Raw genomic sequence first — 144,179 nt, 5'->3', positions numbered from 1 at the left:
GCACAAAAGAGGCCTGCGAATAAAGCTCTCTACACTTTCCAGGTGCAGAGAGAAAAGAGCTCCAAAATGTGTAGTCAGTAATTCACTGAGTTGGCAACAAGACAGGCAAATAGATTATTAACAGTTGTGTTGCTTTAAAATAAATCAGTAAAGTATCCATACTCTCAGGTGTGCGAGGAATAATTGCTAGCCCAATCTCAGCACCCTTAGCAATGATGGGTGGATTCATGGTGCTCCAAGTCACTGGTTTCCACCATTTAAACTTTCTTTTAAATAATTGTTGTTATAATTTGGCCCATTCAGAAGGATGGAAGCAGTCATGTACCAACCTGGTTTAATACAAAGTATGGTTGATAGTGTTCCCACATATAAGCCCAGGGTATAACTCAGCATTAGATCACTCAGCTAACATAATGAGGTCTGGGTGTTAAATTTGGTACAGAAGATACATATGTATATATACATACACACTCGAGGAAGCCAAAATATTCACTAGACTCACCACACACATTAGCTGTAGGATGCAGACAAACAAACAAACAAACAATAAAAACCCAAACAAACAATTAAAGACAAATCTCAAAAGGATCAGGAAATTTCTTTTTTGCTGGGTGTTTTCATAATGCAGAAGACACTACCCAGGCTTCTGGGAGAGAAAAGACATCAGTGATCTTAACCAGTGCTGGGTAAGAACCCAGGATGATGATCCTACTTGACCATAATGGTATATCTAAGGTCAGATTTATGGGGGGGGGCACTATTTTTGCCTGGTATTGTAAACCTGGTCAAAGGCCCATGGCTGGGGAGCTCAAAGGCCAGAGGGAGGAACCTATTATTGTTCTAGTTGTTTTTATAATGAAAGAAGAATATTTAGAATTAGCAAACTGTACTCAGCTTAGATGATCCCAGTTTCCTTGGGAACATCGCTTCATAATCAGGAGTCAGCTGAACATATGCCTTGTTCTCTCTGTCAGGCTTTATCGGGGTTTTGACTTTGGATACATCAATATGATAGAGTTTCTTTATAGCCTGTTTGACCTGGTGCTTGCTGGCCTTGACATCCACAATGAACAAAGGAGTGTGGTTGTCTTTGGTCTTCTTTATGACTGACTTGGTGGCCAGGGAGAATTTGATGATGGAGTAGTGGTTGTGCTTGTTTCCCATTGCCATATATTTGCAAGGGTATTTGGGCTGCCTCAAGAGCTGCAGGGTGTTGGGACAATGGAGGTAGGTGATGTGTAGATCTTGTTCTTTTTGTGGCTGTGGATGCCTCTCAGCACTGCCTTCTTGACTTTGAAGGCCTTCATTTTAGTTCAACACATTTTTTGAGTGACCATATTGTCAAACACCTTTATGTTTCAGCTGTAGATGAGAGTTAAACCCAACCTTATCCAGAGTTTGAGTTTTCCCCTTGGTGATCAGCAGTCAACGTAGAGATCCATAACTTGTTGAAGTACTGAAAATAGTGACAAAAAGTCTTCATCCCTACATGGGACATTGCTGTTCCCCAACTTCCCCACCAAGACTTAGAGAGCATCAAGCAAGCCATAGAGCTGGAGGATGGGGTGGTATGCTGTGAAATGCCCTCTTCTGGACATGATGTGGTTGTGCTCTCATGAGATTATGGCAGCTGCACATAGCCTACACAAGGCCAATATGGTCAAAATTCCAGCATGTATGGGAGGTTGCTCTTGAAGGCCCCATCCATTATTGAGAGGCTATTGGCAGTGGAAGGAGAACCATTGTTTGTTTGGGGTCTGGCCACTGGTAGGCAATGGTTCATCCTATGTGGGTGGCCTCAAACCCATGAGCAGAAGAAGAGTACATGAATTTGGAGGGGAGCTCATTGTGGGGATCTGCTGGGAGTTAGAGGAGTAGATAAGAGTATACTTCATTGTATACATGTGGGAAATAAATACTGTGTTAGTAATGGCGACAGAGATAAAGGTTACATGATTCAAGTAGTTCTCTTCACTGTCTTTCCCATGAACAGACTACCAGAACACTAGCCATCATTGCCTAGAAACTTCCAAGTTACAGTACCCACTTTCCAATCTGTGTGGATGGTCTAGGATATAAGAGATGAATATAACAGGACATGTTCTCTTAGGCTCCAACACATGATGATAGGTTGTAGTTTATTACTCTCTTTGCTCTTGGATATTCTAGTAGCCAGCATTCATTGAAAGGATTTCTAGAATATGGAGTTTCAGTATTACCCAAGTCAAGGGGGTTAATTTTAAAGATGAAAGTGAACTGCCAAATACAAGCAAATTTTAAATTAAAACAGATCAACTGGAGATATATAATACTCTTTTTGTAATTATTGTTTTAATGTGCTTTGAAAGTTGTCTTTAGGGATAAATGAAAATTTGAGTGCTTTGGATTATTTTCTAAGTTAAAGATTTATCTTAAAATTTTATGAGAAAAATAAAGAAAAAATAATTAGAATAAATATCAAGTGATAAATCAGTTCATATCTTCATGAATATATACAAGTTTCTAGTCAAACAGACTGCAGGTATTGATTTTCTTGGTGAGTTCTCATCAACTAACCCCAAGGGTGAATTTTTATAGGAATTTCAGGAAGAAAATAATGTATTGAAACTCTTAGATGTGTTTTCTATGGGATTTTTTTTTTTTTTTTTTTTTTAGCAAAAGTTGTTTATTTTCTTCTTCCACGCAGCAAGAGGTATCACCATGAGATGGTAAAAAGAAGCATAGGGGTTCAGTGAGCATATAAATATGGAGACCTATCCTATCTCAAGTCCACATGTACCTTAAGTTGAATACACACACACACACACACACACACACACACACACACTCACCAACACATGGGGTTGGGGGAGTCAATAGCTTTTATTATTAGATAATTTTTCTTATGTTGAGAAAAGATAAATTTGCCTTCCTCAGATCCTTGGGACCAAAAATAGACAATCCAAACTTCCAGATTACCAGCCGTGATCATAAAGTAGGAACTTCCAAGTTACAATACCCATTTCTCATTCTGTGGGGATGATCTGAGATCTAAGATGATAAAGTTGGAGGACATGTTCAAATGTGAGAGGGCACTATTGTATTCATTGTATAGCTTCTTTCTTTCAATTATATTGCAATGAATTTTTGACAGTTTAAAACATCAGAAATTCACACAAAAGAATGTCCTTGTCATATTTGAATAAGGTAGGTGGGTGGTTTTTTGTTTGTTTGTTTGTTTGTTTGTTTGTTTCATTGTTTTTTATTCTTCCTGTAAATAGCCTGCAACAACTCAACAGAGACATATAGACTTCATAGAAACTAATTTTTATATGTTAAAGGACATGCAGCATAACTACAATGTCTGAAGGGGCTTCAAGGTTGTGGGTAATTATGTCTTACAAGCAGGGGTCCTATGTGCTTTCTTTGGTTACATAATTTACTCGAAGACTGCACAGAGTTGGATTGTATAAAAGTTCAGGTCTTTGTTGAGCACTTTTGCCATTATGGAGTGTTGTTTTAAAGTTCAAGTCTAAAGATATTTCATTTGCATTGTAGAATAATCTCAGACTCCAAAGTTCATAAATTAGTTTTGAACACTTGAAAGAGCTCAGGGGTAGATTGCCATTGAATTTGTTTAGATCATTATAAAGGTCAGTTAATAAAAGAAGGGTGTGTTCCAGTTTTGTCAAGGTAATGTATTAGCTAAGAAATCATATTATTAGTAATCATTAATTGTTTAACAGTGGCTATTAAGCTAAAAGTAGAACACTATGCTTTTTCACTATTGTGTGTGAGTTCAACATTGTTTTTATGAAGCTAATCACTCTGATAGGGCATGCTAAAATATAATCACAATAGACAGTGTAGAAATACCAGAAATGTCATAGGCATGCACTATATCGTATTGAATTGCACAAGGCATAATTGTGTGTCTACATGAAATTTATTGGAGGTTATTAGACTCAATTGTTAGACTAAATAAAATTTATTTATATTTTACCTAATTTTCCCTTGCAGAAGTTGATGGAAAATGTTCACTGCTTAGTACTCTTCCTTGTGAAGAGCTCTGTGCCACAGTGTGCAAGAAGAATTAGATGTTGATTTAAGTGGAGTCTTTCCTTTCTATCTGTGTTCTTCAGCCAGGTCAGCCAGGTTGGCTTTGGGTAGAAATGTTCAGCTTGCAGTGGCTGTCTTTCTTTATGACTGATATTCCACTGGGTGGTGCAGGCAAAAGGGACAGCTCCTTTCTGGCAGCTATTCAAATTGGATAAGGATGGTCTTTTTTCTCTGTAAGTGGTAAGCATGTAGAGGGGCCCATTTCTCCACCTTCCTCTGGAGATGCTATCTTTTTGCCCACCACCCACTGTCTCCAAGGTATCTAGCACCTCCAAAGACAACTTGAAAGTCAGCCTGGAAAGCTCTTCCCATTCCAAGGCCATTCCAGAATTCTAGGTGAATCAGCTTTTGACATGCCCATGGCCCGGGAATTGCCCTGTGGCTCTCAGATGAACTAACTATCCATGATTATGCTGGAGGGTAGAAATTGACCACAGGTTGTGTTTTGCTGCCAGCTCTTCATGGAGACTTTGAGAGGCCTTACATGTATCTGACAATTACCTAAAATGCTCCTCAATGTAATAATGTGTTGGGAAGTGGAAAATGCCAAGGGGGTCATTTAGCAATCATATCCCCATAGTGTTCTTTCAATAGATTATAGGGTTTACCTCCTTTTTTAGTAATACATAGAAGTAAATATAACAAGTTTTCATAGAAACAGCAAATTCTTATTCACATGGCAATATGTCCTGACTGACTTTGAACAGTTAGGATACTCTCAGGATAGAAAGGCTTTATCACAGAGTATTGGGAGTATTCATTAATAAACCACTGGAGCATGTAGATCCTAATTATTTTTCTCACCAACAGTTTTGAACTAGTGCATGTGCACACACATAAGTTCACATCCCCAAGCTTCTTTCCACTATTTCTCTCCATCCCTTTCCATAATTTCCTTGGAGAAAAAGAAGATTTAAAAGTACAGGTAGCTATTCTCAGTCAAAGCTGTTTTAATTACAGTGTATTTAGTTCTTTGAGACCACCTCCAACTCTAAAAGTCAGTCAGTGTTAAGGTTACCAAGCTGATGTATCAAGTTTACTTCAAAATGAATATCTTCTAAATTTCATCTTTGCTTAGAGAAAGAGACCAGCGTTAGAACGTGTTGGAGAATGTTTGCATTTAAGTAGACATACAGTTCTATTTTATTGTGTATCAAGCAACAACACATTTGAACCTAGCTTTGACTAGAAAACAAATGCCACTGGAAGAATAATATTAAATATGTAATTTCCAATATAAAATAAATGCATAAGACCATAAGTTATGCAAAAATTGTTTGACTTTCCTTAAATATCATTTACAATGTTTTTCTATTTTCCAAACCCTGACCAATCACACTGCTAAAGGATTTTAATTTCCTCTCCTCCTTGCACCTTAAACAAAAGATATAAAGATGTCCCTTTTCATTGGATGTTTCAATTTTGCTCCAAAATCCAGAAGACCACACTATTTACTAAACCAAGCCTTCAGAACAATGTACTGTTTATCTTGGCATGTAAATATGGTTTGCAGTTAACAGGCACTATTTGCAGGGGAAAACCATCACTTATACGGAACAGCACAGATACAGGAATACTTTATATCACACGAAGAAAGGTACTTTACTCGATTAGTATGTTTGTATCCACTCTTTTCAGGATGGGAGGTGAGGATAATGAGCCAATCAGAGAAAAATTGCATGTTCAATAGCATGACTTGAACCCAAAGAGCCCAGCATAGTTTATGATCCTGTATACCTATAAGCAATTGCATTATTATCAGTCAACATGTCAGCCTGTAAAAACAAATTGGCAGAAAAGTAGCTATACAATCTGCACATAGGTGTATTCCTCTAGAGCAACACACATGGTGATGTGCCTGATTTGTTCATTTTATGTTGTCTTCACATTCTAAGTTAATAATGAGTACAGTCTGCATCTATTGAGCATTTGATAGGTGTTGGGCATTATTTAAAGATTCTAAACACATAATCAATGTGTTTATGCTGCCTCAGCCTTATCTGATATTATTTTTAGCCTCATTTGTAGACAGATTTAAGACTTTGTGGCAGTTTGTACAGAGGAGAAAAAAATATTTGTGTTCTCCTTGAAGGTCAGCAGAGATCCCCCTTACCTCTCATACTTCTGAAAACATTGTCTGAGATATTCTTTGATGATGTAGTCCCCATTTTCTTGTGAATTCCTTCACTGCCAAGGTCCACTGCCCATGTAAATTGCAGCATATATATCTGATTGCTCTTCAGCCTTCTCCCCACAACACACACCTCAGTACATATATCTAATGCAGCAGCAGGAATCTGCTCGTAGGCAGAGTCACTGATCAACTCAACTGTCGCAACGGGATAGTGTCATTCCAATAGTGTCATATTCAAGGTTTCAAAATTGAAATTAGTCCTTCCTCTAACTCCTCTATTGAGGTCTCTGTGCTCAGTCTGAAGGTTGGCTGTGAACATCCACAACTGTATTGGTCAGGCTCTGGCAGAGCCTCTCAGGAGAAAGCCACACCAGGCTCCTGTCAGCAAGCGCTTCTTGGCATCAGCAATAGTGTCTGGGTTTGGTATCTTCATGTGGGATGGATCTCTAGATGGGGCAGTCTCTGTTCCACTCTTTGTCCCTGCATTTCCTTTAGACAGGAAATATTCTGTGTTAATATTTTTGAGATGGGTGGGTGGCCCCTCCCTCAATCGGGAGCCATGCCTACCTCTGGATATGGTCTCTAGAGGTTCTCCCTTCCCTTTGTTGGGTATTTTATCTAATGTCATCCCAGGTGGGTCCTGGGAGCCTCTTGCTTTCCTGGTATCTGGGACTTTCTAGTGGCTATCCCAAGCTCCTCATCACCTACTACTACACACCTCTGTTCAATTTCCTGACCCTCTGTACTTCTCCCTCTTCTCCTCCCACAACTGATTCTCTCCCCCACTTTCCCCTCCTCCTCTCTCTCCCTCCAAGCTCCCTCCTTTTCTCTACCTTCCATGATTATTTTGTTCTCCTTTCAAAGTAGGACCAAAGCATCCACACTTTGGTCTTCCTTCTTCTTGAGCTTCATATTGTCTGTGGGATGTATCATGGGTATTCTCAGCTTTTTGTCTAATATTCACTTATCAGTGAGTAGATACCATGTGTGTTGTTTGCAACTCCTTAGGTAGAACAACAATATCAACCAACCAAACCAGAGACCCATGGCTCCAGCTGCTCATATAGCAGAGGATTGCCTTATCTAGTATCAATGGCAGGGGAGGCCCTTGGTTCTGTGGTGACGTAGTGTAAGGTAATGCTAGGGCGGTGAGGCAAGAGTGGGTAGTTGGGTGAAGGAGCTCCCTCATAGAAGCAGGGAGAAGGGGGAAGAGGGAAGGAATGGAAGTTTGCAGAGGGGAAACCAGGAAGGGGATAACATTTGAAATGTAAATAAATAAAATTACCAATAAAATATTGAAATTAGATTTTTTTCATGCAATATATTCTGATTATGGTTTCCCCTCCCACCAGTCTTCCCAGTTCCTCCCCATCTTTCCTCCTATCTGAATTCACACTCTTTCTGTCTCTCATTATTAAATAAACAGGAATATGAGGAATAGCATATAATATAATAATGTAGATAAAAATAAATCAGAAAAAAACACATATAGATGAACTACAAGAAACAAATATAAATGCAGACATAGACAAGTTCACTCACTCAAAAATTCCATGAAAAACTCAAAATGGAAGCTGTATTATGTATGCAAAGGGATTGTAAGGTAGAGTGAAATGCCGAACTACTCAGCCATATTCTAGGCTTTTAAAATAAAACAGAAGTCCCTGAGAAATGGCTTAGAGGTTGAGAGTACATACTGCTTTTAATGAGGACCTGAGTTTACTTTCCAGTACACATGTCAGGAGGCTTACAGCTGCCTGTAACTCCAGCTTCTGGGAATCTGATGTCTTCTGGACTCTGGGCATCTGTGCTTATATGCTCACAATCCCCCTAACCCACCAATGTCCCCTATATACACATTTTTAAAAAGTGAGAACAGAAATCTAGGTATTTACATAAAATCTCTGATAGTTTTGGGAAAAAGGTCCTGAAATTGGAAAACAACTGGCCTGGCTATATCTAGGCTGGAAGTATAATGCATCAGTTACAAACCCCTCACAGCTTAGCTTAATGCTTATGCCTTTACATGCCTTTATAAACTTCTGTTTTGTGTTATTAAAAGAAAAAAAAAGTCCCTGCTCTAAGTAAAACATCAAAAGTATAATAAGAAACCCGTGGCATTGCACACACCACCAGTAACTGAGAAATTAGTTTAAGGACAACTAAGTTCTCTGTGATGCTCTTTTCTGTGGGCTTAAATCTGTTTCCCCAATTATCTTTTGTTTCCTTTTTGTTTGCTGAGGCACATTGTCAAGAGATATTACCTTAGATGAGAATGCAACAGTACTGATCTTACAGGAGAAAGCAAAGAAAACAAAAACTACAGTAATAACGATTCCAGCTCGTGTTTGATATTTAGATAGCAAAGATTTTTTTTTTCTAAAGGGAACCTAACCAATGGCGCCTGGCACAGCAGTTTACTCTGATATTGTAAATATCCCACCTGTCAGTTAATATTCTTTCATTTTTTTCCTTTAGTTACATTCATGAGGCTCAAAACAACAATAATATAAAGCAAGAGAAGTCTCTGGATCATTCCAAACTGAGCATTTACCCGATAAGCTTCTGTGAATACAATGACCTCTACCAATCCCAATCTTCAGACACCATTGTAGTGGGGCTTAGGGCTTCAGAACCTGAAGAGGCTTACATCTTAGCAGACATGATAGTCCCTGTGCAGATCTGGGATTCTCATCTTTAAAATGAGAATAAGAATATGACCTGCATTATAGGACTTTATGTAAGGACAGAAGGAATTAATACTGATTCATACTTAACAAATACTGGCTATTACTCACAGACCACAAAAGAAAAACTCTCCACCCAGCTAGACGACACACGTCAGAGATGGCATCTCCCTTGCTCTCTTTGTGTGGCTATGTCTGCCAATGGCTTAGAACATAGCAAAATGTTGGTTTTGGTGGAAAACTCTAAATCAATGTTTGTAATCTGGGTGGGTCTTGAAAGTGTTCTGTATTTTACTGCCTTGCTGGAGTGTACAGACTTTTCAAGTTCTTCATCATAAGCTTTTATACAAGAAGCCATGAGCAACTCTTCAAGAACTGCCCACTCGGGACACATGAAGTTTCTACTGAGTGGTGGTATGTGTGTTCCTTGGTTGTATGGTGAAAGAATATCCAGAATAGAGCTTCAGGCTGTCTTAGCAACTCTGCCTATGTCTTCTTGGCACATTTAGAGAGAGGTGGGCTAAGAGTGCTAGGGTAAAGAGAACAGATGTTAACCATCCCTCCTTAGACTTCCTCCAGAAAACCTGACAGCACCCAGAACCAAAGCTAGTGATTTGATTCTCAAGATGTCTGTTTTCTTCAACAATTGAAAATTTCTGTCCTGTACTAGTCCTTAGTAAGTATGCCTCTTCATATGTAGCAGAGGACTGCCTTGTTTGGCCTTACTGGGAGGAAATGTGCCAAATGCTGTAGAGACTCAATGCCCAGGGAAGGGGGATGCTGAGGGGGTAAGGTGGGGATGTGTGGGTGAGGAAGCACCCTCTCAGAGACAAAGGGGAGGGGGTGGGTGGGAGAAGAACTCTGGGAGGGGGTCAGGAAGGAGGGCAACTTTTAGAATGTAAATAAATAAAATAATTTAATAAAAGTTTAAGTGTGCCTCTGGTAATATTTAAGCAAGAAACTCATGTTGATACTCTTCTTTAAGAATTAAATAAGCCAGGCATGGTGGTGCACGCCTTTAATCCCAGCACTCGGGAGGCAGGCAGGCAGATTTCTGAGTTTGAGGCCAGCCTTGTCTACAGAGTAAGTTCCAGGACAGCCAGGGCTACATAGTGAAACCCTGTCTCAAAAAACAAAACAAAACAAAACAAAAAAACCAAAAAAACAAACAAACAAGTAAAAAAGAATTAAATAAATACCTTTAAAATAATGAATATATAACAACTATTTTTTTCTAAATCTTAAACTTTTTAACTTATGTCTTTCCTGATGATTGCCAAGAAATCTGTAGATTCCTGCTGCAGGGTCATTATCTAGTTTAACTTTTTTTTTTTTTTTTACCCTTCAGATAAGTAATATTTAGAAATATAACATGTGGAATTGAAACAATATCCCTATAGAGTTTTAGATGATTGGTTAAATTGTATGTTTAGGGAGAGGTTGAGGTGACATTGTTCTACATATATTCTAAGTTTATGAGCCTAAAGTGGGATGAACTGGCATAAAATTTAAGGTTCTGATAGGAGTAATGTTTCCTGTTGAAGGATTCTAAAGGGATTGGACAACTAATGAAATACTAGTAGACTATATTTCATTAGTAATGAATTAGAGACTGAAAGCTAGGCGAAGAAAAATTCTACTAAGGGCTGTATAGTATCAGTTGAAAACCTGGACTAAGGGCAATATATTAAATAAAATAACCATATGAATAATATGAATGAACACACTTATTCTTAAATAATACATACTTAAATATTGAGAGGTAAAGAATTAATATGCAAACAGTTTACTAAGTAGAAAAATATTACATCTATTAAACATAATGGAGGATGGAGAGGTTGCTCAGTAGTTGAAGAACAGTCATTGCTCTTGTAGAGGACCTGGGCTGGGTTTCCAGAATACCTAATGACTTACAACTCTAGTTCTTAGGGACTGGATACCTCCTGTGGTTTACATGGACATTGTATGCATGTAGTACACATGAGCTTAGACAAGCAACACACACATGTGACTAAACACTTAAATCTTTGAAAATTAACTTTACATATAATATCATATACGTAAATACATGTATCATGATCTCTATATGTGTTTATGGACACACACATACACACACAGAACATCGATACAGCAAGATGATGCAAGGTTATGGGTACATGTATCTAAGAATGTGGTGCTGGATGAAAAATGGCCCTTATAGTTTATGCTTTACAAAGTGAATCTAAAATGGAACACTGTTAAGCATTTGATCATGGGACCTGTGACCCCATGAGTGAATTTATTCAGCCAACTTAGGTTTGGGTTAATTATTATGGGAGTAGTTTTGGATGAAAGTATGAATTGAGTGCCTCTGCCATCTTCCTTGTGTTTACTTCTTTCCTTGTTCTACCCTTTGCATGGAATGATGAAGCAGGAAAGACCTCACAGTATGCAATTCCTAACTCTCAGTCTCTTCAAACACTGCTATGATGAGCCAAGGAGGTTTCATTCTTTATAAATTACTTAAGCATGGGTATTCTGTTACAGCAGCAGTGAAGGAACTAAGGTTAACATACAGGTACTCTCTGTTTTGTTCTTCTTTGTTTCACTGAAATATTTTTACCTGGGCATGGAAGGATGAAAGCTCAGCATCTAAGAGCACTTCCTGTTCTTAGAAAAGACACGGTTTGATTCCCTGCACCCACATAGTGGTCCACAACTATCCATACTCCAGTTTCAGTGGAGGCAATGCTCTCTTCTAACCTTCACAGGTCCCAAGTGCACATGTGCGGTATGCACACACATTCAGGCAAAGCACAAATCCAAGAAAAGGAAGGAATCTGATAAAGATTAAACTATTTACTGTTTTAAATTTTTTTATATATATATGAAATTTAGTGCTGAGGGACATGCAGCAGGAATGACAAGTGTCTTTAGAACGCATGGAATGTTGCCTACCAGTGAGGTCAGCCACAATGAGTGCATGGGCCAGAGGACCACATGTCCTGAGTACTTCTTGCTGTTACAGAGTTTTGATCTACTTGTTGCCTTAACATCCCTCTTAATCTAAGAATTGTATGAAAACTCCAACTCTCTCCCTGGGCAGTATCACTGATACTTGCAATCATAGTCCTTGATCTTTTTTAGGCATTGCTGTTGAAGCCGATTAAGGATTCAATCATTACCCTAGGAAAGAACTTACAAGAATAAGTAAGCAATGGCATTTGGAAAAATAAAATTGTCAGTGAAGATAGGTTAAGATGTTTTAGCTACTGGCTCTGATGTAGAAAATGTTAGGGAACAATTTGGAGTTCAGAAAGGCACACTCCTAATAGTTAAGCTAGAGACTTTTCTCTGTCTCTGTCTCTCTGTCTCTGTCTCTCTCTCTGTGTTTCAATGTTGGATTTTTTAAAATGTAAATTATTTTATTTATTTACATTCCAATCATTGCTCCTCTCAGTTGCCCCTCCCACAGTTCCTCATCCCGTTCATCCTCCCTCTTTTCTCTGAGAGGGTGCTCTCCCTTCACCAGGACTCTCCCTTTCTTGGGGCCTCAAGTCTCTCAAGGATTAAGTGAAGCTTCTCCCACTGAGGCCAGACCAGGCAGACCTCTGCTATATATGTGCCAGGGGCTTACTTTCTGTTCATTTCTTTCTTGTTGTTCTTAGAGTGAACCATATCGCTTTATTGGTATAGTCTATTTATGAGCAATGTAGGTAGCTTTTTTCTTTCTTTCATTTTACTCTAGGAAGTGAGGTTGATTTCGATCTGCCTCAACAGCTGCCTACACAACTTCACCTTGAAGATTAAGCATTTCATGCTTCAGTTAGGGTTGATAATGCCTTCCTCACTTTCATGATTTGTATGATACTGCCAGAAACCTTCTAGGTATTTGCTTTGAATTCCATCTTCAGAGTGTCCATCACTGCTTCTTTAGCCGAGACCAGCCTGTCTCCAGTATGCCACCATGATACCATGAGGACAATCATGGGGCAGTAACTCTGGGTCACTGACAAGTAGGCTCAGCCTGACCCAGCTACAGGGAGGTTAGAACCAAGTAGTCTTGTAACAGTGTCTGTTAGTTTGTCAAGAGACAGAATAGGTAAAGAGAGTAAAACTAAAGATCGTCTACCCTGATATTGATTCTTCCAGTATTAATAAAGAGTTCATGCTGTGTTTTAGGGAACAGCCTCTTAAGTTTGTCTCACACTTGATGCCAAAAGAAGCATTTCTAAGTCTTATATGGTCCCATGATTCCAACTTTCTTTCCTTCCTTATGTACACATCCACTGTGGGGTGTAAAAAGTGGTTTGGGGGCCAAATGCTACACTATGGATGGAAAATCATTGCCTCATGCCCGTGCAGCTGTAGACTCATTGGTATTATTATTTCTTCTCTGTTATAGAAGCCAAGGGGAAATTGTCTCTCTGGGATGATGGGCAGTTCATTTAAGGAGCCTCACATACCATGGGGCTATGGATCTGACTTCTAGTTTTTGGTAGGTGAATATTAAGCTTCCTCACAGAGGCAATAGTCTCATTTATAGATGGAGATCTTTAGATAAAGGTCAAACAACATGTAAAGCCAAACCACCATTCAGCCTTACTTCTAGGGCTTGGCAGTTCACCTCCCTTCTTCAAAGGTTAAGGAAGGATTAAATGCAGTGGAAGATTATTAATTCTGGTTCCTTTATAGCTGAAAGCTGAGTTCATCATTCTTATAGTCCTAGCTAGAAGACAATTGAGCAAACCAGCTGTTACCAATCAAGGCGCCCACTAACATTTTTTTGGTTATGAGAAATAATCAGGACCTCCTCAGTCTTAACGTTCTTACATCTTTTCATTTGCTGGAGTTTAGAGCCTTTTACATAGATAATCTATCTCATGTGTCAAGATGAAATATCTTCCAAACAATTCCATTGTAGGCCCTAATCCCTAATTATTAGAGTTAATATTTGATTTTCTATTTGTTGGTATGTTGATTGAGGTTTTATTTTTTTGTTGTTGATACAAAGATTAAAGTTTACCATGGTTACATTGTTTATTTTTAAATGTGCTAAAACATATTTTGAATTAAATATGGTAACACTGTAATATCATCCTTGCTGTCAAGATCTTCATAATCTAAAAAGAATGAAGACACTGGCATAACACCACTCAGTAATGCCAGCCATTACAGCCCTGCCACAGAAGTTTGTTCCTTTTTCATTCCAAAGAAAATATCTAATGCAAGAATAGAACACTGAAATCAGAGACTCTCTTTAAAGGTTTGCTTCTCATGAGCAAGGGGACAGAGAGTGTCTGGGATCATGAGAGAGGGAAACTTCCTTCAGCTTTATTGTGGAAGTATGGGTGACAGCACCTTCCTTGAAGAATTTGAGAACATGGAGCCTGTAGTGGGAAGAGTTTCTGTAAAACAGTTGTAGGTGGACTATGGAGTTCACAATCTAAACCAGTTCAATAGGAAGGAAGGACAGGGATGGCTCTGAGGGCTTTGTGAAGGATAGGTTCTCCTGTTCCTTGACTTTAAAGCACAACAGGCGAGGGAATGGATAGCACAGTTCTTGGGACATAATTTTCATTTTCGGAGCCAGAGTAACAAAAAAGAGATACAGCCAAGTTTTGCCACTCACATAAAATCTCAACTAATGAAACAAAAAAGTGACTTGCTAAGTGTTTACTTCATGTAGAAAACCATTCTTAGGAGAACTAGAATTTCTTCACATATGTACATAAAATGTGACTTTTGCTAAATGATTTTTAGCCAAAATGTAGCTGGCTTTCTAAAAGGTGGTTATATGTGATGAATGGATAAAAAATTATATCATATATTAAGTATTGTATATTTAAATAAAATGATCATGAATGAGTTTTAAAAGAACCTATTTAGGTCAAAATTTTCTGAGAAATCTACTAGACATGTGGCTGTATATGAGCACATCTGAAAGGGATTTTAATCATTAAAATCTAGACCTCAAACTATACTTAAAAAGGTTTAAATTTTTTTTTAGAAAGATTAAAGGCTAATAAAGTATAAGAGTTGAGCATAGCAATGTTCATTAGAAGAAGCCAGTTCTATGTAAAAACCCAGGTTACCTCCTTCCCAGTGAGTTTTAAGAACTGTCAAATGTAAAGAATAAAATTGTCCATAATTTAAAGTGGAAATACTCACTAAGGTAGGAATCATCAAAGAAAATAAGATTTCTTCATACCTAAATGTGTTATATTATTGAGTAATATTTTAGATCCAAACAGAACAATAGACAACTTCTACTGAACAGGCTCCTAAAGCATTTTTTTGTCCTTTCATGTTCTCACATCAGGACTTGATTATTTATGAGAAGTGAGGCATAAAGGTAATGGTTGCTGGCTTATAGCTGCCTGAACTTCTTGTGCTATTAGCCAGAGTCACAAGGAAGTCGTGAGTTCATAGTGGCCACTTTACTTGATGTGAGTACTCCATGGTAAAGACTCCAGGACCCTGGTCCAAGTTTGTCCTAGCATTCCTCTTTCTTCTTCATTAGCGACTTCCTTACCAGTAATTATGATCTTTAGCTATTGAGATAGCAATAATAAAAATGATGTCATACCTTTTTGTCATCTTTTAATTTTACAATCATTTTGTTTAGAAGAGTTTTCAAACACTTCACCCAACTCCATCTCGTCTTCTTTCATACATGGAGGTCTGATTATATCTTGGGTTTACATTTCCCTGGTGGGTAGTGATGATTCTTTACCATCTGTACATAAAGACTCTTTTGAAATATGTTCCTCTTCATTTGTAGTCTGTGAAGTTCTCAAAGCATAAATAATTTAAAGATGAGATTCAAGAATTTAGAAAAATAAGAACAAACCAAACCCAAACCCAGAATACAGGAAGAAATAAAAAACAGAGCAGAAATTAATGACATAGAAACATAAAAAAATAGTAAACAGAATCAAGAAATCTAAGAGCTGGTTCCTTGTGCAGATAAAGAAGATGGGCAGAACTTTAGCTGAATTATTTGAAAGAAAAGGATGACACAAATTAAGAGAATTAAAAATGAACTGGGAAATTATATGATATCAAAAAACAAGAACAAAAACAAAAAACCCAAGAATATCTTAAGGGAATAGTTTAAAGATCCACACCCCCTATAGTTAAACATATATATATAAATGTACACTCTTATGCTGTTCTGAAATGACCATCATTTTAACGGTCTCATAGGCAGTATCTGAATAATTAAAATTTGATGTGGCACAATGTAGAAGCTAACTAGAATATTCATGTATATATATATATATATATATATATATATATATTCTGCATCAAGCCTCACAACATGAGTGATGTTTAGTTTCTACCAGGACAAATTATGAGGGTTATATGTTAAAGGTACATCAGTTAAAATCAACTCATTTATTACTGCATTTTCAGACATTATAGTTTGCATGTTTCTAATAAAGAAATCATTAGTTTACATATATTTATACTAGGATGTGTGTTTATGTTATATTGAAAGAAATTGTTTCATTAGTGTTATGTTCGGAGTTCTTTGTATTCTGAATATTTGAGTTATCAGATCTATAGTTTGCAGGCATTTTTCTTTCTCTGTGTGGTACACTTTGATTTCCTTGTGTATATACATATTCTCATCTGATAGCTATTCATTTTGCCTAAAGAATTTCCAGTTCAGGGGGGAGGGTATAGGGGACATTTGGGATAGCACTGGAAATGTAATTGAGGAAAATACGTAATAAAAAAATATTAAAAAAAAAAAGAATTTCCAGTTCAATTTCTTAAGTAATGGAAGGGGAGGCCCTTGGTCCTGTGAAGGCTTGCTGCCCCAGTGTAGAGGAATGCTAGGGTGTTGAGTCAGGAGTGGGTGGGTGGGTGTGGGAACACCCTCATAGAAGCAGGGTAAGAGGGGATTGGGTAGGGGATTTGCAGAGGGGAAACTGAGAAAGGGGATAACATTCGAAATGTAAATAAATAAAATATGCAATTAACAACAAAAAAGGTTACAGGCAAAATATCATTAGCTCTCGTTTGTTTGAGAAAGCCTTTTGTTTTCTCTGTTTAAAGCTTATTTTCACAGTTTATAGAACTCATGCTTTTGGGTTTTTTTGTTTTTTGTTTTTTTTTGTTTTGTTTTGTTTTTTTGCATTTGAATGATAGCACTGGAAAGACTGAATTTCGGTCTTTGTTCTGCATGTTTTTCACTGGTCAATATCCATTGTTTCATGGGAAATTCTTTCCACCTTTCTCCAATGCCTCATCTGCCCTATCCTGTCTCTTTTCTTATGGGGTTTCCATTACATTTGCTCCAAAGGTCTCACAGCTCTCAAACATTCTGGCATATTGTTTTCTTAGATTTTCTCTTTTCTGTTTTAGTCATAATAAACGTGCTTCTTCACCTGTGGTTGGATTACATCCCAACATAAGTTCCATTCATACATCATACATTGGAAATTTTTATGTAATGATGCCACCCTACTGAATATCGCAGATTAGTTAGTGACACTATGTGTTATAGAGTGCTAGATTCTTCCCTGGAGAGTGAGCTGTGAAAACCCCTTCATACCACTGTAAAGCTTAAAAATAGTTCAACCACCCTAAATAGGTTTGTTTGTAAACTCAACAAATGTCGTCGAGTTACTCAACGCATTCACGAGCAGATTTAATTCTACTTGTGAGCCGATCAGATCGTTTCTTAGCTCTGTTCAGGTGATTTTTAATTTTTAGCATTTTATTTAGACTCTTTCTTATCATACTGATTAAATTGATCATATGACCTTGAATGATGCTTTGATTTATATTTTGTAAGCATGTAATATGCTAATAACTGTTATTTAATTTTTTCTAACATGTTTATTATAATTAAGTCTGGTTCTAAGATTATAATTCTGTGCTTTTTTTTCCTTTTTCTATACCTCATAACATTTTTTGAAAGGCAAGATCATATTTGTGACACTGAAAAATTGGATGCATGGTTCCTACACCTGAATAAGGACCCCCTTTCTTTTTGTTAGGTAATTAGTGTGAGAATTTCAGTTAATTGATGGAGAATTGAGCTAGGCTTCATGTTTGTTTTGCTATGCTCATCTTCAGGGTTCAAGAGGCTTCAGATTTCTTAGTGATGTCTCATATTTAGTGTGAATGTTCCAGTTTTACCTTGAACCTCACCAATTCATAAGTTATTCTAACCTGGAACATTACTTGCATACAGTTGCTTTTAAATAAAGCAAGAAAAAGCTCATACTTCCTGTCTTTCAGAAAAAAAATCACATGGTAACTTACTAGTTATAATGGAACTCAATTAAAAAATACAATAAAAATATAATATATTCTTTATGAGAGAGAGAGAGAGAGAGAGAGAGAGAGAGAGAGAGAGAGAGAGAGAGAGAGATTGAAGGAAAAATCCCTACACTACTGGACAATACATCTCCTAGAAGCTATGGATCACTAAATCAAAACCTCAGTGCCAAGTGTGAGTTATTTGGTCTTGGAGGTACCATAGGGACACCAAGTTCTTGCTGGTCCTCTTAGTCAGCTACTATAACTAGATAATAAGACACTATTGCAGAAGACAGTACACACATGGTTGTACCATATAGCAAACTCTGTCTGGAACTAAGCTGGTTGCTTATCCCTGCTAGCTGACTTTCATCATGCAAGGAGGTGATTTTTTTCAGCTTGCTAGGAGAGAAAGTAATCAGCGGTCTTATCAGTTGTGACCCTATGTAATACAAGATTAACTTGTATGTTGCCATTGCTACAATAGTGTTACAGCTGTTACAGAGGCAACCCACTGCTTTCTTAGTAGATTTTTTTCCCATTCCACAGGAAAATGTGATATCTAACTGCTTTCTAAATATTTCCTGTGTACCCATAGATTAATACTACTCTTAGTCATAGTCAGAGAAGTTTCTGCTGAGGAATAGTTAAGGCAGTCTTGCAACTGGTCAATTTGTTGAAACCAAGCAACTGGTGAGTTTTCAGCCCCTAATTGGGCAATGATAGCACACATCCTAAGCTTAGAGAACATTATGGAAGAGGGGATAAACCAGTTATAAGGGCTGGAAGATGGGAAGAAATGCAGTAAAATTTTCTGGTGAATATGAACTGGTTGTTGAAAATATGAACTCATCTCGGTAGTGGCTATTTGAACAAGACTGAGCTCACTAATATTCTATAGTAGATGAGATGAGCATTTATAAGATAAGCTTCCAGAAAACATATTGACAGTCAAAAGTCGTGGAAAAAAGGGTTTCATGTTTCTCATTCATGTATCCACTGGCCCATTACCCATTACTCAATTTCAAGTAGATAACATCCTTGGGTGCTCATGCAGAAAACCTTAATTAAATACAGTGGGACACTCACCCACATATGGGGAGGGGTTAAAAGAGGGGTTTGCGGAAGAAAAAGGAAGGAGAAATGATGTAATTATATTATCATCTAAGAATATTTGAAAATGAAAAACAATTGTGAAAGAATAAATATATTTTTAAAAAGAAAAACCAATTTGGAGTACCAATTAAAACCATAAGCTGATATTAAACATATCACTTTTCTATGTAAGTGGGCTTAGTATATTTCTCCAAATACCTATGGTGTGCAATGGACAAATTTAATCTGTGTTTTCTGTGTGTCTATCCTAATGTCCGTGAGTATACTTTCAGAACATCTTTTAAAAATTTTCCCAATCTGTTGGTGGCCTTTTTGTCTTATTGACAGTGTCTTTTGCCTTATAGAAGCTTTGCAATTTTATGAGGTCCCATTTGTCGATTCTCGATCTTACAGCACAAGCCATTGCTGTTCTGTTTAGGAATTTTTCCTCTATGCCTATATCTTCGAGGATTTTCCCCAACTTTCTCCTCTGTAAGTTTTAGTGTCTCTGGTTTTATATGGAGTTCCTTGATCCACTTATACTTGATCTTTGTACAAGGAGATAAGAATGGATCAATTCGCATTCTTCTACATGATAACCACTAGTTGAGCCAGCACCATTTGTTGAAAATGCTGTCTTTTTTTCCACTGGATGATTTTAGCTCCTTTGTCAAGATCAAGTGACCATAAGTGTATGGGTTCCTTTCTGGGTCTTCAGTTCTATTCCATTGATCTACCTGTCTGTCGCTGTACTAGTACCACACAATCCTGAGTGAGGTAACTCAATCACAAAAGAACTCACATGATATGCACTCACTGATAAGTAGATATTAGCCCAGAAACTTAGAATACCCAAGATACAATTTGCAAAACACTTGAAACTCAAGAAGAATGAAGACCAAATTGTGGATACTTCATTCTTTCTTAGAATGGGTAACAAAATACCCATGGAAGGAGTTACAGAGACAAAGTTAGGAGCTGAGATGGAAGGAAAGGCCATCCAGAGACTGCCCCACCCAGGGATCCATCCCATAATCAGCCACCAAACCCAGACACTATTGCATATGCCAGAAAGATTTTGCTGACAGGACCCTGAGATAGCTATCTCTTATGAGACTATTCCAGTACCTGGCAAATACAGAAGTGGATGCTCATAGTCATCTACTGGATGGAACACAGGGCCCCCAATGAAGGAGCTAGAGAAAGCACCCAAGGAGCTGTAGGGATCTGCTACCCTATAGGAGGAACAACAATATGAACTAACCAGTACCCCCAGAGCTCATGTCTCTAGCTGCATATGTAGCAGAAGATGGCCTAATGGACCATCATTGGGAAGAGAGGTCCTTGGTCTTGCGAAGGTTATATGTCACAGTACAGGGGAATGCCAAGGCCAGGAAGCAGGAGTGGGTGGGTTGGGGAGCAGGGCGGGGGGAGGGTATAGGGGACATTCCCGATAGCATTTGAAATGCAAATGAAAATATATAATATAAAAAGCTAAAAAAATTTCATGTATGAAAAAGAACATGTGAAGCTTGTCTAGCTTATTCCATTTGACATAATGTCTTTAAATTCTATCCATTTTCCTAACAGTGGCATGACTTCACTCTTCTTTATAACTGAATAATTCTCCATTGTAGAGCTACACTATACTTTTTTATCATTTCATCTTCTGTGGAGCATGCTGGCTGATTTTAGCTATTGTGAATAGTGCCTCTATAAATACATCATCTTTGTAAACAGAGTTTATTTCCTTTGGATGTATGCCCAGAAGAGAGAAGATTCAATATAGCAATTTATCTGTAGTTTTTTGAGTGATCTCCACATGGTTATTCATACTAATTTATAATCTCATTAACATTGTTTATGAGTTCACTTTTCTTTACATCCTTGGTAATCTTATTTATTTGTTTTTTATTTTCATTTTTTTTAAAGGGAAGGGTCTTGCTATGCAGCTCATGCTGTTCTAAAACTTGTGATCCTCATGTCCCAGCTTCCCAAATGATGGGACTGATTGTATACCACCACACCCAGTTTATTCTTTTTTTTTTTTATTTTCAACAAACACTGTTTTGGCTAGAATGACGTATGTTTAGTTATGGTTTTGATTTGTGTTTATACATTTGCTAGTGATTTTGACCACTTTCTGACCATTTGTTTTGATCTCTCCCTACTCTAAATTGGACTCCTTATTTTTGGTCTCTTTAAACACTTCTTCTGACTCTTTGGATCTTTCTAATCTTTCTTCCGTAAAAACCCCTGAGCCTTAGATGGAGGGTGTGGAATGAGTGTCCCATTTAGGGGTGGCACTTCATAGTTTTTTTTCTCTGAACACTCACAAGTTGGGGGTGTCTGTGTTAGTTGCCATTTCCTACAGGAGAAGCTTCTTTGATGAAGGTTGAGAGATGATCTCATCAATGGGTATAAAGACGTCATTATCTGTCATTTTAACACTACGTACATTCACCAGAGTAGTAGTCCTGGGCTCTCCTCTAAGGCCTAGAGGTGGTTAATAATATCACTGAAATTTCTTCAGACACAACAAGGCAGATACACATGCAAACTCACAGCAATTGTTAAAGCATGCACAAGACCCGCACAAATTCTAGTCAGAAAAACATCCCAGCATAGAAAGAGGAAGCTGATGTGAAATCCCACCACTATCTGAAGAACTATTGACGCTTGACGGCTGCTAGAGACCAAGTCAGTTTTCCTAAATGATGTGACCTTCGTAGGCTTACCGCTCTCCAGAGGGTGGCCTCACTCCCAAGACTATCTTGGGAAAAACTGAACTTGATGGAGAAAGAAGAAAAAAAGATGGAAGAGAAGCAAGAGGAGGAAGAACAAGAGAGGGAAGAGAAAGGAGGAGGAGGAGGAGGGGAAGAAGATGAAGGAGGAGGGGAGGAAGATGAAGGAGGAGAAGAGAAGGAGGAGGAAGAGGAGATGACTCATTAGATGGGAAGGGATGGCAGGGAGAAAGAGTGGTAAGGAGAGGAGTTGAGGGAAGGAGGGTGAATATGTACAAAATACATTGCATGGAATGCTCAAAGAATTAATAAAACTACCCCGAACTTTTTTTTAAATATATTGGATATTGATCCCTTGTCAAGTAAATGTCCCCCTTTATATAGATTGTTTCTACGCTATGTTGGATTTTTGCTGTGCAGGAACTTTTTAGTTTGATGCAATCCTATTTTTAAATTTTTGCTTTTGTTTCCTATCCTTGAAAACTCTTTTAAAAATTCCTTGCCTGTCTCAGTGTCTTTAAAAGATTTCCATATATTCTCATCTAGTAGGTTCAAAGTTTCAAATCATGAATTTGGACTGTTCATATATCATGAGGTATTTTTGTGATTTATAAAGGTTATGCTTCAGCTCTCTGCATGTAAATATATGGTTTCTAGACTCCATTTATTGAAGCTTCTGTTCCTTTTCCAATGTATACATTTGACACCTTAATCACACACACACACACACACACACACACACACACAAAATGGATGTCCCATCACACAACTCTTGTCAAGGCTCAGGGAGCGATGATGCAGACTGCAAGAGCTAGAGGTGGTAGCGGGCTTCAAGGAAGCATTGTTTCCCAGACACAAGGGGTCTGAGGCACAGACAGTGAAAGCAAGCAAGGGCCTGCACGTGCCATGCCAGATAGAGTCCAAGTGCTGAGAGGAAGGGGCAAGTGGACACTGGCTCCCACCTCTAACCAAGAAACTGTCTCTAAATGACATCTGCCTGTAAAGGAAAGATTAGTCCTCTCCAATTGAATATTACTGGACACATTAACCACATCCACCATACTTAAGGGCAGGCACAGTGCACGACAGTATATGGATGGCACCAAACAAACTCAATGGTATTTTTTTTTTGTAGACTTTTGTCTAATATTTCTTTGTTTGAGCATTTTTTTTTGTTTTCTTTCTGGCTATTTGCTTGTATCTTATGGTTACTGATTTTATATTTTTATGTGTGTGTGTTTATTCACAAGAAATTTCCATCATTGAAGTGCAGTTAAAAAATGAAAAAAATGACCTTTTTTTTTTTTTTAAGGAGTTGAAAGAAAATGCAATAGTGGATGCAAAGAGATGAAGTAATGGTGACATTCAGAAATTCTATGTAGGGGCTATTTTTCACTTTTTAAAAATGTTTTTTCACCATTCCATGTGTAACATGGAAGCTGAATGGAAATGATGGTTTAATGATCACTTATTTATATTTGTCCCTTCTTCTTTTGTAATGATGTGGCTGTTCGTGTTTAATCCTCATAGAATGTTCCTAAAAGCCCTAAGTAGTGAAATGTACTCTTGTGAGGAAAATTTGTATAACACTTCCAGTTATGACCTTGCAAATCCTCTACACAAGGCACAGTGGGAAAGATTGTTGAACACTATCTTAGCCTGTTTATGTCAGGTCTGATGTATAGGGCAGTGTTACGCCTTATGAATATATGACAGAAAGCTGAGTAAGAATCAGACATATCTATTTTGCTTAAAAATATATGTAGTTCAGAAATAAAATGGCTACTCATTTTCTCCATGAGACAACAATCCATGTGGCATTTTTGTTTATGTCTGAGTTTGCAATAGCTTTCTATTATACAGGAAATTTCTAAAACTTCTAAAATATAGGAGACACATTGTTTGGCAGAACCTGAATGAGATACCACTAAAGACAGAACCTTATTATTTTCCATTGTTTTATGTCTCAGAAGTTTTTCTCAGCTCTTTTTATTTCCACATATGGCACAAAGATATCTCCAATAGTTGTAGAGATTTTAGTATGCCAAAGGGAGGTAATGAAGCCATTGGATGGAAAAAGATGTCAAGAAGCACAGATATGTTATCCCAATGTGCAGCTCACTATGTTTCCTGTTCTAGATGAGAAGAGGACTATCCTTTTCACAAATAAAGTTTTCTTGGAACACAGCCGATACACATTTACTTTTGTATTGTCTGTGACTATTTTTGCTCCTTAAGGATAAAGTTCAGCTATTATAAAAGGGAGTGTATGGCTCACAGCCATGTTCAGTATCTTTTCCTTTAAGAGTTGGCTTCTTTTAGACAAAAGACAAAGAAAGATAAGGACAAATTTATACATAGCCACAGGCTATTTTGTGACTCATTATGTTTCCACAGCAAAATTGTTGCTATGTGAAAATGGTTTATTTGTACTTAAATTCTTCAGAAGGCCCCTAGTGGCTGTGAAAGGCTTAGAGAGAATTTGAACACCCTCTTCAGATTGGTTTGGAAAACCTCAATTTTCTTTTCTCTTTCCATCCCTCATTAGTTTTGGGACAAAAACAGGAGGAATAGAGAGAAAGAGAGAATTAAGAGCTTTCCCTTAGCCTCAAATTAAGAAGGAAATGAGGGAGCAGTATGTAGTTCAACCACAATTACATTTATTTGGGGGCCTCCTTTATCATGGTCAGAAATGCTGCCACTGATTTTATGTAAGAATCAATTTTATTTCTAAATTAGAAAATGCTAAAAGAACATTATGCTTCTCTTTTTAAAAATATACTTAATAGAATTTCTGTAAGGTTAGTTATGAAACGATTTCTCTCTTTTTCAGAGAGCGAGGGGGGATTATTAATTGAATTTGAGACAAAGCCCAGGTAGGCATTGTCTGGGTTTTTCTGGAAGAAGCTGTCAATGTACAAGTTCTGTAGGAATGAGTCATGTTTTGGAAACTGGCTCAACTTTCTGAATCACTTGGAGTTTAGATATAGCCATCCAGATTTCTGATTCAGCAGAAAAAGCAGATGTTCCTTTATTCATAGTTTAAAGATATGTAACAAAAGGATTAATGAAGACTCAAACTCATAGCATGAAATTAAATAAAAACATTTGGTTGGTGTTTTGCATTGGTTTATCTGAGGAAGATGCCTTGCAAACATTTTATGTTGCTTACTATGTTTTGATCCAAGTGTGCAGCACATCATATAAATAGGAGAACATAGGAACACTTCTCCATTGCTGGTGGGATTGCAAACTCATACAACCACTCTGCAGTTCTACCTGAAGACCCAGCTACATCACTTCTGAGAAAATATCCAAAAGATGTTCCACCATACCACAAGGGCATGTGCTTCCACTATGTTCATAGCAGTCTTACTTGTAATAGCCAGAAGCTGGAAACAACCCAGATGTCCCTCAAATGAAGAATAGATACAGAAAATATAGTTCATGTACACAATGAAACACTATTCAGTTATTAAAATAAGGATATTAGGAATTTTGCAGACAAACAGATGGAACTAGAAAATATCATTCTGAGTGTGTCAACCCGGACCCAAAATGTCATGCCTGGTATGTACTCACTGATAAGTAGATACTAACCAAAATGATCAGAATACCCAGGAAACAACTCATAGACCGTAGGAAGCTTAACAAGAAGGAAGGCCCAAGTGTGGCTATCTCAGACTCACTTAGAAGGGAGAACAAGATGATCATGGGAGGCAGAGGGAGAGAGAAATCTGGGTGGGAGTCAGAAGAGTACAGAGGAGAGGGGAAAGAAATGGGGCTGGATCCGGTGTTGAGGGAGACAGAAGAGAAGTTCAGAGGGTCAGGAGAATGAATCCAAATATGCAACAGTGGGAGTTGTGGGTTGGGAGTTGGGGGGAAACCTCTGGAAAGTCCTGGAGACCTGGGATGTGAGAGGCTACAGGACTCAATGGGGTGGCATTAGGAGAAGTGCCCAACAGTGGGGAGATGGAGTCTGAAGAGACACCTTCAGTAGATAGACATGGCATATAGTTCAGACAGGGGGCCACCCACCTATCTTCAAAAATTTTAATGGAGAATTGTTTCTGTCTAAAGGAAGAAGATATTGAGTTAAAAGAAAATTGATTTTATCAGTGTTAATTTTTAGTTTTTATAAAATTTAGTTCTCATAAAATTGCTGTTTGCTTGTTCCTCCTTTAATAATTTTATATAATGAAGGAAGACTTTAGAAGATGTATTTTGAAAGGCTGTGTAATCAATGAGTAAAGTTTCTGAGCAAATGATTTTATGTTTAAGTAAAGTCTGAAAGAGACAAAAGTTGTCAGAGTAAGGGAAACCATATGGACATGTGCTCCCTCTCTGTCCTGTCCCATCTCTTATGAAATGAGAAAATAAAGTGTGTCCTTGTTGGAAAAGGTGTGTCACTGGGGGGGTGGGTGGGCCTTGAGGTTTCAAAAGCCAGTAAGTACCAGGCCCACTGATACTCTTGCTGCCTGCCGCTGTAGTTCAGGATGTAGATCTCAGCTACTTCTCCAATATTCTTCCTGCCCACATGCCAACATGGTACCCATCATGATAATAGTATAACCCAGTGAAACTAAGCAACCTTTAATTAGATTCTTTCTTTTATTAGAGTTGTTAATCATGGTGTCTCTTTACAGCAATAAAACAGTCACTGAGACTCCCTTGGTAGGAGTCTAGCTATGGAATCATATACTCAGATGGCTCTCCAGATATAATAACTGTTTAGGACAAGGAACATAGCTGTAAAATCCATCAATAAAACTGAATGCCTGAGTGCTCTGCGTTCAGAAGAGGCTTCCATACTGTGAAGGTTCTCTTTCCGGTTTCCAAAAATCATGGCCAGGATTTTAGCAGTTGTTTGGAATTGAATGTATAAAGCCATCAAGCAGAATTCATTAGACTTATATGTGGTAACATGGTTGGATCTCCATGATACAAAGAAAGAGCATATTGGAAAACAACTGATAGACTTTTGGGGAGGGTTAGTCATTTTCTTTGTTTTGTTTTTTCAAGACATGGTTTCTCTGTATAGCTCTGGCTGTCCTGGAACTTACTCTGTAGATCAGGTTGGCCTTGAACTCAGATATCTTCCTGCCTCTGCCTCCTAAATGCTGGGATTAAAGGCTTGAGTCACCATTTTCTTCATTCTCTTCAGTTGTGTGCCCACTGAAAACCTCACTGGGCTCCAATGTATATTATGAAACCCTTGGTCACACAAGCAATCCTGGTTAAACTCAAGAACAAACAAAAAGACATGATTGTCAGAGAGAGACTTTTGGGAGGAGAGGGAGGTATTGGAGTGAGAGGGAGACTAGAGTAAATATGGATATAGTGGACAGCAATGAACATGATAATTTCACAATAACAAATTCATGATAAGTTACTAAAACTATACATGGAAATTGTTCACAACACCAGTAACACAAGCGTTCCAAGACAAGTCCCACACCTAAGGTTCAGGGGGATATCACAGAAGAGGAGCTGGAAAGATTAAAAAAGCTGGAGGATCAAGTTGTTCATTATGATATTGTCTTCTCATAACATCTACACTCATGAAGTTTTACCAACATGACAGCCTATTCATGTGCAGACCAAGGATGTCACCAAAAGATGTATGGATGAGATTACAAATTGGTACAGCCACTCTGGAAATCAGTCTGGTGGTTCCTCAGAAAAATGGACATAGTACTACCTGAGGACCCAGCTATACCACTCCTGGGCATATACCCAGAAGATGCTCCAACATGTAATAAGGACACATGCTCCACTATGTTCATAGCAACCATATTTATAATAGCCAGAAGCTAGAAACAACCCAAATGTCCCTGAACTGAGGAATGGATACAGAAAATGTGGTACACTTACACAATGGAATACTACACAGCTATTAAATATAATGACTTCATGAAAGTCGCAGGCAAATGGATGGAACTTGAAAATATCATCCTGAGTGAGGTAGCTCAGTCACAAAAGATCACACATGGTATGTACTCACTGATAAGTGGATATTAGCCATCTCATATAGAGTCACCAAACCTGGATGCTATTGTGGATGCTGGCAAATACTTGGTGATGGAAGCCTGATATGGCTGTCTCCTGAGAGGCTCTTCCAAAGCCTGACAAATACAGAGGTGGGTGCTTGCAGCCAATCATTGTACTGAGCATGGAGTCCCTGATGGAGGAGTTGGAGAAGGGACAGAAGGAGCTGATAGGGTTTTCAGCCCCATGAAGGGAGCAACAGTGTCAACTGGCCAGACCCTCCGAAGCTCCTAGGGATTGGACTACCAACTAAAGAGTACACAGCTGCATATGTGGCAGAGGATGGCCTTGTTGGGCATCAGTAGGAGGAGAGGATCTTGGGCCTGAGTGTGTTCAATGCCCCAGTGTAGGCGAATGCCAGGGCAGGAAGACTAGAGTGGGTGGGTGGGTTGGTGGGGGAGCACCTTCATAGAGGCAGCGGGAGGGGTGATGGGGCAGAGGGTTTCTGAAGGGGAGAGCTGGAAAGGGGAAAATATTTGAAATGTAAATAAAGAAAATATTCAATAAACAAACAAAAAAGCAAAAAGATGTATGGAATTGGACAGGAAAAATTTATGAGGCCTCAAAGAACGAAGAGCATAGTTCTTTAATGCAGTGAACTAGAGACAACTAAGGAGTGCTGAGAGAGGAGAAACTGTCTCCCCAAGTAAGTGCACACCAATCCATTATCCAGGTCCAAATGGTCATAGCTGAAAACATGTACAAAAAACATACAGGTTGAGCAAATTATATTTAGGAAAATATATTCCTAAATGATGTGTGTGTGTGCGCGCGTGTGTATGTGTGTGTGTGTGTGTCTGTCTGAATATATACATGTATATGTATATAACAACAATAAAAAGAGAGGCCATGAATATGAAAGAGAGCAATGAGACTTATATGGGAGTATTTGAGGGGAGGAGTAAGAAGGGGGCTATCATGTAATTATATTATAATCACAACAAATAAAAGAAATAATTAAAAATGAAGAAGCAATACTGGGAAAAATGACTGAGCCAAAAGCAATGCTTGTTTGATGAAATTTATTTTAACACTTCTTTTAAATACCTGAAACTTTAGAGACTTTAAAAAAGTTCTCAGCTATTCATACAATTAGAATGAAGACTAAATTGACATTAACCACTCCTCTTTAACTTACAGTTTAAATGTCCTCAGGTAGGCAAGGCATAGACCCCTTAATGAGGCTTCCACCTACTCTATGTCATAACTCTCAGAATTAGAAAAAGGACTGAAGGAGCTGAAGGGTTTTGCAACCCCATAGGAAGACCAACAGTATTAATCAACCAGAGCCCCTAGGGTCTAAACCACCAACCAAGGAGTACACATGGAGGGACCTACTGCTGGATGTGATGGTTTGTATATTCTTGGACCAGGGAGTTGCACCATTTGGAGGTATGGCCTTGTTGGAATAGGTGTGACCTGGTTGGAGTAGGTGTGTCACTGTGGGTGTGGGCTTAAGACTCTCACTCCAGTTCCCTGGAAGTCAGTCTTCCACTAGCAGCCTTTGGATGAAGATGTAGAACTCTCAGCTCTGCCTGTGCCATGCCTGCCTGGATACTGCCATGCTCCCACCTTGATGATAATGGACTGAACCTCTGAACCTGTAAGCCAGCCCCAATTAACTGTTGTTTTTTATAAGACTTGCCTTGGTCATGGTGTCTGTTCACAGCAGTAAAACCCTAACTAAGATACTGGAGCTGTATATGTAGCAGAGGATGATGGCCTTGTTGGGCATCAATGGGAGAAGAGGCCCTTGGTCCCATGAAGGTTCTATGCCCCAGGGTAGGGGAATGTGAGGGCAGGAGGCAGGAGTGGGTGGGTGGGTAGAGTCACACCCTCATAGAAACAGGAAGAAGGGAGATGGGATAGGGGGCTTCTGGGGGGGATTTAGAAAGGGGATAACATTTGAAATATAAATAAATAAAATATCCCAATAAAATAAAGAATTATTTCTTTTTATTCCATTTGGGGCAACAGAATTATTTCCTATAGATTCCATTCCCATTTCCAGGAATGTCTGTTTGCTCTTGTTTACTAAGTGAATTCCTGCGTATGTGTTAAAGCCTCCTTTCAAACCTGTCCCTCTCAGAATTACTCCAGGCTCCCTAAACCTCACCCCACGTTCTCAGGTCTATGTCGTCTACGTTTCCCATCTCCTAATATCTCATTCCTTTCTCCCTTCTGGAGGATGATGGAGGCAGGATCATTGGTTCTGAACGTTTCCTCTGCTGTTGGAGAGTTGAGATGTTCACATGTTTGTGAGTTTGTTTCTATGTTTTCTCTGCTACTATGTTTGGAGTCATTTAGCTTTTAGTGATACAGATAATACTGAGTCCAAACGTTGTAAATTAAAGGGAGTAAATATTTTCTATTCCTCCAAGTTTTACTTGAGGAAATAGATTTATTGCCTAGAATTTAAAACGTATTTCTAGAAGTGAATTTACATGATGAAAAGTGAGAAAAATAACAATATAAAATCAAACAGTTGTACTTAGTATTCTTTTAGCTTGAAAATTTCTTTCTGTCTAACAAATCTGGATATGTGTATGTAAATATAGATTGTTTAAATTGCAGTTAATTTCCCCATAAGGCACTAAAGACATGAGTAAGGAGGCTGGCTTCTGTTTAACCAAACTAAGCTGACAGTTCTGGTCTGATCCCCAAATCTGCAAGGCTATGAAGAGATAGAAAATAGCTCCATTTGCAACTCAGACCATGAGTGAGTTTGCCAAGCTGCATGCTAGACATGAGCTCCAATGACTTTTCAAACAGTCCAAACTTGGAACACTCTGGGCTCAGCCTTATTCTTAGGCTAGTCAAACTTCAATGTCATGTTTTAGAATTATTCAAAATATCATATTGACGAAGAACCATATGCTCAGAATCATGACTGATTGGGAAAAGCCTCTCCCAATGACACAGGGGTGCCATTTGTTTTAATCTCATTTCTTCCCAAGGCAATAACAACAGATGCTTCAAAGACATTAAATGGAATCCTAAAATTTATGTCCACTGTTCTATCAATCTGCACCATTTTTTACTTAAATCTTTAAACCAGAATTAGTAAGTTTGAGAATTGCAAAAAGGTAGTTTGTGTTGTTCACATTTTAAGCATAAACAGAGTTTTCTATGTGAAAATGAAGTATCTACTGTGGCCAATGACTGCCGGTGATATTAACTAACAAGGCCTTAATGTAGAAAAGCATTCATCAAATCACGCAAGAATTACAGGGAAATGAAGCAATTCTTTATTAACCGCTAAGTGCCAATAAAAATGAAAAATCAAAAGAAATATGAATCAAAAGGAAATTGCCTGCCTACCAAACCCACTGGGGACAAATGGCTGTCTGCTAAATCATACTGTCACTTCTTCCTACTCAGCTCTTTATTATGAATGATAAATGCTCCAATTATACTAACACCTGCCTTGGAACATGACAGCGGCTGTATTGGTTATTTTGTCCAGTCCCTTTTCCAAGTCAGAGTGAGTTTCTGTTACTCTCATCTTACCGACCCTGGAACACCTGGGCTCATTTCAAATGGCTGTGATCAACTACACACTCGATGGGAACGAGTGTGACATGATAGAAAAAAATGGAGTCATTTCTTCCCCAAATGTTGTTTGCTTTGGGAGGTATTTTCTGGTGCTATTCCTTCCTTGGCCCCCCAGTTCTACCATGTGGCTCTTCTTCCCTGACTTTGGCCCACTGTGCTACATCCTGTCCTGTTCTTTCTTGCCTACACATGTTGCCTCCTACCTTGTTAACAGCCTATCTGTTGTATTCCAGCATATCTTTGGGCTGCTTTAGTCTTGCCTGCACATCTATTAAAGTCTATTTGTGACATCAGTAGAATTCTATTTCAAGTGAGAATCCTGTGATGTAGTCATTTGAATATTGAGCAGTAAACATGCCATACACTACCCTACTATTTGAATAGGAAGTATCTCTCTTGGTCTAATGTGACTGGCCACTTAGCACCCAGGCAGTGGTGTTGTTTTGAGAGATTTTTGAAATTTTTGACGTATAAGAGCTAGGTGAATCACGTAGACAGCCATGAATGAACCTTGAGACTTATCGTTTCCTCCCCTCCGGGCCTGGCCTTTAATTCCTGATCCACAAAGATGTGCATTTGTTGAACTGCAAGCTTTCACAAACTGTCACAGAGACTTCAGCTACCAAGAGTTCCTTGCCAGAGGCATTGTGTTCTCAATCCATGAGCAAAATAAAATTCCCCTTCCCTGAGTTGTTTCTGTCAGATATTTGGTCACAGTGAAATAAACTTAAATAACACAGTTATGAAAGAAAATGGTAGCAATTAATGTACCATTATACACTGTGTGTGTCTCTCTGTGTGTATGTGTGTGTGATTTTAGTTTCTTGCAGATTAGCTTCGACTGTAAATGAAAATGTGTGCTCTCATTATAAGTGCCTTACTACATTCTGTGCATCAAGCATCTCTCCTACTTATGCTTTTTGAAATCCCCAAATAGAGTTCAACACTTATGTCTGACTATGTTTCTGTCTAAAGCACCTGGCCACAGGCTGGTCTTGCCATTGTTATGTGCCGATAACACCTGTGCTGAGGATCATCTTAAGGGAGTAGCAGGACTATTTGGAAAGTTAAGGAAAAAAAATGTGCTATGGAACATATATTGTGTCCGATACTGATAAGAGAAACATTAAGTTACATTATAAGGAGTAGGGTTTATATAGTGGCTGAGAGTTAAAAAAAGGAATTAGCTGGCCTAAATTTAAAATACTACTCAGCACAGAACTGGAACTAAAACTCATGTTTTAAATGTGTACAGAGCTTTTTATCTATGTGACACTCTTAAATATGGCCTATTGTTATCTTGTATATTCATGTGGTATGCAGTGAAGAGACATTATGCCAATTTCCTAATAAGAAGATTTATATTTACTAAGAAAATACGTAATTAGGAATTGAACATTTCATTTAGTTTTTAAATGTCAAAATTGTCATGTGTACATGAAACTTTAGCTACATGGCCTTATTATAATGCAAAATCAAAAATGTTGTCTAAAATTTCAATGATGAGAGAGACAGAGAGACAGAAGAGGAAAGGAAGGAAGTGTGTGTGTGTGTGGGGGGGGAGAAATGAGACTAAATTTTCTGACAAAAAATATCTTCAACTTACAGTCTATATGACCTTGCTTGCCAAATAGATGTCGTCACTCATCCATGAGGCAATATGTTGTGTTTCTGTGAGACCAGAAAGCTCCTGGCTCATTTAACATGGCCTCAAAATGAAACCAATTTCAGTCATACTCTACTCTGAAGTGTGAAGAAGTATATGTACTCAGTCATTAATCATCTTTGCTTTTATTAATGGAAGTATCATGTCTATTTGTTGAAAACGTAGACCCACTTCCCATTTTAACTTCTTCCCTGTGCTCATAGGCATCATTGTGCACAGATGAGCTCATGGATTGGAAACATACAGCCTGGACTTATTGCCTCCCCTGAATATTTCAGATAGACATGGTCACATGGGGAAATATAAATCCCTTATGAGGCCCCACTGCCAGGTTTGATGGACAAATTGAAGTGATGCTCTGAGCACTTAGCTTCTGAGATTGATGCAGTGAGATTCTTGTGAAAGTCAGCCTTTAACACAGCACCCAGAGCATAGGAAAGTTAGTATTAGTGAAAATAACTGTATATAATCATAATCTATTTTTAATCATATATTATTCTCCCAGTTGATATGGAAAAGTAGCAAAATCCTTCCTTAAAATAATCCTGAAAACATATTAGCAAGACAGCATCTTGCCTGGACAGCTAAGTGCTGGGGATTGTCTTTAAAATATTCTGTGTAAGTAACAATGGTAGTTAAAAGTTAGAGCTATTTGTTTAATCTCACTATTTTTCATTATAACAAAAGTATAACCTAGACCCTGGATGACATTTTCAATGTTATTGAAAGGTACTTCTAGGGTCCAAAAGTGGAAATGATGTGTAGAACTAATGATCCGGTCTGTTTTGACCAGTTAGTCAAGTTACTGGATCATTCATCATTTCACAGATCCCTTATGATTTTTCCACTGTGTTATTGTCAATTCTATCTTTATTATATTCCCACTTTTAAATTTATTCATTACCTTGTGGTACTTTTATCCATATATATATATGAATATTATATGGATATATATACACACATACATATATACACATATATACATAATATATACATATATGTATACATGTAAATATATGTATATATCATATAAAGATATATATCTCAGAAATATCTTTTTATTGAATGAATAAGAAATTATTGAAAACACAAAGGTAATGCTTAAAAGTCAATCACTTCATTACGTTCCTGCATGTTTACCAGCAACAAACAAAGGAAACATGAATGTAAAACACAATCAAAACCAAACCAAATCAAAAATCCCCCAAAACAACCAAAAACCCTTATGATTAACCTTAGTCACTCATATTATATAGATATTGAGCAAATAACATATGTGTATACCCATATGAGGAATACTTTAAAACTTTATAAAAAGGTATTGAGTGAAAATGAAATAAATAGTTCATGCATAGTTAAGAATATATAATTATCAAGATATCAGGATGGTTGTCTGGAGGTTAAGCTCAGTGAATAATGTGTTCAGAGCCCATGAGGAAATTGGAGTGTGGTGGCATGTACTTGTAATATTGGTGGTGGAGAGGCAGACCCCTTGAGTTCATTAGCTGCCAGCCAACCTAGCCTCATCTGGGAGATTTATGTCCCAGGGAGAGACCTGTCTCCAGAAACAGGGTAGGTGTCTCCTAAGGAACAACATCTGAGGTTGACCTCTCCTCTACTTCATACATGTACACATGTGCATGCAAATCTGTATACACACACACACACACACACACACACACACACAACACAGACCTTCACAGAGACCTCATTAAAGAAAATATAATTGATGCATAAACATAAGAAAATATTTTCAGTGTCCTATGAATGTTTTAGTAGGGAAATACAATTTAAATTGACATCTGACCACACATTTATTACAATGGCCAACATCTTTAACAGTGACACCACCAAGTACTGGTGATTCTGTGAAAAAAAAAAAAAGCCAACTCTCCCTCATTGCTAAGGGAAACACAACAGGGCATAGCTGATCTGAAAGCAGTTTACAAGTATTTTATAAAACAGTATTCTTATTATATGACCTAGTAATCATGATTGTTGATATTTGCCTATACAATATGTTTTTATAACAAAGATCATAAATTGTCTAATGAAAACAAAAATTTATGTGTCACAGTAATCAAAGCTGGAAATGATAAGAACCAGTTGCCCAGTAGATTCGGTGTCCAGCCAGGTTCCATTTTCTCATTTCTCCCTTTTTTTCTTTTCTTTTTTATGTGTCTTCATGCAAAAGTTTGGACAAGGAAGTTCTCTGGGGCTGCTTGCATATGGACACTAAATCTACTCTTTAGTCACTAATAGAGTAAGTATATATACTATGAAACCCATTGTAGAATAAGAGTTCTTGATTGAGTAAAAACTTTGTATGTGTTGGTATACCAAAATATGCAAAAATAAAATATTGCAAAACAGGAACATTCATTAATTCATTCAACATATCCTAAATATTCGACAAAAATGCACTTAGCATCTGTAACAGGTATTGGAGGGACAGACCAGCCATCATACCTCTGAGAATATATGCAAAGGATCTAAAATCAACATGAATATCTGCATTCTCAGGTGAATATCAGCATCATTCTTAAAAGATAATTATGTAATCATCCTAAATGTTCACTGTAGAGAGAATCTTTTATGCATTACTATAAGTATCACCTACTTTTGTGCATTATTACAAGCACCATCTGTCAATAAAAAGCTGATTTTGTATTAGCTGATTCAGGAAATAGAAGATGGGGCATGCAGGATCAAGGAGAGAGAGAGAGAGAGAGAGAGAGAGAGAGAGAGAGAGAGAGAGAGAGAGAGAGAGAATATGCAAAAATAAAACATTGAATTACTATTAAGCTTTTAAGAGATAAATAATGTTATTTGAGAGAACATAAGTAAATCTGGGGGACATTATGCTTAAAGAAAGCAACCAGGCACAGAAACACTTAAACTACACATTCTCAGTCATATGTGGAAGATAAAAGCTCAAATATCTAGAAGTTGAGAGAATGGTGGTTGGTAGAGGTTGGGTAGTGGAGGTGTGGTCAAAGTTCATGATATGTCAAATAAAACAAATGAAATTGTGGATATGTTAATACTATAGGTTAAGTGTGGCTGTTTTATTATTAATGGGAAATTTTATTATTTATATTTTACTATGTCAGTGCAAAAAGGTAGCAGGACTGTAAGAACTGGGTCCTGGTGGAAGGTTGCTGACCTTGCTCTGGATCCCGGACTTACCACTTGATCTCTCTTTGTCATGTGTTGGTTTTTGTTTCTGTTTTTGTTTTTGTTTTTGTTTTGTTTTGTTTTTTTACCATGATGCCATTCTGTCCTGGTCTGATACAGCCTAAAGATTGTGAGTGCCTGGTTGATGCTGTGTTGTTTGGACTTTGTATATCTAAACTTATGGCAGTATACACTTCTTTTCTTTATAAAGTAGCCACAATTGAGTACTGAATGGATGAATGTAGCTAATTAGATTTATTCCATAATTTCACATTGTATGTATACAGCAGAGTATGTTTTATAGTTTTCAACATTCAATAAAACTAATTAACCATAAATTCTGAGAACAATTGAACATAGGGTATGGATTTACGACATAAAACTTTAAAAATATAAAACACCATCTGTGTCACTATATATAATGATTATAGTAGAGTAGAGTTCCAGCCACAGGCCAATGGCAATAAAACAGCTTATAACTTTTTTGAGTCTTATTTGAGTTTCTCTATGTAGGGAACATCTCTACTGACCTCCCCACAGCTGACGTTGATATTAATGTCTTGCGATACTCTATGAACTGTATGACTTTAACTTTATTGAGTCAGTGCCATGCCTTCATTATAAGCTTCACCCCCATTTTTAACAGAATTGACAGGATAGCTTAACTATTCATGTGTCAGTGGCATCACTGAAGTGTTCTTCTTAATCACTATAGATTACAGAGCATCTCTGGACTATGTTTTCCAGTGCTAGGTCAAACAGTGGCTGATAAAAATATCTGCAAAAGGGATTATGTCAGCCTCACAAAGTGTAACTTTTTTGAAATTTGTAGATCACACTGGCAGATGAAAACCTTTCATTTCTAAATAGTAAAAGTAGCATTTATAGAAGTAAACAAGAATGCTGTGTTACTAGATGAGTGGATAGGCTTACTACTATATGCTTTCCGAACTTAGGAATAGCAGTTTGGAACATCCACTGTTTCAGACTGGAGATAAAAAGACTACATAGTTCATTATACAGTTTTCTACTAAGGACATTAATAACCCCTTGCCTCACTACTTTTGCTACATGCTGTGTGCACAAAGATCTTCACCTTACCATGAAAGAAACACAATTTCCTATTGGTATTCACTTATGCATGTCTCTACAAGTCAAATTCCATGCAGATCAGTTGTATTTTTTTTTACATTGTTCAATGACATGATGAAAATTCTTTGCAATGAGTTTCACTGAGCAACTTAGTATGAATAGTTTTGTGTTCCACATTGCCGTAGCTTGTGGGGTAAGACTTAATAAAAATTCACATTCCTAAAACCTGTGGTTGCCTGTGAAACTGTTTCACCCAACAATGAAATATTTGAATTGGCTCACATGGTCTACCAGCTGGCTAAACATTAGTGAGGCTGAGTGTATTGTAATACCATCATTAGAAGGACTCAGCAGACAGTTCATGAAGAGACCAGGCACTAGGATAGGACTGTGTCCACAAATAATGGGAAGGAAGGGAAGGCAACACTCCAAGCCTTCACTATTTATAAAGTGCTGTGCAATTGTAAATGGATTTCTTAAACAGTCATTTTCCTTCCTTTTAAGAGTTGAGGTACATATTCAATGTTGAAGTTCCCTATTACAAAAGTGAAATATTCCTCTGTGGAAACAATGGTGGTTTGTTAGAAGTCCCAGACCAAATTCCTCAAGAGACCACCTCATTGTTATTGTTTAGGTCATACTGATCTGGGACTCAGAAAGTTAATTCTCTGCATCAGTCTTTACTTTTTTTACATGCTAACTGTCTCCTATGGCCAGCCTTTCAGGGTATAAAAAATAGTGTACATTGGAAACTCATTATTTGTTTTTCCCAGAAGGCTCTATTAAATGTCAGTATTTTTTTAAAGGTTTGCTCCTTGACTTGAACTCCAGAGGTTGGAGAGTTCTGAGGTTGATTTAGGAGTTTGAAATTCTGTATTTTATATTTCTACAAAGTGAGGATTTACAGTTCATAAATATGATGACAAAAGTGGAGAAGATTCAGTTTTGTGTCTGAACTGCTCTTAGAACAAAGCTATTTCTCATGAAACACACAAGCACTGTCATTTCCTTCAAGCTGTGGCATATTCTGACCACATCAGGTGGCTTTTTATTGCCATTTGTTTAAGACAATTGCATTCTCTGTGTATGGGAAGCCACTTCCTCCTGAAAGGGTCACAGATGGGAAGAGGAATTATACAGGGGCACATCAACAAGCAGAAAGTAATGTTCTGGAAGAGATGTTGAAAGTTAGAGCACATGCCTTCTGTTTTGCCCCATGCCTGCACTCAGTTTCCTATTCATTACAGTTGGGCACTCATATTCAACAGATTATTGGATGCAGTCTTTCTTGGATACAGCAACAAGTGATCTGATTGATTAATTAATTAATTAATGTTAAGTTATCTGCTGTGTCTAACTGAGGAAGGAAAACAGGTCATACTCTGGTCTTTTACAATGTTAAGGCAAACAGTCATAAGATTTTGTCACAGTGGATATTAGACCTTGCCAGATGAGTGAGACTAGTAGTTAAATAATTCAGCAAAACAAGAAGCAAGTTGCTGGGGAGTGGTGGCATATGCTTTAATCCCAGCACTTGGGAGGCAGAGTCTGGTAGATTTCTGAGTTCAAGGCCAGCCTGGTCTACAGAGTGAGTTTCAGGACAGCAAGGGCTACACAGAGAAATCCTGTTTAAAAAACAAAATCAAAACCAAAAACAAACAAACAAACAAAAAACAAACAAACAAAAAGAAACCAAACTTGAAAAATAGCTATGGCAAAAAGAAGCAAATTAAAAAATAGCTGTGGAGTGCCAGGCCAACTTGGGCACAAACTCGGTGGACAGTCCCACGGTCCCCAGAGGACTCTCCACCTCCTAGGTGTCTGAGCACTCCCAGGATCTTAGGATCACTGGTGAGTGGAACACAACATCTTTTCCAACACAACCGGGAGTTCCTGGGGTGAACAAAAGCAGGGACACTGGACTCTGCCCGACCAGTGGGTTGGGTTCCTTCCAGTCTGTACTGGTCTACCTTGGTTTCAAACTCAGCAGACAGCCCCACGGTCCCCAGGGGAGGTACCACTTCCAGGTACTCTAGCACACCCTGGATCTTAGGATTTCAGGAGCTTGGTCACACCAGGATCTCAGGGGCTCAGAGAAAGCTTGACTGTCAAGAACTCTGACACACCCAGAATCTCAGGATCACAGGATGCTGGAATCACAGGATCACAGAGAATGCTAGACTTTGAGGAGTTCTGACTCAATCGAGATTATAGGAAACACAGGCTCCAATCAGATATATCGAGGGCAGGGAACACTTGAGATAACCAGTTGGTAGGAGGTAAGCATAAGAAGAGAAGCAACAGAAACCAAGGTTATTTGGCATCATCAGAACCAAACTCTACCACCATAGCAAGACGTGGATACATCACACCAGGAAAGCAAGATATGGAACCAAAATCACTTCTAATGATGAAGATGGAGGACTATAAGAAGGACATAAATTATTATCTTAAAGAAATAAAGGAGAACACAGGTAAAGAGATAGAAGCCCTTAAAGAGGAAACACAAAATTCCCTTAAAGAATTACAGGAAAACACATCAAAACACGTGAAAGAATTGAACAAACCACCCAGAAACTAGAAATGGAAGTAGAAAAAATAAATCACAAAGGGAGGCAACTCTGGATACAGAAAACCTAGGAAAGAAGTCAGGAGCCGTAAATGCAAGTATCACCAACAGAATACAAGAGAGAGAAGAGAGAATCTCAGGTACAGAAGATACCATAGGATACATTGACACAACAATCAAAGAAAATGAGAAATGCAAAAAGCTCCTAACCCAAAACATCCAGGAAATTCAGTACACAATGTGAAGACCAAACCTAAGGATAATAAGTATAGACGAGAAGGAAGATTTCCAAATTAAAGGGCGAGTAAATGTCTTCAACAAAATTATAGAAGAAAGCTTCCCCAACCTAAAGAAAGAGATGCCTAAGAACATATAAGAAACCTACAGAACTACAAATAGTTTGGACCAGAAAAGAAATTCCTGCCATGACATAATAATCAAAACACCAATTGAACTAAACAAAGAAAGAATATTAAAAGCAGTAAGGGAAAAAGATCAAGTAACATATAAAGGCAGATCTCTAAGAATTATACCCGACTTCTCTGTAGAGAAGATGAAAGCCAGAAGATCTTGGTTAGACTTCATACAGACCCAAAAAGAATACAAATGCCAGCCCAGGCTACTATACCCAGCAAAACTCTCAAGTACCATAGATGGAGAAACCAAGGTATTGCATGAGAAAACCAAATTTACACAATATCTTTCCATAAATCCAGCCCTTCAAAGGATGATAAAGAGAAAATCGACTTTCAACCTAAAGTTATCAAAAAAGATAAAGAGAGATACTTCATCCTCATGAAAGCTAAAATTTACCAAGATGAACTCTCAATTCTGAATATATATGCTCCAAATGCAAGGGCACCAAACACTAATTTAAAAAACGTTAGTAAATCTCAAAGCACACATTGCACCACACACAATAATAGTGGGAGACTTTACCACCCCACTCTCATCAATGGACAAATCCTGGAAACAGAAACTAAGCAGAGACAAATGGAAATTAACAGAAGTTATTAAACAAATGGATTTAACAGATATCTATAGAACATTTTATCCTAAAACAAAAGGGGATAACTTCTTCGGAGCAACTCATGTTACCTTCTCCAAAAATTACCATATAGTCAGTCATAAAACAGGCCTCAACAGATACAAGAAGATCGAAATAATCCCATGCACCCTATCAGATCGCCATGCACTACGGCTGATCTTCAATAACAATAAAAATAATAGAAAGTCCACATACACATGGAAGCTGAAGAACACTCTACTCAATGATAACTTGGTCAATGAAGAAATAAAGAAAGAAATTAAAGACTTTTTAGAGTTTAATGAAAATGAAGCCACAACATACACAAATTTATGGGACACAATGAAAGAAGTCCTCAGAGGAAAACTCATAGCTCTGAGTGCCTCCAAAAAGAAACTAGGAGAGAGCATACACTAGCAGCTTGACAGCACAAATAAAAGCTGTAGAACAAAAGGAAGCAAATTCACCAAAGAGGAGTAGAAGGCAGGAAATAATCAAACTCACGGCTGAACTCAACCAAGTGTAAACAAAAAGAACTATACAAAGAATCAACCAAACTAGGACCTGGTTCTTTGAGAAAATCAACAAGATAGATAAACCCTTAGCCAGACTAACTAGAGGGCACAGGGACAGTATCCTAATTAACAAAATCAGAAATGAAAAGGGAGACATAACAACAGAATCTGTGGAAATCAAAAAAAAAAAAAAAATCAGATCCTACTACAAAAGCCTAATACTGGTATCAAAGTTAAAGCAGGATCAGATCAATGATCTAAACAGCCCCATATTCCCTTAAAAAATAGAAACCGTCATTAATAGTCTTCCAACCAAAAAGAAGACCAGGACCAGATGTGTTTAGTGCATAGTTTTATCAGACCTTCAAAGAGGACCTAATACTAATATTCCTCACACTATTACACTAAATAGAAACAGAAAGTAATCTACCCAATTCTTTCTAGGAAGCCACAATTACTCTGATACATAATATACACAAAGACCCAACAAAGAAAGAGAACTTCAGACCAATTTTCCTTATGAATATCGATGCAAAAATGCTCAATAAAATTCTCGATACTCGAATATAAGAATACATCAAAATGATCATCCATAATGATCAAGTAGGCTTCATCCCAGCTGTGCAGGAATGTAGTTCAATATATGGAAATACATTAATGCAATCCACTATATAATCAAACTCAAAGACAAAAGCCACATGATCATCTCATTAGATGCTGAGAAAACATTTGACCAATTCCAACACCCCTTCATGATAAAAGTCTTGGGAAGATCAGGAATTCAAGGCCCATACCTGAACATAATAAAAGCAATATACAGCAAATCAGTAGCCAACATAAAGCTAAATGGAAAGAAACTTGAAGCAATCACACTAAAATCAGGGACTAGACCAGGCTGTCCACCCTCTCCTGTTCTATTCAATATATTACTTGAAGTCCTAGCCAGAGCAATTTGACAACAAAAGGAGATCAAGGGGATACACATTGGAAAGGAATAAGTCAAAATATCACTATTTGCATATGAGATTATATACTATATATAACTGACCTCAAAAATTCCACCAGAGAACTCCTAAGCCTGATAAACAACTTCAGTGAAGTTGCTGGATATAAAATTAACTCAAACAAATCAGTGACCTTTCTCTACACAAAGTATAAATGGGCTGAGAAAGAAATTAGGGAAACAACACCCTTCACAATAGTCACAAATAATACAAAATACCTTGGTGTGACTCTAACTGAGCAGGTGAAAGATCTGTATGGTAAGAAGTTCAATTCTCTGAAAAAAGAAATTGAAGATCTCAGAGGATGGAAAGATCTTCCATGCCAATGGATTGGCAGGATTAATATAGTCAAAATAGCTATCCTGCTGAAAGCAATCTCCAGATTCAACGCAATCCCCATCAAAATTCCAACTCGATTCTTCACAGAATTAGAAAGGGAAAATTTCAGATTTATCTGGAATAACAAAAAGAAACTTGGGATAGCAAAATCTATTCTCAAAAATAAAGAACCTCTGGTAGAATCACCATCCCTGACCTTAAGCTGTACTACAGAGCAATTGTGATTAAAAAAAAAAGAAAGAAAGAAAAAAGAAAGAAAGAAAGAAAAGCATGGAACTGGTGCAGGGACAGACAGGCATATCAGTGGGATAGAATTGAAGACGCAGAAATGAACCCACACACTTATGCTCACTTTATCCTTGACAAAGGAGCTAAAACCATCCAGTGGAGAAAAGACAGCATTTTCAACAAATGGTGCTGACAGAACTGGTGGTTATTATGTAAAAGAACGCAAATTGATCCATTCTTATCTTCTTGCACAAAGCTCAAGCCTAAGTGGATCAAGGAACTCCACTTAAAACTAGAGCCCCTGAAACTTATGGAGGAGAAAGTAGGGAAGGGCCTCAAAGATATGTTCACAAAGGAAAAATTCCTAAACAGAACACCAATGGCTTATGCTGTAAGATCAAGAATCGACAAATGGGACCTCATAAAATTGTAAAGATTCTGTAAGGCAAAGGAAACTGTCAATAAGACAAAACAGCAACCAACAGATTGGGAAAAAGTCTTTTCCAATCCTAAATCAGATAGGGGGTTATTATTCACTATATATAAAGAACTCATGAAGTTGGACTGCAGAAAACCAAATAATCCTATGAAAAATGGGGTAGCAAGCTACACAAACAATTCTCAACTGAGAAATACTGAATGGCTGAGAAACACCTAAAAATGTTCAACATCCTTAATCATCAGGGAAATGCAAATCAAAACAACCCTGAGATTCCACCTCACACCAGTCAGAATGGCAAAGATCAAAAACTCAGGTGACAGCAAATGCTGGTGAGGATGTGGAGAAAGAGAAACAGTCTTCCATTGCTGGTGTGATTGCAAGCTGGTACAACCATTCTGGAAATCAGTTTGGTGTTTCCTCAGAAAATTGGACATACCATTACTAGAGGATCCAGCAATACCACTCCTGGGTGTATACCCAGAAGATGCTCCAACTTGTAATAAGGACACATGCTCCACTATGTTCATTGCTGCCTTATTTATACTATCCAGATGCTGGAAACAACCCAAATGTTCCTCAACAGAGGAATGGATACAGAAAATGTGGTACATTTACACATTTACTCGCTATTAAAAACAATGAAATTATGAAATTCTTAGACAAATGGATGGATCTGGAGGATACCATCCTAAGTGAGGTAATCCAACCACAAAAGAACACACATGATATGCACTCACTGATAAGTGGATATTAGTCCAGAAACCCAGAATACCCAAGATACAATTTGTAAAACACATGGAACTCAAGAAGGAAGACAAAATTGTGGATACTTCAATCCTTCTTAGGAGGAGGAAGAAAATACCCATGGAAGGAGTTTCAGAGACAATGTTCGGAGCAGAGACTGAAGGAATGACCATCCAGAGACTCCCCCACCTGGGGATCCATCCCATAAACAATCACGAAACCCAGACACTAGGCAGATGCCAACAAGAGCTTACTGACAGGAACCTGATATAGCTGTATCCCGAGAGGCTCTGCCAGTGCCTGGCAAATACAGAAGTGGATGCTCACAGCCTTCCATTGGACGGAGCACATGGCCTCCAATGAAGGAGCTACAGAAAGTACCCAAGGGGCTGAAGGGGTTTGCAGGAACAACAATATGAACTAACTTTAACCCCCAGAGCTCCCTGGGACTAAACCACTAATCAAAGAAAACACATGGTAGAACTTGTGGCTCTAGCTGCATATGTAGCAGAGGATGACCTAGTCGGTTATCAGTGGGAGAAGAGGCCCTTGGTCCTGTCAAGTTTCTATGCCCCAGTATAGGGGAATGTCAGGACCAGGAAGCAGGAGTGGATGGGTTAGTGAGCAGAGGGAGTGGGGAGAACATAGGGGTTTTTTTTTTTGGAGGGGAAACTAGGTAAAGGGATAATATTTGAAATGTAAATAAAGAAAATATTTAATTTTAAAAATGAAAAATAGCTGTGGACTCATAAATGAAAAATGTCCCTAGAATTTCTTTCAATATAGCTGTGAATTGACTTGACACAATATCCAAACATAGGGCAAATGTTCGAGCTTATCCCAAGTTTAAAAAGGGGGTAACTTTCCAGCCTTGCTTATTTTACATGAATTATTAGGAAAGCAGAATTTTGTTCTCCCTCTGATCCATCCAAACCACCTCTAGTTGGTAACCTCTGGTAATCTAAAAGGAGCCCATTCTGTATGCAACCCCCTGAACAACAAGTATTTGGTCATAATTAAGAATAACTGATATGGTAGAAAAGAGCAGTGAGCCAGGGTTCAGAAAACTAGGTTCTGGTCCAGGATTCATGACTGATAATATCTTGCTCCTTAATAAGAGATTCTCTGGGAATGATAGGGTGTGTTTGATATGTTACTTATCACCCAACAGGAGTAAGGCAGTGCTTTTCTGAAGAAACTGAACTCTGTAGTCATTCTTTTACACACTGTGCATTTGGGAAAAATATTAAAGAAAATGCAAAAATCAAATTTAGATTGGTTGTTTCTGATAACCATTTTTTAAGGTAATCTAAATTTTTTGAAAGGTTAGCCCCAGTGTGAGGAGAAACAGGATCGTGCATTTATAGAAGGATTAAGGAATATTATGCACATAGCTGAGCAAGTGTCCCTATGGTATAGTGAGGCATCCTTTGAGTGTATGCCTAGGAGTGTAGCTGATTCTTGAGGTAGAGCTATTCCCAATATTCTGAGTAACTGCCAAATTGAATTCCAAAGTGCTTGTACAAATTTGTAACTCCTACCAACAATAGTGGAATGTTCCCCTTGCCTCACATTCTCACTAGCATGTGCTATCACTGAGTTTTGATCTTAGCTCTTCCAGCAGCAAATGGAAACAGATGCAGAGAACCATAGCTAAAGATCAAGTGGTGCTTGGGGAGTCTTGTAGAAGAGTAGGGAATAGAATTGAGTGAGCCAGGAGTCAAAGACACTGCAAGATCTACAGAGTCAACTAACCTGGGCCCATGGGGACTCACAGAGACTGAAACACCAACCAAAAAGCATGCAGGGGCAGGACCTAACTGCCTTTCTTCATGTTGTAGATGTGCAGTTTGGTTTTTATGCAGGTCACCTAGCAATCGGAGCAGGGCTGTCTCTGGTTCTGTTGTCTACCATTGGATTCCCTTCCCTAACCTGGACTCCTGGTTGGGCCTCAGCAGGAGAGGAGGTGCTTTCTGGGACTAGATGTCTCAGGAGGTAGTACCCATGGTGGGGGTGTGCTTCCTCTTCTCTGGGAAGAAGGAGAGAGGGTAATGTGGAGAGGGACTTGCAAGGGTGGAAATGGGAGGAGAGGAGGGAGGGGGAGCTGTGATTGGCATGATTGGCCCACAATGTCAATAAAAAAATAAATTATGAAAAAAGAGATATTATGCATCTTGATGGTGTCACTAGGCGGGCCTGTTTCATGCATATTTAGAATCTGACCCGCAACATAAAGGTCTGACATCTGGAGTAATGAGTTCTGTTAATCATTTGTTGCTGTCCTGGAGATGAAAATGAAAGGACTTTTGGTTCTTCTCCTTAATCATTTGGTAATTCTTTGTCTAATTTGGTGATTTGGCCTTGAGCCTTCTACCCTATTGCTCATAAGATAGAAAGACATTAAGATACCTTTTTTGTAGAGCTCCTACTACATGCTGGCAACTGTGGTCATGGTTCATGGATCCCAGACACCCTCAGTCATCTGTGCATTTTCCAGGCTGTGGTTCTGCCTTAAACCACAGGAGGCAAGTCATTAACAAACACCTTCTGTTGGCTTACAGACCATGACCAAGAACCTTCATCTGCAGGTCTGAGGTCAAATAAGCTATTTAAACTCTAGATGCTTGGTGTAAGAAATTCAAATCATAGGAATATAGTTCAGCGGGTAAAATGCTTGTGGCACAAGTGTGGGGACTAGAGTTTGGGTCTTACAACCCAGGTAATAGGAACCCCATCTGTAGTCCCTGCCCGAGGAAGGTGGGGTCAGGAAACCTGTGGAGTAAACTGGCTACCAGATGAGCTGAAAGGTGAAGCTCTGGGTTTAGTGAAAGATCCTATCTCAGTATATAAAGTGGAGAGGAACTGAGAAAGATACCCACTGTCAATTTTGAGTCTCCAAAAGTATTTATATATGTTCATACACCAACACACATGTGTGTACCTCTAAACATATAAACATGCTCACATGAACATTCATGACACATACGCATACATCTTAGTTAATGCATTTTGTCATGTGTACAATATAAACATGTTAATTAAATGACACTGATTCAAATTCAGTGGGCATGCTTACACAGATCATGACTTTTGTTGTAAAGAAAGTTCTCACAAAAGATAATTTTTGTATGTTATATGTCTTCATTACTTTTCTCACTTTTGGAGACAAAATACCTCGTGAGAAGCAAATTAAGAGAACAGCTGTAGATATGGTGGCAGGAGAGTGAGGCACTGCTCATTTCTCCTCTGTCAGGAAGTATAGAGGAGATTGAATGCAGAGCAGAGCTATATGCCTCAAGATTTATCTCCCAGGATCGATTTTTCCCAGCTAGGCCCCACTTTCCTAAAGTGTACCACTGGCTGGGGACCAAATATTTGAACATGTGAGCCTATGCAAGATAGTTCTCATTCATGGAATGACACTGAAGCAAAGATTTTAGAATATCTTTGAAGTAAGAAGTACAGGCATAATGTTTTTGTGTACTGTGTAAAGGTTATCCTGGTGTAACTCAATGCCCTCTGATCCTGTTTCAATCTGGACACTGCGTGACACGTTATGTCAGGGATCTCCTGTCTCGAGCTTGTATAATCAATTCTTGCCATTTATTCTTTGTCTTGTCAATAAATGCTGATTATCCAACAGAGCGAAAGAGAGAGAGAAAAAAAAGAAAGGAAAGGAGAAAGTGAAAGAGGGACGGAGGGAGGGATAGAGAGACAGAGAGAGGGAGAGAGAGGAGTCATTGTGAGTTAGAGCCTGGAGGAAGGGGTCTGGAGGCAGACTGGCCACAAGGAGGAAGAAAAATAAAGTTTGTTAAGAATTCAACAAAAGCCAGGCATGGTGGCGCGTGCCTTTAATCCCAGCACTTGGGAGGCAGAGGCAGGCAGATTTCAGAGTTCGAGGCCAGCCTGGTCTACAGAGTGAGTTCCAGGACAGCCAGGGCTACACAGAAAAACCCTGCCTCAAAAAAAAAAAAAGGAGGAAGGTCTAATTGCAAGTATTTGAGATCATGGCTGGGAGGTAGCCAGATTAGCTTAGGGGTTAGGACAGATAATTAGACTGCCCAGGTATTAAGGTGAGGCTTTAAAATGAATCTTTGTCTTTCTGTGTGGTTATTGAGAATTAACTAGGATAAAGAAATATGACCACCATATTAATTCACTATTTACACTCACATTAAAATAATTCATTTTACAAGGAAACAAAGCAATAAGGTGATTTGGTAAGTTACTCTATGCTGTGATGAAATACCGTGTTCAAAAATGAATTATGGAAGAAAGAATTTACTTTGTCTCACAGTTACAGAGGCATAAGAGTCTCAAATCCTGTCCCTGTACTTCCTAAACGTCCTCAAACAGTGGCAGCAATGGAAAGCCATGTGTTTAAATACAGACTATGGGGACACTCGCCATTCACACCACCACACCAATCAAAAGGGATTTGTACTTCACTCTCATCAAGGCAGGAGGCTGCTGTGTATCCAACATAGAGATCACCCCCTGTACTGGCTGGTTTTGTGTCAACTTGATGCAGGCTGGAGTTATCACAGAGAAAGGAGCTTCAGTTGAGGAAATGCCTCCATGAGATCCAGCTGTGGGGCATTTTCTCAATTAGTGATCAAGGGGGAAAGGCTCCTTGTGGGTGGGACCATCTCTGGGCTGGTAGACTTGGGTTCTATAAGAGAGCAGGCTGAGCAAGCCAGGGGAAGCAAGCCAGTAGAGAACATCCCTTCATGGCCTCTGTATCAGCTCCTGCTTCTTGACCTGCTTGAGATCCAGTCGTGACTTTCTTTGGTGATGAACAGCAGTGTGGAAATGTAAAATGAATAAACCCTTTCCTCCCCAACTTGCTTCTTGGTCATGATGTTTGTGCAGGAATAGAAACCCTAAGACACCCCCATACTTAATCTAGGTAGGAACTACTGTCTCATTTAGCAATGGAATATGAGTAGAAATAGAATCATTTTTTCCTGCTCTCATCTCTATGCTCTGGAGACAAGCAAAGATCACCTAGGACCTTGAAGAAAGAGTCTGGTGCTTGTTATAACAATGTGAAGATTTTGTGATTAAAAAAATGCATTTGTAGCTTGTTCAGGTATAAGGGGTTAATTCATAGAGAAGCTATTTCAATATTAAGTAACAGAGCTAGACAGGAAAGAAAGTTAATAATTTACACTTTCAGAGAGCTTTTTCAATAATATATACCACTGCATATGTTTATGTGGATATAAAAGCGAGACTCTATGAATTAAAATGTAAGGCCAATATCAATAAGAATTTAGAGCAGAAGTATTGTGGCTATGCAGTTATAAAGTTGGGCTCCAAATTGGATTCTTCCTGAAAATAAAAAGGAAACCTATTTCTTAAATAAATTTATACAGTATACATGTCTTATAATGTACTAAGTTCTGAAACGTGGGGAGAACCCATGGAATTAAAATTTGAAACAAATCTACACTACCATATGCTGTGTGAGGAACATTTGAGTCACCAAGTAAACGATGCTTTCAACCACTCCCTCAGTAAGCACAGTGAAGAGAGTAAGTTTATTGTAAGCTACAGGCAGCCCATGTGTGGATAGGATGCTCTAAATTCATAGTATCATACTATATACATAGCTTACATAGTTTCAGCGGTAAACTAAATCATATTCTGATATGGAGACATGTTTCTAGTGGGAAATCAAATATATGCTAAACAGTAATAATATGGAATCATATGCATTAGAGGAGAAGAATTAAGCATGTTAGAATTAGTTCCTTAAAGCTTTTCTTAGTTTTATTTTATTTTGATAAAATAGCTTCATAGATTAAAAAAAAAAAGTGACCAACTCAATACTTGGGTTACTTTAAGGATTTTTAGTGCTGCTCCCAGAGACAGCATAGAGAGCATGAGGAGGTGCATATCCGGGGACAGGAAAGCATAGGCTTTGGGTCACATAGGGTGGAATCTAGTGCTTTTATTGTTCATGAGTGTATGTTTGTGTGCCTGTGTGTTTGTGTGCCTCTGTGTGTGTGTGCGTTTATGAGCATATTGATGTGGAAAACAGAAATTTACATTCAGTATCTTCCTCTTCCAGCAATACTGTAGCACTGGGATTGGTGGCATATGCTACCACATATGCCTTTTCCACGAGTGGTGGGATTTCATCTAAAAACCACTTCAAAATAAAGTCAATAAATTAGTGTTAAAAATAACCTAGAGTCTATAATGTGTATATAATAATAAAGCTGAAGTGTTTTGGGAGAGAACAGGCACGTTCCCGTACTTGTGGCAACTCTCTGACCGGTGGCCTGGCTGGCCATGCACTGGTGGGCAATGGCCAACCTGTTTTTATCTCATGGAGTCTAACTCAGAACTTCACAATCTCTCTACCCACTTCACTAGGTTTCCACTGGTGGATCACTACTACACTAGTATCCATCTGGCAAACCCACACTCTCTTGAACCCAGACAAGCCACAGCATGAAAGAAAACACAACACAAACTTAGTTCAGAAACAGTGGTAACTCAATCTCTGGGTGACACAACTAAAACGTAATTTTGCAAGCCTTATTAAAACTGATTCCTATGAAGACGAATCCTTGTGGATCTGCCATGATACTGGGAAACTCTAGCAGCTACATCTTACCCTTCTGCTGTCCCTGTTACAAAAAGACCTAACTCTCTCCTGCTTCCTCTCTTCCTCTGTCCAACCTGGAAGTCCCACCTATTCTCCCAGTGATTGGCTCCTTTATTCATTAGGGGATTGGTTCACAAGAAGCCACCTGAGCACTTGACCCATTTCCTCATTCCAGACAGCCTCTCTGGGAGAGCAAGTAGCACAGAGCCATCCCAACAATGAAACAAATGGGTTTAATTTTTTTGTTTGTTTTTTTTTTTGTTTGTTTGTTTGTTTTGTTTTGTTTTGTTTTTTTCCTCTGGATTTTTTTTGTCATTTTTTTATTAGATTTTATTTACATTTTAAATGTTATCCCCTTTCCTTGTTTCCTCTCTGAAGACCACTATCCCATTCCCCCTCCTCCTGCTCACCAACTTACCTACTACCTCTTCCCTGTCCTGGCATTCCCCTATACTGGTGCATAGAGCCTTCACAGGACCAAGAGCCTCTCCTCCCGTTGATGTCTAACAAGGCCATCTTCTGCTACATATGCAGCTGGAGACATGGGTTCCTCCATGTGTACTCTTTAGTTGGTGGTTTAGTCCCTGGGAGCTGTGGAGGTACTGGTTGGTTCATATTGTTGTTCCTCCTATGGGGCTGCAAGCTCCTTCAGCTCCTTCTCTTCCTTCTCTAGCTCCTCCATTTGGGATGCTGTGCTCAGTACAATGGTTGGCTGAGAGCATCCACCTCTGTATTTTTTAGGCACATGCATAGCCTCTCAGAAGACAGCTATATCAGCCTCCTGTTAGCAAGCACTTGTTGGCATCCACAATAGTTTCTGGGTTTGATAATTGTATGTGGGATGAATCCCCACGAAGGGCAGTCTCTACATGGCCTTTCAATCAGTCTCTGCTCCACACTTTGTCCTTGCATCTCCTCCCATGGGTGTTTTGTTCCCCCTTCTAAGAAGGATTGTAGTATTCACAGTTTGGCCTTCCTTCACCTAGAGCTTCATGTGGTCTGTGAAGTGTATCTTGGGAATGAATAGTTTTATTAATATTAGACAAGAAATATTTCAACTGAAATGTAAACAAAGGAAACTGAAGACATTTCATATAAACAAGGTCATCAATTCATCAAAATAAATCTTAAACTTTTGTTTGATCAAGGCATTAACAAATATCCCATTTCATAAATCAAAACTTGGTAATATGGAAACAATAAATAAGTTATATTTAGAAACACCTTAACTATAATTGGAACATTACTAACTACAGTTAAAAATCTCAATACTCTTTTCTTTTTTAAAAAAAAATATTATTATTTTTAATTATGTTTAGGTATATGCCTGAATGTGAGTGAATGCATGTAAGTGTAGTGTTAGCAGAAGCCAGATCAGAGACACTGGATTCTCTGGGGCTAGATTATAGAGTTTTGAGACACCATCTGTTATGGGTTCTCAGTACCAAACTCAGGTCTCTTGTAAAAGCAGCCAGTGCTCTTATCTGCTGAGTCACCTCTTCATCCCCATGGTTTTTGTTTTGTTTGTTTTTCATTTTTATTTATTTTTTTAATTTTTAGGAGAGGAATTCTTTTATCAGTAAGTATATTTTAAAAATTCCAAAATAGTAAAAACTCTTTGAAGTTAAACATTAAGAAAATGCTTATTTTAAGCACAGTGAAATATTATCAATAATATTTTCATGATGTTTGTAGAACATGATTTTAATATTTTCAACTGTTGATATTCAAATGACAGAATAGTTATTTTAAGATATATTTCATTGTTATGTCTCCCTTTTCATTTCTCTGGTTTTATTAATTTGGATAATGTCTCTGCGCCCTCTGGTTAGTCTGGCTAAGGGTTTATCTATCTTGTTGATTTTTCTCAAAGAACCAGCTCCTGGTTTTGTTGATTCTTTGTATAGTTCTTTTTGTTTCTATTTGGTTTCATTATTTCTTACAGTCTGCTCCTCTTGGGTAATTTGCTTCTTTTTTGTTCTAGAGCTTGCAGGTGTGCTGTCAAGCTGCTAGCATGAGCTCTCTTCAGTTTCTTTTTGGAAGAACTTAGAGCTATGAGTTTTCCTCCTACCACTGCTTTCATTGTGTCCCATAGGTTTTGGTATAATTGTCTTGAATTTCAATAAATTCTAAAAAACCTTTAATTTCTTTTTTTCTTCCTTGACCAAGTCATCATTGAGTAGAGTGTTTTTTCAGCTTCCATGTGTATGTGTGCTTTCAGTTGTTTTTGTTGGTATTCAAGACAAGCCTTACTCTGTGGTGATCTCTGCTAGGGTGCATTTCAATTCTGATAGGAATTATTTCAATCTTCTTGTATCTGTTGAGGCCTGTTTTGTGACCAAGTATATGGGTCAATTTTGCTCTCTTCTGTACCCATTATCTTTAGGTTTGGTCTTCTCATTATGTCCTGGATTTCCTGGATGTTTTGAGTTAGGAGCCTTTTGCATTTTGCATTTTCTTTGATTGTTGTGTCAATGTTTTCTATAGCATCTTCTGAACCTGAGTTTCTCTCTTCCATTTCTTATATTCTGTTGGTGGTGCTTGCATCTATGGCTCCTGATCCCTTTCCTAGGTTTTGTATCTCCAGAGCTGTCTTCCTTTCTGATTTCTTTATTGTTTGTACTTCCATTTTTAGATCCTGGATGGTTTTGTTCATTTCCTTCACCTGTTTGATTGTGTTTTCTTTTAATTCTTTAGGGGATTTTTGTTTTCTCTTTAATTTCATCTAGCTGTTTACCTGTGTTCTACTGTCTTTCTTTAAGGGAGTTATTTATGTCCTTCTTAATGTCCTACATTACCATCATGAGAAGTGATTTTAGATTAGAATTTTGCTTTTCCAGTGTGATGGTGTATCCAGGACTTGCTATGCTTGGAGAACTGGGTTCTGATGATGCCAAGTAACCTTGATGTCTGTTGTTTATGTTCTTGTGCTTGCCTCCTGCCATCTGATAATTTCAAGTGTCACCTGCCCTTGCTATATCTGACTGGAACCTGTCCTTCCTGTGATCCTGGTTGTGTCAGAGCTCTTCAGAGTTCATCTCTCTCTATGATCCTGTGATTTTGTGATCTTGAGATTATTTGTCATAATTCCTGTGTGTCAAGCTGCTTCTGGGACCCTGAGGTCTTGTTGCAAGCAAGCTCTTTGGATTCTGGGATCCTGTGAACCTGGGCATGTTAGAGCACCTGGGAGTGTAGCTTTTTCTGGGTGTTGTGGGACTGGCTGCTGAGTTCACACCCAAGGTCTGCTCAGGGCACCAGCTCAGACCAGAAGTAACCTGTGCCACTGGTTGGGTGGTATTCCTGGATGCCTGAGTTTTGCTGGTCCCAGTTACTCCCAGTGTTGGGGCAGTTGTTGTGTCCTCCTCAACTCTGATCCTATGATCCTGGGAGTGTTAGAGTGCTTGGGAGTAGATCTTCCTTTGGGTGTTGTGGTTGAGAAGTTCACACCAAAGGTCTGCCTACACTTTTCTTAATATTTTTCTGGGATCAAAAGTAAAGTTCAAAAATGAAAGCTCAGACTCAAAACTACTAACCCATTTGGCCTAAGAGATGTCTGTGGACACCCCATACTTAGAAAATGAATTAGAATAGGTTATATGTTTATTCATTAACATCTTAACATATTAAAAGGAATGAAATTCAGCCAGGTGGTGGTGGTGCACACCTTTAATCCCAGCACTTGGGAGGCAGAGGCAGGCAGATTTCTGGGTTCGAGGCCAGCCTGGTCTACAAAGTGAGTTCCAGGACAGCCAGGGCTATACAGAGAAACCTCGTCTCAAAAGAAAAAGAAAATTATGAGTATTATTCTCTGACCTCAGAGACCTGTGGTTTCTGTAGATGGTGCCATCACTGCTCATTTGTGTTTGTTATCCTGATACTACTGAACTAGACTGCTGATTGGAATCACCCCAAGGAACAGATCCATATCCCCTTGTCTTATTTACCATCTTTCCTCCCCTACCCTTGGATGGTGGGCTAGAAGGGCCGTCGAAGTGTTTGACAACCCTTAATAAAATTAGGTTTAAAAACTCTAAGCCTACAGTTACTCTTTTGGCTTAAAGACCCACTATGATTTGGAGGTTTCTGATGAACAACCCAAGGCCCAGAGAAACTGTATATAATCTAGTTCAATTAACTAGTTTATATAAGTTAAAGTATGTCTAAGTCATTCTAATTGGTAGCAATAAATACACAAAAATATCTGGCTATAGTTGGAAATTAAATACTTTATTTTTAGGTAAGTCATGGGGCAAGAGTCACAGGAAGTTTTAAATGCATAATAATAAATGCCCAAATGTGTCAAAACTTGTAAAAAAAGAGAGAGAGAGAGAGCTGAACAAGTTTATAGAATTAAATTAATTGGAGCAAATGATGTCTTTAAAAAATAAATAAAGTTTAAATCAATGATTTAATATTTTACTTTCAGAAATTATGAAAAGGGGAATAAATATAAAGTAAGGAAAACAATATAAAAATAAAGTAGTACAGAAAACTGAGCTTTTGAAAACTCAGTAAAATCAATGGCTATTGTAAGTTCCTGGATTAAGAACACAGGACTCATAGGCTTCAGTAACAGGAGAAGTGAGGGCATCCTTGGAGCATAGTAAAAAAGAAAACAATCACACAGAACAATTATGGGAAAATTCTATGTCAATAAATTTGACAGTCTAGTGAAATAAATCAAATTTGTTAATTATACCATAAATGCTTTCACAATGAGAAATAGACTAAACAGATAAATAAATTTTACAATTAAATGTTTTCTCATCTGATGCAAGGAGATGCTTTAGTGGGTCACTCAACTTTCATTCTGAGGACTCAATGGTAGAACAAAAGAACTGATTCTCACAAGTTTTCCTCTGACATCCAGATGCTGTCTCTGTCTCTCTGTCTGTCTCTCTGTCACTGTCACTGTCACTGTCACTGTCACTGTCACTGTGTCTGCCTGTCTGTCTGTCTGTCTGTCTGTCCGTCTCTCTCTCTTTCTCTCTCTCTCTCTCTCACACACACACACATACAGAGAGAGATGAGAGAAATTATATATAGACTGAGGTCATACTTATATATTTACAGATGCATATATTTATAAGTTATAAATATAAAGGCACACACACATATATGTAACAACAATTACTCAGAAAGAAGTCATGAGTTTTAAGAGAGAAAGGGGACATGGGAGGATTTAGAGGAAAAGATAAATGATATAACTATATTATAATGTCAAAACATAAAAGTACTTAAAATAGGGCTGGAGAGATGGCTCAGTGGTTAAGAGCACTGGCTGCTCTTCCAGAGGTCCTGAGTTCAATTCCCAGCAAGCACAGGGTCGCTCATAACCGTCTTTAATGGAATCTGACTTCCTCTTTGTACTAGTTAGGGTTTTACTGCTGTGAATAGACATCATGACCAAGGCAAGTCTTATAAAAAAACAACATTTAATTGGGGCTAGCTTACAGGTTCAGTGGTTCAGTCCATTATCATCAAGGTGGGAGCATGGCAGCATCCAGGCTGTCATGGCATAGGCAGAGCTGAGAGTTCTACGTCTTCATCCAAAGGCAGCTAGTGGAAGACTGACTTCCAGGTAACTGGGGGTGAGAGTCTTAAGCCCACACCCAGTGATACACCTATTCCAACCAGGTCACACCTATCCCATCAAGGCCACACCTCCAGATGGTGCCATTCTCTGGTCCAAGAATATACAAACCATCACACTCTTCTGGTGTGTCTGAAGACAGTGACAGTGTACTTCCATAAAATAAATATTTTTTTAAAAAGTACTTAAAATAAGTGATTAAATAAATGCAAAACAATAAATCCCCCTATTAAAATGCTCAAGGCTTAGAAGGCCTCAGTGGTAAGTTCTAACAAACATTTATTAAAACTGATTTGTTATAAAATCATTCAGAAAATTGGAGAGAATAATCTGTTTTGTGAGACTAGACTCAGATTAATACTAAAAGCAGATAAAAGCTATAGCTTTTACCTTTGAAACACTGAAAAGAGGGGTAAAAAAGAAAATAAAGCCAAAAAGCATCAATAACATAACAGGAAAGCAAATCTTGGTATATATAAACCATACTACTAACAGATCTTTAAGCTAAGAATGTAGAAGTAGGTGTTTATAGTAGTAAATATGTCAATTTAGCCAGTGTCTATTTCTGTATATAATTTCTGTTGATGTAGAATAAAGATTTAACACAAGTTAGCATCTGAATTTTCAAGACAAGAAATTGTTTGAAAATTAGATTAGAAGGGAAGTTAACCTAATAGAAAAAAAATTTAAAAATAAAACTTTTTTATTCGATGACAAAATTCTGGTGGATTTTTTTTTAAATCTAAGATCAGGAGCAGAGCTAGAAGATACGCTGACACCACATGTGACCAGCCTTGCACCAGCAGTTCCTTGCAACATTAATTGGAGAACAAACACTGAACTTGAAGAGGAAGTGAGATTCATTTTACTCAGAGATAAAAGTAAAGAAACCATAGATAAATTAATTAATTCGAGTCATGTAAAATAAGTGAGTTTAAGGTCAGAGAATATAAAGCTAAATCAAATACATATAGTATATATTATGAGATAATTCATTTTTATAAAGTGTATGAGTGAATGACCATATGTGAATATGTGCATCCCATGTGTGCCTGATGTCTTCTGATACCAGAAGAGGGCATTAGATTTTCTGGTACTGTAGTTATAGTTGTGAGCTTGTGAGTGGGTGCTAAAAACAAAACCTCAGTTCTCTGCAAGGGCAAGTGACCCTAACTTCTGAGCTATCTCTTTGATCCTATATTTTCATATATTTGGCAAATAATTAAATGATTAAAGTTTTAAACGGCATGCAAATAGGTGTTTAGCTTTGAAACCATGGTATGATGCATCAATCAGTCTGCAGAAATATAAAATGTTTTTGTTTGGTTTTGAGACCAGGTCTTTCTCTGTAGACCTGGGCAATGTGGAACAGAGTGGATGTTTCTGGTTGGGTTATCTGATGCAGACTCACATGGTGAGACTAACTCACATGGCGTTTTGCTAAGGAAAGACTCATGGGAGGACACATGATGTTTGAAGAAAGTATAGATAGGACTCGATGAACAGTGACACACGCTTGCTCTGTAACTGTCTCAGGAGTTCATCTTCACTGATCTTTTCTTCATTGAGAGATGCATGGCGTAGAACTTCTCCTGGCATCTGTCTAGGCTGGTCCTGGTCTCTCCTGCTGACTCATGCTGATTCAGCAGAGACCTGGGGTTTCTGCTAGATGGTGCCATCACTACTCACTTGTGTTTGCTATCCTGATACTACTGAACTAGACTGCTGATTGGAATTGCCCCCAAGGAACTACTTTTAAACAGATCCATATCCCCTTGTCCTATTTTCCATCTTTCCTCCCCTACCTTTGGATGGTGGGTTAGAAGGTCCATCGAAGCATTTGACAACCCTTATTAAAAGTAGGTTTAAATAATCTAAGCCTACAGTAGCAGTTGCTCTTTTGGCTTAAAGACCCACTATGATCTCTAGGTTTTTGATGAATAACCCAAGGCCCAGAGAAACTGTCACACAGTGAGTGTTAAATTGGAATTGATCCCAGATCCCACTTTCTATGGGGCTGTTCTGTTAAGTTCATGTAAAGTCCACTTTTCCTTATTGAAGCTGTAAACAGTGACTTACGTTTGTTTTTCTGGAATGCATAATGATGGGAAACTAGCACACATTTGTTCAGCTAGCTTCTTTAGCTTCTTTATTCTTGCTTCTCTGATCTGTTTTCTCTGCTAAGTGACAGTGACTCCCAGTGACCTTGCCATTTTAGTCAATAGTTCCCGAAGAAAGCTCTAGAGAAAGGCAGTTCACAAGGGATCACATTTTACCGTGGTTCTCTGTTATGATTCTCTTGCCTCTGTTTTTTTTGTGCTGAAATAGCAGATCTGTAGCACTGTATCAGACAGAAGACAAAATTTTTAAAATGTAAATAATTTAAGCAGCATATCAAGCTTCTGGATCAAAAGAATACATTAGTTTTTAATACTAACTCTAACCAAACGGACATACAGAATCAAGGCATTCAAAAATACGTTTAGAAGTCAGGTTTTACCAATATGGGTTTTCATTTGACTATGTATATGTATATGCGTGTGGTATTGGTGTATGTATGTATGTATGTATGTATGCATGCTCAAATGTGCTTGTGTGCATAGGGCTCGAAGTTGACACTAGCTGATCTCTAGGATATTGAGGCAGGGTGTCTTGCTAGGGATTTGAACTCTTGGCCTCATGCTTGCTCAGCAAGTGCCTTTTTGATGAACCTCCCCATTATCTCCCACAGTTATTTTTTTGGCATATAAAATTGATAAACTAATACATCTATATCTATATCCCTATCTCTATCTATCTATCTATCTATCTATCTATCTATCTATCTATCTATCTATCTATCTGGAAGTGTTAACAATAGTTGAATAGCTAAAGTAAGTTTTAGAATGGATAAAGAAGAAAATTTTACACTATTTTTATAATTTCCAAAGTTACAATGTCAATGTAAATTAATATAAACATAGATAATCTAGATCACAATGACTTGATATAGTACAAATAAAATGTGTATATGTATTTGTGAGTGATATACTGGTGAAAATGGTCAACTGATTTTTGAGAAAGTTGATAATTTAGTAGGAAAGAACAAATTTTCAACAAATGTTAGAATATTTGGATAAAAACGCAAACTAAATACACTAGAGGAATATCACCATGAAAAATGCAATGGTCCTAAACCTAAGAGCTAAAACCTCAATGCTTCCAGAAGAAAGCAGAAGAATCCTTTGTGATATAAGTAAGAAAAATCATTTAAGAAATAATATAAAAAATGAAATGAAATAGATAAGTTGAACTTCAACAAAATTAAATCTTTTGCCTTTCAAAGGGAGTGGTTTTGAAAAATGAAAGGTGAAGAATACTTGAAAGACACTATTTTTAAAAAATCTATCTGATGAAGGTTGTATATCCAGCATATATAAATAATGCTTCATGTCAATTATAACTTAAAATTTCAACTTAATTTAAAGGTTAGGAAATTAGAAAGAAATAAGAGATACAAAAGAAAAATAATCTCATCAAAATATGCTTGATGTCAGGCATACTAGGTCACCCTGGTATCTTATCAGGCAAGAAACAAAATAATATAGGTTTTGAATTTGAGGTTAATCTGGGCTACAGAGTAGTAGATTGTCTAAAAGCACAAACAAACAAAACCTCAGCATCATTACAGAAATGCACATTAAACTATAATAGAATATTCTAAGGTACTAGAACAGCTGAAGTTAAAAAGACTTAAAATGGTAGGCACCTTGGATAAAACTAGGTAATTTCTTTAAAAGTCAAATACTTAGTGCATGTACATCTCCAAGAGAAATGAAACCTATCTCCACATCAAGATGTGGTCATAAATATTCATAATATTTTCTTTCATAATAACCGAGACTCAACAGTAATATATCCATCCATACATTGGGATATTATTCAACAAGAGGAACAGAATACAACATGGATAACTCTCAAGCATAACCCTGAGTGAAAGAAGCCAGACACAAAAGAATGGACACTATGTGATTTCATGCTGTGGATAGGGATATGATGTCCTGCCCAGAGACATATGTGTTGGTAGCTCAGTCTCCAGTGTGGCAATGTTAACAACTTGTACTATCAGAGTTCTGACATAGTGGGAGAACACTAGACTGCAGAGTACAATGACCCCCAAAAGGGATTAAGGCAACTCTCATGAGATCCAGCGTTAGTCCTGAGGACACAGGGTGTTAATAAAAGAATGAATTTAAATCCTCCCTTTTCTGGCTTCCTGTCTTGCTATGTAAACTAGACCATCCACCTTCTTTGTGCTCTCTGGTATGTCATCTATATGAGGTATAGATACAATAGTGCCCTTGCTAAAGTTGACACTATGCTATTTGAATTTTCAGGATTCAAAACTATGATTTAATCAGTTTTCTTCACGAGTTTTCTAATGTTAGATATTTCCTTATAAAATCCTATAACTAGGAGGCCTATAGAATTCTAAGATCAACTGTTGTCTATTTGCCACAACCAAAGAATGAACATCAACCAGAAAAGTAGTTTTGTTTTGTTTTTAAAATGAGATGATTTGAACAAAGTGGTAGTTACAAAACTGTGAACTACATAGATTTGGCTACAGAGATTAAATTAGTGAATTTATTGAGTCTGGATAAAGTTAGGCTGGTTTTAAATAAAGAACCAGAAGGCGTGGCTGATTTCAGTTCTAAGCAAGGGAAAGTATGGAGTAGGTCCAAGATACACTTTTGTGCCTGCCAGAAACAAAGAAATATGTAGCAAACAATGCTCTGTATCAGAAGGAGAGTGAAGCCAATTTGTAGAGGTCTCACTGAGTTGTCTGAAGATACCTTTAGGACCCAAAATAATTACATAATGGATTGTAATCAATTGGTGAGAGTAAGAATCAATAAATCCCTACTGTCATGAATAGATCCATGAAGTAATATATCAGCAAGAGCAAAGGGAAAGTTCTCAATAGTTAAACACTGTTAAAATATAGAAATGATGGCATCATATATCATCAATAGGCAGTAAAAGGGGAAATTTTTATGTCAGGAGGATTACACATTCCTAACATGTTCCCTCCCCATACCTCTTAAATATAAAGTTAAAATAGTATTCATAATGGAGAAAACTGGCCACCTCACACAAGTGATCACAGACAACGATTGAGATAGGAAAGAAGTACCAACAGATTTGGAAGGCTGAGATACCATGGAGGAGATGAACTCTGAACTGTGCAGGGAGGTAGCTGGGCGTGGATTAGACAACGATGACAGTGGAGGCATTGAGGCAGAAAGTGCAGCAAGTACAGAGGGATGTGGGATAGAAGGATGGATGTTTGCAAGTTTGCTTTGAGTGACAGAGTAGATGCAAGAGGAAGGGCGGTAAGAGATGAGGAAAAAGAAGGGCCAGGATGAACCAAGAGACTTCTCAATGATAGGAGGTAAAGATATTTCCTTGCATCTTCAAGATGAAAACTTTAGACAGTACTCAATAGACTGAAAAATCTACACTCGGAAGGCAATTTTATGGTTGGAAATGTGATTTTAAGGTTTCCTTTTTATGATGTGTTTTTTACATGGTGTGTGTGTGGGGGGGGGGAGTGGGGTGGGGTGGGAGGGCTTGAGTGCATGGGGATGAGGTTGAGGGCAACTTTGAGGAGTTTGTTTTCATTAAATCATAGGTTACTAGTATTGAACTCAGGTTGTTAAGCTCATCTTCCAGGTGTTAAAATGAGTAGTTTCCTTGTAAAAATAACAGCAACAACAAAACTCTAAACAAAACCAAACCCCAAATGGAACAGAAGAGTCTAGGTGAGGGTATCTGGCTAATCCTTTTGAAAGTACAGTTGTTGGTGAAGCCAGAGTCTGATGGCGTCTCCCAAGGGGCAGGGAGATCTGGAAGCAAAAAGGGTGTGAGCAGTCATCAGTAGTTACAAAACACCAAGAGGAGCCAGAGACAAAGTAACAGCTCCAAACAAACAAACCAGGGCAATGTGGGAGGACACAGAGAGAACAAGATAGGAACTACAAAAAGGCAACAAAACAAAAGTCATCACTTTCACCCCAGATGAAATCGCCCTGGGTAGTACCCACTGCCTGACCTCATCTGCAGCTGTTTTTTCAATGTCCTGTGCTAAGGTGAAGGGGCACACTGGCCCCTTTCTTTACGTTTGTTTTTATGGGTCTTCCTCCTACCGGCTGGTATCTGAGCCCTTTTCTGCTTTAACTACATCTGATATTATAGATGTTCCTTAGGGATTTCCAGCTCAGGTTTCCTGTTACTAGAAAACAAAGTTAAATGTTTCAATTATACATGGTACTAACTGCAGCTGGCTGTGACTTATTTTGAAAGAAGACTGACGGGAGGGTGTGGAAAAATCCTTAAAACTTCTAAGAGTCTGTAGTCATGTGAAACTTCAAGAGTTTCAAGCAGTTGAAAGAACAAGCCTGTTGTTTGTTAGGGTGGCAAGGACACATGGCTCCATTTATGTCCCTAGATAGCCTGTAGTGTAGGGCTGAGGTTAAAAGTTTAGTCTTCTGATAAAACAGGTGATTCAAACACTACCCCAGATGGAGGGCACAGCCAGATAGCCTCGCCAGACCATTTCTGGTTTTTACAAGGAGACTAGTTATTCATTTACTTAAAGAGGTTTGTCATTTCTCAACTTTTTTTCTGAATAGGTTTGCTTAACAAAGCCATAATCAGTATACAATTTGTATCAACTCTGTGCTACTCACTTTTGAGGGACAGAACTTTGAAAATGACACAATCTAAGACCACAAGGAACTTCCAGTGTAACAAGGGCAGACAGTCATCTGTATATGTGTGCTTTGTGGGAAAGAGTGGAACTGAGATCATGGGAGAGACTGGAAAAGAAATCTTATCTCAATGTGTTCCATTACAGCCAGCCGTAAACAGCACATCAGATAGCTAGGTTTGGGTTGTAATGGCAAAGGGCCTTTGAATAAGAGGCACTTTGCATTTGAGCATGATCTCAACTAAGAGTTCAAATGCACGAGACAGAAAGAAGGACTAATATTTGAGGTAGAATAAATTACATTTCTCTCTGCCCCGTTCTCAAGGTAAAGAGAATAGGAGTTTCTTAAAAATATGGTAGTTGCACAGAGAGGCTCCAATACTCTGGTGGTCTGTGAAACTATTGAGACTTCTAGCTTGAATTTTTCTATACACATAGAAAACTCTGGAAAATTCAGACATCATATTTTTAACAGTCGCCTAAGTAGCACTTATTCTGTACAAGGCAGTGCTCCAAGTGACTTATAAATAATAACGCGGTGCCCTTAATAAACCTGGAAAGCTTTATTATTCCCATTCTTCAGCTAAAATCCGAGACATAAAGAGGTTAAATAATTTGCCTGAGTCATATCTGTCTTTTTATTTTATTGAAAGCTCTCAGGGGTAGTACAGCCTAAAATGCAGGGAATGAAGAGAGTTCAAATCTCTCTGATGGTTCTCCAGGTGGTTGGGTCCTCAGGATCAGAACACTGGTCTTGTCTTCTCTGCATTTCCACCCACATCTGTGTGATCTGTAGTTTCTATTGATTGTTTCTAAATTATCTCAAAGCACTACTGACAGACTTGGCAAGCAGGGTTTCCAACCCTGTCTCATTCTTCAGGTATCTGATGTTTTAGAGCATCTTCCTCAATTCTTTTGTCTTTTGAGTCTTAAGCTTAAGTCTATTCGTGCTGTTGGTGATTATGCTCCAACACTAGCTTATGTTCTTGGTTCTCTTCAGGGGACTGTGTGATCCTCCGTGCTAGCACAGGACAATGTGATGATTCTCTGAGGATCTTCTTCCTGTGTGGTTATTTGGAAAAGATATGATTTCTGCTTGTCAGTAATTCTTTCCTGAGACTATACAAGCATGATGACGATAAGCTCGTCTGTGCTGCGATGGTTTGAATGAGGATAGTCCTTAAAGGTTCATATGTTTTGGTCTCCAGTTGGTCAAACTCTTTGGGAAAGTTTAAGAGGTGTGGACTTGTTGAAGGAAGTGTGTCCCTAGGGCTGTGTTTGAGGTTTTAAAAGCTCACACCACCCCTAGTTCTCTCTCTCTCTCTCTCTCTCTCTCTCTCTCTCTCTCTCTCTCTCTCTCTCTCTCTCTCTCTTTCTCTCTCTCTCTCTCTCTCTGCCTCATGATTGATTATTGTCTCAACATGTAAGCTTTCAGGCACTGCTTTAGTGTGAAGCCTGCCTGTCTGTTGCTATGCTTCCTGCCATGATGGTTATGAACTCATCATCCTCTGAGATTGTGACCTTCAATAAACTTTATCTTCTACAAGTTGCTTTGGTTGTGGTATCTTATCAGGGCAATAAAAAAGTAACTCCCACTCACAGAATACATAGGATGAAATCTTGCTGCTGATCCATCACCAAGCATGTAGGAGTCACACGACCTTTGTTCACCAGTATTCTGATCCTGGTGCTGGGCCAGGAACGGTAGCCACTGTCTTTTATATTATATGTTCCCATTGCTAAAACCCAAGGTGGCCCTTAAATCAGTCTAGAGGCTTGTCTAGAACTTGAGGATTACCACTTTTGAAACAACTGAAGACTCGAGGGCAACTGTCTCATAATGCCTGCATCCCTTCCAAATGATATCTCTCCTGTTTCAGTTTTCTATTCAAATGTAGAATTCTCTCAAATCTGTCTTTCGATTTGGTAGATGAAGGATATAGATCTTTTTGCTTGAATGGACAACTTTTTTTAAAATCTCTGTCCATGCCCTTCACCAGCTCTTCTGCTATGTTGGTGTGAAAGTGGTTGAAATGAATCATATTCTAGAAATGTAATGATCATGGACTAAGGCATTCAAGAGAGGATTGTTCTATGCATAATCATGAGATTACAAATGGAAGACTGAAAATAACAATAAGCCTTGGTCTTCCAGCTCTGCCTTCTCAGCACAGCCCACCTGTATGCACCACCATGATAACCTACTTGACCAGAATCTACATTTTCCCACAGTTCTGGCTGGGACTTGCACTAGTAACAACGGGGCACTAATATTTGAAAGTCACTGAAATCCATTATTTTCAGGAAACACTATGGGTAATTCAGTATTTTAAATGATTGTGTAAGAGCATGTGACAAATCATGTTAGGAGCCAAGGGGCAAGAAAAGCCAAGCTGCTTTAAAACAGAGGCTCAGAGAGCCATGGCATTGTGTTTGAAGGACATTGTACTTTCTCTTGATAGAAAATAGAATTGTTTGAAACAGTGTTTGAGGCACAAAAAGAGGTGGTTCCGAGACTATCAGACAAACAACAACCCCACCCCCCAAATTCTCACTCATTTCCACAAAAGTAGATAATAGGTAAACGAATGTTCCTTGCATACATGCTGTGCTTTCTTCCCATTCATCTTCTCCTTGAATATATCTGCTGATTTCATCTGTCTGTCTGGGAGTTACTCTGTTCCTTTAAACATCACTTCCCCTCTTCATTGCTCTCTGGTAGAGTACGGATCTCTCTCTTCATTCCATCCTTTCAGGCTGTACCACAGGCTACCTTTGTGACTCCATCTCTTAGGCGGGACTTGCTGTACATCTGAAACACAGAACTTCTGGCTGCTCCTCAGCATTTCTGACTCTTCTTGTTCCACATTTGGTTTTAATATCCCTGCCCCACTTCTGTCTCTTCCATTTTTCTCCATTAAAATCATACCCGAGCTTGAAGGACTCGAAGGTCTCCATTTCCCTCAGCCTCAAGTCTGACGACTTCTTTTCATCTCTTTGCATATGTAGCTGCACTTCTTTTGTAGTTTATTTTCTCTTTTCCTTTCTTTTCCTCCTTCCTTTTCTTCTTGTTACAAGTTGAGTTAAGTTACATGAAGACTAAGGGACTTAGCCAGAGCTGGGGTTCAAAGTAGACAGGCAAGAACTGGTTTTCCTACTGCCAGCTCTGACATCTACATAATTAGTATTATTTAAAAAGAGTCACATATATTGAACTGGTGACAAAACTATATTCATAGTAGAAGCTGGTAATGGGAATAAGCTTGTGAGTTCCAAGGCAAAAGCCCTTGTACTCTGTTGAGTAAAAAGGAAGAAAAGGTCCAGTCTAGACCTGGATGTCTAGAAGTGTTTTAAGTGTCCTGCATCCACAGAGACTTTAAGGACAGAGTCAGAGAAGGCAGATTTTTATGTGTTGCCTTTGTTGTCTTGAAAGAGCAGACTCTGCCAAAACGATAGCAGCCATGCAGAGCCTAGCATCTGCAATCTCTAACAGGTTTCAGATTTCTAAAAATGACTTGGAAAATCACATGTCAGCAAACTAGAGGGGCAAAAGGGAGCCACTGATAGGGAATCAGTGAATCTCACGTGTATTTGAGATGCTGTGACAAAAACATGCAATGCACCAATCACAAGGTCTGCAGTGTTTCATTTTCCTCTTCATGACAGTGATTACATTTATGATGTCTTTCAGAGACTTGAGCAAAGAACACAAGCTGAAAAATCAATACAGCAAATGGCAAACATGCCAAGGGTGTGGATTAGAATGGGAACCAGAGCCAGTGAGAACATGGTGTTTGGGTAACATTGTGCCTGCACTGGCAAACTTTAATCTGTTATATTTTGTATCTAAAATATATGGAAACACACAGATGTGGTGAGAATGGGACAGATACAATTAGAACAGGCAGTTTGGGGATGAAAATCAGATACCTCTGATTACACTTGGTCCATGCCATGCTTATCACAAATGACACAATGAAGGCTCCAGAATGGAGGACAACTGCCATACAGGTATATCTTGTCGCCTAGGAGTCTGTTGCTTTGTGTTGTCTCTCTTCAATTCCTTTCCACTCATCTGATTGTGATTCTTAAACCCTCAAGTCTTTATATTTGCTTTGGTTGTATTACTGCCAGACAAGAAGAAATGGACAACACAATTATATCCATATGCCTACTATGACAGAACTCATCTTAAGGAAATGCCGATGCCCAAGATGAATGGTGGTGCTCTCCAGAGGCTGTTATGTCACTTTAGTCCTTGCATGCAGCCTTAGTAGACTAATGATTTGAGAACAGAAAGAAGGCATATTTTGTAGAATATATATATATGCACACACATACATACATACAAAATATTTTACATCTATGGGTGGTTTTAAAGATTATTGCTCTATTTGTTATTATTGTAAAGGCTAACATCTAGACTTTCTTTAAATTATGAGTGCTTAAAAATGGAAGACTCTCACTTCTTAGACAAATGAGTCCAGAACATGTATGTTATGTATGTTATGTATGTGGGTTAGGAAGAACAGGCAGGCACTGGTTAAATTCCCATCAGCCAGGAATTCTGAGCATCCCAACTGAACATATGCACAAAATCCTGAAAAAGCGTTTGAAATTTAGCATTGCAGTAACATGTTTAAAATAACTTCAGAGTTGATCTATAACCAGGGCACTTCTAGGTTTAAGCAAATATAGCAATTAGTTTTTCATTTTTTAAAGGGAGCTCATTTTGTGTAGCTAAATATAAATCAAAAAATTTTAAACACTATCCTCCAAGGCAGTTTAATTTTGAGCAGAATTTGAACGAAGAAGTAAAACCAAATCTCAAAGATGCTTCTGGTGTGGTAACATGGATCCTGGAGTGCAGCCTCAGAGCCATTTGGCTGTAGCCTCACATTCAGAAGGGCCAGCCAAGGAGACACATAGGCAGACTGCTTCAGAGAGATCAGCCTAAACCAGTACCATTTCTGAGACCAAATTCCCCTCAGAAGCACTCTGTAAATCCCCGAGTTCCTGTAGTAAGAAGTCTGTCCCTTTATTTAGTTTCATTGTGTGTTATCATTAAATGGGAGGAAATGACAAAAGCCACAGTCAAGGATAACCATGTGACACTGGCTTAGGCAGGCATAGGGTGTGTCTAGAGTGTGTTTCTGCTCAAAACTGGGTTACAAATGTGACCTAATGCTTGAAGCCTGTAGCTCCCAAAGAGGAGGAAGTTGTGCAGTGTTCTGGTGCTGATGGCAGGTTGCCAACCCAACAGAATTGCACAATCAGCTTCTAGGACATGCTGCATTTTTTTTCTCTCCCCAGAAATCAGTAAGCCACACTAGAGGGCAGGCTAACCTAGACCTTTATTCAACCCCTGCCCCCCACCCAAGAACAAGAATTTGCTCCCTTGTGTCTGATATAAGCATTATAGAAATAGAAGCCTACAGTTGAAAAAAATTGTGGCACTCTACGGAGCAAGCAACAGAGATTGTAGTTTGTGTGATACATCTATTTTACTCTGTGCTTGGAACATGTAAGGACAGCGCCACTTTAAGTAAAGCTTAAGGAAAAGTAAACCAACAAAAGGCAATGAAAATAGTGAATAACATGTCGTTATTAACTTGAATGAATTAATTAATATGTTATCAGAAATTAATACTATCAGACTAAATTAATATTAGAAAAGGGGTATTTCTTGACCAGTAACATCTTCTGTACAGGAATAGAAAATACAGTAGACATTGTCACTGCGGTGCAAGTCAGATACATAATGCTAGTTTGCATCTGATATCCTGCTTTTATTTCATTTTCTTCAGTGTGGTCATCAAGCACTAAAGGACTTGAGAATATAAGCTGTATAAAGTGGACTGTCTTAGGAACAAGGTTAATATTCTTCCTCCTGGACTTGCCCCATACCACCTCAGACTCCTCAGCCCTCCCAAGGAGTTTAGGATGTAGTAGAAAGTCACATAAAATTTCCAATCTGAACACTGAGCATATGTATTGTTAAAACATTGGTTGATAGCCACAACTGGCTTCTTGCTATTCTTTGAAAATATCTATGTAGAAGATTATCCTATTTTCCATATGTTCTGTGCTAGTCCAGCTTCTCCACAGACATGGAGACAACAAGATATACATAGCAGTCGATTTGTCAAAGAGGCTTGTTGCGTGCAATTCTGCAGTCTGAGAGGTTTCAGATCTGTAGTTAAAGACAAATGTAATGCCACATTTCAGTAATCTGTGCATTTGGGAAGCCAAGGCAAGAGGATTACCAAAACTTTGAAAATAGCGTGGGCTTCCAAGGAAGACATTTTCTTATAAATGGACAAAAACAAAATCAAAACAAAAAACAAACAAACCTAGAGTCTGCAGACTGGAGACAGTGACGTGGTTTCACATCTGAGTGTAAAGCCCTAAAACCCATGAGAGCTCAGGATATAATATCATGTCTGAGTCAGAGTCTAAGAGACGCAACTGATGCTGCAGCTTACAGATGGAGCTCTGGAGTTCTTTTTGCTCACCTATTCATCCAGGCTTTCAGTAGGCCAGATGAATCTTCTCTGAAGACTGCTTTATTGCTTTTGGGGGTCTACAGATCCAAATGTTAATTTCATCCAGAACTGACCTCCCAGACACAACTAGAAGAATATTTTCACCAAATCTGAGCACCTCAAGGCTCAGTGTCACAAACATCCAATCATCTCAGCTACTCTTTGCTTTGTGCTTACTTTTATGCTTTAGAGAATGCAAAAATCCCTCTCTGCAAGCATCTCAACCTGAAGCATTGGTTCCCACTTGCAAACTGTGAGTTATGATGTGCGTGTTAAGGTCATCACAAGAGCTTACTGTGGTCAGAAGAAATTGTTTAAACCAAGCACAGTCTTCATGTGCCTTATAAAAATGAAGTGTAGATAGATTTCATAATTTGAGCAATATGAAATTTATACTACTTTTTCTAAATCTTAGTCATAGGCTTAGAAAATACATTGCACATTTATTTCAAAGTCTAAACAATGATAGCTAAAGCAAGAAGTCCCCAGAGATGACCAGTCTGACCAACAAAATAAAAATTCCTCTGACTAATCTGTTCACGTTAAAGTGGTGCACAGTGTATCTCTGGTGGGCTTGGTTCATTAGGATAAATGTAACATGAGCTCAGTGATGGTAGAGGCAAGAGTGAACAAGACATGAGTAAGCGTGTCCTCACAATTAATAATAACGGAGCCACAAGAACACCCCGTGCTGGGAGACTCCTTTCCCTCTCATGACTCATTTGTCAGAGATTTCCTTTGTTTGCTACTTTTCTCAAATAGCATTTCCTCTCACCAAAGAAGACACTCTAGTTCTTTGGGTTGATCTGTTGCTTTTGTTTAGTGACCAGGACTGGGCCCTTTAAATAGTGAGCCTCCTAGTGATGGTAGAAGTGACGAAAGATGGACTAAAAGATCAGGAAAAGGGATGCTGTATCAGACAGAGATGTTTTTGTTCTTTTGTTCTTATGTTTATAAGCCCAAAACATTAAATGTCTAAATTTTTAACTTTCCTTTATCCTTCAAGAATTCAGTGGAGTAAGACAAGACCTAAAGTTAGTATATATTAGAAATATCATGTACAACCAAAATTATCCTGTAAAGTATTTTTAAAATTATTTTTATTTTGTGTATATGAGTGTATATTACTGTATTACAAAACATTTTGAAAGTCTTGGTTGGCCTTGGTACTGTCTGATATGAGGATGTGTTAACCATGGTTTTCTGAGTATCTCCTTGTCATCTTTCCTTACCCCTCAGCTTGTGTTTGTTGAATAAAATAGAATCTGGGGTTGTGAGGCAATTTTCTTCCACGAGTTTTTGCTTTTATGTAAATTCAGACAATAATAAAACTGCAATGATAGGATAAAACTCCCCAGTGGTAGATTTTAATATTTGCCTTATTTTTTCTTGATTTCTCATTCCTGTGGTTTTGAGTATATTCATAAACAATGTGTACCCTTGTTTGTGTATGTATCATATTATGTCTGAGAGTGATCCAATCAGTGATCCCCTAAATGATGACTTGGTCCAGAAAAAAACGCATCCTAGCAACAGTGAAGAATAAAAGATCTTTGGCACATGTCTAGTAAGGATGCTATTTGGGTTTACTTAGGAAAATCTTCACTAAACCAAAATAAAATATGTCTTTTTCTAATTTACATTACTAATGTGCTATTACACTCTCTTGGCTTTTTTTAAACATACAGATGTGAATGGCATGTATGATCTCATGAATAATTCAAAGACCCACTGTGAGTTCTTGCCCCTGGATTCTATTGTTCCCCAGCCAAGGACGATGACTTTCAGTTTTGCTGGAGCTGGAAGATCCTCAAAGGCAATTTTATTATTATTATTATTAATATTGCTACAAGTGATTATTGTGATTATAAATGATTTTTTACCAGCAATTATTAAGATCTTGCATTGTATAGTCTTCAAACATCAAGACACATCTCACACATTTCAAAATGTAAATTACTCCATCGTAATATGTGTTTGGCTGTGGGGTTGCTTACTAAGTCGCTGCCTTGTGAAGAGTTAAATGCTTTTAATGATTTGGAGCTTTGCAGTGACTCAATACGTAGATTATACTCTCTTTAACAATATGTTCCAGGTCACAGAAAACAATAAAGCCTGTGAGAACAGAGTAGAGAACCACCAAGGAAGATAGATCAGTCAGGCCCAATTGTCATCTCCTGAATACCACTGCCAGCTGCTGTACTAAGGGTTTGTGGTATGATTTGAGCATGGCTTCCAAATTGTAGTAAATTTGACTAATCCCTTGGATTGCCATTGTTTACAAAACACACTGACTTACTTAAGTCAGCACATCTCATCCCTCAAAAAGCTTTCTTCTTTTCTGACGTGTGTCAGAAATAAGTAGTAAGATGATGAGCAACTGTTTCACAGTTCATGGGAAGCCATTGTTTCAAAGGAGTGCCTAGGGAAGGCCAGGGAGCCAGCTATGTGCATTTATCATTTATGTTGTGTGGATTTTGGGCACAGAAATAAACATACCTCAACAAATACTTGTAACTAGACAAAAATGACTCTTGTGAATATTGCACAGGGCCAGCATGCTGTACAAGCAGACTTATAATAAAATACATGAAAATAGAAAATGCATGTCCTGCTTCTGGGTCTCTGGGGTACCAGTGCTCTACCCTCACAGCCTTGGGTGAATTACCTATGGGACTGAGGGGGGGGGGGGAACCCGCCATTCACAGAGTTCTTTTTTAAGTCAAATGTTTAGCAAGCTCTGTCACATCTTCTGCACAGTGGCCATTATTATTTGGGGAAAACAAAACACACGACCATTGAGTGATGCATCAGATTCCAAAAGCTTGGCAAGTGGATGAGCATGGCTCCTGTGCTGGTTAATGTTATGGGCTTAACTTGAGATGCTGAGTTCCATATCTTCCATCCTGGATCTATAATATATTGAATATGTATCCCAGAGGAAGTTGCAAATAAGCATCTATTTTTCTTATGTTTAAAATTGTTATACTTACTTTTTAGAGTTTAGACTTCTGTTGTGTGCATTTTTTGCTAACCTATGGCTAATGTATCATATAGATCTGCTTATATTAGTGCAAATTCTAACTCTTCACTTCACAGCAGACTGTTTTCCCAACCCCCCAAACCCATATTGCTTTGCTTTTGTCACCGAAAGAGCACAGATAATAATAATGACTGCCCTCTCCCTCTATCTGAGGCCTGGGAAAAAATCACAGGACATAAAGTGGTCTGTGTGTATGTTGCTATGATGTGTGTATGTTGCTATGATGGTTGTCTATGAGCTCCTTGAAGGTTTTCAGTCTTCATACCCAATGGAAGCTCCAGAAACCACGGTGCTGTATTGTTGCTTCTGGACCCTGAGCTTGTGATTCAGATGTCTGCAAATATGAGGTTCTCTGTGAGTGCTGACACACTGCCTCTCACGCTCATTTATCAACAGCATGTTCACTCAAACCCATTTTATTTTATGCTTATTATTTTTGATGGAAAGTTGTATAATCCATTTTGTTTTTTATATAATAAGATATTATTGAGATTTAAGAGTGCTACTAGAGTCCAACAATCACACTTTTATAGTATTATAAATCTCTGTCTTCCACATGTCTTAAATATTGTTCCTAGCAACAGAAATCATGTTAAAGGGGCATATTACCATTTTAATACCCACAGGTGTTTTAGACTTAAACCCCTTTCTTGCCCACACTGCCACACTCATCCTATACAGAAATAAATGCATATTAATTTTAGTGTTATTTTATTTCTGCAGGTGCGTCTTAATTTCAGAGTTCACTTAAGCCTGTCTAGACCTTAAATGCCACCAAATCTCTTAAGCACACAATTAGATTTTTATTGTTTTTGTTGCATTCTTTATTATTCGAATTAATGAATGCAGTTTTTTATAAAGCTTATAACTAACCCGAAAGGCTGGATTTGAATGTCCCAGTCTGGTCTGCCGAGTAAATGGAGATTTAATTACAGATATTTAATTGCTTATTATGAACCTGATTAACTAGGGCTGAGTAAGGCTTTCTGCACTGTTTTTCCTCTGTAAATTGACTCCCAGAGCTCATCATAGACTAGCTGCTTGCCTAGACCATTTTTACTACCAACCTGTCAATCACTGCTGACTGGGGTTTTTGTAAAACGTACGTACGCTTGACAATAGTATTTACAATACACTTACTGTACTTATATATGGAGGATATTTTAAGAACAAATGTTAACTGTAAGATAAATGAATTTCTGAGCTGGTAAGAAGATTCAGAGAAACTACCACTGGAATTTTGAAATCATAAAAGCCAAAAATTCATCTAAAATGTATAGTAAATTTAAAATGCAAAACATAGTATATTTTTGAGAGTCCTTAGTTGTGCTAGAACACACCCCGAATCATAACAAAAAAATGATTAAAATTTAGGTGTACATTCTTTTTACATTATTTTGATGCAAAATTATCAAAATATTTTATCTCATATACATTTAGTGAACTGATTTTAATCACAAAGTATTTTTCCCCTAGAAATATATCTACCTCACAGTGTAAAATAAAATAAAATAAAATAAAATATATATGTGATCTTACTGGCTGAAAATGTTAACTATTTTAATAAATATGACTCCTATTGCAATGTCAAAAATGTTGTCATTTCATAAATGACCCTTTACATCCCCTTGGATATCATATAGTGATGGTGCCCAGTTCTACTGTGCAGGCTCCACATACACCTTCGTTTTCTTTATTAAGAATTGTTTCTCCCTTACCTACATTTACCCCCTGGTGACTAAGACTCTCTGGGACCTTAACTCCCGCTCAGTAAAGAATGCTTCCTTTCCTCCATCTTGGTATCGAATACAATCGGTTTGGGCAGTGAACTCCCAAGGCTGGAGACTGGCACAGTTGTCTTGCAAGCCAATTGTTTCAGAAAGAGTTACTGCAGGAGTTCTTATGTCAAGACTAGATAATTGTGGTACTGTGTTTTCATGATGACCATTGCTAACATTAGGAGTCCTTGCCTCCTATTCTACCCAGTGCTACCCTGGGGCTGAGGGCTCTGTGGCAGGCGGTAGTTCCAGATGATCTGGGCAGTGATGTGCCATTTTGTTTAAACAGCACTTACGTATAAGTCACTTTCCTCTTTAGTGCTGGGACACGTTGAGGACTTCAGTGATGTGCAACTTCCATTTCACTGTGTGTACACTGTGGGTCCCCTCTGTTTACGTTAGGGCTCTTAATTCCCTTCTCTTATTCATGTCCTTTGTAAGAAGTATCTTGTTTACACTATTAGGATTCAGTAATAGGAACTTGTTAGAATTTAATGACTGTTTATTCATCGTTTATATTGAAACGTCAATATATCAGTTCTGTTCCCTCATCTATTCATGGTGATTTTTTTTTTCACTGAAGTCATTGTTTTCATTAATATGCTGTGCTTTGTGAACTATTCTATTTATAATATTAAATTAGTTTGGCTTCAGAGGTGGTCAAAATTATATTTAAAATGAGCTGATAAAAAGCAATTTAGTAAATATAATCTTCACTTACAACTATTTCCATTGAAATATCTGAGTTTTTATAATTGAATACAATTTTTAATATTTTGTGAAAAGTTAAGAATCTTGGGTAATCACAGAACATGATGAGACTTAATGAATATAACATTGTATTTGTTACTGAAATATTTTATATCCTATCTTTAGTGGCTGTTTTCTTTCTTACTTGCTTGAAGTTGAACAAAAATAAACAGCATTGACAATAGTATTTCAGGTATATTTCCTGACATTTGAAAATTCCAGAATATATGATAAACTTTGAAAATAGGTCTTTACTCCATGTGTTCTCCTGACCACAAGTCCAAATCAGTTAATGGACTTTACAGAATCAGATGAGATATAAAGGAAATTATAGACACAAGGATATGATCCAAGGCTTTCTGAGTGTGGTAGGCTAGGATGGGCACTGAATTATAGATTGGTGATGTCACCATGAATTAGCGTAAACAGGAACATTTTCTCCTCCTGAACTACTCCAGGAGATAGATGGAAACTGTGAGACATGAGATACAGGCAGCAGTGACAAAAATATTCAATGCTATTTTCTTAGAGCAGGGGAGAAATCTCCAGCTTGACCTGGGCCCACCGCTAAAGAGTTTTATGACACTGAAGATGACATCAGAAGGCCAGCTGGGAACAGAGTGCGTCCCCAACACATTGTTATCAAGGCCAGTCAGTGGCTAACACAAGTGAACCAGGGTTCAGGCCAGCACATTTGATAAATTGAAATGTTAAAATGCATAGACTTATTTCTAAATAGCACATTTGCAAAGGCTTCCGTGCCTGATCTTGAGGAAAGGAAACATCACACATTCTGTTCTCTCAGAGGTTATTTGGGAAGATGCGAGGAGGCCATATGTTGGAGGTGTCAGGAAAGGTCAATTTTCACTGTCTCTTGTCCTCCGTGATGGATTTGGCATCAGTCATGAGAATTTTCTGCAGCTCACACTTCTTCAATTTTGTGTCCTTGGATGCAACTTGCCTAATTATTCTCCAGTCTCTGACAGCTCAAGAAAATTTAACACATCAAAGCCATAGCTAAGGGAATGGAATTCTTCATTTATCATAGTATGGGCCTCTAGTAGTTGTTTCGCCGAATGCTTTTATTTTAGAGCAAAAATCAGAGTTACTGATAACAACAATGATTATGGCAGTCAAGATTTATGTTTTATGCTACATAGGTAATTAGGATTATTTCATTTAATCTCCCTGGCAATCTTGTGAGGGAAGGACTCTCATCTCTCTTCAAAGAGAGAAAACTGAAGCACATAAAATAATTCTTAAATATTAAGAGAAACATAGTCTTAGTAGTCTGTCTAAAAAAACAGAAGTTTATCTATTCAACTGTACTGCTTTTAGTGTGTGTGCATGTGGGAGGTATGTGTGCATTCATGTGCATGCGTGTGAATCCCTGTGTGTGTGTGTAGTGGTTCATGTAATATGCATAAATGTAATCTATGTGTGTGTGCATGCATATGTGTTGAACAGGTATGCATGAGTATATATCCATGTATTTGTACATGTGTGTATATGAAGTACATGAATGTGTATGAGTGCACATCTCTATGTGACATTTATGTATGTACATGAGTATATATCCATGTGTATGCACATGTGTGTATATGAGGTACATGAATGTGCATGAGTACACATTTCTATGTGTCGCACATGTATGTGTATGAATCCATATCTCTGTGTGTGAATGTCTGCATGTGTGTAGGACAAAGCTCAACCTGGTATATCATTCTTTGAGAGATGTCCACATCTCTTGATTTTAATTTTATTTTTATTTTAACTAAAATAATATTTATTTTATGTGTATGGGTGCTTTTCATGCATGTATGTGGGTGCACCACATGTGCAAATAGTATCTGCAGAGATCAGAAGAGTGTATTAGATCCTCTAGAAGTAGTTTCTGATTTTTGTTAGATGTTATGTGGGTGCTGGAAACTAAGACTGGGTCTTTTGCAACAAATCCTTACAACAACTAAGCCTTCTCTCCAGCTTGTATCTTGCTTTTTCAGACAGGTTCATTCTCTAGGAGCGTTGGTTCACCAACTAGGCTAAGACTGGCTGGCCAGTGAGCAGCAGGGCCCTTGACCCTGCCTGCTCAGCACAGGTATGATACTTTACTCTGCCCTTTGTGTAGTTTCTGGAGATCTACTCAGCTTCTTCTGCTCGCAAAGCAAATGCTTTGTTGACTGAACTGTCTTTCCAGCCTGTCTTTTTATTTTGAAATTTAAATTACTTGCAGAATATTGCATGGCAATTTACTAAAACTGCAGCTCAGATTTTCTGCTTCTTAGTCCTTTGCAATTAATGGATTGCACCGAGCAGTGGTGGTAGCCATTGCTTTTAAGAGGTGGGGAAGGAGAGACAAAGAAACATCAGGAGAGTCTCTATTTTCTTGCTTTCTTTTCAATTTCTTATTACACCATGTTTCCCTTTTCTTCTTCTAACTCCCCATACTCTCTTTCAAGTTGATGGCCTATTTTTCTTTGAATATCTATATATCATCTATACATCTACATATCTATATATCTAATTAACTATAAACTGCAGATCCCCTTTGTGGGACTCTGCCCCATTATAATCTCCAGCTTCTCCACGGACAGCCTGTTTTAAATGCTAGCTAGTCCTGCTTGTGTTATGCATTTGTGCATATGTGTATCTGTGTGTGTCTGTGTATGTATGTGTCTGTGTGTGCATGTGCTGTGTGTGTGAGTTTGGGTATGTGTGTATGTACATCCATGTGTGTGCATGCATACATGTTCACACTTGTGTATATGTATATGTGTGTCTTTGTTGTGTTTCTGTGTGTGTGTGTCTGTCTGTCTGTCTGTCTATCTGTGTGTGTGTGTGTGTGCACACGTGCGTGTGTGCACCTGTGTAGCTTATCACCTATGTATACGTAGCACTGCAGTAAATGTGACCAATACAATTTTTCATTTTTTCCTCCTTTACTGCCCGTCATGTTTTTCTTCCTTTGACTGTCACACTTCTACTGCATAAACACTTTTTAAAAATCTTTTTGAGGTAAATATTTTATCATATTTGACAACATTTTTCTTTATCACTATTATAGTATTGTACAATTATTTCTTGTGAATTCTTTGCTCTCTTTCATATTTATTTCTTCATTTATTCAGTATATCACAGCATTTCTTAACTCTCTGAAAAGAACAGAAGATCAGCAGTACATTGGGGAAGGCCAATGGGCAGTATGGCACTCATGGCTTTTTCCCTTGGAGACAGTGACTGGAGTGTGGTCCAACATCTAGAGTTTTCTGGTGGCTCCAGATCTATTTCTCTTGTTTCTCTGATTCTTTTGCCTGCTTTTGGGACCCCTTTCCTTTTACGGGGTTGCTTTGCCCATCCTTGATATGGGGGTTTGTGGCTAGTCTCATCGTAAATTGTTATGCTATTTTCGGTTGATAGCATTACTGAAGGGCCTGCTCTTTTCTGAAGGAAAATGTGAGAAGAGTTGGTCTGGAGGAGAGAGGAGGTAGGGGAGTTGAGAGAAGTGGAGGGAGGGGAAACTATGGTCTGGATGTAACATATGAGAAAAAGGTAGAAATAAAAAGAAAGAAAGAAAGAAAGAAAGGAAGGAAGGAAGGAAGGAAGGAAGGAAGGAAGGAAGGAAGGAAGGAAAAAGAAAACAGTTTGTGCTCCACTATTCTGACCCAGGAAACATTCTAATGGAAAATAGAAGAAAATCCAAGGACTGATTACAGTTATTAGGGAAAGCTTATGATCCTGTCCATCTCCAAACATTTCCACACTGACCTATTAAAGAAAATGACTCTGTACCCATCCCAAATTGTGTTTTGTACACCCTCTAATGGTCTCAAGGACATGCTTCAATAATGATTCAATGCAAATTCAGAGCTGTGGCATCTCCATATTCCACAATTCCAATTATAGCAAAAAAAAAAATGCACAAGGAAGAAATAGTAGAGAAAAGTATTTCAAAATGTTAGCAATATTTCGGGGTTATTTATGTTTGCTTCTTTGTATTTTCTTTGTATATTCAGGATTTTTGGAAAAGAGCATGCAAGTTACTTTTATAATCACACCCAAAAGATATTTGTCTAAAATAGAAAACAGGGAGATTTTCCATTTGTCTGATATGACAAACAAAACAAATCCTCAGAGACAGAAGACTGTTATCAGTGCGGTCTTAGTCCGGAAGGCACTTTGGTTTGGTGACAGGTAGTGAACTGACAGTCCTTGCTCTTCCACTCCATTTGACAGCTATTTGGTCCCTCTTAGGCATATCTCCTCCTGGGCCTTGTCACTTCACACATCTCTGCATCTTCCCATGTGATCTGATGGGGGAGGCTCCCCTGCCCTAGGAAGCCTTAACCTTAGAATCATCTCCACACAGGAGGCTCTAGAGCTGCATCCATATGACTGAGAGAGGCTCAAGAAGTGCTAGGTTAGTGCAATGCCTAGTGAAGTTGTATACGAAGTCAGTTCCTTTCTGCCCCCTGAGCTCATGCCTTGCCCATCGCCAGGGATTGTTAGGCAATTGGCACCACAGGGAAGCAAAGAGAAGTGCAGGGTCTTTGTGCAAATGGAAGTTTGGGTTGCAGTGCTAATTGTAGTTTTCAACAGGATAAAGATATCCAGATGTGGGAGACAATGAAGTCCTTTCCTATGGCACTGAACAGATGGCTGAGTTCAAAGAAACTTTTATTCTGAGGGAAGAAAATGAATACACCTGTGGTGTCTTTGGTCTACTCTCATGCTCCTTAGATTAAAGTGAACCATTACACAGGTTATATTTACTAAAGAACAAATGGAGTACTGTACTGAAGTGCTTTTCATGTAAACTGTTTAATGAGGGAAGAACAGAAATGCATTTATATGATATTTATGGATGCAGTAAACCTTTCAAGAAGTTTATACGAAATTTCATATTTTCAAACTTATCAAATAAATTTTATCGAAGTGACATTTGTGAGATACTATATATGAGAACAGTTTTAAAATGCACCCTTGCATTTCATTTTTCACCAGTACTCTTATAAAATGAATGGGCAAATCAGAGAATGTGGGAGCTGGATCTAGATAGGTGCGGTCATGTGATCAATGCTTTACATTAAAAAGGAGGCAGCATTACTGGGTCAAATATGTCACAATTTCAACACTGTTACATTCATATTTGCTGACTGACTAGATGATAGTGTTTAGTTGTAATGAATGTTGAAGAAAAGATACTCAGAAAATAAGTAAGAGGAGAATGAAAAATGATCTGTCATGAATTTAGAAACCAGGTCTTGACATACAAAGGAAATAACATGGTTTTTATTGCTACTAGTTACACAATGTAATTCTTAGCTGTGTTCTCATTGCAGATGACAGGATTCACCATCACATTCAAAGTAAAGAATAGCATGGATGAGGGATTAAAAAAAAATAAGGGAAAGAAGGATGAAGTCAGGCCAAGTCCACAGAAAAGCAGTGCAAATTTCTTATAAAGTGTAAGAGCAAGATAATGTCTTTCAAATTTTGGAGCAGTGTGCTTCTGGCAAAATTCGATTTTCTGTTCACAAGAGTGATGGCTTCAGATTAATTTTTTAACATCAAACAGGTTATTTTTTTTCCCAGAGACTCATTTTGATGAGTTCTGATGGGTAATCAGAAATACATGGATTAACTCTGCTTTCAAATAAACATGGGTTTAGCAATTAAAGAGAAGAAAGCTTGGCACAGAGAGCTCAGACTTCTGCCAAACTCTAAACATGGGACTAGTCAGTTCAGGGTATTGGCTGAGAACATGTGCCTAAGTGAGGCCCTCTCCTTCAGGATCATCTTAATAAGCCCTGAGACCTGCTGCTTTGCTCGGCTCCATGCGGGGGTTGGGGAGGAAGATGCTGGATCCTGCTATCTCTGTGTACCCTCTGGTAAAGTGTCATCACACCCATGTCTCATACTGACTGGAGAATTCAAAATTCCTACTTGGACTTGTACCTACAAGAGACCTTTCACCTGTACTGTATTTTTTTTCAAAGTACAGTGGGGGACACAAAGCATTCCATTCTATTTGTGCTAATTTACTTTTTTACTTTTTACATTCTTAGTGCATGCAAAGGCAAAACCAACTGACAAGTAGATTCCAAGAGTCACACTGAATGCAGTATTAGTGGGCCATAAGCACAGACTGTGTTCCAAGCTTGGGATGAATGAAGAGAGAGGAAAGGACCAGGCTGTGCTCAGCGAGGGAGGGACATTTCAGGGTTTTCTTCAAACTATAGCTATGACAGGGGCAATGGGCCTGGCTTCTGCAGAAAATTCTTATTCTCAGATCCACAAGGATAGTGATTTCATATCAAGAGCCATGTGAGAAAGGACAATATCTGAGACTGAGATTTCCTGTTGTTGTTTTAGGGTATAAACTACCCTTGGTATTAGGTGTAAACCATAGAATCAATGAGTATCTAGATTCTGTATTCAATGGTCCAAGAAGATTGCACTAAAGTCCTGAGTCCCTGCTAACTTAATGCTCATTTTCTGCTTTTCATTCAGCTCATACACACGACTCTGCCTTCCTCGTCTACTGGATGTGCTGCCTGGTTTCCTTCAATAAAGGCTGCAGTTATGAGCACAATTCATTCCAAGCAGCAGAAACTCAGCCGCACATATGGAATTCTGGTTAGTTTTCAGTGTTTCATTTTGCTTGTCCCAGGTAAGGAAGCAGATCCACTAAGTGAACACTGGCACCACTGTAGCACACAGCCATCATGAGGCCAGAGAGAAAAGTGTGACATTCAGTGAAGTGTGACAATAGGATTCCCACAGGGGCAGGAGTGGGATGACAGTCATGCATGGTTGAGCAAGAAAGTCAACATGTGGACAAGTGAGCCAGATCTTGAACCAAAGCCAGATTGGGAAATCATGACCCTTTTTCCATAGCTTAGGTTTTCATTTTAGAGTTTGCTTGGAACAGAACAGGCTCTGAAATCAGACCTGAGTTTAATTCCTACTCAGCTTCATTTGAATTATGTTCAAGGCACTGTAGTGGGAAAGGAAGCCCTGAAACCAGTCACAATCCTCAGAGTCCAAACAGAAAAGCAAACAAGAAAACAAGAAGTGAGTTTGATAGTGTACACAGTAAAACATACAGGCAACTTTTGAGGAAACTTTCAAAGATAGTGGCTAGTTTAAGGAATTGTTAGGTGGAGAGCACCTGAGAGCCAAGTGAACATCATGAACAGATGCATGAAGTGGAGTACAATGATGACTTCCTGGTGGGAAAGTCTAGGGCATGAGTTGGAGTGACTGAAAAACACCAGAAAAGTAAGCTGAGGCAAATTCATTGAGGACTCAGTGTATCTTTCTAAGGGAGGAATAGAGAGCCAATGGGGACATTTTCATTGGCTTTGGAATGGTCCATGGTTCATTGCATATTTTAAAAGTCCAGTCTAGCACAGAAACACTGAGGGCCAAGACTACAAGGCACAGAGAAAAATCTGGTAATAATGCACAGGAGGCATGAAGAGCAAGAGAGAGGGGGCCAATAAAGGAAAGTCAAGAAAATGTATAAAATGTATAAAAATGTATAAAAATTACTAGCCTGTAGGTGACTTTGGTTCAGGGGCTCATTTTTAACAGAACATGCTTGATCATCCTTTCTAAGAGACTATCATCTTCCACCTCTGCAGAGTCACATTTGGTCACTTATGTCACCATATTGTCTTCATAATGCCTCATGCTCTGAGAAAAAGAATGTGTGTTTTCTCTTGTTTATTGCTTTTGTGGGCAGGGGTTTGGCTTGATTCCTCATCTTTTCATCCTCATCACTGAGAATAGTTCCTGGCATCATTTAGACACATGGTAGATAATCATTGAAAGAATGAAGGATAATTATTGAGAGTACCAGTAGTAGAGAAAAACTGAACTTTAAGGATGGAATCAAAATAGGATTAATGTTTGGCATAGTAAATGGAAAAGGAGACAGCAGATGCAAATGCCTATGGGAATAGCATGCCTAAGCCTTCCTTCGTTCTATAAGATGAGAAAAGTCAAGTGCACAAGAATTAGCTGAAACTCACTGAGTATGATCTTTTGTTGTTGTTGTTTTTGTTTTTTGTTTTTCTTGGTTTTGTTTTGTTTTGTTTTGTTTTGTTTTTTTGAGACAAGGTTTCTCTGTATAGCCCCGGCTGTCCTGGAACTCACTATGTAGACCAGGCTGGCCTCGAACTCAGAAATCTGCCTGTCTCTGCCTCCCAAGTGCTAGGATTAAAGGTGTGCGCCACCACTGCCCAGCGAGTATGTTCTTGATTGCAGGAATGATTCAATGCACATCTCACATGCTGTTGGGTTTAATTCTCAAAAAGCCCATGGTAGTAGGTTTAATTACTATTCCATCTTGAAGGTGAAAAAAAAAATGTCTTGGAGTAATTTGAGAAAATCATCTATTCAAATCCCTACACACAAGTGAAAAAGAGAAGTATCACCATATCCCTCCTATGAGGGATCCAACTTTACAGCAGGGAGACACTTCTTGTCTCCCAGCCTACTTGCATATTCAATGAGAGAGAGCCTGACTCAAGGGAACAAGGCAGAGACTGATGGAGGAGGACATCCTCCTCTGACCTCTGCACATACAAATGTGTACATGAACATCTGTCTGTACACAACCAAGTACAAGCACCACACATGTATGTCCTGAGAGGAAGGCTGGGGGAGGGGTGGTGTTCTCATTTAGTTATGTGACCAAGAAGGAATCTTTCCTACTCTTTTAGAAAAGGCTATGAGGTGAGTTGCGGATCCAGGAAGAAGGGCAACAATGTTAACCACAGGACAGTTTGAGAAGATGAAAAGGTCAGCATTATCATGCATTGGATGAAATAGAGTCATCTACCGGGCTCCTCTCCTGGAGTGTGTTTAGTGGCATCCCCAGCAGGAAAAGAGGGATAACATAGTTATCACAGCTGGGGGCGAGGTGTTCTTATGAGAGCAGGACTTAAACATTTCCCACTTGCAATAACCTTGCCTCTAGAATGTTTACGTGGTCCCAGGTATACAGATATTTAAATAGGTATATAAACTAAGCATTTGTCACTAATAAGTAATACCAACCTTCACTTTAAAATAATTCATTGTTGACATACATGTAATTTTAACATTTATTAGAGTTGAAAGCAAGTCTTCATGCTGAAGAGGCTGACGTGCTTGCTCTCCTACATGGAGGATTAAATCCTGGCTGAGTCTTTGATACGGCAGGATGTGGCGCATCTTAGCTGCTTTGCAGAGTCCATCAATATTTTGATATCTATCATCAAGGTCAGGACTGAGAATTCTACTTCTAACAAACACAAAGGACAAAAACAGCATAAGTATTCAGAACCATTTCAGAAATTAAAATAAGTTTGTCACAATCTCAAATAAACATCCCTTTAATGATTTTTTTAAAAAATAAAAAATAAGTCAGCAACACAAACATCGATTTCTAAAATAAAAAATTCTGACAGTATATAGTTTGTACACAAATTTACCAATTTGATATTGAAGAGCACTGGTGGGAAAATACTGAAAGTCTCTGTTTCCTCTAATCAGAGGAGGAAATGGACTCACAAGAATGGTTATGAACTAAGAGAAGGGGGAACAGAGGCTCTACTGGTCTTAGATTGAAGAGCAGATACACTAAAATTGACATCAAGGTTTCTGGGACAGCAGGCTATGCCTGAGACTAGAAGACAGGGCAATTAAGGTTGATGGTGAGGCCTGAGATGAGGCTGTGTGGTGGCTGGATGCAGAGGAGGTGAAGATTATTGGTTTGAGGAGGTGAGAAACAGAGTGAGAAGACACACGCAACAGCCATGGGATCATAGGCTCTCCAGGACATGTCTATGAGGGATTTTCTAGGTGAATATGAATTGAGGTGGGTAGAGCTTCATTAAATGTGGGCAACATCAATCCACGGGCTACAGTGCTGAACTGAATAAAAAGGAGGAAGCTGGCTGAGAATACACACTCATCTCTCTTTGCTTCCTTCCTATAGACACAATGTGGTCAGCTGCCTCACATTCTCCCCACAGAGGTTTCTTTACCATGATTGAGGCGAAAGAAACCTTTCTTTCCCTAAGTACCTTTGCAATGTAATTTGTCATAACAATAAGATAAGTAACCAGTGATAGGATTCACCTCAATTCTCCCATCTCTCATGCCTATAATTGACTTTCAAATACAAAACTAAGCAAATGTGGCAGTCTGGGACACAGATATAATCTAAACAACCCCAGGGACTGATTCAGGAAGGTTACAAGTTTGAGGCCAGGTTGAGCTACATAGTGTTTAAGTTTTCAAAAGAAAGAACAACAAAAAGAAGGAAGGGAGGTATGGAGGGGGGAAGAAAACAACAACAAAGCAAATATTTCTCACAAAAGCTGTAGCAGTCTTGAATTTTGTTTTGTCTGGTACTTTTAATCCCTATCCCTTGTGAGTTTTAACTTGATAATATGGATTTTAGATCAGCCTTGGGTTTTTATTATTGCTCTCAATGCACAGAGATTTATGACCCTATATCCAGAGGACTCTGCTCTGAAATGTCCACAAGGCCATCTGCAGCAAGCCTCAAGTGACAGTGGATACATCTAGTTCTCCAAGGGACTCCTGCAACTACCTGCTTCCCTCCGTTGGAAAGCCCCCATGGCCTTGACATCTTGGCAGAAAACAAGCCAGCACTACCGTTTATATAAATAGATGCTGTTGTGAGATTCAGCTTAACTGTTAAGAAATACAGAGAAAAACCTGTGATGGCTGGAAAAGTGGGGGCTCATGGACAGTAGTAGTACATCCAGACACACAAGAGGACATAACTGGTCTCCAAATAGTTCATTGTCTTTATGCTTCAAAACAAGTGTAGGTAAACTGAGAGGTGGCAAAGCAAATATGTAACTCGAGAGTGCCTGGTTTTATTGGGCTGCAAGTGCAGCAGATGAAGAAAAAAGCCACAAGAGGCTAGAGCACTGAGCAGCCACCGGGAGTCCTTTAGTCCTCCCTCAGCTTTCCTCAGATGAGTAAAGCCTGAGTTTTGGAGGGATCACTTTGTGTGTGATACCTTCGCCCTTTTGCCTCTTGTAGATTCATCAGATGCCTCTCAGTAAAGTCTCTCTCATCATTTTGGCGTGCAAAACCTTCACATTTTAAAGCTCTCTCTTCCAACAGGTGGCTTCATAGTCTCACAGGTCTCATCATAACTGGGAAGAGGTCGGATTTCACGTTTCAAGCCAGAAGAAGCAATTGTTACTGCTGTTATTGTGGGGGAGTGGGAAAGGGAAAGAAGAGGCAAATTGAAGCAGGTCTGCTCAGTTCCAGGTCTTCTTAGGTTCCCCCTGATCTGTGAGAATTTGCTTGATGCTTTACAATGCAGAAAGCTCACATATACATTTGGTCACAAAGAGCATATTTTTCTCTTTCATATTATGAAGAACATTAAAAAATAATAGTCTGGTGATGCATTGGGGAGTTATGCTTTTCCTAGTGTGTGGTTCTTGGCCCAAGGTATATGATGGTTGGAAAAAAGTCAACTCAGGCTGCTCTGTATAATATTATGTCTCTGGCAGAAAATGGTTTGGAGGGTTTTATGGAGTACAGATTCTCAAGGTAAAACCTTTAGCAAGTCACAGCTCAGAGACAACAATCAAGCTGTGCTTTCAAACCTTGCATAAATAAACTAAAAATCTTTACAAAAAAAGCAAGCTGCCAAGTACTTCATATTAGATTTGAATACTGCATTTAAACACATTTCAAGCCTGATATTCCCACTCTCTACTTAGTAAAGACTAAGACAAACATGCTTACTTGGTGGTAATGTATATGCTTCACTTACGTGATAGTGCCTGACAGGACATTAATATATGTCTTATAAAAATTGTTAGTCCTTTTATTTCCTGTATCATTATTTTGAAGTATAGCCTTTATAGTGTTCTCTTAAAACACTTGGAATATCTCCTTTCACTCATCATATGTGGGTCCTATTTATTCATTTACTTTATTATATGAAATCAAACAAGTTCAATGAACTAATAGATTTCACTCTGCAATTTCTGGACATGCTATTATTGCCTTTAGTATTTGTCCACATTCCCTATTATCCTCCATATACCCATTCTTTTCAAATTCCCATCTTTTATTTTCACAGCATATTTATTTACTTTTTTCTACGCATAAGATAAATAAGGAATATATTTGTCTTTGTGTGTCTGGCTAACTTAGTGTAGGCTGATGATCCCCATTCTATTTGTCGCGATGAAATGTCATTACTCATTCTCCTCTATGGCTGAATAAGAGTCCACTATATGTATATTTATCAATTCTGTTTTATTCATTCATCTGTTGATGTGTGTGTACCTTGGAAATAAGGAACAAACATGGGTCTGTAGTTATTTTTCTGGCTTGCTGACTTCTTTTCCTCTGCAGGTGTATGTATGTATGTATGTATTTATGTATGTATGTATGTATCTGTAGCTCACCTATATGTACAGATTTGTCTATTCATGTATATATCTTATGTACATTTATCAATCTACCAACTTATTCATTGAGAAATGCTGTTGGATAATATATTAGTATTTTTATTTAATTATGTGATTGGCTATACCATACCATATATAAATAATAATGAACATCATTCTCCCTGTGTCTACAGAAGAGCTTGGGTAGCAGACTGTCAAGTTGCCTAAGATATTAATGCACCTCCTAGTAAGTTGTACCCTGAGATAATTCACCAGCAGTGCTTATGAGCATATGCATGGCTGCTAATATCATTATCAGTTAAAAACATTTTAATTTAATACATTTGAACTTTATAAGATAGTGAAATTCAATTACCTCTAATTATGCTTTTTATTAAGTATCTTATTGTAGATATAATTGATATGCACATTGAGTCTCCTAATAAATTTAGGTAGTCAAAAGTAATTAGTAAATAATCCAATAATTTTCCAGTTTTGAAGGGGAAGAAAACCAAGAGATTGTCCAATTATTCACAGTGGCAACTGCAATCATTAGACCCCGATAGTCCCCATGTGTCATACAGAGTCTATTTATTTCTCTGCTCTAGAAGAAGCAAGAAAGAAACCTTAAAATTTTGCACTTCTTATTTCTAGAAATCAAGTTATTTTTAGTTAGAAAAAAATTATTAATGAGAAAAATGGTTAGGTAGGAAAAATAAAGCAAAATGGCAAGCCTACTACTTACTTGACTCATATTGCAATCAAGGAAACAGATCTAAGCATGTGTGCACATTTTTGCGAGGACTTTTCATATCCTAAACATTTTAATTGCATTATATTTGTTGTACACAAAGGTGGGCTTTATATTTTCATTACAGGGCATCTGTACTTTGACCACATACAAGCACACATTTGACTTAAATCCATGTCTCCAGGCGCAATGGTAATTTTTCTTTCATTCAGACAAGTTTCCTCATTCTTTATACTTTTAGGACTATCTTTCAATTTTGGCCTTTTTGCTTAAATATTAAAAACAATACAAAATTCTGTAGTATAAGGTAAATGACATATCCAAAGTGCCACTGTCCATCAAATGTAATGTTAAGCATAGATGTGATCTTAAACTTTCTAATAGGTACACTTTAAAATGTGAAAAAACAAAAGAGGCAAAAAGAATATGTTTATTTTACCAAGATAATAATCATCTCAGCATATAATTAGTGTAAAAGTTGAGAAGTGGTATTTTGATTAGTTTTGAATGTAAATCTTCAAAAATTCAGAATGAGTCTCAGAGATAGTTCAATGGAGATTGCTGGCCACCAAGCCTGACCACCTGTGTTCCATTGTCGGAATATATAATGTAGAAAGAGTTTCCTACAAGGAGTCCTTTGACCCACAACCCCCCACACACACACACACAACATATGAGCTGCAGTATATACAAACATAAAGATAAAAGAATACGTAAATAAAAATCAGCATGTAGTCTGACCTTTCAGGTCATTTCAAGCTGTGGTAGCCACATAGCAGGTGCTTAGTAGCCAAGTGGCTTCTGCTCACCTCCTTGAAGACACTGATACCTTAAAGACATCTGCAGCTCCTTGCAATGTTCCCTACTTTAAAATTCAATTCTGTACTTCAATTCTTTCCTCACATCCTGATGTATTTTTATTTTGTGGTACAACTCTGGTATCTTTGCCAATTAGAACAGAACTAAGGTGATCAAGTGGATTGTCCTGTGATGGCTACAGAACAGATGATCTTACTTTTCATCAATGAATTACCCCCAGGACCAATACTTACCCATCATTTACTGTAACAGTTCAAATTAGGATAATGAGCCTAATTTTTATTTCCTTCAGCAGAATCTCATTCCAAACTGCACAAGTATTTTCAGTAAAGCTAGAAAGGATAATTATTTTTGTGTAACTCAACTCAGGGTGGTTAGACTACTGGCTGAAAAAGCCATAATTCAACAGTAGTAGACACAGATCTAGAATTTAGTGGTATGGACTCTTTGATCATTATTCATTGTGTTTTTTAGTCAACATGAACAGTAATGATCTGAGACAAGACCTAGACCAAGTGGTTCCCTTACCTCTGCCCTGTCTATCAAGGACCTATAGCTTGACTCCCTCTCAATACAAGGGTCAGTGAATGCACATGTTAACTAGGTTAAGCAGAGAGGCTGTGGTTAATACATTGCTAGACAAAATAACTATGTCAAAAGCAAGGTTTATTTAGTATAGCTGTTATGCATATAACCAATAGTTAGAGTTAACCAAAATAATGCACTGTCCGTTTCCTTGGGGTAAAGATTTTCTTTTCATGTGCTCTCCCAGATTCTTACACCTGTTTTGTGGAGTGTGAAGAGTGTGTGTACACAAATAGTGGAATTCATTCTGGTAATATCTATCTGCTCCTCAACTCCTAGCCCCCAAGCCCTTATCAGAGAGTATCTGGACACACACACTCATTGTTTTTTAAGCTGCTGTTCTTGTTTTCTTTTTTTGAAAGCTGCAGACTACTCATTTGTTCACATTCTAGTAAGGTGTGAAATGCTGTCATGACTAGCAATAGATTCCCAGGAACTTCTACAAACAGACAAACAAACAAACAAACAAACAAACCTGAGCCAGCAGTTTAATAGTGGTTAACCAGAAGGCAGCTTCCATGCAAACTTCTCTATGTTATATAGAATAGTAAAAATGACTACATATGAGCTGTGCTGTACTTTAGAATAGACATGGACACAGTTTTTTGAAAATAGATGTGTTACTGCAAATCTGTGCCTGGCAGTGTAACTCACCAAGTGGGTGGGATGAGCACACTTAATTCAAGCATAAGCTGCAATCCCTCCCACCCCTAAATGTCAAATATAACAATGCAGTCTGAAAAGTACATGATATCTTTGTAAAAGGTCCCCCAGGGAATTATTAGGCAGGTTTCTGTAGCATCTTCTTCACCGTAGTGTGTGGCAGTGAGGCAATTTGGGAACAGAGGGAGGCCTGGCACACTGATCCATGAAAGTCATTAGCACACACTCTAGCTGTGGTATGTCTCCAAGATTGCATGAAGATTTCTCTCAGGAAAGATCATGTGATGTTGACTCTTTGGCCCCTTGAGTAAACGGAGTCATGTTTCCTTGCAGGCAGGGTTTTCTTATGGATTGGCACACTTAAAACTTCAGAAATGTCGAATCCTTCAACTGCAGATGACAAGCTTAGGTACAGATATTTTGTGACTCAGAAAGGGTCAATGTGTGATCAAATTGTAGCAGGGATGACCTGAAACTTAAATTCATTAATAGTTACTCAAAACCAAAGGTTTACTGATGACTGTTGAGAGAGAGAGAGAGAGAGAGAGAGAGAGAGAGAGAGCTTATGATGAAAATGTGAAGATACTAGAGTCTTTATTTCGAAAATCCATCTATACATCGAGTAGATTTTGTATCTTTCACTTAAATGTTATCTTATCAGTATTGGCTTTAAGCCTGACCACCTTAGGACATCTGTAACCTATTAGAATCAATGATGAGAAATCAGGCAGGTTTGTTCCACTCCCATCAACCCTAGCTGAGGTTAGTGTTGATAACACAACATCACAGTATCTCTCAGGTCACCAGCCCAGAAAAGACTTGTTGACTCTGTTGTCTTCAATTTCTCCTAGGAACCCCCAGAGTTAACAGGTCTTCTCTTCAGATATATTGCTTTCAATTTCTCCATGAGCACCCGAGTGCTGGTCTCCTGGTAACAGTGCACAGCTTGCTTTTGAGACATGTCTTTTCCACACATCTACTGTGGTCATGTTTAACCCTTCTCACACCTGCATTTTCCCTGATGCAATGCATCTTTTGGAACTACTGAGCAGCTCCAATGGGGGCTGGTCAGCGACTGTTCTGCCTGTTGTGGCCTGTCCTGATTTCCATGTTGTGTTAGGTGTCCTAAGTCCCAGCTCAACATGCTGCTGAAGTCAAGAACAATTTTTTACCAAAAGTCATGGTGCATTGTTTCATGGGCAGTAATGTACATGTATTTGATATGGTATAGTGATCTCAGTGAGAGTGCCAACTTGGTCTTTCCAGGGCCATCTCTTCCAGATTTTTATTAATATGTTTCTGGAACATATTATGGAACATATCTGGGGTAGGAAAGCTAGAGGATGACATACAACCTTCTTTACCCATGAAAACCTCTACTCACATTACTACCATGTAAAATATGTGTGCACGTGTGTGTGTGTGCGCGCACGCGCACGCACATGCACGTGGCTACATGGTGCATAGAGCACAAGAGATCAAATCCCAAAGTTTAATATATTTATTTCTATAATAATGAAGGAATGAATTTAACTTAAAGGTATTTCTAGTCTCTACCATGCTTCAAAACATGAAGTTTTAGTAATGCAATTACTTTCTCTGTATTTGCAGTTATTACTAAAACTTGTGGTCAATATATTAATATGTATACTGTGATGTCTAGTAAAATGTAGCTACTGTGTCCTTTATATTTATAAATAAATGTTATAAATAAATAACATTTATTTCCATCATATTGTAAATATGGAAATGAATGCTAACATTGAGTCACGAAGTAACAGCAATCAAGGTGGAATGGGGAGGAGTTGACCAATACAATACAATTATGGAGGATTTCTACCGAAGAGGTAGAATTGTTGTACATAGCTTCGAGGGTATAAGTAATAAGAGACTACAGTAAAATGTCAGAAAGGGATAAAATTGCAGTATTTGTTAGATGTCTTTTATGTATAGATTACTTAACTGTAAATTTCCATTATTTAAATTTTAATAAAAGGTTAAATAAGTACTCAAAAAATTTTGAAAATTTAACAATCAACTCTTGTAGGCCAGCATACTGTCCTTCCTAGTTCTAGCAACCCTCTGGGTGTATTCTAATGAGGCAGGGCTGGTCCTTGTTCTCTGAACAATCCGTGCTGTCATTACATGTTGTCATGAAGGCATATGTGAAATAGTAATGTTTAGTATAACGCCTAGTACCATGGTGCTATATGTGGAGTAAATGCAAGAGACAGATGCACTTGGTAAAATGTTTACACATTTGGTATTCTAAGCAACCAATTTTTCACTCTAATAATTCTGAGATTGTGTGCACAGATTTTATACTGTTCAGGGTAGACCTGATCCTACCCTTAGAAAGGGAAAGGGGGAGAGGGCACAAATGACATCATTTCTCTTATGCCCCTCACGTGGTCCTCATTAAGTTGACTGCACAGACTATAAAGAGGGATTTTTAAAAGCCTGGAAAAGTTGAAGGCAGACAATCTCTTGTTCAGAGGATGAAATGGGGGTAAACCATAACATATGTGCCAAATAATATAGTCTTTGTTTATGTAATAATTTATTCTCCTCCATGATTTTCCTTTCCTCAGAACAGACATAACTTAAGGTCACCACTCAGTATCACTGGAAGCTGGAGAGTAAACAGGACCGATGTGATGATTTATTTGGCAGGGGAATGGCTGAGCCCGCTGCACAGTGGCAGCCTCCTCAGTTAGATTACGGTGACGGCTTTGGTCAGACAGGTCTCATGCTTTATGAGGCTGATAGTGTTCTGAATTTAAACCATCCGGCTTGCATCTGGGAAAGCCTGGGTCAGGAAAGGTAAAAAGGTCACTTTTTGTCATAGTGGTTCTCAGAGCCAAAAATGGTATCTTTCCTGAGGGGCTGGCTGGAAAACATTCAGCTTTTTGTTGTAACAGAGGTCTTGCCTAATTGAAAATCTTGGAGATAAAAAGATCTTTCAACAAGATACTTAAACTCATTGACAGATATTTTCCTACTAATTATCAGGACTAGTGGCTAAATATAATGTGCTGCTGTGAATAGAATGAATCTTTACTTTAAAACTCATGGGATCTTTCTCCCTAAAGTCTCCGTGATATTTTCAAACTAAGTAAGGAATTGCCGACCTCCAGTGAACTTCGTGAAATATAGAAGTGGAGAAGTCAATTTTCAAACTTATTTTTACGGAACTCCAGAATTAACTGAACATTTAAAAATTTAATGATAACTAACTTAAAGGTAATGAGTTTATTGCCATATTAGTAATGTTTCTATAACTGTGATAAAATGCCATGTAGAAGGCATAGAAGGAAGGAATTTATTTTGGGGGGAGTGGCGCTGGGCTGGTGGTTCCATAGAAGGGTGTATAATCATCCCTACAGGAAGATATGGCAGCAAGCAGGTATAGTTGCAGGAGCAACAAGCTCGAATCTCACATTTTTAAAAATTTACTTATTTGTTCCCTTTACAACCCAATATCAGCCCTTCCTCTCCCCCTTGTAGCCCCTCATGGAAGCCCTCTCCCCATTCCCCTTCCCATTCTCTTTTCAGAAGGGGAAGCCCCACCTCTGAGTGTCAACACCCCTTCCAAACACACACACACACACAGATACACACACACACAGATACACACACACACACACACACACACACACACACATATAGATCAAGTCTCTGCAGGATAAGCACATCCTTCCCCACTGAGGCCAGATAAGGCTGTCCATTTAAAGACACAGGATCCATAGGCAGGCTGGCAAGCAGGCAGGCAGGAAGGCAGGAAGGCAGGCTGGCAGGCTGGCAGGCAGGCAGACAGGTAACAAGCTCACAGACAGCCCTTGCTTCAGTTATTTGGGGGAACTGCATGAAGACCAAGTTGCTCATCTGCTCTGCAGGGGGTCTATGTCCAGTCTGTGCTAGTTCTTTGGTTGGTAATTCAGTCTCTGGGAACCCCAAAGGTCCGGGTTAGTCTGTTGGCCTTCTGGTGGAGTCCCTGTCCTTTTTGGGCCCCTCAATCTTTCTCCCAACTCTTCTGTAAGAGTTGGGAGAAACTCTTCCCAAGCTCCAACTCATGTTTGGGTGTGAGTCTCTGCATCTCTTTTGATTGGCTCCTGAGTGGAGTCTCTCAGAGGACAATTGTGCAAAGTTCTGACCCGCAACACAAGGGAGGGTATTTGAATCTTTCTCAGAAGGGGAAACAAACTAGATATCAGAGACTGGATGGAAGGAGGGAAGTGGTGGAAAAGTAGATGGAGAGGGGAGATCAAATAGGGAGAACAGGGGAAAGAAAAGGGAGACCTGCTGGGGGTAGGCAATGTCTAGGACACATCAGAGACCTGGGATGAGGAGAGGCCAATGTTCATTGCAGCACTATTCACAATGGTGAGTTATGGAACCCATCTGAGCATCCAACAATACAGAAATAAATAAAGAAATGTGACTTTTATATACAACAGAGTTTGTTTCAAACATAAAGAATGACATTATTCCATTAGTGGGAAAATAAATGCAAAATTGGGAATAACCATATTTAGGAATTTAAGTCAATCCAGAAAGACAAATATCACATTTTATTAATTTGTGGGTCTTAAAATTTATAGATATATAAAACAATATGTGCATACAAATGTCTTAAATGTAAAAGCAGGTTTATCTAGAAGAAGAAAGGGCCCTTGTGGGAGCAATGTAGGCAGGGGAATAGAGTATATGAAAGAATATGTTAAAAATTTATTATATACCTATACAAAATGGCCTCATGTAACTGTAGAATAATTGTTTTAGATATAAAAATAAAATAAAAATAGATTGCTAGGCTCTGGATTAAAATGTGGTATGTATGTAAAACTACTTGGCAATAAAAATGAATACATTATTGACATATTCAATAACTCCAAAAAAAATCTAGGGAATTATTCTGGGAAACATCATTTTCCCCAAAGCTTGCATAACATAGATTTCATCTGTGGCTCATTCTAAACATGGCAGGGTTACAGAACTGGAGAAAATATTAGTAGTTGACAAGGTCTGGAAACTGGATTAAGAGGTAATGTGAGGTAATGTAAGATTGTCGATAAACAGATAAGGCAGGGACTCCTGTGTGGTGGAACATTCTGAAGTGTGGCCATTTCTCTAACAGTCTCCTGGCATTAGATAATAGATCTGTAAGGTCATCAGCACTAACTGGACAAGCCATAAACTAGGTCTCCCTGTACAATTTTAATGCATATGAATACGCTAAACACACACACACACACTCACACACACATGCTCATTGATCTCCTAGCCTGTACATTGTAGAGTAATGCTTAAATACTAAACTACATCCATCATCTTAATATTATAATTAAAGGAATAAAAATCCTTAAAGTTTATGAGGAAGTTGAGCTGTGCAACTTTGAAAATGGTGTAAGTAGCCTTAAGGAACAACCCAACAAGGATCTTAGGAAACTAGTAGCAGTTTTACACATTGTACATGGTTGAGAAACGTATGACTTCTTTGATAGCTATGGTACCTAGCTAGAAAAAGGCCTGCAGCTTGCTTGTGGAATTGAGCATTGTCAGAGTGGCAGCTTTGGGAGTGACTGCTTAGTAGAAGGACTGTCTGAAATGGTTTGAAAAGTTTAAAAACTGGATATGGATTCTGTGGCTATCAACACAGACAGTTGATAGTATCCGGGGGCAGTTTGACAACAGAGGTATTCCCTGTATTTCTTACGTGTAGGCTCACTCATCTCATTGTTGGGATATATAGTTTTGTATGTCTATAATTTTTTCTCATAAAAAAAATCACAGATATAAAATGCACATATTCTCAAATTCTTTCCAACTACATAAATAGCCTTAAAACTAATTTTGCTTCTCCCAAGACAGGCAGTAAAGCAGAACTGACTGCTTGTTCATTATCCACAAATGGCAGAATCCTGAGACAGTTATTGGACAGGGAGAAATTCCCCTTACTAAGAGGTAACTGGTCACTAAATGTTTCAGAGATTTTCAGCTTTAGTGATCCTACACAACTATCTATGCCAAAAAAAAATATGGTAAAACTTGGACAATATTTGTTCATCTTTTTCCCCAGGGGAAAAATATGCTAAAATTTAAAATAAGCAAGTTTCTAGACTTTGAAAGAGAATATTATGGTGACATAACATATAGATTAAAAGAAAATAAACATAGAATGACTGCAATTTTAAGAAAGGGAGTACAAAAAATTAAAGGGTAACTCTGTCAGATAAAGGAGAAAAAAAGAAAGAGTACAGAATGTCTGTATTTATGTTGTTTTATTTTGTTGGTTATCTTACCTACATTTAATTTATACATATGTCCTGTGTGCATTAGCATGTATTTATATGTATGAGTGTAGATATTTATGTGCCATGGAGGTCAGAGGACAACCTCCAGTTTCGGTCCTTACCTTCCAATCTTTCGCAGACACGTCTTATATTGACTGGTGCATATACATAGTTGGTCCATGAACCTCCACACAGTTTCCTGTCTCCTTTCATTTTCTCAAAAATGCCACAGGAATCATTGATGAATGTACAACTGCATCTGGCTTTTTTATGGATTCTAGGGATCTGAACCTGTTTGCATGAAAAATGCTTTAACTATTTAGCTGTTTCCATAGCCCGGCTATCTTGAATGTTAATTTAACAAACAACGAAGGGATAAATTACTTTTTGGTGGAAAATAAAAATTGCACATACAGTGCCTTTTCTATGAAATGAAAATGAATTGTGTGTAGTTTGTTGTTGAGTGTATATTATTCCTATTCTGTGTAAACGGAAACACAAACACATGATTAGAGGCACCATTGATGTCCCAGTATATTTGTTCTGTGATGAACTGATTCATTAAGATAAAAATGTTGTGGTAATAAAATTATGGCCCTATGCTTAATTCCCATGGTTAAGTTCCTGGTTCATGTAGATGGTGTTTCTAAGCAGACTTCATCTTACAAAACACAGTTGTCACCAAAGACACTTATAAAATTCTATATTATTTTTGAATCTGTTGTCACATGAAAGCTCTACTGATTATTGATTAATAGTCCAACGGAATTTAACTGAAATAGCCAGCTGTCAGGCTGTTTAGCAGATCTTGCTCCAATCTAATAGACTTGAACAAAAGTCTTTGAGCTCAGACACTGAATTACCCCATGATTCACAAATCACAGGGATAAGAAGCATCAGAGAGTTTTCTTTTTCCCTACTGCAATGTATTAACATGCAGAGAATGAGGGTGAGGTGTCATTTCGGTGGAACACTTGAGCATGATGTTTCATGCCTTAGAAAAGGTACAGTGTTCCCTATAAGAAAGAGGATGGCAGCATCAGTAGGTAACAGAGAGGGTGATCCAAACTCCAGGAGAAGAATGGCAGCATGGGCTATACTTACATTCTCCTGAAAAGCCCACGTCCAAATAACGAAGCAAAAAGATATTCCATTTCCAATACAAGAAGGAAATGACCACAACCTCAAACCACAAATTATAGAACAAACCTTCCAAAAACTGAAAAATCAGTACCATTGCGAGTAAAAGAAAGCCAAACACTCACATTAGCCTCATCAGATCCTGAGCATAATAAAATTTCCTTAAAATCTAGCATTACAGTCTTGAAAGACCCCCCTAAATAATGCTTTAGCTAAAGAGGCGTGTCCTTTAGATTATACAAACCAATAAATAAGAGTTGTAATGAAAGCAGAAAAATCAAGGTGGTCAGAACTTATAACCTGGCCTTCTGACCTAGGTAAGGTCAGAAATGATTGGGCCTACAGTAGCCTTTACAATGAGACACCTGAATGAAGGCCAAGCTCAGACTGAAGCAAACATTAATTAAATAAGAGGGAGAAATAGATAGTAAGCTACCCAAGATAACTAATACAACTATAGTGTGTTCTGCTCTATTCAAAAAAATAAAACAACCTGCTTCTTACTAGGATCAGAGTTCTTGAATGATTGTTTAGTAGAAAAGAGGGAAAAGGGCTCCATTTTCATATAGCTTGTTTTTGGGGTTCAGATGCATTTGTGTAAATATATGAATACTCTTATTTACATTATAAGCATGCATCAGGAAAAAGCATGGATTATATTTGTGAAAATCAAATCAAATCAAAGCAGAAAGTGAACTTAAGAGAATCAAGAATATAATTTGTACTCTTATAAAAAATTACAAATTTCGTATTAATAAATTGAGGCTATATGACTTCTGGAGGAATAAAAACCTTTTGTAACACTTACGTAGCCCAAAGATTGTTAGCCCCAGAACATAGAATATGAATTTTTAAAAATTATATGTGTGAGTGGTCCTGCATCCGTGTGGTCATGCATGCCACAGTGTCCATTTGGAAGTCAGAGGATGACTTGTAAGAGTCATTCTGGCTTAACCTAATGAATTTTTACATCCACATGCACTGTAAATCTACACCTTAAAGCCCATGTAAGTAGGAATATATAGTAAGAATAATAGAAGACAGAAAAGCATGCATGTGCTTTTCTGAAAAGAAAGATAATTTCCTTGCTTTATAATGGAGACATAAGTAATTCTCAAGAGTCTGTAATTTCAGGCTCGCCTTCATATGAATTCAGACCTGTGAGCTTGGATTACCGATGCAGCTCAAGAACCCGTGGCAAAATAGTAGATGAAATTAAATTAAAGTAGTCTTAAATTGCTAATTCTCCACAGTCCATGAAAGAAACAAATGTAATATTACTCTGGGGAAATATCTCTTCAGTTGAAGATCATCATGATAGCCACAGATTCAGACCCAAATAGGAGCACCCAGCCAAAATTATAGAATAACAAGTAAGCAAGCTTGGGAGGTCAGTAAAAACAATAAGCTGAAGAATTGAGTTTCTAAGACATCTATACTTTAAACATCATGCAAGACCCATAAATTGATTACCTTAAAATTTATGAAATAAAATTAAGATGAAACTCAAGAGAAACAGAGAGAACTGGAGGGTGAATATTAAAATCCATTTGGTGCATATATTAAATTTTCAAGGAATTGATAAAAATATGTTGACAAAATGATAATAAGACTTTAAGAATGGAACTGACAGGTCAGAAAAAGGGACTTGTGGAGATGAGAAAAATTTATAGATGAACTTGCAAATTAATTTAATGGAACAAAAAATTATATAAATTTGTAGACAGTTCTGAGAAAGTGTGCATGCTATATGTCTAAAGAAGAAAAGTGAGCGAAACCATTAGCTTAAAATGGGAGACTATGAGGAAGGATAAATATGTCAAACTGGAGTTTCAAAAAGAGAAGAAGCAGCAGCAGGTCCTGGTTTAGAGATAAGCCGTTAACATGGTTTTCAGTCACTGTACAGATACTAAGAGTAAAAGCAGCCAACCAGTTCCTACAGTGAAGGAACCATTGATAGCATTTTTATTTATTCTTTGATGTCTTCATATATTTATGCAATACCTCCTTGACCAATATCTCATGGGAAAGAATTCTATGTCTAATCATGAGATTTCCATTTACTAACCCATTCCTTTGTGAGCACTACTGTTCACATAGGCAGGCAACTTCTCTTCAAGCTAACTGCACTAATATATTATGTTTTTAACTAGCTTACAGGTTAGTAGATTTCTATAAGTCAAGAGAAATACATTTTAAAATAGGTACCTAGAGCCCTTTGTACTGGCTAGTTTTATGTCAACTTGACACAAGCTGGAGTTATCACAGAGAAAGGAGCTTCAGTTGGGGAAGTGCCCCCACAAGATCCAGCTGTAAGGCATTTTCTCAATTAGTGATCAAGGGGGAAAGGCTCCTTGTGGGTGGGACCATCTCTGGGCTGGTAGACTTGGGTTCTATAAGAGAGCAAGCTGAGCAAGCCATGGGAAGCAAGCCAGTGAAGAACATCCCTCCATGGCCTCTGCATCAGCTCTTGCTTCCTGACCTGCTTGAGTTCCAGTCCTGACTTCCTTGGTGATGAACAGCAGTATGGAAGTGTAAGCCAAATAGACCCTTTCCTCCCCAACTTGCTTCTTGGTCATGATGTTTGTGCAGGAATAGAAATGCTGACTAAGACATTCTTGATTTAAAATTCACAGCACTTAAGACTAATGAAGACATTTCAATATTCAGAGAATGAGCTAAGGACGAGCTATAATGGACAGATGGTTATCTTCAACCACAGGGGAAGTGAAAACAGTGAGCTAAAATCTTTACACTGCTGAGAGAAATTTATTTCCAACTTTTAATTTTTTCCTAAGAACAAATAAGATATTTCTAGACAAATAAAACTGAAAATAAAACTAATATTAAACAATAGGTACAGGAATGACTCATATTATTTAAAAAAAAGAAAAAAAAAGACAAAGAAGAAATTGAGCCCCAGTGGGAACCAAATTCACTAAGCAAACATGGGCAAAAGTTTGTCAACATGTTGCTAATGTTAAGATGTGACACACATAAACATTAAAAATATAATAGAGTCCACAAATAAAGTCTCAAGCCAAACAATTGAGAATGTGAATGATCATAGACACTCAAGAAATCATAAAATGTATGTTATAGTGTGATGTAAAGAATTGATTATATATAGTACATAAAGAATGTGAAAGTAAATATCTTTGACTCAGTTAAAAATAAGTGTAAAAGTTTTAAGGCATATCAAATACTGCATATGAAAACAACAATTGCAATATTACAAAACATCACAGAAAAAAAAAAAAAAAAAAAAAAAAAAAAAAAAACAAAAAAAAAAAACATCACAGAAAAGTGGGGGTGGGGAGAGTCATTGCAAAAGAGGACAAATTGAGAGCACAAAACAAATAGATAAGTAATAAGTTTAAACAGATCAAATGCTTTGGCTACAAGTTTATATGTCATATTTAAAACAACAATGATAAAAGTCCATGCCACTTCACAGGTAATACTGAAAGTTTCAAATAACAAATGCATTAAGATACATATCAAATTTGGAACACTTTAGAGTATGAATAATGGCAGTGTATATTGTTTGGAAATGAAAAAATAATATAAAATTACATTTCTGAAGTGATGGGAGGGTGGGTCATAAATTTGGCTTTGGGGGTCTTCAAATAGCCTAAGAACATTTTAAGGTTATAATGAATAAAATCTATATCAATAGTTTAATCTTGGAAACAAGGACTTTTTAACACATTGAAAGAAGCTAAATGGTACTGAAGGCTTCTATCTTGACCATACTATATAAGCCTATACTATATACTATCTATACTATCTATACTATCATCTATACTATCAATACTATCTGAACTATCTATACTATATGCTGTATGCTATACACTATATACTATATACTATATAGTGTATGGATTCAGAAGGCCAGTGTGGTGATTTGAATATGCTTGGCCTATGGGAAGTGGCACTATTAGGAAGTGCAGCCTTGTTGGAATAGGTGTGACCTTGTTGGAGGAAGTGTGTCTCTAAAAGGGTGGATTTTGAGACACCTCCTAGCTGCCTTCAGATGTAGATGTAGAACTCTCAGCTCCTTCTCTATCACCATGTCTGCTTACACACTGCCATGCTTCTTACCATAATAATAGACCTAACCTCTGAACTGTAAGCCAGCCACAAATAAATGTTGTCCTTCATAAGAGTTGCCTTGGTCATGGTGTCTCTTCATGGAAACCTAAACTAAGACAGCCAGTTATGGGCAATGGGTCTGGGATATGGGTATCCATCATTTTAGCAAAGCCCCAAAATGCTATGACTTGATTTCAGATGGAGCTCCAAAGACCTGAATGGATGCAAACAAAAGACAGCATTTAATTGGGGCTGGCTTACAGTTTCAGAGGTTCGGTCCATTATCATCATTGTGGGAAGCATGACAACATGCAGGCAGATATGATCTTGTAGGAACTGAGAGTTCTACATCTTGATCCCAAGCCAGGAGAAGATTGTTGTCATAGGCAGGCAGGTGGAGGTTCTCTTCAGCATGGTGGAGGTTGTGAATAGAACCTCAAAGTTGGCCCCCACAGTGAAGCACATTCTTTAACAAGGCCACACTTACTCCAATGAGGCCACACTTCCTAATAGTGTCACTACCCTTTGGCTAAGCATACTCAAACCACCACACAGCTCAAATACACCTGAGAATGCTGAATGCAATACTATAGCTGTGTGTAACTCAGATCCTTTGTAGGGTGTTAGCCAGGAGATAGTGAAAACTGCTGCTGAACTGCTGTGTCCCTAAGGAGTGAGTATGGGGCCTGTCTTGTGCTTAAGTCTCATATCAGATGTCTACATTATGATTCAAAACAGTAGCAAAATTATAGTTATTAAGTAGCAACAAAATAAGTTTATGTTGCGGGTCACCACCACATGAGAAACTGTATTAAAAGATCACAGGGTTAGAAACCGCTAGTCTATAGGAATGCTCATTTCAGTTGTCCTCTGCAAGCTTCCATTTGGGAAGAAGTTCATGGAAGAGAAAGTCAAGCAGAAGATGGCCCACGACGAACATCGTTTGTGTTCCTTTGAGGAAAGCAATATGTAAACATAAACAAAAATAGTTTTAGCAACTCTGATTAAAATATAGTCAGCAGACTGTTGTTCCCAGGAACCTAGAACAGAAGACTATCCTGCTCCTATTATAAAGATTAGATAAAATTAGTGGAGAAAACAGTGTATTTGTGTGTATGTGTTCACATATACACCTGTATAACCAATATTTTACATATAGCTGCATATATGTCAATATATACCATGTATGTACAATGTATAAAACACATACTATACAATAACATGTATGTCATATATGTATTAACATGCAATATTCTGGGACTTACATATTTTCATGTATATAAGCACAAGAAGCCTGAAAGCTAGAGAAAAGAAATCAGACCATTAAGTTCCCAGGAGCCCTGCTTTTTCTGTGTTCATTTTCTCTGGTAGGGTGCCCTTTCTGTTGTCCCAAATGTGGCTCTCCATCCAAAGTTTTCTTTCTCCTATTTATGTCCTAAGCTGTAACTATTTGTTGATCTCAGATTTTATTATCTTTCTTTGATCTCTTATATAGTTTACTTAGCATTTTCCTTTTCAAAGACCACACATGTTCCAACTTCTGAAGAGAATATAAAAATTACACAATGTGTGTATGGCTTTTTTTCTGTCATCAAAAAGCTTTTGTCTTTTTTTTAGAGGGGAGTGTGTGTGTGTGCAGAAGCGTGAGCCTGTGCACACACACGTGCAGGCATGTATATAGAGTCTGCGAGTAAGTGCTATGAATGTTTGATCTCTCTCGCTTTGCCATTTCAGATTCAGCTTCCTCCTGTGACAGTATGAGGAGGGTTAGCCTGGAATTCATATTACTCATGTTGTAATTCACTTTTGTTGCCTTAAAATTCTTCTTAAAAATCTGTTGCATTCAGTCATGGACTTTATGGCAATCATCAATAAACAAAAACGTCAGTACCACTAATTATCAAGAAATGGCAATTTGAAATGTGTTGAATTTGACTACATATCTACCTAAGTTAATACATTAAAAATAACTGACTGTATCAAGAGCAGAGAAACCACTGGTGGGAAATCTAAACTACATGCTACTGGTGGGAATTCTAAATTGGTATAACGTTTAAAGTAACCAAAGTTAAATTAATATTTTATTTCATTCAAATCATGGTTTGGTGACCAATAATACAGAGACTAATGCTAGTGATGTCTTGAGTAGTAGTTTAATGGAGAGGGTGGACTCATAATATATCTTTTGATGCTTGCATATTATTATTCAATATCATGTGTATTATAAAAATATAACATTTAAAAACTAAATATCTACTCTGCTCAAATACTATGCTCTACAGAATTTTTATTTATCTTTTCTTCTTTCTTAACATATCACAGTGAAGGTGATGACAGCATAGAGCAGTAAATAAGTGGTTCAGTTGTACATTGATTCAAAAGAGTGATTTGCCAAAACCATTAGTATTTATCTAAGTGATACAGCTATGGAATTCTGGGAAACGGTTGGGCACAGTCCGCTACCAGTCTCTAATTTGTGTTCTTTGAATTGCCAATTAACTCTGATTGGCTATACCTCTTCCAGCATTTTTCTTTTTAAAATTTTGGAGGTTTGCTGTGAATAAAGTCAGCAGACAGAGAGCTGGAGAGAGGGGATTTTTCTTTGGCCATAACAGCACTTGGGTATGACAGTGGTAGGCCAGAATAGATCAAGGCAATGAGTAACATGACTGTCCTGGAGAGTGAAGCAGTCAGTTGTTAGTGCAGCATGAATTTCTTACAACAAATGTTCTAAATGAGTATGTCTACATTTAACAAATGATCCACAAGAAATGGCCTCCTGGGCAACCATCCTACTCTTGATCTTTACTCTGTTATCTACAAGCCCAGATTCCATAGCAGGGCTGGTGTGAGAGTGGATACTCCGTGGAGTATTCGGGAACTGGTATAGATATGATCTACAAGCATAGGTACAGTGAGGCCACAGGAGAAAAAGGTTGGATCTTGTCTGAAGGGTCTTTTAAAGGTTTCAAGGGAGATTGTCTTAAGTTGAATAAAGAGAATTGGTATTGGTTTTATAGGCATCATTAAATTCAACTCAGAAATTTATAAGCATCGCAAAAATAAAAATAAAAAAAACCTCAACTCTAGTATTTTTGACTCTTGAAGCAGATTAATAAAATGATGAGCACTATAAAATAAAGCTAGAGAAGCAAAACAGACATAGGCAATTTAGTGAGTTAATCTTCAGTTTTGAACGTGTCTTTTCTGTGTCCTTCTAGTTCTGAGTACACACTGAAACCTGGTAGTGTTAGAGGACCATGCTTACCCTGCCTCTTCCACAACTCTTCCTTTCAAAAACATAAGAAGGCCCAGTGTGCACACCTATGTGATCAAATTTCCAGGCTAAATATCTTATATAAAATCTTCTGAAAGCAATAGGATGCACCCACTTATAAGTTTAGAAATGGAAGCCAATTCTTAATTTGTTCCTCCTGCTTGCTGAAAATATAGTATTTCTCTTTTCAAGACTTTACTAGAAATCTGGTTTTCTTTCAGGAACACAGAGAAACAATTCTCAGTGATGCATTAGCATTGATGGTTGGAGTCAAGAGGTTGTGCAGTTAATAGGGGTTTCTGCTTTGGTTTTTTAAAAGATTTTAAAGTTACACAAAGATTTTAGATTTTAAAGAAGTTAATTCCAAAAAGAGAAGAAAAAAAAAACTACCTAATAATAAAAACCATGACAGCCAAGATGCGGGTGGTCCCTATGGTACCTGGTGATATGCTGTGCCCACACATGGCTGTTTGATGGCAGCTTGCGCCATAAGGATGAGTGTAAGTAGATCCCCTGACATTATTAGAGTTATGGCAGGAAGTCTATTGTCAAGGTTTCAATTGCAGCAAAAAAGAAAACTGAATTTAATTTATTTTTTTAACCATAAAAAGCAAAGCAAATAAATATCGTCCTGATGCCCAAGGAGAAGGGTGCACTTTCAAAAGAGACTGGGAACAATGGACTCAACGGGGCAAGAAGGAAAGGGCCATCTCAAAATTGAGTGGGAAAGGAGGAGAAGGTCGAGATGGTGGAAGGAAAAGACTTGAGGGGAGTGTGAAGTATACTGTATAAAATTCTCAAACAATTAATAAAAATATATAGAAAGCTAAAATCAAGAGAGACATGAAAGTGAATACAGATAGAGAGAAATAAGCAAAATACATGCAGGATGTGTCTAAGAGAGCTTTAAAGGAATCTACTTAGCGCTCAGAATAAGTTCAACCTCAAGGCATACAGAGAGCTTTCAAAGGAGGTAGCAGCAAAGAATCTTGGGAAGAGTTCTGAAACAAGTTTGAACATATGAGCAGGTAGCTGTGTGGCTTTGCAAAGCAACAGCATGGATTCCACAAACTGAGGTTGTTAGGACAATTGTTGTCTTCTCTTGATATTAAGTCACAGTTTCTTTTTTTTTTTACCTCATTAACATTTTGACAAATTGGGAAACAACTAATAACCAATGACAACCAGTCCTCTCTAGCCATGAGAGCTGATATAAGTTGTTACTGCCTCCAGATACATAAGAGATGATTAGCAACCACTAAGTGCTTTCAGTGCACGAACTTAGATTTGATCCAGATTTAAATTGTGTGTGTGTGTGTGTGTGTGTGTGTGTGTGTGTGTGTGTGTGTGTGTTTGTGCTTGCCCAGGTGCCTGATGATCACACTGACAGAGGCCAGAGGAGTAGAATGTCAGGTTCTTAGTCAGGGTCTAGACTCAAGTCTTATTTCTTTGATACAGTATCTTATTAAACATGGAGCTAGCTGGCAGCAGGCAAACCCCATTGATGTATTAGCTCTTCTGCTCCATGTATTTGGCTTATGGTATGTGCTGCCATGTGAGGTTTTTATATGAATAATTGTGATTGGAACAGTCCCTCATACTTGGTTAGCAAGTACTCTTACTACTACACCATCTCTTCAGTCTCCTTTTTTTGCCACATAAAGTAGCACGTACTCACAAAAGGATCAATACACTATAACCTAATGGGAATAAAGCTCTGTGAAGGTAAAGCATGTATAAATAAAAGCTTGCAGTTGTGAGTGATGGGTAGATCTAGGCATTCTTTCTGGGATAGACTATAAAACCTTGAATGTTCAAAACTGGGATGTGACTCCTTCATTAGTCTCTGTCCAAAGGTTCTGTATGTACTTTGAATCACATTAACAGCTAATCCTGAAAGTTAAAGTGGAAAATGATTATGAACACTGATTTTGAAATGAAGAATGCCATATGCTACATGCTATCTATAGCTTGGCTCTAGATAAATATCACAGGACTAATTATAGTAACCATGTTTACAACAGACTCCCTCAGAACTTTCCTGGAGTTTAAAGCTTATACTTCGAAACCAACATCTCCCTGTCCAAGTCTGTTATCTATCACCCGACCATTTATTTCTGTGAGTTTAATATTTCTACATGATATCATACAGTTATGAGTTTTCTATGCCCAGATTTCTCATCTAACTTTCTGCCTCCCAGCTTTATCCCTGTAATGGAAGGGTAAGGCTACAACATAGTTGAATAATATTTTACTGTGTATGCATACCACATTTTCTTTTAATGCTCATCTATTGGTAGACCTTTAGGTTGTTTCTATGTTTTGGATACAGTAAGCAATTTCAAAGGGAATGTAGGGGTGGAAACAGATTCCACTTTTATTATATATTTCCTACTAGCAGAACTGCTGGATCATGTGTTGCTCCTGCTTTACATAGTGGTTGCACCAGTCTGCTTCCCTCCCAACACTGTCCAGGTGAATTGATACACAGCACAATGACATGAAAGAGGGCATTATTTTTTAAAAATTTGATAAAATGACAGATTTTAATTGTTTCACACCTCTTGCTATATACATATGTGTATAAACACACATAAAACATGGATACTGATGGATGAGCTGGTTAATTTCGCTACAGGATATATATGTATATGTATACATACATACATATATATATATATATATACACATATATATACATATATATACATATATATTTATTTGGCTGTATATCTTGAACACATATAATTTTACTTATAAATTAAGTATTTTAAAAATATTCTAATTATTTTAAACAATTGACAAATTGGACTTAATCAAAATTAAAAACATACTATAAAGGACATTACCAAAAACAGCAAGACTACTCTGGGGTAAAGTATGTATTAATAATCACTCTGTCAAAGGAATTCTATTTAGAATATAAAAGGACTTTTAAATGGTTATTATCTAAAGACAACCACTAATGTTTAATTGCACAAAGACTCGGAGTAGATATTTCTTCAAATAAGATTTAACAGTTAATTAGCACATGAAGAGATGCTCAACACCATCAGGTATTAGGAAATCACGTGACAGCATTTCACACTCAGCAAAGTGAAAGAAGAAACAGCCAAGAATATGTGTTGTTAAGGACGTTGAGAAAAGAAATTGACATCCACTGCTGTGGAAAAGTTGGGCAATGACTTAAAAATGCTGTATGGAGAGTATCCCAGAAATTCCAGTCTGAAACATCTTACCAAGAGAAATGAAGATAAGTTATTCTAGTTTAAATGTAAATTGTCTCCCTTGGGTCATGCTGTGAGTACTAGTTCTTTGCAAGTGGCAGTGTTTGGGAGGCATAGAGCCTGTAAGAGTTAGGTACTGGGTGATAGTGTGGGTCACTCACGGTAGGCTTTGGGGGGGTTTATCAGTCTTTTGGTAGTGCCTTTTCTGTGCTTCTAGGTGGACAGAACATAGGTCAGCCACTATGGTCATGAACTCTGTCATTTCTTACCACCTGTTATGTGCTTCATCTGATTCAGTAAGCCAAAATAAACATTTCTTCCATTGCATGTTCTATCACATGCTTTGTTTCAGCAGGATGAAAACAATACACACATCTACATGACAACCTGTATTTTACATATTTATAGCAGCATTATTGATAATAGTTAAAAAGTAGAACCAACCTAAAAGTCCATTTGAAAAGTGAAAAAAAAATTAAAGTCTTTGGACAATAAAATACGGTTTATTAATTAAAATGAAATATAAGGTTGGGGATCAATCAAATAAAGTATGGATATATGCTATCAAATATAAAAAATTCAGAATAGTGTATATTATGTAAGAAATCAGTCACGTCTTGAACATGGGCTGAACAACATTATTTCAGATACATATAACAAAGCTAAATGATGTAGAGTGTTTAGTGAGATGAAAGGAAGGGGAGTGTACCTGTGTTGGGGGCAGGGTGGCATCTGCCGGAGCATCCCAGATTTCCTTTCCTTTCAGGTGACACAAACATTCTCAAGTCAGATCATGATGGTTGTTTCTCAATATACTAGAAGCCATTAATTATATACCTTAGGAAAATGAATTGAAAGTCAACAGTGAACAGTAAAACAGGGGTCCAGGACCACGTGTCAATGGTACTAAGGTCTAACAAATTAACTCTTCATTTGCAGGTCAGACTACGTACCTCCCAGAGCTGGAAATATTATAAGGCTGCTGAACATGGATTTTATAGAGCTTATTATAGAGTCTCTCGTAACTGGTAGGCTGGTAGGAATGCTTTATGAAACACAAGGTAAAATCCTGATGAGTTTGGCAGTTTCATAACTGGACAAATATGCTAAGCTGGTAAGTAAATACTGTGGATATTGGAATTCTGCACTGTGAGATAAAACATTAGATATTAACTCTTGTAGGAACTGGCATTTCTCAGTGATTTGAAACACGATAGATCTTGGAAACGAATTACTTATAGACTAGCAGAAACAAACTGTTAAATGTTGCCGACAAAAACTCCCAGTGTATTTATTCATTACTATTCATCTGGATACATGCAGTAAAAGAATCGAAGTGGAATAAAAGCCACAACATTTTTCTTGGGATCAAAAGTTTGCAGCTCACCAGGCATTCTGATGTTTCAAATAACTTTAAAAACAACTAAAAGTTAGATTGAAATTGACTCTTGAATATCTAGTTCTGCTATTTCTCTAGAAGTTTCCCAAATTGTAGCTTAGCACTCTGTAACTGAAGCCACTGGAAGACATAGAAGTAGAGAGGAACTTGTTAGTCTTGGCCTAGTGTGGGCCCTGTGGTCTACAGCTGATTATTGTATAGAACTAAATGGGATTTTGTTTCCAGGCAGAATTTATTCCTCAGCAAAGGAAGGTTAAGAGCCTGGGGAAATGTCTCCATCCTAAAAGAACCCAGCCAATCAGCCTGCTTTCCTTCCAACTCTTTTAAAGTAGGGTTCATATTTCCAAGCATCCTGTACTCCTCTGTATTATACCAAGGAAAGTATGCCTTTGCAACTTACAACCTGGAGCTCTTTTAAAAATTTTATTAATTATTTAATTTATTTACATTTTAAGTGTTGTCCCATTACCGGTCTCCCCTCCACAAACCCCTGATCCCATTTCCCCTCTTCTTTGCCTCTAAGAGTGTGTTCCTCCTCTGCTCACTCACTCCCGCCTCACAACCGGGAGTTCTAATACATAGTCTGAATGAGCCATTATTATACTCTAAATCTTAGAGGCTTCTTCAAGCCCTGCTGTGCTCATTCATTCAGTGTGGAAAAGATGTTTCCTATTTTCAATTTTTCCCATTTCTTTATTTGTTGTTGTTGTGTTGTTAGGATATAACCTCCCCCAGGGGGTCTTTGAATGCAGTTGGAAGCTACTGTCTTGCCAAGACACAGGTTGCAAAACACTTCGGAGTGACCTCAGACACTATACAAACATGAATCACTGCAGCCCATGCTTTCAACACTTTGGCAAAGGTCTTTCATGCCATGTTGGCCCACTCGCCCATGAAATAAATACTCAACACATTTCTGCAGACCTTGTTCAGCCTCTTACTTTCACAAGCCATGCAAAGCCAAAAAGTGATGGCAGTTGCAGGATGAGTGTTGAAGGTTACGTATCCCATCTAAAGAAGATATACTTTATACGGGGCTTTAATCAATTAAGTATTTTAAAATATTGTAGTTTTCACCCAGAATTTTCCGATAGCATTTCTGGCTTTAATCATAAAAATGGAATGTTGTCCAAAAACCACATGATTGCCTCACTTTGGGCATGGGACTGCTTTGCCTTGAGTCTAGAGATTTCAATGACTCTAGCAATAATAACATATAGCCTGTACTGAGAGATGTGCCAAGCATTTGTGCCAAGCACACAGTGTGCGGTATTCTTATACCCTGTAACATTCCTCTAAGATATGTACGACCAATACTGTTTTCTGTACCAAAACAGGAACTGGCTAAACTCTGCCCCACACTTGTCTGACACAACTTGGCCCTCGTCTTTGCATTGTTAAATGAAGCCCCTTGTTGTCCTTTCAGGTTTGCAAAGCTCTGCTGTCACTTAAGGGGAATATGTTGGCATCCTTAACTTACTATGCAGCATATTAACAAGGGTAGCAAACAGGAGGTGAGGAAAACTATTTTAACTGTGTGACTATATGCCAGTTAAAACTGATGTTAATACTCTCAAACTGTACAACCCATGGAACAATTAATTGATTCAATAATCCCTTGTCTTCCCAACCTCCACCCTCAACCCTCCTTACCCTTCTGTGCTACCCCTCCTGACTGTGTAGTGTTTTCTTTTTATACTTCCACTGCACTCAAAATTTCCACCACACTCAGAATTTTCACCAAAAATGACACAATCACTCCAGTGACTCCTCCTTTTAAAAAAAACAAATGGGGGGAGTTGTAGGATGGTGAGCTGTGAAAGGTATTCTAGTCTCTGGTCAAGCACAGACTTGAAACCCCAGTTACCCTGAAGGGATGGTAGGCATTTTACCATGCTCCTGGGCCCCTGGGACCTGTCACATTGCTACAGCCCCCCATATATCCCCATAGAGAGGTCTGTGGCCATCAGTCACATAGGGCAACAACCCAAGCCCCTCCATAGGTAGAGGATGTGCCTCAAGACAGATCTCCGTTTTAATGAGGTTCCTAAAGGCCTGGAGGCTTAGCCAATAAACCCCTCTTCCCAGAAACTCCTCTCTACAGAAGTATTTAACCTCAGGCTCACCCCTGAGAAGTGGGATACAGTTTTGCTCATCCCCACTCTCCGCCATGACAATAAATGCCTTAAAACCATGGACTGTCTTTTTTCATTGGGATCCACTGTGGACAGCAATGGAACAGGCCTTCACCTAAAGAGCCGACCACCTAATCTCCTGCAGAAGGCCTCTCAACACTCCCAGTCACAGCTTCCACCAAGACAAGCCACCCGATGAACAAGCCAAGGACTCTCTCTCCTCCTCGCAGGACCCAGCCAGAGCTCTCCTCGGCCCTGGTCTAGATCCAGCCCATGGGCCCCCACACCATTCTCAGCTCTTCCATGACATCCAGAAATACCTGGGTGCCCAAAATCTTGAGAACCAGATGGTACTGGCCTCCTCGAAGGCTCAGGGACCCCCAAGCCAGCTCCATCAGTCCCCAGGACATCAGACTGTGCTCCCCACCCCCGGAATGGTGTCCAGTGGCTTCCCATCACCTGACACCTGCCTGGCACCAGCGTGGGGTAAGCACACTCAAAACTTCCTGCATCCCACCTCCCCAAGTGACCTGAGTCTTGTGGTGGACTGGATTGTGGGACACTCCCATCAAGCCCTACAAACTTTTATGCTCTTATTTTATAAGAAGCTATACTTATATAGCTTCATCCATAGCAAATATTATTTTCTTAGTTTGAAATCTACACAGTTGTTCTACTTATATTTCTTAGGCTCTATGTTCTGGTTTTAAAATTTGATTCATTAAAATATCTTCCTGTGTATTATAGACACTAGACTTCTTTTCTCTCCGTTACCCACCCATTTATCTGTTTTCACATTTACTCACATACTGAAGAGTCTTGATGACTGAACACCTACTCACACTTTTAGTCAAGGAAACATGAAGCTGGCACCAACTTAAACATTAAAAAATTCCCATGCATTTTTCTCTCTACTCTGTTTATTAAGGGGGGAAAAAAAAGAACTGCAGGTATTGCTTTTGACTTACTCATTAGTACTTTTGAGATGTAATTGATTATGTAGCCTGACTTACACTCATGAGCCCAATTGATCCCCATGTTTGGACTCCCTATAAGGCTGAAACCAGTGGCTGTTTGTGATTTCTTACAGCTTTTAAGTAAATACTAAACACACACACACACACACAAATTTACCTGAGAGAGGTAAAGGCAAAGAGACAGACACGGAAAGGGAGGGGGAGGGAGGAAGGAGGGGGAGGGAGAGAGGAGGGGCAGGGAGAGGAAGGAGGAGAAGGGGAGAGAGGGAGGAGGAGAAGGGGAGAGAGGGAGGAGGAGAAGGGGAGAGAGGGAGAGAGAGAGAGGGGAGGTGGAGAAGGAGAGAGGGGAGGAGGAGAGGGGGGGAGAGAGGAGGAGGAGGAGAAGGGGGGAGGGGAGAGAGAGAGATTGTTAAAATTCCAGTAGCACATTCCGGGGGTACAAAGCATATCTAAAAGACTCTTGTGTGTTTTATGTGTGAGACGATGATGAGATTTGAACCAGTATGAAAGGATAGAAGAGGATAGGTGATGCAGGAGCCTTTATGCAATAATACCTATTGAACTTGACAGCTGACTGAATATAAGTATGAAGAAGATGAAACTCTCTCAAACTGATACTTCAAAATAAGAAAACTGGTTTGGAGGGCAAGGAGACATTTATAGATTCATTTTCATTTTCATTTTTATTTACAGACTCCCTCCCCTTCCCGCTTCTCTCTTGCTTCTTCCTTCCCTGCCCTTCCTTCTCCTCCCTATCCTATACTTCTGAAGATGGAATCCAGGGTCTCACATGAACCAAACACTCACTGTCCTACAGCTCATGAATCCTCACAGACTTTCTTGTTGGCTTGTTTACTTCTTTATTATTTAGTGAGTATGGTATAATTGCTGACTTTTGGCAATCAACATGAGTAAATTCATTTTTAGTGAATGACTAAAATTGATATAGTGTTTGAGGTGCTAATGGATCACTTAAACGTGTAAAGGAGACTGAAATAAATTATCAGGATATATTGAAATAGATTCTGTTTGTTAAATTTGTGTTAATTATAATGTTATTCTAGTTTGCTATATAAAGATACACAATATCCCAGAATCTTTGTGCTCTCATCATGGTTCTCTGGCTCCCATCTTTTCCTTATTTCTTTTCAAATCTGGCTGAATTAAAGAGCTAAGTTTATGATTATGAATAAAAACTGAATACAAGGAAAGAACCTAATGCTATCCATATGGCTCTCCATTTTAAAGAGTAACTTACCAAAAATAAGAAACTGAAGAGATTTTTTTATTTATATGTAAAACCAAAGTTAAACTATTATATTTATTTTCACCTGTGTTTATATCTTTGAAAGGTTTATAAATGCTAACCCTGAGTACGTATTGTACCCAGTGTTCCGGGACACGGAAGCCTATATTATCCTCACTTGAGATGAGGAAGCCAAAGCGGAAGCTTAGAGAGGTGAAGAAACATTTCTAGAAATGTAAAGCTATGAAGTGGCCAAGTTAGGATTTAGAGAGACTTTAAACTTTTCATCCCCCTACTTCACTAGCATGAAAAAAAGGAAGAATAATCAAATGTTGGATTTGGCAATGTCCTACGGTTTTTTTCATTTTGTTTTTTTGAGGATTTTACTTTAATCACTTGCAAGTGTCCAATACTTGTATTTGACTTTTAATTCAATAAACTGAAAATAAATAACTAGGGATTAGGCATTTGGGCATGTATTGCTAGTTCTACCATGTACATTTTTATATGAGCAGCTTCAAGTACATTCATTTTCATTTCCTTCCCATCTTACATTAAAGCTATAGGATAATCACATTAGTATTTCCACTTATTTCTTTAATGTATAAGCATTAAACACTTGGCTGTGTACATAGTATATGCATGTCAAGACTCTTCATGCACAGCACTGACACTCTGTGCTGCATTCCAACCTGCTGTGAGAGGAACTATCATTATGGTGCAGGGTATTCCTGGGCTGGTCCTCATATTGTAGAAACTCCATCTTCAAACTTAAATATTTCATCTGCCTAGTAGGCTATAATGGGGAAACTAAGTGATTTAGATCCTGAAGATGTTTTCTGTTTGTTTGTTGCAGAGATTTCTTAAATTTGTTCTTGTTATTATCTCTTTTGTTCTTGTGGTTCTCTTTTTAAGAGCTTGGGCCTCCTTCTGATTATCCCCGTCTTCCCTAGAATCTGTGCTCCTCCTGATCCAACAACTTCCAAGAGCTGGGATTATAGATGTTTGTCATCATGCATAAATATTATTCTTGGTCCCTGCCCCCATCCCTCTCCCCTTCACCTCTCATAAGGAGGAAGTCCCTCCCAGAGAACCAACCCACTTTGGCACCTCAAGTCACTGCAAGACTAGGTATATCTTTGCCCACTGAAGCCAGACAAGACAGCCCAGTTAGGGGAGCAGAATCCAGCTCAGGGTAGACAGGCAACAGAGTCAGAGTAAGCCCCTACTCCAGTTGCTGGAGAATCCCATGAAGACCAAGCTGCACATTTGCTACATATGTGCTGAGTGCCAGACCCTGTATGCTCTTTGGTTGGTGGTTCAGTCTCTTGGAGCCCCAATGGTTCAGGTTAGTTGACTCTGTTGGTCCTTGTGTGGAGTCTCCACTTCCCTTTGTGTCCCTCAATTCTTCTCCCAACTCTTCCAGGAGACTTCCTGATATCCGTCTAATGTTTAGCTATGGGTCTAACACTTGTTTTAGTCAGCTGCTGGGTGGAGCTTCTTGGAGGAGAGTTATGCTATTATTCTTAAACATAGTAAAATGTACATGGTGGAAAATGTAGAAGTCTTAAGCAAAGTTTCCTAACTTTTGACCCCATGGTGTCACTTTAGCAGTCTAGTGACACCTTGAGATGCCATCTTAGAAGATTGGTTTCAGTGTATAAAATAAAATGCATATTATGAAGAAGAAACAGCAACGCCCATTCTCCATTATTACTTTGTTAAATTAATAGGTAGTATATTTAAAATGTTTTAAACTTCATTTAAACATATTTAATAATAAAGTTAGATTTTTTTCCATTTTTTAAAATTTATTTACTTATATGCACATGTGTGTATGCATGTGCCTGGACTCACTCATGCCACACCACAGATGTGGTCAGAATATAAATGTTGGCATTTGCTCCTCTCCTTCCAGAATGTGTTTTCCACAGAATAATCTCTGGTCATCAGGTCTGTCAGCAAGAGCCTTTACCTGCTGAGCCATCTCTCCAGCCAGAGTTACATTTAAAGATACCGGGTGAAATTGAGAATATTTGGGAGGAAATCGTTTTTAACTCACTACTTTGGAAGAACTGACCACAACAATTAAAGACTATGTACCGCTGGGATGAAGCTTAGGCTTTTGGGACCACGCGAAGTAACCTCAACTTCAAGAGGCTAATGAATCTAGAATGCTCTGAGAGTTCTTATGTGAGAGAACTTTCAATTACACCATTTAGCAATCAAGTTAAAAAGATTATTTATATAAATGTTAGTTATATGTAAATGTTATATGGATGAAAGTATAATAAAATATATGATGCTGGAAATTATTTTTTGTAATTGTGATATTATGCATTATCTGTAATTTCCTATGGATGCTAAGCTCACATATACTAACATTTTTGCATATGTTCACGACTGAGGTAAGGCTTCCTTTGAAAGTATAAAAATAAAATTATTTAACAATTTTTCATGGATCACCTAAGTTAGAATCATAACTCTGCTCATAAATAAGGCTTTACCCTAATTATGGTCTAATGTTGTCATTTAAATTTTCTAAATAAACTTAAAATTTTTTATTTTGTAAAACAATAAAGCAGGAATATTCATTTTATGATTTTGATGTCATCAAATAAGGATATTATGCAAGGCTTTAGGGGGTTTAAATGTTGACTAATTTTATTCTTTCATTTGTTAAAGAAATAAAAGCATATTGGAATTAACACTCATTCACTGACAAATTCATCTGATTTTTCATTTTTCTTGATTTGTTTTCTTTGAGACATGAAGAGAAGATAGTGGAAGACAGACAATGAAGAAATGGGGACATGCCAAAGATCACAAGAGAAGATCTAAAGAAGAGCAACCAATGAAAGCTAACTCCTTTGTTTTATTTTTCATTGTCTAATTGAGATAAAATATTAATATGAAATGCACATGTTCAGTTTCGTTACCATTGTGTGGACTGATGGTTTTCTTGTGTTTGTATAGAGCTGGGTACATACTACCCTGACCAACCCGTAGTTTCTATGATGTTCTAGTCCACCATGTGACTCTTACTACCTCCATCAGCAACTACTATTCTGACCTCAATATCATGGACTGTATTTGTGCATTGTTGACATTTATGCAATAAGTAGTGGTGTGTATTTGTTGGCTTTTAGGGCTGGCTTTTGTTAACTGGAGAATGCCTATGCTACTTTTCCATATTCCTGACTGGTCTCAGTGGTCCACTGCTTCTGGTTGTGTATAGAAAGCCTCATTTACTTCTCTCTTTGATTCCATGTTGTTCAGAATCCTATTAATCCAACTAATCATTTGTACTGTGAAAGATGCTACAAATGTTATGACAGTTGCCCTCTTAAATAAAGTTCATAGTTTTCAAAATGCTAAATACTCTGTATTTCCAAATGCAAGAATAGTATGCTTTCATTTCTGTGTGCATCCTTTCTTTTTCCAGATCTGAGATACAGGAAAATGTAAATAATGCATTATGTGAAATGATATAATATGAAAGTGGGCTTGGCTTAAATTTTTTTCATTTCTGCCATCACCACTGAGCAATTGCCCAAAAGGCCAAATAAGTAATGATCATTCTTAGTTAAAGAAAAATCAATCCAGGTCTTACCTTTGCAGTCAAACAGCAGAAAGTCATTTGAGAATATCACGTGCCCCTCTCTGGGAACTCATGAGTGGAACCCTGGTTCCACTGTGTTATAGATTGTTCTGCTTGTAGAAGCGCCGAGAGGCTGGGATCTGTTTGCAATTACCAAATCAAAATGCAATTAACTAGTCACTGGGAACAAACAATGATGTCTTTAAATGCCCTTTGGAAATGTTAAGCTGGCACTAGGGATCCGGTTCCCATGGTTCGGATGTTTTCACTTATGAGCCTCCCTGAGAAATATTATTCTGAGGACCATGAGCTGGTTTGTCTGGGGAGGGAAGAGGAAGAGAGGGAGATATGTGTCATGGATCTAGGTACTGAGGCTTTTTTTTTTAATCTTTCTTAGAACACTTCAAAGGAAACTTTCCCTGTTTTCTTCATTCTTTTGTTCTGATATCACCTATAACATATTAAATGCATTTCAAACTAGGTATTGAATTTTGCTTCCACGTGATCATTTTTCCTTACAGCATTCTTAAAAGAAGTGTTTCTGATATGGCTGAGATGTGCAATTCTGGATTTTGTTAAGAAAGAAAGAAAGAAAGAAAGAAAGAGAGAGAGAGAGAGAGAGAGAGAGAGAGAGAGAGAGAGAGAGAGAGAGAGAGAGAGAGAGAAAGAAAGAAACATACGTCTTTATGCCGTCTTTCCTTTCACTTTGCCAAAAGATTTCTCTAGCATATGATTTTCTAAATATTAATCTAACTTTGATTAGATACTTGCTATATCTCCCAAATTAATCTTTAATCAAGTTTTGTTAAAAGCTTTTAGAAGAAAATAAAAAGTAATGAGTACTTCTGTAACAGAAATATATTCCATTTTATTGTCTTCATACTTGCCCGTTATAAAAGGGTATCATACGTTGGGATTCTCTTTGTATGCTTTTATATTTTTACGAACTTTGTACTTCTTTACCTACTGCTGTGCTGGGTGTCAAAGTAGCAATGGAATTACCAAAACTAGGGCAGAAACAAAATGCAATTGAATTTAGGATAATCCATGTGCTTTCTCAGGCTAATATTCAACTTACTAACAGGAGTCTATGCTGGAGATCAGAGACGTGTCTATAAACTAAAGAATCCCTCTTCATTTGGTCAACATCTCAGGCCTGTGCTCACTTCGGAGCATTAAATACTTTATGGAAACTGAAGTTAGAAATAACAATTCCCCAAAGAATGCTTTCTCCAGCAGCATAAGCTTACTACAGGCTCTCTCTTCATGATTGTAGACAAGGATCCAAGTGAAAACGGTCAACATGTTATAAATGAAGACAAAATGCCATTAGATAAAATGCAGAGCCTCCTACCTTCATAAATACTCCTAGATAATAAGCTGGAAGGAGAGGCTTGATAGAGAACTCAGTGACCTCAGTGTTCCCTGCTACAGTGTAACTGCACTGGGGGAGATGGTCCAGTCTGAAGCCTACATTGTATTTCTCTTTCTACTCCCAGCTCCCTCCGTGTCAAGTCTGGAGGATACCTAGGAATTTCCACATGAATACCCTGATCCATTGGCCCATGCTGTATTTATAACCCTTGAAAACAGTGATCCTTATGAAATGGGTGCAAACAATGACTTGCTCTGGGGAAACCTCAAATTGGACTTTCAGAAAGGTCAGCTCAAGTTCTATAAGAACGCTCATGGATATTTTAGTAGTGCTTTCCAGGGTAACATGGCTGAAAGGCAGAAAGCATTCTTTCTGATCCATAGCAGCGTCACCCCAGTGTGGGGCATGCGTGCGGATGGGCCCTTCTTGTTGGGTTTAAGCTAATACAGAATAGCTGTTCACCATCATTCAGGAGGGGTGTTAGACATGTCTAAAAGTCTCTCCTTTAATTGTAGCAGATGCTGTACCAAATATTACAGATTCAAAACATGAGTAGGCTACCTCCCTTGAGTAAATTACACCCTTTTCAAAAGGCTACTTGAGAACGCAGCTATTAACACAGACAGTAGGGAGTTTCTTCCTCTCCCAGGACTGTTGGAATGTGAACTTTATCTTGAGATGAACTAATTGTTCCCATTTAAGGGCAGTCTGAAAGCCAGACTCTGCTCATCACTGCCACTGATTCATGTCCTTTGAGGGATGGACTTGATCCAGTAAACAGCTCTCCACCTAAGTCCTGCTTTAATTTTGGCCCACTGCCTGCTCCCCGCCCCCCTTTCCCCTGAATCCAGTTTCCTAATCACAAACTCCTGTGAGGAGTACCTCCCTCACCAACCATGGCCCAGATTAACCTGTCTGCAGTTGAGATTGCCCCACATCTTCACTTGCTGCAGTCTAACTGCTTAGTAGTTAGAGGAGAGCTACTCCCTAGCTGAGAGCAGGATGGGTGGGAAAGGTCACCAGGGTCTGGGGACTCTCTATGTACATCCTCGTAAGATATCCTGAATAACCAGACGTATTTGGAACCAGAACACTCTGAAGAACTACTACCCGTATCCTTTTAGCAAATTTAGCTCTTAATTTAAAAGCTCTGGAGCCCAATAATCAAATGTAATGAACTTTCTTTATTGAGGTCCTACTTAAGATATAAATATTTTAGGGTCAACTAGGTACAATTAAATGTAGTCTCACTGTTAACTGAAATGGAAAATTCATGAAATGGAAAGACCGAGATTACTACTGAAAAGAAAATAAAAATACAGACCTGGAAAAAAGATGGTCAGTAGTTTATAATATGATCATATAGTAACAACATGAAGTTTAAGTTTTATAGTATTACTTTCATAGAAATTATCTTTTAAAAAGAATTGGAAATTATAGAGTTATATCTCTGTTTGTCTCCAAGATTACGTGCTTCTGAGGTCATATATGCAGTGGGTTCAAGCTCAGGTTTTCTCAGGCAGAATTCTGTTAATCTTCTACCTACATGGGTTTGCTGAGTTAATGTTTAATGTTATTCCTTCAGTTTTCACAGAAGGATGATAAAGACACGTGCACATAGAGAATGATTTACAAGACTATAAAGAAAGTAATTTTCTATAAATTCTTGTAATTCATGTGATGTCTCTTTAGTAATTCATTCATTCTTTCTAGAGTTCATTGACTGAAAAAAAGATTACTTTTGCTTTTATATATATGTTTCTGTGTATGTGTGTTTACATATACATCCCTCTATATATACACATATATATGTAGATAGATAGATTTTAACTGTGTATCTATCAAGTCTCTCCACTATTTTGGCTATAGGAAAACTCAGGTATAATGTAAGCACATCATTTCATTAATGGATTTATTACCTATGCAAAGTAAGTGCGTCATCTCGTTAATAGATAGACCTATTAGCTTGAAAAAGCAATCTCATTTTTCTGTACACTTCATCACTATTACACACACACACACACACACACAATCTAATTTCAAAGTCTAGACTCTAATTTCTTCTTTTTATTCATAGGGTGATTTCCTGTACCACTTAAAATCACTTGGAAAATGACAACATATAAAAAAATAGCACCCTCCTCTCTAGATCATATTATGCCTTGGACACAGAATACAACACATAGTTGATGGCTTTTGGGTGTTCACCAGGACCATGTTTACTTGAGTGGTGAGGCTTACAGGGGGATATTCATTGTCCCTGGTAACAACTATATAGTTCAATACATGAGAGCAGATTGAAGTGTGAGAACCTCATTTCTGGGGTTTTGGAATTCTCTGCTGCTGACTCTGAGAATTCTATTAGGTGGGGTATGAAAAGGCCAATATGGTAGGGGAGGGTATGCTAGTAATGTTTCATTTTTTGTAAAACAATTTAGTTTTACAACCAATCATACTAAATTATAATATTTACCAGCCAAATAGATACGGGAATTACATGAATCTGCTGTTATGGAACTGAAGAGAAGAATATTATATTCTGGTGAAAATAGAATTCAGAAAAGAAGCTGCAGTGAATGGGTAGGCATGGATACTGGAACCTTGGGGGAGCTTTGATCTAAAGCACCTTTCTCTCCCATGTTCTTCACTTACCTACAGAGAGGCAGCACTCAAGTTGTTGTTGTTGTTGTTTTATTTTATTTTACGCTATCAATAACCCTCATGTCTACCTGGTTTACTAGTTCCTCAGTGTATGCATACAAAAGTGCTTGTGTTCTTATGAACATACTGTTCTTTTCTATTCAGTTAACATCACTGTAAATATGGTAACTGATGCAGATACTGCAGTCTGTTCCAAGAAAGGCTGCTTTTTGCATGCCGTAGGCATTCTCATCTGATCCTACTGATGTAGTTGTGTACAGTAACTTCTGTTGTTATGAGTGAACTGTGATCCCTCAGTGTGCAGTTCTCAACTTTGGTTTATTATGATACTTGGAGCTGCACCATGGAAATTCTGCTACATAAAAAATCTATGTCTTGTCCCATCATTCTGACCTTGAAGCTGTTTTGAAGTAAAATTTGTCTGCTTGTCTTCAAAGCAGAACTAATGAGATGACCGTTCAGCAAATGCTCACTAATTTTAAATGAATTACCGTGAAAGCCACATTGGTGTTGGTGCCTAAGATAGCAGTAACGTGTTAACAAGTCTGAATTGAAGTGTTGATTAGTGTCTCTGGTGGAAAAGGTGCAATGTCCTCAAAACTAAACTGCTCGAATGGAGTAGTGGGCTGTAACTGGGAATGGCTAGCCAAGGCTCTAGCAGATCAAGGATCTACTGTGAATCTTCTTAATAGTACACTCAGCTTCCACCACACACATCAGATTTTCCAGACAGATTTCTGACTCCTTTGTGCTTTAATTTTCACTTAACTTAAAAAAAAAAAGAGTGACATATCCTTAAAACAGAAACAGATGTGAGATCTAGTTTTTCATTGGAAGTGGCAAAACACATAAAGATTTTGCAAAATGCTCAGCTCAAATATCTTAGGATCACGGAGAGAGTCACTAAGATATAGAAGAACAAGACAGAAGGGTGGTCTCCATCCAGATTTTATGTTTTCTCTAGCGAAATGCCCATGATGTTCTACTGTCAAGAAAATGAGGTAATATACACATACTACACACACACATACACACACACACACACACACACACACACATATTTAAATATTTTACAAAACATTTTTTAAAAACATTACATTTATTTGCACTTTAAATAACTGAATTTGATAATTCCTACATTTTTATCTAGTTGTGAAAACTCACAGAATCATTTGCCCAAATGAGCATTTTCCATCATTAAAGAAAAAGTTCAGAATTAAATCATTTTTCTCATTACATTTAAAGAGAAGCTGCTGTACAGAGCAAAGTAGATATAACAACCTTTTAGAGAGAAAGATGTGGGCAGTACATCCTGATGGAGTATCAGCTTTGTGGTGAGTAAATTAACATATATGTGGCACCATTTTTCACGTGAGATAATTTGGTAATATATTTGCTACAACACTTGTCAAATCCATACTAATTAAGAGTGTTAGAGCTTTTTTATTGTAGAAAATGGCATTGGATTTGATGAACCTTTCTCTACTGCCCACAATACACTATGCATTGTGCTGACTAGGGGTTTGTTGCTGTTATTTAATTCAATGGCAAATCTTTTGGCTAATACCACATCTATTCTTTAAATGAAGAATTTGGGTGTCTAAGAAAATTAAATTACTTAGTCAAAGTCTTATATTTAATAAATTGCCAAGCAATGATTGGAATGTTGATGTTTTGATGCTAAAATTATTTTCCCATTATTCCAAACAAATCCAGGGGACCAGTTTCATTTAAGTCCTTATATTTCAGTTACAATTTTATACAAGTTAACTTTACGTTCTTTGTCTCTTGCACAAATCCAAAAGGGGTCCAGGACATCCATTGTTAGTGCTAAGGAATGTTGAAAAAGCTTGGAGGACATCCCACAGTAGGCATGATCTGTGACACAAGAACATCTAGGCAGCTTTGGGTGACATGGGATAGTGTCTGTCACATTCTATTTTAAAAGCGCATATTTTGCAAAAAACAAAAACAAAACAAAGAAAACAAAACAAAACAATCTGTTTTTAGCTGGGTGACTTTCCAGTATGTCTTGAGGACCACATGGATGCTTGAGGAGAATTCTACAAAAAAAGCATGAAAATCAATTGAGTTGGGATGTATGAAATGAAGCTTCGATGATCTCCAGACCATAGATTTGATTAAAGCTGTTTGTATACGTCATTTCCTGAGGAAGACTAGATTCAAATATAGAAATTATCTTGGCTTTATAGCATTTCAAAATTATATATTTATTTCACACAAATCTTGTGCCATTTTGTCATTTTTAAATTTTGTGCCCACAAATTTGAACATTTTAGACAGAATCAGTGATTAAGTAATGAACAAAACCCCAAAAATAGAACAGGAGCTTAAGAGAACACAAAGTACATTTTCCATATTCACCATAATCAAGATTCATTAGATGGTGTTTTCCAGGAATAACAGTTTTTGTGTGATTTCTTACTCATATTTTTGATGACTTTATATTTTTGATACAATAAACTAGATGAATGGTATTCTTTTTTAATCAATCAATTAATTAATTAATTAATTAATTAATTAATTTTACACTCCCCCTGCCCCGTTTACCATCCTACTGCTCCACATCCCATCTTCCTCCCCACCTCCCTGTCTCTACTCCTTACCCCACCTGACCTCTAAACTCCTTGGAGTCTCCAGTCTCTTGAAGGTTAGGTGCATCATCTCTGAATGAACACAGCAGTCCTTTGCTGTATGTGTGTTCGGGGCCTCATATTAGCTGGTGTATGCTGTCTGTTTGGTGGTCCAGTGTTTGAGAAATCTCAGGGGTCCAGATTAATTGAGACTGTTGGTCCTCCTACAGGATCACCTTCTCCTCAGCTTTTTTCTACCTTCCCTAATTCAACGAACCTATTAAAACACGCATTTATTGATGTCATCTTTGTGTTGCAGGAAATATTACAAAAGAAACAGCAAGTTTCCATGCTATACCCAGCTACCCTCCACCCCAGCGGGCTGGGTGAGCATGCACTGGCAGATAATGGCCGGCCTGTTCATATCTCTTTCTGACTCAGAGCTCCAAAATCTCCCTACTTAACCCCTCAAATTTCCACTGGCAGGTCGATACCGTGATAGGCCCAAACTACAAAACTCTCATGGCCTTTTGTGGTGCACATCTGGCAACCCCATGCTTTGCCACTGTATCTTTCTCTCTGGAACCCAGTCAAACCACCACACAAAGGAAAACACCACATAAACTTAGTTCAGAATCAATGGTAACTCAATTGCTGGGTGCAACAACTAGAATCCTAATCCTGTAAGCCATATTAAATCTAAATCCTCTGGTGGTGAATCCTGGCGGGTCCACCATTGAAACCAGGAGACTATAGCAGTTGTATCTTGTCCTTACTCTATCCCCACCCAAAAAGCCCCTAACTCTCTACTGCTTCCTTTCTTCCTCTGTCCAACAAGGGTTTTACTGGCTGTAGTTACCAGCAAGGGAGTGAACATTCTTCCCTGGCAAATAGGTATGAATTTATAACATCTTTGTTTTTCAAATTAAAGTAAACAAATATAATCTGTTTGCTTTAAAAATAATGCACTTCCCCCTTTTATATGATTACGTTTCCCTAGTCGCACTTTATGTCATTATCTCTCTGGATCTTTTTCACTCCATTCTAAATATGGAGGCCATGCCTTCATACCAGAGAAAAATAGAAAATATACCTCTAGTATTAGATGGAAAGAGAAATGTTTGCACATTTATACAAGGCATGCCCTTTTTAAACACTGGTGATTTGAATTTATGTTTTCTGTTTAATCTTACTATATTTCCTTTTATTTTATTATTATTATCATCTCTTAGAATCCTATTTGTTTTCCACTAAGTTACAGAAAGGGAGTGAATTTGGATAGAAGAGGAGGTAGGGAGGAACTTGGAGGAGTAGAGGAAGGGAAAACAATATCAGGATATATTATGTGAGAAAAACATCTATTTTGAATAAAAATGGAACAAAAAAAAGAGTCATGTCTAAAGATACTTTGCCCAAATATCTTCAGATTTTCAGTTGCACTGAAATTTGGAGACCTGGTTTGTTATAAATCATCTCAAAACCAAATTTTCACAGAAGAGAAGTGGAAGGCAGATAAGCATCTAGGACCAAATATGTAGGCTGCGGTTCATATGTTGTTTTGCTTTGCTTTGTTTTTGTTGTTCATTTGGTATCTTGCCCCATGTGAGCTATGAAACCTGATATCAGGGACAGTTTATGTAGATCCTAAATGTAACCTGTGCTCTTTGCTCATAGAACTTCTTTGTATCGGAGAGTAAGGTTCCAACTTTGCTCTATTTACATGAAATACCTAACTTTAAAAGAAAACAGTCTGACTTGGGCAGGCTTTCTGTGGGAACTTAAGATGTGGAGTGGAAGGACTTTTGTGTTTGGGATCTGAGCAAATGCCTATTATTAATAGTAATAAACAAAGAAAGAAGTATGTTTAATGAACCCTTTGTAGGTTTCATTTTTATTGAGAGATATAGCAGCTTTTAAGATGCTTTCTGCTTCTGAAACACTAGAGAATTTTTTGAAATCTTGGTTTCATGATGCTACTCTGGGAGTGTTTGATGGGTCTGGCTTAAAGCCAGTTGAACTCCTGCTTGCCATGGAGTTTGAAAACCACTGCTGCTGACTGTGTGGTGTTCATGATTTACCCACTGACCTAATTTCAAGTTACAAGGAACATTATGATTCAAACTACCAATGTGCCTCCTGAGAAAGTGTATTGGAACAATAGGGACGGCAAATTCTGACCTCCCAGAATCATATGGAGCAAAGATCCTGAACTCTAAAGGCTGATTGTATGCCTGAGATTATCTCCTAGTGCACACACACACACACACACACACACACACACACAAATATTTTTATTAAGTTATTTTATTTATTTATATTTCAGTTGTTACCACTCTCCATTCCCCTTCCCACAGTTCCTCATTCAATTTCTCCTCCCTCTTGCCTCTTAGAGTGTGCTATACCCCCCCCCCAAGTCTCCACCTTCCCTGGAGCCTTAAGTCTCTCTTCTCCCACTGCGGCCAGACCAGACAGATCTCTGCTATATATGAGCCTGGAGCCTCGGACCAGCCCATGTATGTTCCTGGTTGGTGGCTCAGTCTCTGAAAGCTCCCTTGAGTCTAGGTTAGTTGAGACTGCTGGTCTTCCTATAGGGTTGCTCTTTCTTTCAACTTCTTCAATCCTTCCCCTAATTCATCGACAGGGGCCCTTGACTTGAGTCCAATGGTTGGGTGTAAGTATATACATCTGTCTCAGTCAGCTGCTGGTCAGGACTCTCAGAGTGCAGCCATGCCAGGTTTTCAGTTTCATGAGGTCCCATTTATCAATTGTTGATCTTAGAGCTTGGGCCATTGGTGTTCTGTTGAGGAAATGTCCCTGCCAATGAGTTTGAGCCTCTTTCCCACTTTCTTTTCTACTAGATTTCAGTGTACCTGGTTTTATGTTGAGGTCCTTGATCCACTTTGACTTGAGGTTTGTACAAGGTGGTAAATATGGATGTGGTTTCATTCTCTTATATAAAGACTACCAGTTAGACCAGCACCATTTATTGAAGATGCTTCCGGGTCTGTGTTCATTCAGAGATGATGTACCTAACCCTCAAGAGACTGGAGGCCCCAGGGAGTTTAGAGATCAGGTTGGGGTTGGTGGTGGGAGCAAACACGTAGAGACAGAGGGGTTGGTGAGGAGATGTGAGATGTGGAGCAGTTGGAGGGTGGATGGAGGGGTGGAGTGGGAAATGTAATATGGAGTATAACACATAAATTAATTTAAAAAAACTCACACAGTACAGCATGGCAAACTAGATGGGGGAGGGGAACCTACAAGACCTCAACCCCACCAAAAGAACTAAATGCAGCTGAAGAAAGCTGTGAGTGGGAAAGGCATTCTTTCCCAAGGAAGAAAACACTCTTGGTTGTCCAGTGCCAAGAAACTCTGAAACATATGTAGATCTAATGTAAGAAATGATAGTTTATATTTAAGAATATATATGGTTATACATATATAGATATTCATGTAATAACAATTAGTGGCCGGGCAGTGGTGGCGCATGCCTTTAGTTCCCGCACTTAGGAGGCAGAGGCAGGTGGATTTCTTAGTTCGAGGTCAGCCTGGTCTACAGAGCGAGTTCCAAGACAGCCAGGGATACATAGACATACCCCGTCATGGAAAAAGAAAAACTATCTCCCCCCAAAAAACAAAACAAACAAGCAAGCAGGCAGACAAATAATTAATGAAAGACTAGGCTGTGAATTTGAAGACAAACATGGAAAGGTATATTAGGGGGCTTCAAGGGAGGAAAAGGAAGGGAGAAATGTTGAAATTAAATTATATTCTCAAAATGTTTTTTGAAAAGAGCACTTAGGTGAAACACTTAGGTAAGAATACTTAGAGTCATGCTCTTTGGTAAATGCACAGAATACATTTTTCTTTACAAATTTTGAAGTACTATTATAATATTTATTAATTCTTTGAAAAATTTATACAACTATTTGGATCATATTCACTTCCTACCCCAAACTTCTCCACCTTCTCTACTGTCATCTCTATCTATGTAAGTTTGATATTGATCAGGGTTGTCCAAAGCCCCTCCCAAACCATACTCTCTCATTGTTGCCCTTGGTTGTTCCTCAGAGATGGAGGTAAGCCTCTATTGATGAACACACCATGCACTTCAGACAGAGGACCCAGAGGATCTGAACTGTATCTGACTGAAAGCCTCCTCCCTGGAGGCTAGTTTCATGGTACTAAAAGGCACTATGTAAGCTTCCAAATGATGGCAGCAGACACCAGCTCTATACAGCTACAATCCCTATGGAACACTACAATAAAGTGGAATTTTCTGGTTTCTTTAGAGATTCTGTTATGTCATGTGATGTCTTGTTGAAGCAGACAGATGAGAGGATGTTTTGATGAAGCAGACATGTGAGAGGATGCATTCTTTAGCAGACACATGAGATGATGCACAATGTTTAGAAAGAATATAAATATGACCCCACAGACAGTGGTAGGAGGCTTTTGCATTGGTTCACCTTGCACTGCACTACTGATATTCATTTGTCATGGCTACATAGAGAGTAACTCGTAAAGAACTTCTCATGATATTCTGGCTGCTTCTTGCCACTGCTATAGACTCATGCTGGTTTGGAGCCTCACAGTTTCTTCTGGATTAAGTCACTGCTGCTGATTTGTATTTGATGTTTGCTGATTAGCCTGGACTGCTGCAACAGACTCCTGTTTGATAATTCATATTGAAGTGCTGATATCCTGATAGCAAAGATTGGGGTCTTCCTAAAGAACTACTTTTAAACAGATCCACAGCCCCTTTTCCTATTAAAATTTCTTTTCCCCTACCTCTGATGATGGGCCAATGTAGCCATTCAGCAGCCATAGATGAACTGGGTCTACCTGAAAGGAGGTCTGGAAATGAAAAAGGATGAAGTGTGAGAGAAGGATGAAGCCAAGACAAAGTTTCTGATCAGGGCTCAAAGTTTAATATTCAGCACTGATTTTACATAGGGAACACCCACAATCCTTCCTTTCAGCTGGATTGAGTTGCAAAGCAAGCTCAGTGGGTGGTCTATTCCTCAAAGCTCCTGTAGGAAATTGCAAATGTGGCAGGGCCAGAGGAATCCAGCTAGGTCATAAAACCATTGTGAGTTTGGTTAGCCTACTCAAGGCTGGGGGAAGGGCACAATTCCCCCCCCCCTTTTTTTTAAAGATGAGCAGTTATCAGCAGCTGAATGGAGGCACACAATTTACTTGTTTTCCATAATTCTATCTAGGGTAAATGGTGGCCAGGTGACCGTGCCTGTCTTAGGTTGGTGTCTATATTGCTCCTTCTTACCTATCATGGTGGACAAACAAAGCTTTTTGATGTATATCTCTGTCTTAAGTTAATAGGAGCTCAAGAAGACTCCTACCCATCTCTGGCTAGAGGCCTTCTATAGTACACTCTTTCCCATTCAAAGAAAAGCCACGAAGGACATATGAATATGCATTCAATGCATTTCTTCATAGAGATGAATAACTGCCATTGTGAATAGTTGAGCTTGCTGAATTTGATCCTGTGTGAAGGGAACCAATCTGTTTAAGATACAAGGTCCAAAAGTTAAAAGCAACAAGATTATAATTAATGGTCCAAGCAGTGTGGAAATTAAAGTTGTAAGCCATGAGGAAGTGGAGAATCAGGGTTCAAACCATCCCTGATTCTGTCCCTTTTTCTCTTTTCATTTCAGCTAGTCCTTCTCGAACTTTCCCAAAGAACACTTTACTATCCCAGAATGATCAATGTAAACATAACATTTTTCACGGAAGGCTGTACATAGTCCTTCCTGTTGGAGAAATAAAAGATTAGGAACTTAAACACATGCACTAATACTTGTTCAAAATCCAGATCCTGTCCAATTTTATCCTGCAACTATACACTGCAAATGTAACTTCATAAAGAAATGCAACTAACTTTCAAATATGTCTCTGAAAATGTCTAGAAGCAGCCTTCCAAATGAAGACTGTCATTTCCTTTTTTCCAATATTAGATTGATTTCTAGACTAGTCCATGATTGAGTCAGAATAACTGATCTTATTAAAGGAAAAATAAGAGTCATTATAACTTCTCTTTTTAATTTTTCTAAGTCAATTTTCACATTCTCCATGTTCTCTGCCCCATAAGGTCTAAAACTTGAATCAAGGCAGCCTATTCAATCTGGGATATAGGTAAGCAAAGGTGGGTCAAGGACATATGTCCAATACAGCTTTCCTGTCACCATTGTCAGGGTATTCAGCAAGCTCACAGGTCAGCATGATTCTTTGTCCCAACATCAGCATGTCACTCCAATCACTCTGGTAGCTAGCATGGTCCTGCAGCATCAGCATCATGGGGGAAAAAAACACATATATGCCCTCTTTCCCATATTAAATATCTGATCAGGATCATACCATATGCCAGTAAGTTGATGCTTCAATTTCACATAGGCATAAGTGTATGGTACAATAGGGTACAATAGACACTTAGCAGAAAGTTCCTTGGCATCCAAATTTTAAAATTTAAAAAATAAAAAGCATGATATAATGATGTGGTATACAGGGATATAATTCCCCCTTTTTTGTTTTTTATGAAGATATTATTTTCAGTTCCATGAGCCTATTCCACAATACCTTGTCTTTTAGGATAATAAGAAATCCCAGGAATATGGGGAATTTTAAATTGTCAACAAAACATCTCAAAGGCTTGACTGGAATATCCAGTTCCAATATCTATTTTAGTCTGACTGGGAACACCAAGCATATAAAAACAATGTAGGCAATAACTAATTACATTTTTTGTTCCTTCTCCTGTTAAAGCAGTTGCAATTAGAAAGCCTGAAAAGGTATTTAGTCACATGTACATATTTTAATTTTCCAAAATCAGAAATATGTGTACCATCCGTTTGCAATAAATGATTAGTTATAAATCCTCAAGAATTAACACCGTTATGTGGTACAGGTAGAAACTAAGGACACTGAGGGCAAGTCTTTACAATTTCAAATGCACATTCTCTAAAAGTACCAAATTATTATCTCAAGTTATTACGATTTTGATGAAGTAAAAATGAGATAGCTTGGCTAATTGTTCTTATGAGACCTATAATCTCCTGGTATACATATCTGCTGTGTTATTGCCCTCACTAAGTGATCCAGGCAATCTGGTATGAGCTATTTTTTATTTTTTATTTTTTATTAGATGTTTTCTTTATTTACATTTCAAATACTATCCCAAAAGTCCACTATACCTTCCCCTTCTCTGCTCCCCTATCCACCCACTCCCACTTTTTGGCCCTGGCATTCCCCTGTACTGGGGCATATAAAGTTTGTAAGACCAAGGGGCCTCTATTGCCAATGATGGCCAATGAGGCCATCTTCTGCTACATATGCAGCTAGAGACATAAGTTCTGGGGTTACTGATAAGTTCATATTGTTGTTCCAACTATGGGGTTAAAGACACCTTTAGTTCCTTGGGTACTTTCTCTATTTCCTCCATTGGGGGCCCTGTGTTCCATCCTATAGATGATTGTGAGGATCCACTTCTGTATTTGCCAGGCACTGGCATAGTCTCACAAAAGACAGCTATATCAGGGTCCTTTCAGCAAAATCTGGATGGCATATGCAATAATGTCTGCATTTGGTGGCTGATTGTGGGGTGAATCCCTGGATGGGGCAGTCTCTGGATGGTCCAACCTTTCATCTCAGCTCCAAAATTTTGCCCCTGTAACTCCTTACATGGGTGTTTTGTTCCCTATTCTAAGGAGGAATGAAGTATCCAGGTGTTGGTCTTCCTTCTTCTTGATTTTCTTCTGTTTTGCAAATTGTATCTTAGGTATTCTAGGTTTCTGGGCTAATATCCACTTATCAGTGAGTGCACTTCATTTTTTTTTAAATTAAAATTGTTTTATTTTTCTTCAATATTTTTTATTACGTATCTTCCTCAATTACATTTCGAATGCTATCCCAAAAGTCCCCCATACCCTCCTCCCTACACCCCTACCCACCCATTCCCACTTTTTGGCCCTGGCATTCCCCTGTACTGAGGCATATAAAGTTTGCATGTCCAATGGGCTTCTCTTTCCAGTGATAGCTGACTAGGCCATCTTTTGATACATATGCAGCTAGAGTCAAGAGCTCCAGGGTACTGGTTAGTTCATAATGTTGTTCCACCTAGAGGGTTGCAGATCTCTTTAGCTCCTTGGATATTTTCACTAGCTCCTCCATTGGGGGCCCTGTAATCCATCCAATAGCTGACTGTGAGCATCCACTTATGTGTTTGCTAGGCCCTGGCCTAGCCTCACAAAAGACAGCTATATCAGGGTCCTTTCAGCAAACGCTTGCTAGTGTATGCAATGGTGTCATGATTTGGAGGCTAATTATGGGATGGATCTCTGGATATGGCAGTCTCTAGGTGGTCCATCCTTTTCTCTCAGCTCCAAACTTTGTCTCTGTAACTCCTTCCATGGGTGATTGTTTCCAATTCTAAGAAGGGCAAAGTGTCCACACTTTGGTCTTCCTTCTTCTTCAGTTTCATGTGTTTTGCAAATTGTATCTTTTAGCTTGGGTATACTAAGTTTCTGGGCTAATATCCACTTATCAGTGAGTACATATCATTTGAGTTCTTTTGTGATTGTGTTACCTCACTCAGGATGATGCCCTCCAGGTCCAACCATATGCCTAGGAATTTCATAAATTCATTCATTTAATAGCTGAGTAGTACTCCATTGTGTAAATATACCACATTTTTTTGTCTCCATTCCTCTGTTGAGGGGCATCTGGGTTCTTTCCAGCTTCTGGCTATTATAAATAAGGCTGCTATGAACATAGTGGAGCATGTGTCCTTCTTACCGGTTGGGACATCTTCTGGATATATGCCCAGGAGAGTTATTGCAGGATCCTCCGGTAGTACTATGTCCAATTTTCTGAGGAACCGCCAGACTGATTTCCAGAGTGGTTGTACAAGCTTGCAATCCCACCAACAATGGAGGAGTGTTCCTCTTTCTCGACATTCTCGACAGCATCTGATGACACCTGTATTTTTGATCTTAGCCGTTCTGAATGGTGTGAGATGGAATCTCAGTGTTGTTTTGATTTGCATTTCTCTGATGATTAAGGATGTTGAACATTTTTTCAGGTGCTTCTCAGCCATTCGGTATTCCTTAGGTGAGAATTCTTTGTTTAGCTCTGAGCCCCATTTTTTAATGGGGTTATTAGATTTTCTGGAGTCCACCTTCTTGAGTTCTTTATATATATTGTACATTAGTCCCCTATCTGATTTAAGATAGGTAAAGATCCTTTCCCAATCTGTTGGTGGCCTTTTTGTCTTATTGACAGTGTCTTTTGCCTTGCAGAAGCTTTGCAGTTTCATGAGGTCCCCTTTGTCAATTCACAATCTTACAGCACAAACCATTGATGTTCTATTCAGGAATTTTACCCCTGTGCCCATATCTTCGAGGCTTTTCCCCACTTTCTTCTCTATAAGTTTCAGTGTCTCTGGTTTTATGTGGAGTTCTTTCATCCACTTAGATTTGACCTTAGTACAAGGAGATAGGAATGGATTGATTCGCATTCTTCTACATGACAACCACCAGTTGTGCCAGCACCATTTGTTGAAAATGCTGTCTTTCTTCCACTCGATGGTTTTAGCTCCCTTGTCGAAGATCAAGTGACCATAGGTGTGTGGGTTCATTTCTGGGTCTTCAATTCTATTCCATTGGTCTACTTGTCTGTCACTATACCAGTACCATACAGTTTCTATCACAATTGCTCTGTAGTAAAGCTTTAGGTCAGGCATGGTGATTCCACCAGAGGTTCTCTTATCCTTGAGAAGAGTTTTTGCTATCCTAGGTTTATTGTTATTCCAAATGAATTTGCAGATTGCTCTTTCTTTTTTTTTTTTTTTTCCATTTTTTATTATGTATTTAACTCATTTACATTTCCAATGCTATACCAAAAGTCCCCCATATCCACCCACCCCCACTCCCCTGCCCACCCACTCCCCCTTTTTGGCCCTGGTATTCCCCTGTACTGGGGCATATAAAGTTTGCAAGTCCAATGGGCCTCTCTTTCCAGTGATGGCCGACTAGGCCATCTTTTGATATATATGCAGCTAGAGTCAAGAGCTCCGGGGTACTGGTTAGCTCATAATGTTGTTCCACCTATAGGGTTGCAGATCCCTTTAGCTCCTTGGCTACTTTCTCTAGCTCCTCCATTGGGAGCCCTATGATCCATCCATTAGCTGACTGTGAGCATCCACTTCTGTGTTTGCTGGGCCCCGGCATAGTCTCACAAGAGACAGCTACATCTGCGTCCTTTCAATGAAATCTTGCTAGTGTATGCAATGGTGTCAGCGTTTGGATGCTGATTATGGGGTGGATCCCTGGCCATGGCAGTCTCTACATGGTCCATCCTTTCATCTCAGCTCCAAACTCCGTCTCTGTAACTCCTTCCATGGGTGTTTTGTTCCCAAATCTAAGGAGGGGCATAGTGTCCACACTTCAGTCTTCATTCTCCTTGAGTTTCATGTGTTTAGCAAATTATATCTTATATCTTGGGTATCCTTGGTTTGGGGCTAATATCCACTTATCAGTGAATACATATTATGTGAGTTTCTTTGTGAATGTGTTACCTCACTCAGGATGATGCCCTCCAGGTCCATCCATTTGGCTAGGAATTTCATAAATTCATTCTTTTTAATAGCTGAGTAGTACTCCATTGTGTAGATGTACCACATTTTCTGTATCCATTCCTCTGTTGAGGGGCATCTAGGTTCTTTCCAGCTTCTGGCTATTATAAATAAGGCTGCTATGAACATAGTGGAGCATGTGTCCTTCTTACCTGTTGGGGCATCTTCTGGATATATGCCCAGGAGAGGTATTGCTGGATCCTCCGGTAGTACTATGTCCAGTTTTCTGAGGAACCGCCAGACTGATTTCCAGAGTGGTTGTACAAGCCTGCACTCCCACCAACAATGGAGGAGTGTTCCTCTTTCTCCACATCCTCGCCAGCATCTGCTGTCACCTGAATTTTTGATCTTAGCCATTCTGACTGGTGTGAGGTGGAATCTCAGGGTTGTTTTGATTTGCATTTCCCTGATGATTAAGGATGTTGAACATTTTTTCAAGTGCTTCTCTGCCATTCGGTATTCCTCAGGTGAGAATTCTTTGTTCAGTTCTGAGCCCCATTTTTTAATGGGGTTATTTGATTTTCTGAAGTCCACCTTCTTGAGTTCTTTATATATGTTGGATATTAGTCCCCTATCTGATTTAGGATAGGTAAAGATCCTTTCCCAATCTGTTGGTGGTCTTTTTGTCTTATTGACGGTGTCTTTTGCCTTGCAGAAACTTTGGAGTTTCATTAGGTCCCATTTGTCGATTCTCGATCTTACAGCACAAGCCATTGCTGTTCTGTTCAGGAATTTTTCCCCTGTGCCCATATCTTCAAGGCTTTTCCCCACTTTCTCCTCTATAAGTTTCAGTGTCTCTGGTTTTATGTGAAGTTCCTTGATCCACTTAGATTTGACCTTAGTACAAGGAGATAAGTATGGATCGATTCGCATTCTTCTACACGATAACAACCAGTTGTGCCAGCACCAATTGTTGAAAATGCTGTCTTTCTTCCACTGGATGGTTTTAGCTCCCTTGTCGAAGATCAAGTGACCATAGGTGTGTGGGTTCATTTCTGGATCTTCAATTCTATTCCATTGGTCTACTTGTCTGTCTCTATACCAGTACAATGCAGTTTTTATCACAATTGCTCTGTAGTAAAGCTTTAGGTCTGGCATGGTGATTCCGCCAGAAGTTCTTTTATCCTTGAGAAGACTTTTTGCTATCCTAGGTTTTTTGTTATTCCAGACAAATTTGCAAATTGCTCCTTCCAATTCGTTGAAGAATTGAGTTGGAATTTTGATGGGGATTGCATTGAATCTGTAGATTGCTTTTGGCAAGATAGCCATTTTTACAATGTTGATCCTGCCAATCCATGAGCATGGGAGATCTTTCCATCTTCTGAGATCTTCTTTAATTTCTTTCTTCAGAGATTTGAAGTTTTTATCATACAGATCTTTCACCTCCTTAGTTAGAGTCACGCCAAGATATTTTATATTATTTGTGACTATTGAGAAGGGTGTTGTTACCCTAATTTCTTTCTCAGCCTGTTTATTCTTTGTATAGAGAAAAGCCATTGACTTGTTTGAGTTTATTTTATATCCAGCTACTTCACCGAAGCTGTTTATCAGGTTTAGGAGTTCTCTGGTAGAATTTTTAGGGTCACTTATATATACTATCATATCATCTGCAAAAAGTGATATTTTGACTTCCTCTTTTCCAATTTGTATCCCCTTGATCTCCTTTTGTTGTCGAATTGCTCTGGCTAATACTTCAAGTACTATGTTGAAAAGGTAGGGAGAAAGTGGGCAGCCTTGTCTAGTCCCTGATTTTAGTGGGATTGCTTCCAGCTTCTCTCCATTTACTTTGATGTTGGCTACTGGTTTGCTGTAGATTGCTTTTATCATGTTTAGGTATGGGCCTTGAATTCCTGATCTTTCCAAAACTTTTATCATGAATGGGTGTTGGATCTTGTCAAATGCTTTTTCTGCATCTAACGAGATGATCATGTGGTTTTTGTCTTTGAGTTTGTTTATATAATGGATTACGTTGATGGATTTTCGTATATTAAACCATCCCTGCATCCCTGGAATAAAACCTACTTGGTCAGGATGGATGATTGCTTTAATGTGTTCTTGGATTCGGTTAGCGAGAATTTTATTGAGGATTTTTGCATCGATATTCATAAGAGAAATTGGTCTGAAGTTCTCTATCTTTGTTGGATCTTTTTGTGGTTTAGGTATCAGAGTAATAGTGGCTTCATAAAATGAGTTGGGTAGAGTACCTTCTACTTCTATTTTGTGAAATAGTTTGTGCAGAATTGGAATTAGATCTTCTTTGAAGGTCTGATAGAACTCTGCACTAAACCCATCTGGTCCTGGGCTTTTTTTGGTTGGGAGACTATTAATAACTGCTTCTATTTCTTTAGGTGATATGGGACTGTTTAGATGGTCAACTTGATCCTGATTCAACTTTGGTACCTGGTATCTGTCCAGAAATTTGTCCATTTCGTCCAGGTTTTCCAGTTTTGTTGAGTATAGCCTTTTGTAGAAGGATCTGATGGTGTTTTGGATTTCTTCAGGATCTGTTGTTATGTCTCCCTTTTCATTTCTGATTTTGTTAATTAGGATTTTGTCCCTGTGCCCTTTAGTGAGTCTAGCTAAGGGTTTATCTATCTTGTTGATTTTCTCAAAGAACCAACTCCTCGTTTGGTTAATTCTTTGAATAGTTCTTCTTGTTTCCACTTGGTTGATTTCACCCCTGAGTTTGATTATTTCCTGCCGTCTACTCCTCTTGGGTGAATTTGCTTCCTTTTTTTCTAGGGCTTTTAGATGTGTTGTCAAGCTGCTAGTATGTGCTGTCTCCCGTTTCTTCTTGGAGGCACTCAGCGCTATGAGTTTCCCTCTTAGAAATGCTTTCATTGTGTCCCATAGGTTTGGGTACGTTGTGGCTTCATTTTCATTAAACTCTAAAAAGTCTTTAATTTCTTTCTTTATTCCTTCCTTGACCAAGGTATCATTGAGAAGAGTGTTATTCAGTTTCCACGTGAATGTTGGCTTTCCATTATTTATGTTGTTATTGAAGATCAGTCTTAGGCCATGGTGGTCTGATAGGATACATGGGACAATTTCAATATTTTTGTATCTATTGAGGCCTGTTTTGTGACCAATTATATGGTCAATTTTGGAGAACGTCCCGTGAGGTGCTGAGAAGAAGGTATATCCTTTTGTTTTAGGATAAAATGTTCTGTAGATATCTGTCAGGTCCATTTGTTTCATAACTTCTGTTAGTTTCACTGTGTCCCTGTTTAGTTTCTGTTTCCACGATCTGTCCTTTGAAGAAAGTGGTGTGTTGAAGTCTCCCACTATTATTGTGTGAGGTGCAATGTATGCTTTGAGCTTTACTAAAGTGTCTCTAATGAATGTGGCTGCCCTTGCATTTGGTGCGTAGATATTCAGAATTGAGAGTTCCTCTTGGAGGATTTTACCTTTGATGAGTATGAAGTGTCCCTCCTTGTCTTTTTTGATAACTTTGGGTTGGAAGTCGATTTTATCCGATATTAGAATGGCTACTCCAGCTTGTTTCTTCAGATCATTTGCTTGGAAAATTGTTTTCCAGCCTTTCACTCTGAGGTAGTGTCTGTCTTTTTCCCTGAGATGGGTTTCCTGTAAGCAGCAGAATGTTGGGTCCTGTTTGTGTAGCCAGTCTGTTAGTCTATGTCTTTTTATTGGGGAATTGAGTCCATTGATATTAAGAGATATTAAGGAAAAGTAATTGTTGCTCCCTTTTATTTTTGTTGTTAGAGTTGGCATTCTCTTCTTGTGGCTGTCTTCTTTTTGGTTTGTTGAATGATTACTTTCTTGGTTGTTCTAGGGCGTGATTTCCGTCCTTGTATTGCTTCTTTTCTGTTATTATCCTTTGAAGGGCTGGATTCGTGGAAAGATATTGTGTGAACTTGGTTTTGTCGTGGAATACTTTGGTTTCTCCATCTATGGTAATTGAGAGTTTGGCCGGGTATAGTAGCCTGGGCTGGCATTTGTGTTCTCTTAGTGTCTGTATAACATCTGTCCAGGCTCTTCTGGCTTTCATAGTCTCTGGTGAAAAGTCTGGTGTAATTCTGATAGGCCTTCCTTTATATGTTACTTGACCTTTCTCCCTTACTGCTTTTAATATTCTATCTTTATTTAGTGCATTTGTTGTTCTGATTATTATGTGTCGGGAGGAATTTCTTTTCTGGTCCAGTCTATTTGGAGTTCTGTATGCTTCTTGTATGATCATGGGCATCTCTTTTTTTATGTTTGGGAAGTTTTCTTCTATTATTTTGTTGAAGATATTAGCTGGCCCTTTAAGTTGAAAATCTTCATTCTCATCAATTCCTATTATCCGTAGGTTTGGTCTTCTCATTGTGTCCTGGATTACCTGGATGTTTTGAGTTAGGATCCTTTTGCATTTTGTATTTTCTTTGACTGTTGTGTCGATGTTCTCTATGGAATCTTCTGCACCTGAGATTCTCTCTTCCATTTCTTGTATTCTGTTGCTGATGCTCGCATCTATGGTTCCAGATCTCTTTCCTAGGGTTTCTATCTCCAGCGTTGCCTCGCTTTGGGTTTTCTTTATTGTGTCTACTTCCCCTTTTAGTTCTAGTATGGTTTTGTTCATTTCCATCACCTGTTTGGCTGTGTTTTCCTGCTTTTCTTTAAGAGCCTGTAACTCTTTAGCAGTGCTCTCCTGTAAATCTTTAAGTGACTTATGAAAGTCCTTCTTGATGTCCTCTATCATCATCATGAGAAATGTTTTTAAATCTGGGTCTAGATTTTCGGTTGTGTTGGGGTGCCCAGGACTAGGTGGGGTGGGAGTGCTGCGTTCTGATGATGGTGAGTGGTCTTGATTTCTGTTAGTAGGATTCTTACGTTTGCCTTTCGCCATCTGGTAATCTCTGAAGCTAGCTGTTTTAGTTGTCACTGTTAAGAGCTTGTTCTTCAGGTGACTCTGTTAGCCTCTATGAGCAGACCTGGAGGGTAGCACTCTCCTTAGTTTCAGTGGGCAGAGTATTCTCTGCAGGCAAGCTCTCTTCTTGCAAGGCAGGTACCCAGATATCTGGTGTTCGAACCAGACTCCTGGCAGAAGTTGTGTTCCACTCACTAGAGGTCTTAGGATCACGTGTGGAATCCTGTGTGGGCCCTTGCGGGTGTCAGGCGACTCAGCTGGCAAGGTAGCCGGGGCTCGAGTGGAGTGGAAGGGGTTTGTGCCCCAGATCAAGCCCGGGTAGCCTGCTTCCCTATGTACCGCAGTCTCAAGTTCCACGCTATTGGATTGGGGTAGGCGCTGTGTTCCACTCACCAGAGGTCTTAGGGTCCCGTGGGGAGTCCCGTGTGGGCCCTTGCGGGTGTTGGGCAAGACTCTGCTGTCAAGGTAGCCCGGGGCTCGAGTCTCGAGTCGAGCGGAAGGGACTTGTGCCCCAGATCAGGCCCGGGTAGCCTGCTTCCCTATGTACCGCAGTCTCAAGTTCCGCGCGATTGGATTGGGGCAGGCACTGTGATCCACTTACCAGAGGTCTTAGGGTCCCGTGGGGAGTCCCGTGTGGACCCTTGCGGGTGTTGGGCAAGACTCTGCTGTCAAGGTAGCCCGGGGCTCGAGTCTCGAGTCGAGCGGAAGGGACTTGTGCCCCAGATCAGGCCCGGGTAGCCTGCTTCCCTATGTACCGCAGTCTCAAGTTCCGCGCGATTGGATTGGGGCAGGCACTGTGATCCACTTACCAGAGGTCTTAGGGTCCCGTGGGGAGTCCCGTGTGGACCCTTGCGGGTGTTGGGCAAGACTCTGCTGGCAAGGTAGCCCGGGGCTCGAGTCTCGAGTCGAGCGGAAGGGACTTGTGCCCCAGATCAGGCCCGGGTAGCCTGCTTCCCTATGTACCGCAGTCTCAAGTTCCGCGCGATTGGATTGGGGCAGGCACTGTGTTCCACTCACCAGAGGTCTTAGGGTCCCGTGGGGAGTCCCGTGTGGGCCCTTGCGGGTGTTGGGCAAGACTCTGCTGTCAAGGTAGCCCGGGGCTCGAGTCTCGAGTCGAGCGGAAGGGACTTGTGCCCCAGATCAGGCCCGGGTAGCCTGCTTCCCTATGTACCGCAGTCTCGAGTTCCGCGCGATTGGATTGGGGCAGGCACTGTGATCCACTCACCAGAGGTCTTAGGGTCCCGTGGGGAGTCCTGTGTGGACCCTTGCGGGTGTTGGGCAAGACTCTGCTGGCAAGGTAGCCCACAAATAAAAATCTTAAGAATAGGAGTCACTGAGACATTTCAGCAGATAAGGATGCTGGTCATGCATGCCTTGGGCCATGAGTTCAATCCCTAGAATCCATATAAAAAGGAAGGAGAAATCTAAATTCACAAAGTTGTCCCATAGCTTTTACTCACAGCTTATATATACATCATGCATATACCCAAAATATCATCATCAACAACAACAATGTAAAATTTTCATAAAATCTTATGTGTAGATAGTTTTAAACTTACGTGAATTCAAGTAAAATGCATTCAGTATTAACTTTACAGGCTTTACAGGCTTCTAAGTGTTTTTATACTAAACTCGCACATTTGTTAACCTTTTTCCTGCTGGTACCAATGTTCTCATTTTCATTAGAAGGAAAGAGGCTCAAGTAAACTTGAATAAGCTCATTTAAAAATGATTAAATGGGGCAGAGGTGAAATGTGTATGGATTCCTGACTCACATTGTCTATATCTGGGTTCATCCTTCCATTTGGAGGAGAGTTATGGGAATCCAAGAGCATCCTGCTAACCTATGGAGACCTGTGAAGCCCCAAGACTAACCAGCTTGAAATGTTGTCCTCCAAACCCTTTCAAGTCAGATCCACCTGAGACATAGGTGACAGAGGTAAGTTGCTAACTGTCCCCGAGCTTCATTGATTGGCTCTTGGATCATCCGTTGGTTCAAAGGAACTTTGTGAGACCCTAAGAGCATTCTGTTTACCCATGGAGCCCCAAGAACTACCAGGTTGAAACAGTATCACTCCAACCCCTTGCCCTTGGGATCTGCATGAGGTACAGCCAACAGAGTCTGGTACCCTGACCTCCGTTGTCTGGATCATGGTTCCCCCTGACTTCCCAAGAAGACCTGCTGCCATAAGGATCATGGGGCCAACACCAGGTATGATCAGATGCTTAAAGGACACCATAAGAACACAATCAACAAGAACCAGGGCAATATAAAATCATTAGAGCCCAACTATCTTGCTATAGCAATCCCTGGATATCCAAACAAAACTGAAATACAAGAAAATGACTTTCAATCCTATCTTATAAAGATGACAGAGGCCTTTAAATAAATAAATCCTTTAAAAAAACAGGAAAATACATTCAAACAGAGACATTAAAAGAAAAATCAAATAAATATAGAGAAATACAGGAAAATACAATCAAATGGGTGAAAAATATGAATAAAAATGTCTAAGACCTGAAAATGGAAATAGAATCAATAAAAAGAAGACAAACTGAGGCAATTCTGGAAATTGAATACCTAGGAAAATACAACAGGATCTACAGACATAAGCATCACCAACAGAATACATGAGATGGGAGAATTTCAGGCATAGAAAATATAATAAAAGAAATCAATACACTTCAAAAACTTCATGATACAAAATAGCCAGAACATTTGGGACACTATAAAAAGACTAAACCTAATAATAATAGGAGTAGAAAGAGAGGATTCCCAGCTCAAAGGCCCAGAAAACATCTTCAACAAAGTCATAGAAGAAAATTTCCTTAAAATGAAGGAAGAGATGCCTATAAATGTATATATAAGAATCCTACAGAACAGTAAACAAATTGGGCCAGAAAAGCTAATCCTTCTACCACATAATAATCAAAACTCTCAATGTACAGGACAAACAAACAATATTAAAAGCTACATATGAAAAAGGCCAAGTAACATATAAAGGCAGACCTATCAGAATTATGTGCAATTTCTCAACTGAAACTCTAAAAGCTAGAAGGAAGGGCCTGGGCAGTGATCTTGCAGACCATAAGAGACTATAGATACCCAGAAAAACTTTCAGTCAACATACATGCAGAAACCAAGATATTTCATGACCAAATTTAAACAATATCTTTCCACAGACTACAGAATATACTAGAAGGAAAACTTCACACCAATGTGGCTCACTACATACAAACACATAGACACACATACACACACACACAAACAGAATAAATAATTTCACACTGCAAAACCAAATAGAAGACACACAAACACACACATACACACACACACACACACACGCACGCACGCACGCACGCACGCACGCACATACACACTATCACCAGCAACACCAAAAAACAGAAGTAACAATCATTGGTTATTAATATCTCTCAACATCAAAGGACTCAAATCCCTAATAAAAATACACAGGATATATGGGCAAACAAAACTTATCACTCTGCTGTTTACAAGAAACACATCTCAGCAACTAAGGCAGACATTATCTCAGAATAAAGCATTGGAAAATGCTTTTCAATCAAACAGACATAAAAAACAAGCTAGTGTGGTCATTTTAGTATGTAATAAAATAGATGTTCAAATGAAAGTAATCAAAAGAGATGGGGAAGGACACTTCATATTCATCAAAGGAAAAATTCACCAAGAGGACATCGAAATCCTGAATATCCGTGCCCCACATTTGTTTAAAAAAATTACCAAAGCTTCAAACACACATTGAACCCCAACATTAATAGTGGGAGACTTTGATAGCCTAGTCTGACCAATGGACAGATCATTGAGACAGAAACTAAACAGAGAAATAATGAAACTAATAGAGGTTA

General features: G+C 38.4%; 1 long non-coding RNA gene across 1 annotated transcript; it reads left to right on the top strand.

The window, feature by feature from the left end:
* Window positions 1–35,476: 35,476 nt before the first annotated feature.
* Gm35111 lies at window positions 35,477–117,892 on the top strand. The gene is made up of 4 exons (XR_382721.2): window positions 35,477–35,548; window positions 82,012–82,137; window positions 109,734–109,908; window positions 117,319–117,892. It is a non-coding gene; the product is annotated as a predicted gene, 35111 (long non-coding RNA).
* The last annotated feature ends 26,287 nt before the right edge of the window (window positions 117,893–144,179 follow it).

The sequence above is a fragment of the Mus musculus genome, chromosome 13 (genome assembly GCF_000001635.26).
Source record: "Mus musculus strain C57BL/6J chromosome 13, GRCm38.p6 C57BL/6J".
Lineage (NCBI taxonomy): Eukaryota > Metazoa > Chordata > Mammalia > Rodentia > Muridae > Mus > Mus musculus.
Note: the sequence above shows the minus strand (reverse complement) of the source record. Positions and strands in the feature narration are given on the sequence as shown.